This window comes from Sus scrofa, chromosome 13 (assembly GCF_000003025.6).
Source record: "Sus scrofa isolate TJ Tabasco breed Duroc chromosome 13, Sscrofa11.1, whole genome shotgun sequence".
Lineage (NCBI taxonomy): Eukaryota > Metazoa > Chordata > Mammalia > Artiodactyla > Suidae > Sus > Sus scrofa.
In genome coordinates this window covers 64907742-65040884 of record NC_010455.5, presented here as the reverse complement: position 1 = coordinate 65040884, position 133143 = coordinate 64907742, and the positions used below count along the sequence as shown (strand labels likewise).

At 45.1% G+C, this 133143-nt stretch overlaps 1 protein-coding gene across 2 annotated transcripts; it reads right to left on the bottom strand.

Moving 5' to 3' along the window:
* On the bottom strand, positions 46681 to 107193 carry LMCD1 (LIM and cysteine rich domains 1). Of its 2 annotated transcripts, NM_001008692.1 has the most exons (6): positions 107031 to 107119; positions 73772 to 73860; positions 66914 to 67169; positions 60794 to 61123; positions 48952 to 49167; positions 47089 to 47324 (listed from the first exon to the last, which is right to left on the bottom strand). In NM_001008692.1, the coding sequence occupies exons 1-6, from the start codon at positions 107070 to 107072 to the stop codon at positions 47166 to 47168; spliced, it is 1092 nt and encodes a 363-aa protein (NP_001008692.1). In that variant the 5' UTR covers positions 107073 to 107119; the 3' UTR covers positions 47089 to 47165. The 2 variants fall into 2 exon arrangements, with proteins under 2 accessions (XP_020924276.1, NP_001008692.1); XM_021068617.1 differs by lacking the exon at positions 73772 to 73860 and having other exon boundaries at positions 46681 to 47324; positions 107031 to 107193.

Sequence of the window (133143 nt, the reverse complement as noted above, 5' to 3'; positions counted from 1 at the left end):
TAAGGGCGGGGGGCCAACATTGTCCGAAGACTGGTTTGCACAGATATCTGGTGGTTGATGGCAGCTCTCAGGTGGAGCACTTATACATGGTCTCTCCTTGCAGTGTGGGCTTCCTTACAACATGGTGGCTCTCAGGGTAAGCACCCCTCATGCCCACCGTAATTGAAGAAATAGGTAGTCCCAGGCTAGAGAGAAAATCTGCTGTGTTGGATGAGCTGGGGATCTGTACACCAATCTCTTACCTGGTGCCTGTGGACAGGTAAATTTTAGAAACTATTTTGGATACATGTGCTGCCTTAGAACCTGCCCATTGAGTAGAACATGACCTGGATGTCCCGTGTACCCAAGCACACGCTGGAACTCCACCTGTTGCAGGGGGAGTGGGTGAGTGGAGGGGGCACACTGCACATTGAATGCCTGGTCGGCTTTGGAAGGGCAGTTCGGGGGCTGGGTGGATCATTGTGTACGAACTTGACTGAGGAGCAAAGGGATGGATCCCAGAGGCTCTGAGATGCCTGAGACCTGCAGACCTCCTGGTGTGGCTGCCTCCAGCCATGCCCTGGTCTCTGTGTGTGGGGAGGGCGAGGGCGGCACAAGTTGTGCCTTGGTTTGGGGTATATCTTGGTTGCTGGGGGCAGAGCCTGGTGGTGGCAGGGGTAACACAAAGGGTCTCCAGCTCATCTCCTTCCGTCTGAGGAGCCAAGGCCTCCAACCTCTGGTGTCAACGTGATGTCCCTGTGTGTGACTACCTCTGTGGTCCTCAAGGGGATGCTTCTTTTCTGCCTCTGGGCATTGGACAACTGGAGAGGAGGGGTTTGGGTTGTTAGAATAATTGGAAACAAGGCTATTGGCATTGGGTGGACAGAGTCCAGGAAAGCTGAGGTGTCCCCAGCACTCAGGGATATCCATACAGAGGAGCGTCATTCCACGTGCTGCCAACGGTCACGGAGAACTTAGTTCTACAAGGTCTGGTCAATTACAACTTAATGCAATGCTTATTGTTACTTGGTGTTCATCTCTGATGGTTGTTGTTCCCCTGTGTCTTGTTTGAAATGGCTTCTAATCCTCTCCCTTCTCTTAAGTCCAAACTTGTTACCCTCTGATGGCTTTATTGGGGTTCCTCAGGCCACTGTGCTCAAGCATCACAGATTGAAATACATGTATGAAAACACTGCTTTCTTCTCATTCCTCCTTTATGTTTCAGTTTGGGCATTCCATTTCTTTTTCAAAACTGGTATGTAAATGGGCTATGTATGAATGTCATTTTAGGCCAGAAAGGGAGTCTCGTGTGTGTTAAGGTCAAGGCCATGTGGCTCATACACGCTGCTGGCATGTGAACATGACCCAATGAGAAAAATCCAGCTGGAATAAACTGGATTACAGAAACACTGACCTAATCAAGCCCCAGTGAGCCCTCAGCCACAGTGTCCCTTTATTCTGATGGTTCTGACAAAATCCCAGATGGTCCCTGGGTCATCCAGCTGTTTGATAACTTTTGCCTGTTTCCCCTTGCTTTGTTATCTGTTTGTATGACCTTTGCTGCAGCCAGGATGTGACTTAATTTGCTATTTCTGCCTGAGTTGGCTGTTGCTGTGTAGCCCCAGACCAAGCTGAAGTCACTCGAGGGTAGAGAGCAGAAGGGCAGGGCAGCCCTAACCCCCAAACTGGCCACCAGACACTATGGCTCTGATCCTGGTTCAGTAGAAGAGCACCAGACTCAAGTGGCTGTCTCTTTCTTTATTGCCCTGCCAAAGGACAACCTCAGCCCTGTTTTCTACCAGGCACTGACAGACACTGGGCCTCTGCCAGGAGGCCAGGAGCATGCTGGGCTTAGTAAGGGTTTCCTAGAAACCTGGCATCTCTGCCCTGAGACTAGGGGATGGGAGGAGAGGGAGGCTGCCAGCAGAGGAAGGTGAGAGAATCCATGTGCAAATCAAGTAGTTTTGATTGATGAGGATGCCCAAGACCCAAGGCAATGGTGGTGGTTATAAGCACATGTGGGTGTGCTCGCACACAGATGTGTAAATAAGTGTGCATGGTGCGTGTGATGTGCATGCATGTATTTTTGTGTGTATGAGCATGTGCATATGTGTATTATGTGTGTATGCATATGTGTGTATGTGTGCGCATGGTGTGGATGTGTGCATGGTGTGTGTTTGCCAGGTGTAGAGGAGGATCCCTGCTTAGAAGGCAGGAGGGACTTCCTCCCCTACCTGGGTTTCCTCTCTCCAGGTCCCCGTCATTCTCTATAGCACCCAACAACCTGGCCTTCAACACCTGTCAGCTTATTGTATTGAGGCCAACTTCAATTTCTAGTTCATGTGCAGCCCTTGATTGGAAGAGTGATGAGAGAACTGTTTTTTCAGTCAGGACTGTGGAGTTACGTTTCTCAGCAGCAAAGACCCTTCTTCAGTCAGCCGCTGGGCCCCAGAGCTGGAATTCCAGTCTTCTTTTGCTTTTTTTTTTTTTTTTTTTTTCTTATGAGTCAGGGATTGTGGAAAGAGCATATACACTCTGGTTCAAATTCTACCCCTACCCTTCACCATCTGTGTGACACTGGGCGGTTCTTTTAACCTCGCTGAGCCTCAGTCTCCTCATCTCCGAGATGAGATACAGCTTGCTTGTCAGGGCGGGTTGAGGAGATATCAGGTGGGCAGAGCTCAGCGTTTGTAGTAGGTGCTTAGTACCTGGAAAGGCTGTCTCTTCCGTGAATGAAACTCCTTTAGGCGCTTATCACAGTGCCTCTCCAGGTGACGAGTGACCCAGGCCTCGTGCATCAAAATGTCCACGAGTGACCTCTATTTCACCATCTCCCCTTTTCCTCACCCTTCAGCTCATCTGGCACGTGCCCAGCTTCCCTGGGTCATTTTCCTGTCGCCCTCAGGTCCGGCTGGATCTCGCTGCCCAGTGGGGCGCATGCGTGTGTGCTGGTCCCTGATTGGACTTGTCTCCGCCTCAGCTGGACCGCCCACCCCAGGGCTGTTGGGTTTTGCTCATGACCGTGTTATATGCGTGTAGTGTATGTCAGTGCTGACCGCAAGGCTTGACCCAAGGGCTGGAGGAACTCACATGTTGATTTGACTCCGAGACTACCGGATTTTAATTCCAGTCTGGCCTCTACCAGCTCTGTGGTCCTGAGCAAGTCCATTCACCTCTGGGGCAGTTTCCTTTTTGTACCTGAGGGAGCTGCATTGGATCTCATTTTTCCTTTTAAGTTTTTACCTTTCTCCCTCAAATAAAATCTTCTGTGGGATCCAGATCCATAAACCTGGTTCACAGATCAAGTAGAGCTGCTGTGGTTGAGGTATGGATGGGGACCCTGAGGCGACCCCCAGCCCCATAATCTGCCCTTTCCTGACCTCCAACCTCCAGCTTTGGGAACCCAGGGAACAAGGCCAGGAAAGCCTTTCCCTAACGTTCTGGGAGTTGGGCTGCATCTCTTAACAGACCACAGGGGCCACTTCTGGGAATTCCTGTGTCTGCCTGCCTGCCTGCCTTTTCTTTTCTTTTCTTTTCTTTTCTTTTCTTTTCTTTTCTTTTCTTTTCTTTTCTTTTCTTTTCCTTTTCTTTTCTTTCTCTCTCTCTCTCTTTCTCTCTCTTTTTCCTTTTTCTTCTTAAGAATCAAACTTTTTGACCTGTGCTTATTTTCTAATTTTGTAATCCTTGGCATCAGACAGGCATAGAAAAAAGTACCATAGAATGTTCTATCTAGCAGTACTCTAAGCAGTTGATGGTTTTCCTATACTTGGGGACAGAAGAGCCCTGTGGCATCCAGATTTGGAGTTCCCTCCCTCTAGCCTCATCCCCACGCTGTAGGAGTGGTTGCTGCTTGTCTTTATGTGGTCAGGTCTGGGGGCATTTCTTTGCCACTTCCTCATCAGCTGATGGAATTGGGATTTCCAGCTAAAAGATAGATGTGACCTGGATGTGGGGAGCTAGTCTTTTAGGCCAAAATAAGCCCCTGTCATTTTAGTGACCATTTGTTTTTGTCCCATGATTGGAAAACCAGGCAGGACTTGAAGGGGGCTGGGACACAGTGTGGGATGCCCTGTAGGGCCCAGAGCCACATTGTGTGGCCTCGTGGTCATGGCCCAGAGTTTCCACCCTGGCTCACCTGCAGATCACCCATGCTTGCCCAGAGATCTCCCTCTATAAGCTGGTAGCGCCAACCAGTAAGGGTTGTGGGGGGAGACTAAATGAGTAGTGTGGGTGATGTGCCTGGCACATGAGTTCTTAGAAGATTTGAGCTGTTACTGGCGTGAAGGCATCCAGCGAAGAGCAAATGGAAGAGATTGGAAGCTTAGCATTGAGAGTGGAGCAGAAGGAGAGTGCTATAAATTGAATGTCTCACCCAAATTCACATGATGAAACTAACTCCGAATGTGATGGTATTGGGAGGTGGGGCCTTTGGGAGGTATGCATGTAGAGAGTAGAGGGTAGTGGGTTTGGTGCTTTTGTAAAAGAGACCCCAGGGAGTTCCCTTGTCACATGAAGTTATAGCCAGAAGATGCCTATCTGTGTATAAAGAAGTAGGCCTTCCCTACACACCCATCTGCTGGTGCCTTGATCTTGAACTTGGCGTCTTTAGAACTGTGAGATATTTCTTTTGTTTCTAAGCCCCCCAGTCCATGATTTCTTGTTCTAGCAGCTCAAACAGACTTAAGAGGTTGTCTAAGCACAGAGTCTGAGGCCATGTGATACCAGGAAGTTTCTTCCAAAAGCCAGTCCAAGTATCTGGACCTGATTACACCAACGTCACCTGGAACATTTGTCAAAAATGCAGATTCCCAGTCCCACGTCTAGATATTCGGGGTATTGGTGGCTGAGATTCTGTAGTTTAAGCCAATACCCTAGGGTGATCCTCATGCACAGTGACAAGAGGAAATTGACACTTTGAGTCGAAATACCTGGGCTTTGGAATCAGAACTTTTGAACCTGAAATTTTCTCACCTTACTGTGAGCTTACCATCTCTAACTTGTTTCTTTAACAGTGAAGTGGGGAGAGTCTCTGCCCAGCCCCTTGCAGGGCTGTTTTAAGGCTCATATAAGACACTGAATGGGAAAGTCCTTTGCAAACTAAAACACCACATACATATTTTTCTTAGGAGTTGGACAGTCAGCTTCTTACGTTTCCAAGGCTTCCTGCTGCCTTTGACTCTGTCCACCAGGGGGCAGCAGGTGCACACACATGAAACCTCAGGGCCATCTGCATAAGGGAGCGCCTTTTCTGGTAAAATAAAAACCCTGTGAGGGTCTATTGTTCTCATCAGTCTTTGGGCTTATTGGGCCACCTCAGGGAAATCAGGGTGGCTCCAGAAAGTTTCTTTAGAGATGCATTTAGTATGTTTTCTATTATTTGTTGGCTCCAGTTAAAGCTGCTTTATCCTTTTGAAAAGACACCAGAGACATCAACAGTGACATTTAGGAAGCCAGGCTTGAGATGGAAGGCTGGACGGTAGGACCCTAGGTCAGTGCATTAGCTCTTGAGTCCACTTCACTCACTGACTCACTCATTTACTCACTCACTCGTTCATTCATTCAGCAGGTAGGAACTGAGCCCCTTCTCTGTGCTGGCCGCCAGCTAGCCCATGCCTTGGGAAAGCAAAGGTGAATCCAGTCCTGATCTCGCCTTGAGGACCCCTGGACTTCAAAATGATGGCGAACATTCCTGGGGTACCACCTGTGTGTTAGGTGCTGTCTCGGCTCCTTATACACATCAGCTGATGTGAATCCTGCAAGGGAGTTATTAACAGAACCTCCACTTGGCTGAGGAGGGTCTGAGGCCCAGCGAATTTCAACCCACCTCGAGAAAGTCCACAGGCAGGGATTTGACATGGGCATTCTGGCTCCAGAGCCTATGCTCCCATCCGGTGTGGTGAGGGAGACGGGAGTGATAGTGACTTAGCAATAAGCATAAGGGGAGGCTCATGCCTTTGTCACCTGAGTTTCTGGGCCTGCTGGCTAGGTCCTGGGGCTCAGTCACTCCTGGCTCATCTTCCACTATCCTCCCACCCCCCACTGGGTGCCTGGCAATCCTTCAGTCTTTTTTTTTTTTTTAAGCTTTTTAGGGCCGCACCCAAGTATATGGAAGTGCCCAGGCTAGGAGTCAAATTGAACCTAGAGCTGCTCAATGTCAGATCTGAGCCACATCTGCAACCTACTCCACAGCTCACTGCAATGCCAAATCCTTATCCCACTGAGCAAGGCAGGGGATTAAACCCAAATCCTCATAGATACTAGTCAGATTTGTTTCCACTGTGCTACAACAGAAACTCCTCTCCAACACTTTATTGATTATTTAAGGTATTCCTAAATGGTACTCTGTTGGTTAGCAACTCCAGTCCCCCATTTATAGTCTTAAACTTTATTATTATTAATATTTTTATTGAAGTATAGTTGAGTAAAATGTGTTTTCTTCAGGTGTACTGCAAAGTGATTCAGTTATACACATATACATATCTCTATTCTATTTCATGTTCTTTTCCATTATAGAGTATTACAAGATAGAGAATTTAGTTCCCTGAGTTATATAGTAGGTCTCTGTTGTTTACCTATTTTATATATAGTGATATGTATCTGCTAATCCCAGACCCCCAATTTATCTGTCCCTCTCCTCTCCTTTTCTCCTTTGGTAACCGTAAGTTTGCTTTTGAAGTCTGTGAATCTACTCCTGTTTTATAAATATTCTCATTTTATAAATATGTTCATTTGTATTTTTTTTTTAGATTCCACATATAAGTGACATCATGGTATTTGTCTTTCTCTGTCTGACTTATTTCACTTAGTGTGATAATCTCTAGTTCCATCCATGTTGCTGAAAATGGCATTATTTTGTTCTTTTTCATGGCTGAGTAGTATTCCGTTGTGCATATGTACCACATCTTCTTTTTTTTTTTTTTTTTTTTTTTTTTTTTTTGTCTTTTGTTGTTGTTGTTGTTGTTGTTGCTATTTCTTGGGCCGCTCCCGCGGCATATGGAGGTTCCCAGGCTAGGGGTCGAATCGGAGCTGTAGCCACCAGCCTACGCCAGAGGCACAGCAACGCATGATCCGAGCCGCGTCTGCGACCTACACCACAGCTCACGGCAACGCCGGATCGTTAACCCACTGAGCAAGGGCAGGGACCGAACCCGCAACCTCATGGTTCCTAGTCGGATTCGTTAACCACTGCGCCACGACGGGAACTCCCCACATCTTCTTAATCCATTCATCTGTCAGTGGACATTTAGGTTGCTTCCATGTCTTGGCTATTGTGAATAGTGCTGCAGTGAACATTGGGGTGCATGTATCTTTTCAAATTAGAGTTTTCGTCTTTTCCTGATAGATGACCAGGAGTGGAACTGCTGGATCACATGGTAACTCTGCTTTTAGTTTTTTAGGGAACCTCCATGTTGTCCTCCTTAGTGACTGTACCAATTTACATTCCTATCAACAGTGTAGGGGGGTTCCCTTTTCTCCACAAGGAGGGACTTTTTAAATCCCCATTTTACAGATGAGCAGATTGAGGTGCAGGGTTTAATTTCTTGTTCAAATCTCAGAGCAGGAAAGTTAGAGCCAGGCTTTCAGTCCTGGGTACAAATGCAGTGTGCTGGCATAGACAGAGTGCCTCTGTGAGTGTGTAAGAAGGGAAGAGCCCCCCAGACTCCAGGGATGAGTGTGCAGACCAGCTGATGTAACAACAGGCTCCCATCCAGGGCCCACCCCAGGCTAGGTGGGCACCACAGCCTGATGGCAGCTGGGACAGCAACTGAGTAGAAGTGAGTGGTTCTTCTTGAGTAGAGGTTTGGGGCCCAGCTTTTTATGGGTGGGTTCATTCTAGGAAACCTCTTCAGCTACATAGAAATGTCTTTATTGTGGAATGGAAGTAGGGTCCTGGCCATGGCTTCCTGTTTGTATTATTGTCCTGGACAGGGTGACACAGATCCTTCTCTGTGACCCTTCTGCCCCTCATTCCCGGGACTAGAACTCTCTAGGTATTAGACAGTGTATGACAGCTGCAGCACACACGCTCCCCATGTGCATGTGATACCTTGTAGAAGCAGCCCTGCGTTTGAAACAAATCCCAGCTGAGCCCTTCGTGGCCCTGTGACCTTGGCTCATCAATCCCAGTCTGCCCACTTGCAGGATGGGGCGTTGTTGGTACCTCTTCTTCCTAGAACTGTTGGGACCAGAAGCAGGAACTGCCTGGAAAACCCTTAGGCCAGGGCCTAGCGTGGGGAAGGCCCTCAGTGATGAGTACTGCTGTCAATCCTGTGTCGGTGATGGTTATTATTACTGCTACGTCTGTCTTGGAGAATCATTGTGGATCTTAGATAAGATTATGCTTGGCACAGAGCAAGTGCTCATTAAAGGGTAGTTAATTTTTAATTTTTATTATTATTTTTCTGTTACTCTGTTTTACCAAGTTCTTTTGCCCTCATTTGGTCCCCTCTCTAGATCTGCAGGAAAGCTGGGATTCTTTTTCCCACTTGAAAAATGTTGAAACAGATGCACAGGAACCCAGAATGTCTTGTTGCAGTTTCCTAAAGAGTAAGGGTCAAAGTCGGGATTGAAATTCAAAATATTCAGGCTCAAAATCCTACTTCCTTCTTAACCACTGTGCACTCCTGCTTTGGGATAAAGCATTGAAGTCTCTTTTAAGCTACCCTCCTGTTAGCTAGGAAAGGGCCTTTTAAGCCATACCAGCTACTAACAGCCTATTTGCAAAACTTTTTCGCCACCATCTCAATCTGATGCATCTTTTGGTTTTTGAGGCCCATTTGTTTTAAGACCCATTTCATAGATGAGAAAACTGAGGTTTACAAGGTTGAGCCCTCTGCCTGAAGTCATGTGGCAGGTTGGACCGGAGCCAGGTCTTTTGGTTTCTAGTTATCCCGAGTGGAATTGAAGGGCACTCCTTGAAGACCAGAGGAGGCTCGGAGTATCCAAGAGGCTCCTGTCTCCATAGACGTTTCTTCCCTGCCTTTGCCTTCCTGGCAGCTCTGATTGTCTGTGAGATTCTGGTGTCTGATTCTGACTCTTGTAACTGATGACTCCCGGTGAGCTGATCATGACCTAGAGCCCAGTCCCTCCTCACTTCTCATAGCACAGACCCCTTTGGACATCCTCAGTCTCCTCTCCTGGTTTCTGATCCCGCCCATCTCTGGGTCCAGCTTCTATGCCTGAGACCCAGAGCACTAGCTCGCTACCATTTGCCCACTGTGTGGCTGAGCTGGGACTCATCCATCACATCCTGATGCCTCTAGACCAAGGCAGGACACACAGGTGAAAGAGGTGCAGAGGACAGATGTTGCTGATGTCACCAACAAATAGTGATGGTGATTTATCAGAAAGCAAATGTACAGGGACCTGTGGGCCCTGCCACTTGGTGGGAGAATGGGAAGCCCACCTCACCTGGCAAAGCAGTTCATTGGCAAGTGGAACTGGAAAGCTCGGGGTTGTCCTGGACGGAGGCCTGAGTGTAGCTGGAAGTTCAGACAATACCACTAGCACCTGTTTCTCTCCATTTTTGTCCTGTTAGTAGCAAGCTGAACACTTTAGTTTCAGGCTTATGCTGACTTTCTCAGTAACTCCTGCAGCTGAGAGCACATGGCTTTCCTAGTTGCTCCAGAAAAGTTTCTAGAACAAAGACTGATTGGGCCGAATGGCCCAGCCTAAAACCAATGCCTGTGTCTCGGCTGATGAAATGAGCTGAATGGTGGGTGGGATTCAGAGGATGGGACCAGCCCCACGAAAACCTGGATCCAGAAATGGGAAAGGCTGGTTCCTTTGGGAAAATCTGAGTGCTGTTTCCCAGAGGGGGGAAATCTACACAGCCAAACAACTGGCAACCAGGGTAGGATTTGTGCACACCCTGAATGCAAGGCATCCCCAGCCATGCTCTCTCATCCTGAGAGAGTAAGCTTGCGCCTGTTTAGTGTCATACATGAACTTGATAGAAACTGCGTGGGGCATGTCCTCTGAGGCTGAAGAGGCTGGTTTGGAGACTCTGTCTATACTGACCTGAGTTCGCTGAGTAACGAGGAGGAAAGCCAGGCTCTCAACTCGCCTGCCTTCCTGTGGCCAACTGTGTTCACTGATGATCACCTGCCTCCCAGGGCGGGGATTGCTTAGGAAGACAAAGGGCCAGTTGCTTCTAAGGGCATTTATCTTCAGATGGGGCAGAAAGCAGCCCTTTCACTTAGAGAGAATGAGGACAAGCTGGGCTGCAGGGCCAGTGTGGTGTGGTCCTGGGCAGCAAAGGGCAGGGTTGGGCAGGTGACTCTGGGATTTGACTATTGGTGGACGCCAGGCATTCTAGACTCTTGCAGGAGAACAGACCAAATCTCAACAGGCAGATGTAAAAATCATCCCCATTTGAAGCCTCTGCTTATTTTTCTCATTCCTCCAGCTTGGCTCAGAGAGGGTTTTCTTAAAGACAGATTGGCTCAGCAGCGGCCTTGTGTGGCTGCCTAAAAGCCTCCTTAGCATTGCCCTGAGGTGCCTTGCTGGAGATGCAGCAGATGATCCGTGAAGGGACAGGATTTGTATTGACAGACATATGTTTATTCAGATCAATTAGGGAAAATTATTTTTTCTGCAGCACTCCCGAAACAAGGCTTTGTAGCTAGAAATGAGTTTGAGCTGTGCAATGTGAGTGACAAAAATATGACTTGAGAAGAGAAGATGATGTGCTAGGTTGCCTCTGGGGGAGGGTGCAGTGTGGGCGGGAACACATACGTAATGACATCTCCGGCCCCAGGGCAGGATGCTTTCTAAATTGCTGTGCGGTTGTACCAATTAACATTTGCACCAATAGTGTAGGAGAGTTCCCTTTCCAACACACGCTCTCCAGCATTTGTTACTTGTTGACTTGTTAATGATGGCTGTTCTGACCACTGTGAGGTGGTACCTCATAGTAGTTTTGATTTGATGAACTGGGAGTTTGGAGTTAGTAGATGTAAACTTTTTGCTTTTGAAATGGATAAGCAATGAGATCCTGCTGTGTAGCTCAGGGAACTGTATCTAGTCACTTGTGATGGAACATGATGGAAGATAATGTGAAAAAAAGAATGTGTGTGTATATGTATATGACTGGGTCACTTGACTGTACAGCAGAAAATGACAGAACAATGTAAATCAACTATAATAAAAAAATAAAAACCTAAAAAAAATTGCAGTGTGGAACAAAGGAGAGAGATGTTTTCGCTGGGTGTTGAAGTGGGGAGGGAGTGCCTGGTTTTTAAAAGCTGACCACCAGGCAGAGGCAGAGGAGGAGGGAGGGAGAAGAATATAACTTTGTATTTCTACTGTTTTCTCATAGTGTTATGGGTAAACATTATGGATAAACATGGTTTTTTAATGTTGTATTTTTTTTTTTAAATTTTATGTCCGCACCCATGGCATATGGAAGTTCTCAGGCCAGGGTTGATTCCAAGCCACATCTGTGACCTACAACACAGCTGCAGCAATGTTGGATCCTTTAATCCACTGTGTTAGGCCAGGAATTGAACCTGCACCTTCACAGTGGCCTGAGCCACTGTAGTCAGATGCTGTGCCAAGCAGGAACTCCATAAACTCTCTCTCTCTCTTTTTTTCTTTTGGCCGTTAAGGGCTGCATCCACAGAACATGGAAATTCCCAGGGTAGGAGTTGCATTGGAGATGCAGCTGCCAACCTATACCACAGTCACAGCAATGCAGGATCCAAGCTGTGTCTGCAACCTACACCGCAAGCTCATGCCAATGCTGGATCCTTAACCCAATGATCAAGGCTAGGGATCAAAACCACATCCTTATGAATACTAGTCGGATTCATTACTACTGAGCCATGATGGGAAATCTATAAACTTTCTTAATATTATTAATTTCTTATGATAGGAGGCAATTAATTTTTTTCTTTTCCTTTTATAATTTTAATTTTTCTGTTAATATAAATAAATATACATATATAGTGATATCCACATATACACATAATACAGTTCAAAATATATTGAATGTATGACATATATTGAATATATTATATTGAATATATAATATTTAGTCCAATACACATTATATGTGTGTGTCCTTTGATGCCATAATTCCACTTTTAAATTCTGAATGAAGGAAAGAATCTGAGGTAAACATGAAAATGCAAGCACAAAGTTTGCATATAATATACAACATTATATGTAGTTGTTTAAGACTCTGTCGTATACTGATGCATTGCCTTGCAGAGAAGCTGTACCAGCCCCATTTCTTCTGCTGGTGACCCAGGAGAATACAAGTTTCAATGCAGCTTTGCCTGCTTGAAGTTTGGAAGGACCTCTCTTCAGGCCCTGGCCCCACCCCCAGGTCCTAGCCCTGCCCAGGTTCCACCTCCATGGGTCTGGAAGGTGAGCCCAGTGCCTGTTGTGAGCATGTGTGGTGGGAGAGAGCTGCTGCTACTTTGGTTCCAAGAGTAATGTGTATCCATTTTCTACTTTCCAGATGTTTCTCCTCTCTGGGGCCAATTCCATGGCTCCCTGGAAAGTGATATGATGACCTTGGGCTTGAGCCCAAAGAACACAGGAGATTTTTGGCAGGTTGAGTGTAGGCCGGTGCCAATCCACTTAGAGCAAAAAACACCGTATGTTGGGCCCACGTGGAGGAAGGTGTCTGCATCTGCCTCCCATGGACTCAGAGGGCCACCCAGACGTTCCCTGGGAGGAGCAGCAGCAGGATGTGCTGGAGAAAGGATTCATGGATGGGAGTTGAGGGAGAGTAGAGACTCTCTGTGTGTGGTGTCAGGACCCCTGGGCTGCATAGACCATTGGTGCAAATGTGAGAACCAGGTGTTTAGCCTTTCTGAGTCTCAGCTTCCCCATCTGTGTGGGTTAGGGCCGGACAGATTTCTAGGGCCTTTTCCATTGAGCGCACGTGCACTCATGCATGCCTATATGCACACACACACACACACATGCATGCACATGCATCCAAAATATATATTGTATAATCCACTTGCAAGATGGCAGCTAGCTCCCAGCTCATTCATTTTTAATTTTCAACTTCCTCCTGCTGCCGTGGTGCTGTAAATGCCTTAGCGCAGTGTTGGTTGCAGCTATGGAAACCCAAGGCCACCTTTCCATTAAAGCCTTTCTCCTGTGACTGCCACCATTGCCCCATCATTTTCTGTGGTTGGATAGAATTCATTTCAGTATTAACTCAAAAGATATGATTAAGAAAGTTGACTTACAGAGCTTGTGCTTGCACTTACCCAGTGTTGGTGCACATACACCCCCTCACTTTCCCCTCCAAGTGCAGGCAGCTAGGAGTTGCTGGATGTGACCATCTTACAGATGTGGAAACTGAGGCTGAGAGAGGGGACACATCTAGCCCAAGAAGCCCCACCCAGTGGGAGATGCAGCCAGGACTAAAGTATAAATCTCAAGGTTCCGGGCTGATGCTTTCCTTATTTTACCTGTGGTTTTATGAAGGTTCTATGGAATCCTTCCCACTCAGAACCAGATGGGAGTGGTAGGGAGGGGGTTGTGAGTGCCTAGGAAGCTAATCCACTAGGGACTTTTGAAGCAATTCTAGACTGGCTTAAAAACTGCAGATGTTCACCAAGCAGCGCTGCCTACTCTCCCCATTCATTCACTTATTCTCTCATTCATTTATCCATTCAAGAAACTTGTGATGGGTGCTTATTACATCAGGGCCCATGCTTAGCTTAAGTGAGCTACCTTGTGTTCTTCCAGTACTTTCCCTGCCCTTGCATTTTTCCTTTCTTAAATTACCCAGAATCCTTTGTATCCTCTCTATCAAGGAGCCCTGGTAAGTAAGATAAGCTCATTACCATCTACTGGTGAAGCCACTCAGGATTTCAGGCAGGGGAGTCTCTGGGGCAGATTTAAGTGTTATATAGGTCAAGCTGGTGGCCAAACAATGGATGGTTTGGTCCCCGTGGGGGATGCAGTGGGGGAGACAGGAGGCAGGAAATTTGGGTGGTATTGACCACTGGGAAAGAAATGCTAAAGACCTAACCTAAGGCAGGAAAGCATAGTGGTTAGAAGCTTGGTCTCTGACAACAGACCTGGGTTCAAATCCTGACTCCACCCTCAGTTGGTGTGTAAGTGTGGGCAAGTCACTTAGCCTTTCCGAGTCTGTTTCTTTATCTGTAAGGTAGGCTGGATATGATGTTCCCAGTTGTGGAGTGTCAGGAGGAGTCACTGAGATAAATGCCTGCTTCTTAGGAAGTGTTCAGTAGATGCTCTTATCCATTGATGACGGTGATGCAGATGATAGTGAAGATGATGATGGTGAAGATAATGATGGCGATAACAGGGATGGGGATGATAAGGGGGTTCTGAAGGAAAAGTCAGGAATGACTCCCGGTGTTCTAGACCGGGTGACTGAAGGAAAAAACAAAACAAAACAAAACAGAATATGTTGAGATGATTTTTTTTTGGCCACATTTGCGGCATGTGGAAGTTCCCAGGCCGGGGACTGAACCTGAGCCACAGCAGTGACAGCACTGAATCCTTAACCACTAGGCCACTAGGGAACTCCTGTTTAGGTGGTTTTATGCTTTTGTAGAATTTGAAAAGTTGGCTAGGGGACGTCTTAGCCTGAGTCAGCTGATGTCCGCACACTGTCCCTTGTGCTGGGTGGTGCTGCAGCAGCTGCTGAGTGGCCTGTGTAAACTTCTTTAGCTCCATGTGAAATCTGTTTCTTCACACTTCGCAGAACACCTGAATTATATTTACTTAACTTTTCTTTATGTTGTCTTAGGGTTGTACACAGGAAGCTAGCCTCATTTCCATACACAGAAAGTGGCTGCAGAATTAAACATGATGAAAATCAGTGTTCAGTCTTAGCTAGATTTTGTTGCCTGCAAGGACCTCAAAGCTGAGGTTTGTTCTCCGCTTGTTAAAACGGAGTATTAGCTATTGTTAGTAAGGTGTTAAAGACCTACTGGCAGAAAAGTGAGACTTTCTTCTTGCTGTAATCTCCAAATCTCCAGCTTGATTTGGAAAGGATTGATGACGTGACACTGTGTGAGCAGGTGTGGTTTCATGCTGGGTGTGTGAACCACCAGGAGCCAATCCTGAACTGCCAATGGAACTCACCCTACACCCAGGACAGTCCTGTCCCCAAGTCAGGCTGTCCTGGTGCTGCACCACGTGGCTGCATTATTCAAGACTCATGTAAATTGACATTGACAGGTGGCCACAGGTAAAAATTAGCTCAGGGTTAATCAACGTGGCTTGTCAGCCTGGCTTCCTCACACAGGCAGAAGGGAGGCATCATCATACAAGCCTTCTATTTAGAGAAGGCATCTGAGCAACTGGGTTTGGATTGGCCAGGCTCTCTGGAGTGGTTGCTGGCATCTGCAAAGCAGACTCACTGGTGACATCACTGGAACCAAAGCAAAATGGCCCAGCCCAGAGACCACCATGAAGCAATTAAAGGCACCAGAACCCCCTACATCTTGTGGGAGCTTCTTCAAAGATACTCCCTTCCCATGAAAGAGGCTGAAACCAGCTCAGTGGTCTCCAGTAAAAGGGAAGTGAGGATGAACAACTCTTTGGCCATGTCTTTAATGAGTGTACATTTCTTAATTCCTGCCCTGCTCAGTAGCAGTTTGCACACATGCCTTCCAGAAAGACTAATAAACACTAACATAATCATGGACACCAACATTGACCTTTGCAGAATATTTGCATCCTTGACAAATTCTCTTTCTGGGCTGTGACATTAGCAATGATGCTCAAAATATTGGCAACATCTCCTTTTTAAATCTTTAATAAGAGAGAATTTCAAACAACATATACAAGGGTACAGAGGATGGTAAGTATAATGAACCAGCCCCTGGTCTCAGCAGTTGCTAACTCAGAACCAGTCTCATTTCATTTCCCACCTCCTCCCCCACTTTTATTAATCCCACTAGGTTACTTGGAAAGAAATCCTAAAGTTGTGTTAACTTCAGCCACACATAATCTCTGAATGTTTTAGACAGAACCCTGTGCAGTTGCTGCTGGACAAACCTATTTCTGTAAAGTTGGTTTGCTTGAGTGAGGATGCGAACATGGTCCACCCATCTTCATGGTGCTGCTGCTTCCCCCCACCTTCACCTGTTTCCATCCTTCTTCTCATGTCCCCTATGTTGATCATCGTCCCATGACAGGAATTTGGGAAGGAGGTAAATTTGTCTTTGGAACCCCAGGCTCTTCTGGGGGTTGTTTGCTTTAAGGGGTTCAAACCCACCTCCTTCAGGCTCTCAGAGATTGTACCTTTTTACCTGTCTAGGAATTTTGATTTCCACCTAATTCTGATTGCCTGAAAAGAGAGGACCTGGAGATGAGAGAGCCAGTGGACTGGATGGTAGAAGGGCCTCCTTAATGCTTCTGGGCTAGTGGGGCTAACATTTCTGTGTAAGAGTTGACGGAGGATTCTCTACTGCTCTGTGACCCTGGCCCAATTCTGTAACCCCTCTGGGCTCTAGTTTCCTCAAATGCGGTAAGACAGAATATTTTTTCCCGTTAGTCTTTTCCTTTCCCCACTATTAGAATTGAGTCACTATTGTAGAACGCCTGGCACATACTGCATGCTCGCTCATTCGCTTGGGCAAGCAGATCAGAGGCCCAGGGCTCACCAGCTCTGCCCACCCCAGAATGTTTCTCTTTTCACTCCTAGTTGGGGGATATGTCTCACCCCTGACTTGGCTTGGCTGATGAAGGAGAAAGCAACTGCAGCCAATATTGGGGGCAGGGACATTGGAGGCCACTTCCCCAGTGTCCTTGACTGCACGTCCCCTTCCTGGGTGGCAGCCTGCATCCCAGGGCTCAGCTCTATTTTGGTCACTGTTTGGCATGTGTCACCTTATAGAGGCCTGGGCCCTCAGGGACAAAATGCCAAAATCTGCTGCAAGAATGGTAATTTGAGGAGCCATGGGCCCGGCCGCTGGGCTTCAGTGTTCTTGGGACAAGCTGAGTGATGACATCATGGACTCAATTACTTTCTGGACTGTGTAGGGCCCTTGTCTCTGTGCTCCAGCCGGTGAGAGGCCCCAGGGAGCCTAATTTAGGAAAAGGAATCAGTGGGATGGCAGCTGTTGAAAGTGCTTGGCTCCTGCCTTTAGCCAGAGAATTTAAGGAAAAGGTCCCTGGAGGCACCCAGCTCCAGAGATAGGTCTTCCCTCCTGAGGTCTCCCAGGAAACGCTCAACTTGGAGATGAAAAGACCCACAGAGGTCATCTTGGCTGGCCAGTACCCTTCCTGACACCCCTAAGAGATGGTCACTATGCCGGTACTTGATTACTTCCCATGATGGGCTCATTGCCTCTGGAGACAATGTTAACTGCTAGAAGGTACCAACCTGGCTTCTGTACCGTCCAGTCTTGATGCCACTTCTATTGCCCTCATTTCACCCTGTGAAGCCACACAGAACCCACTAAAATCTCTCTTCTTTGTGACAACCATTCAAATATTGGAAAGCTGCTCTCATGTCCTCCTAAGCAGCTTCTCCAAGCTAGACATAGTTCTTTCAGCTGTTGCTCATATGGCATGGCTTCTGTCCACCCCACTGTCCCCTCATTTTGCCCTGAGTGGATACCAGTTCTTCATTGTCCTTCTGAAGAGAAGGCAGGGGAAGCACTGATCTGAGCAGAGAGGGGCCTGCAGTCCCTTTATTCCGACCCTCACAACTACTGTCACAGCCCTGCTTGGCAGACACCCCTACTCTGGACACATAACACATCCCCTGTGTCTTTCTCACATGTGCTGCTGTCAAGCCATGCCACCCCATGGGGATTTGCGCAGCTGCATTCCGGGGGCCCAAGTACAGGGCTCCCAACCAACTGTCTCATTAAACTTGCGCCTTGTTGGGTTCATGCTATTGCTCCAGGCTGTCTGGATGCCTTGGATCCTAAATCTCTCATTTGACATTGGCAGCTCCCTATCAGTTCTGTGCTTGCCGCGTCACTGAGAAACCTGACTAGTGGGACTGGGCATGGGTGTCACTTTCTGTACCACTGAAGCCATCATTCATTGTTGTAGTGTTAAAGCAGTGAGAGGGGCAGTGGTATCCTGTGCATGGTTACCCAAGCTGCTCCTGCAGATCCATGGCACCTGTTTGGAGGACCAGGTCTCCAGGTGCCTTGAGGGAGGTGAGGCCCAGTCAGCATCTGTCTGCGTGGGGCCTGGGGGTTGATCAGCAGGAGCTGAAGGCTCTGGCTCCTGGCTGAGGTCACCAGGAAGGGCTGGGTCTGGGGTGACAGACACAGTGAGAGGGATGCTCCTACCTACCTTTTCCAGGGGTTGGACTCAGTGGTTTTATAACTAGAGATAATGTAGGTCTCAGTTTTTATGGTTTATTTTTCTTCTTCCTCCCCTCCTTTTCTACTTTCCCTGACTTCCTTTCCTTTTCCTCTTTTCCTTCATTCTCCACCATCCCCAGCTCCACTAGTACAGTCTGTGCCTGTACTCACCATGGCCCCCATGCCTCTGGCCTCTAGATTGCAGGCCATTGGGTGAGATGCATGTCAGTCACCAGCATCCACACATGGTGAGAGGCAGGCCCAAAGTGCACACAGGATGCTATGGGAACACGGGGTTTCTGGGTAATCCCAATGCTCAAGGTTCTGCCTCATGGTCTTTGTAAACTATTGAACTCTCCCTGGAATGATCACACTTTGGTGTCTAAATGACACCTTTCCAGATTAACTTCCACACCCAAAGAAGAGTAAAATTCATCTGTTAGACTCTGGGTTGGTTTTTTGCATTGGAAAATATGTCCCTGTAATAGGTGACCTTAAAGTCAACCCAGGTCATTTTGAGATTCATGATGCTGTCAGGGAACAGAGCCTGATAAGCCACACAGGTTAGTGTGAAAAAGTAGAAGCAGGACCCTCCGTGGGCTGGGAGCCTGGGAGAGCCAGGAGTTCTTAGAACCTTCTGGAAAGAGTATAGATTCTCACAACAGCCTTGGTTTTGTATGGTGGCTCTTCCTCTCACTGTCTGTGTGCCCTTGAGCCTCTTAACTTCTCTGAGACTCATTTTCCACATCTGTAAAGTGGGGGGAGTACTTTGCAGTGTTAATTGTGAGGATTGATTGAGTTAGCACAGTACCTGGTATATATCAAAAGCATTTATAACCTCATTGTTATGCCTATGATAGCACCATGAGCTCTTTTGAAAAATCTATGACTCTTTTAAAAAGGAAAAAAAAAATGTTGGAGAACGTGAATGATACAGATTCCATAGGGTGCTTGAATTACCATTTCAAAATGATTTCTGATTTGTGTTTCTCATGCAGGTAGCTCTCTTTAAACTGGCCTTTTGTTGCTGTTAGGTCTTGTTAGAAAGTCTTTACAAGGCTTCTTTGGGAAAGCTGGCCCCCACAAAGCAGGGGTTGATGATGATAATGGTGATGACAGGTGGGCTGGGGCCTGCCCTGACCTGTGCTGTGAACGTGGGGTGAAATCAGAGTGCCCTGGGGGTGCTTGGCTGGAAGGGCTTTTGCACGGCGGGGACAGGGGGACAGAGAGTGCCACATAGGTGAGACTCAAGGCTTTGCCACTGACTTGCCCTGGGCTCTAGGCTAGAGTTTGGGGTGAAAAGGATTGAAATGGGGAAGATTCCTCCTGTTCCTCTGACCTTCACCTCCCCTCCCCTATTTTAAAGGCCAATATCTAAGTTCCATGTTCTCTATCCTGGCCACTGTCCCCACTTGCCTCCTCCCAGAACTCAGGCTGGCCTGGCTGCCAGCTCACTGCAGGTCAAGCAGATCCTTATCTGAGGGTCATTTCTCTCCTAGATTCATCTCCCTCCTTCCCTTTCCCTGGGGTCCCTGCCTTGTGCCATTTCATTTGCCTTTCCCAACCCAAATTCCATGACTGGGTCAGCCATCCCATTCCACACCAGGTCAAGTCAGCAGATTTCTTCCTATTTATAGGATGAGAAGGCAGTTCAGACCTGGCGCCTGGGCCGCTGGCCTGGCAGCCACAATAAACTTTGTTTTCCTTTCTCTTGTTTCTCTAAATTTTTTTTTGTCTTTTTCTCTAAAGTTTTAAAGGTAATTTTTCTCATAAGTAATATGTAAATATATTCTCACCAGAAAATATTTTAAAAATAGGGAAATATATAGAGAAAACATAGAATGAAATATTTACCTTACACTTCATTCTGTTCTGACTATTGGCAGTTTGATTATAGTTCTTTCTTGTCTTTCCTGTATGCATTTATATCCATTTCTATATAAGAACAAGTGCAAATATATGTGTGTACATGTAGTGAAGAGTTTTAGTTTATCCCCAAAGGAGGTCTGGTCTTTGCCCTGGGCTCCTGGGAGTCATCTCTGTTTACCTGGAGGCCTGGGTCAGCCAGATAGATAGTCACTGTGTGATTTAGGGTGGGGATTGTCATGCCAGGAAGACCAACAAGGTGATTTAGGGTTAGGACTTTGTGTCACACAGTACCAGTTGATCTGAAGATTAGACCAGCCATGGGGCAATCAATCAATTGTGCCAGTGTAATGGCATCGCAATGAACATTCTGAACTCTGAGGCTTGGGTGCACTTTTGGGTGATGCTTTGTCATATATAAGTGTCAGGAGAATAATGTGTCCATGACCCCATGGGAAGAGGGCAGTGGAAGCTCCACGTTTGGCACTTCTGAACTATGCCCCGTGAGCTTCTTCTCTTGGCTCATTTTATTGTATATCTTTTCCCAGTAATAAACCGTAACTGTGAGTCTAAGAGCTTTCATGAGTTCTGTGGGTTCTTCTAGCAAAATTATTGAACATGGAGGGTTTCAGGAACCCCCCTGAATTTGCAGTTGGTGTCAGAAGTGAAGATGGTCTTGGAACAGTGCCCTCTAACTTTGTAGTTAGTTTCAAGTCATTATAGCCTGTAAAGTTACATGGATGTGTGCATATTTAAAATTACATAAATGGGGAGGTCCTGTTGTGCCTCAGCAGGTTAAGAACACGATGAGTATCCATGAGTATGCAGGTTCAATCCCTGGCCTTGCTCACTGGGTTAAAGGATCTGGCATTGCAAGCTGTGGCATAGGTCACAGATGTGGCTCAGATCTGGCATTGCTGTGGCTGTGGTGTAGGCCTGTGCCTACAGCTCCATTTCAACCCCTAGCCTGGGAACCTCCATATGCCTTGGGTGTGGCCCTAAAAAGACAGTAAATAAATAAATACATACATAAATAAAAATAAAATAAAATTATGTAATTGGGAATTTATTCATGGTTCTGGGGCTTGAATTATTTCATCTTTCATATGCTTGGAGACCTTCTTTAAGACTTCTGGGCCTTTCTTGCTTCACAGGTAAAATGGGGTTAATGGTGGCACCTGAAACCAGAGGGTTACCTTGAGGAGTAAATAAATGAGCATATGTGAAGCTCTTAGGAGGTGCCTACCACGGAGTTACAGCTCCATAAGTGATGGCGATGATTTCCATATCAGATCAGTGAAATATAGCCCACTGCTTTTAACAGGGTGAGGAAAGCATATCACTTCTGTTATTTACTTCTGGGCTTCCCACAAAGAGAGAGTAGGGTGAGGGCTGGGGTGCAATTTGGGTAAGGATTCTTGGTGCATGACAAGGTCAGGTGGATTAGCAAGCTGGTCTAGAACAAGTGTTGATTGAGCACTATTTATCTATTGAGCAAACTTTAATTTGCCCCACACTGAGTGCAGACAATCCTGATGACTATGAGGTTATATGAACAAGTGTATGGGGAAAAGAAAAAGAGGAGAATGAACATCCATGGGAATGTCTATTAAGTGTCGGACACTTAATCTGTGACTTCATTTTATCCTCCTATCACCCCAGGAGGAAAACATGATGACCCCCATATCCAGCAGAGAGTCTTAGATTAAGAAATATGCCCATGGTGACATGACTAGCATATGGCAGGGGTAGAAATAAAGCCCAGGTAGGTTTCATTTCAAAGCCTGTTCATTTTGAGCTGCATCTCACTGCTGGACAAGTCATGGACTTGGTCCAAAGAGCTCATCCTTTCTTTGGAGGAGGGGTGGGGAGACAGACAGTTAGAACTGTCAAAACTTGGAGAGGCATGTCTACATTTATAAAGTTGCTCTGTCACTCATCATGTCATTGGACTTTTTAGAACAACTCTGACATAGGCAAGCATTATTATTCCCATTTACAGATAAGGCTGAGGCCCCAAGGGCCACGCATCTTGTAGCTCAGACATATAATGTGGGTCTGAACTTGCAGTGGAGTCTGTGCATTGTGATGCATGGGTAGAATAATACTGTGAGTGATGGTCTCTGTGACTGGGGGAGTGATGCTTCTGTGGGCAGGGGCTCTCGTTGGGCCCCAGGACCTCTCTACCCATCCCTGGCAGGCAGTCTGCATCTTATTTGACTCCCAGCTCCTATCTCTTCCAGTCTAGCTACTCAAGTCCTCAGGACATCGAAAGCAGATTCCTTTGGGCTGTGGGTGATAGAGCATTTCAAATTGAACCTAAATTAAAAATAAAAGGTTTAATTACTTTTTTTTTTTTTTTGCAGCTTTATCTGCAAACAATATATGGCTGCCTCTGGAGGCTTTCTTTTGTTTCTCCATGCATGATTCATTGTCAGATATATGCATCTTCCAAGATGCAGTAGAAAGCTAGTGAGAATTTCTCTCTGTTGAGCAGAGTAGGAAAAAGCCAAGTTGAATGCATGGATGGCCACAGGGCAGCCCATGAGGGACTTTGAATGCTTTTTATATGACCTGATTGTGGGCTTCAAAAGGGTGGCTAAGCTCTAAATTGCAAAAAGAGGGTCATGAACAAAATTAGTATTTCTTTTTTTTTAATTCAAGTATAGTTGATTTACATTGTTGTGTCAATTTCTGCTGAACAGCATAGTGACCCAGTCATACATATAATATACATTCTTTTTCTCATATTATCTTTCATCATGTTATATCCCAAAGATTGATACAGTTTCCTGTGTAATATAGCAGGACCTCCTTGCTTATCCATTCTAAATGTAATACTTTGCATCTACCAACCCCAGACTCCTAATCCATCCCACTCCCTCCCCCTCCCGCTTGGCAACCACAAGTCTGTTCTCCATGTCTGTGAGTCTGTTTCTGTTTTGTAGATAGGATCATTTACGCCATATTTTAGATTCCACATATAAGTGATATTATATGGTATTTGTCTTTCTCTTTCTGACTTACTTCATTTAGTATGAGAATCTCTAGTTGCATCCATGCTGCTGCAAATGGCATTATTTCATTCTTTTTTTATGGCCGAGCAGTATTCCATTGTGTATATGTCACATATTCTTTGTAAACTTCAGTTTATGAGGCACCCCATGGGCTCCACCCTCCCCATGGAAAAGACCTTATGGGTAGGCGGGAGACAGGCACCATGGCTTTTGCAAAGATACCAACCTTCCCTCCACTGGCACAGCTGCTGTCGGCATATAGACGATAAATATGTCCCACTTACCCCCGATCTCAAGATCTGTTTTCCCTCTTTGGAATCACACATATACCTTGCTCATCCTTGCAAGCTCTTGTTTTGAGGCCCAAAGGATTGCTGAGATTTGGGGAATTATTCAGTAGACTTCCACTCTGAGCAAAATAAATAATTTGCCCATTCATCCATCATCTTTAAATTGGGTACCTACTGTGTAACATCCATAGGGTTAGGAACTAGGGGCACAACCAGGAGCAGAGCAGATGTGCCCTCCCTGCAGGATCCTTGAATGCTCTTTCCTGGTGATGAACTGTCTCATGGCCACCATCTCAGCTGGTATCCATGACGCATGTGTGGCGGGGCCAGGGATCTTCCAGATGAGGGAAACAGAGCCTGGGGAAGGCAGAGTGACAATCACAAACTTCTGTGGGAACCAGATCTTCAGAGTGTCAGCTTTTCCTTTTTTCTTTCCTTTTTTTTTTTTTTTTTTTTTGTCTTTTTAGGGCCACACCTGGGGCATATGGAAGTTCCCAGGCTAGTGGTCAAATATGAGCTGTAGCTGCCAGCCTGTGGCACAGCCACAGCCACAGCAACATGGGATCCGAGCCATGTCTGAGACCTTTACCACAGCTCATGGTAATGCTGGATCCCTAACCCACTGAGCAAGGCCATGGATCGAACCTGTGTCCTCATGGATACTAGTCAGGTCCATTACTGCTGAGCCACAATGGGAACTCCCCCAAGGGAGTTCTTTTCTTTTTCTAAACCCTGAACTTCTAAACCAATAAACTGTGCATTTGGGGGAAGTTAATGTTTCGTAACGTCAATTTCCCCTCCGATAAGGTAAGGATGAGAAAATATATTCTGCAGAGATGAGTGAGATAATGTAGATGAGTATTAATAGACATATGTCTATCTGTAGATATAAAATAGATAATAATATGCTTAAAGCCCCTGACATATGGATGAGAACACAAGAATAACCACCTTTACAATAATAATACTAGCTAATGTTTATTGAGTGTTTACTATGTTCCAGACAAGTTCCATTATTATCTCCATTTTATAGTTGAGAAAACTGAAGTGCAAGGAAGTGAGGTAACTTGCCTAGAGTTATGCAGTTTATAAGGTCATAAAGCAAGTATCTCAGATTTATAACACAAGCATATATATATGATGATATATATATATATATATATTATCTCCGTCCCCTCTTATTTTACCAGTGGAAAGAAAAGGCAGTTATTTTGGAACCACCAGATAAAAGGATAAACATTTTCCCCAGATAATTTACAATTTACAATATTCATAGGCTTTCCAGGGCTATGTGTAGATTCCTAAGGGAATTCCTATAGAGTTCCTAAAGGCCTCAGGTTCCTCATTTGTTCACTGGGGATTGTTAGTTATCTCAAGTTTGTTTTAAATATTAAGAGAAAAGAGTCTGAAATGCCTTGCGTCTACCACACAGATCATCTGTCTTCATACATTAAACTCAAAAGACCACGACATTTTGTGTTCTAAGTGGGTAACAATGCCATTTGACACACGGAGAAGTCATTCTTCTGAGTCTCCAGTCCCAAAGGTGGTATCTTACTGGGGCGAAAGGACACCCAGCTGACCCCCTGGGAAAGTTCAAGTAAACTATTTGAATTAAATGCCTTGGTTATTGATGACCCGCTGTTCAAACAGAAGACCTGACTTTTCATTTTTAGAGGACTTATTCAGAAACTATTTTCTCTTTCCCATTTTGCCTTTAATAACCTGTCTCCTGTCTTAAAATAATGGGTTTAGTTTTCTAAACTAGTTTTCTAAGGAACTTCCGTACAGTTTTCCATAGTGGTTGTACCAATTTACATTCCCACAGATACTGTGTGAGGGTTCCCTTTTCTCCACACCCTCTCCAGCATTTGTTATTTGCATACCTTTTTTTTTTTGCTTTATAGGGCCGTTCCCACAGCATATGGAGGTTACCAGGCTAGGGGTCAAATCAGAGCCATAGCTACCGGCCTATATCATAGCCACAGCAACATCAGATCCAAGCTGCATCTGTGACCTACACCACAGCTCACAGCAACACCAGATCCTAACCCACTGAGCAAGGCCAGGGATCGAACCTGCAACCTCATGGATGCTAGTCAGATTTGCTTCCGCTGACCCACAACAGGAACTCCATTATTTGCACACTTATTAATGATGGCCATTCCAACCGGTGTGAGATGGTACCTCATTGTATTTATAAGTTGCATTTCTCTAATAATCAGCAATGTGAGCATCTTTTCATGTGCCCATTGGCCATCTTCATGTCTCCTTTGGAAAAATGTCTATTTAGGTCTTCTGTGCATTTTTCAACTGGGTTGTTCTGTTACTGTTGTTGAGTTTTATGAGTTGTTTGTTTATTTTGGAGATTAAACCCTCGTTGGTTGCATCATTTTCAAATATCTTCTCCCATTCTATAGATTGTCTTTTCATTTTGTTTAAGGTTTCCTTTGCTGTGCAAAAGTTTGTAAGTTTTATTAGGTCCCATTTGTTTATTTTTATTTCTATCGCCTTTGTATTGACATGTATAATTTATGTCAGAGAATGTTTTGCCTATGTTCTCTTCTAGAGGTTTTATGATGTCACATCTTATGTTTAAGTCTTTAAGCCATTTTGAGTTCATTTTTATCTTCCCTTATGTCTTATGGTCAGTTCATAACGTAGGTAAATTTTCTTTCTTCCAGGCGACCATTTCTCCTTCTTCTAAAAGTTCATATGATTAGGTCAGGCCCATCCAGGGTAATCCCCTTTGATTAACTCAAAGTCAACTGATTAGTAACTTAATTAGTAAGTGAATATTCACCGGTCCTGTCTACACTGAGGGGAAAGCAATCACATAAAACATGTAAACCAGAGAGGGGCAATATTGGGACCCATTTTAAAATACTGCTACTGCACTATATGTCTGAATCCTTTTAATATTTTTTATTATTTTTAATAGTTATTTCCCCAATACAATTTTTTTTCTACTGTACAGCATGGTGACCCAGTTACACATACATGTACACATTCTATTTTCACACATTATCAGGCGCCATCATAAGTGACTGGACATAGTTCCCAGTTCTCTGACATCAACCTTATGAATATTTTCTCAGGTCATTCTCCCAAAGCAACAGAAATAAGAGCAAAAATAAACCAATGGGACCTAGTCAAACTGACAAGCTCTTGCACAGAAAAGGAAACCAAAAAGAAAACAAAAAGACAACTTACAGAATGGGAGAAAATAGTTTCAAATCATGCAACTTTTAATATTTTTTAAAAGTAATAATAAAGCATGGAAATCCTTATTTAAAAAAAATAATGGGTTTGTGTCACTGTATTGAGTTACATAATTCCAAGGGAAAAATAATAGAAAATTAAAATTTCTCCTCAGGAAACAAACAAAAATAGAAATACCCTCTACTACTACTACATCAATATTCAGATATGAAAGAGAAGGAACTTCAGGTGATAATTTCTTCTTATAGATTTTTTAAAAAATAGAAGTATTCTTTTTTATTGTGGTACAAAATATGTACAATAAAATTTACTATTTTAACAGTTTTTAAGTGTACAACTCACTGACATTAAGTACTTCCACAGTGTTGTACACATAACTATCCATTTCCAGAAATTTTTCATCATCCCAAACAAAACCATTCCATACTAATTCCCCATTGCACCTCTCCCCTGGCCCCTGTTAACCTCTGTTCTAATTTCTTTTTCTATGAAGTTGATGATTTGTGATACCTCATGTGAAGGACCCCACACAATATTTGTCCTTTTGTGTCTGGCTTGTTTACTTAAAAACGTTTTCAAGATTCATCCATGTTGTTGTATGCTAGGCTAGAGATGAATTTTATGTCCTTCCTCCAAACCCCCAAACTGCTAAAATTTCACATGTTGAAGTCTTAACCTTCAGTACCTCAGAACATAGCCATATTAGGAGAGTGGGTCTTTACAGGGGGTAATTCAGTTGAAATGAGGTCATATGGTTGGGCACTAATCCAGTATGACTGGTGTCCTTATCAGAAGAGGAAATTTGGTCCCAGATGTGTACAGAGAGAAGACCATGGAAAGACAGGGGAAGATGACCAGCCTCGCAGCCCTCAGAAAAAAACCAGCCCTACTGACACCTTAATCTTGGACTTTTGCCTCCAGAACTGAGGAAAATAAATTTCTGATGTTGAAGCCATCCAGTCTGTGGTACTCTTTTAGGACAGCTCAAGCAAACAGCATGTACCAGAAATTCCTTCCTTTTTATGGCTGAAAAAATATTCCATTGTGTATTGACCACATTTTGTTTAGCCTTCTCTCTCTTGATGGACACTGTTATTTCTGTCTATTGGCTGTTGTGAATAATGCTGCTTTGAATATTGGTGCACAAGTATTTCCTTGGGTTTCTGCTTTTGATTCTCTTGGGTATATGCCCAGAATTGCTGGATCCGTATGGTAATTTTATGCTTAACTTTTGGAGGAACTGCCAAACTTTTCTGTAGTGGCTGTACCATTTTACATTCCTACCAGCAAAGTGCAAGTGTTCCAATTTCTCTACATCCTTGCCAACACATGTTATTTTCATTCTGGTTTTTTTTTTTTTTTTTTTTTTTTAGGATGGTGCTTTAAAATTTTTTTTTTTAATCTCATCAGAGGTGTTAAATTAATGAGGATTTTGACTTCTGGGGTGACAGAGTAGGCTTTTAGTAGGCTGATTCCCCCTCAGAGAACAATTGTAAACCTTGGATAAAATACCAAACCAGAACCTGAAGGCTCTGGAAAGTACACAAGTGAGCAGATTTTGGAGAGGGTCAAAACTTGCAAAAAAGGACTCAACACTGAGTAATATGGCTTTAGCTTGAAGGCAATGTGCAGACATGGTGAAATGAGCAGTAGCTAAACTCCAATAGAAATCCTACCATATCTTTGGTGGGAACCAGAGTTTGGTTCTGTGAGGCTACTGTGGCCACTGGCGAGTGACAGGGGAGTCTTAGGCAGTAGAAAGCTGGAGGAGTGAAGTCCCAAATTCTCCATATTCTCCAAAATGTCTCTGGTTGAAGAGTGAAAATACACATGAGATGTAAGCAGCTAAGGCTAAACAAAATCAATTGTATTTTAATATATTGGCAGCAAACAATTAGAAAATAAAGTTTTTAGAAATTACAATGTAACCAACAATTCAGGAATAAATTTAACCAAACATATCCAAGACTTTTACACTGGAAGACATCTGCAATAACAGAATGAAAGAAGACCTCAATATGAGTGGTATACCATATTCATGGATTATGATACCCAATGTTGTTGAGATGACAATTTTTCCAAATTGATCAACTTGGTCCCAATCAAAATCCCATCAGGCATTTTTGTAGGAATTGATGAGCTGATGCTAAAGTTTATGTGGAAATGCAAATGAAAGGGAATCAAAACAATTTTGGAAAAGAACAAAGTTGAGAGACTTACTCTACCTGTTCTCAAGACTTATATGGGTAAACATATAGATCAGTGGAAGAGAGGAGAGCCCAAAATAGACACACACACAACTGATTTGCAACAAATGCGCCCAAGCATTTGGACCAAAAAAGAGTGTCCTTTGCATTCCGTTGGCCAAAGCAGAATGAAGTCTAGAGGCCCCGAGGCAGTCCAGACTCAGGGAATAGGGAAATGAGCTCTATCCCTTGGGGGGAGGGCAGCAAAGTTGCATTACAAGGAGCATGGAGACAGGGAGATGTGAAGGACTGGAATCCTTCATGATGAAGGATGGATGAAGATCTATATTTAAGATTCTTTGGGTTAAGGATTTGGCGTTGGTGTGGGCTGTGGTGTAGGTCGCAGACATGGCTCAGATCCTGAGTTGCTGTCACTCTGGTGTAGGCCGGCAGCTACAGCTCTGATTAGATCCCTAGCCTGGGAGCCTCCATATGCTGTGGGAAGCGGCCCTAGAAAAGGCAAAAAGACAAAAAAAAAAAAAAAAAAGATTCTTTGGGATAACTCATTAGATAACTCTGTCCAAGATTCAGCTCAAAGGCCACCTCCTCTGAGAAGCCTTCCCAGGTGGCTCCATGTCAAGGTACCCCACAGTCAGCATTTATCACACTGCCCCATTCAACTCTTTCATAGCTCATCTACAATCTTTTTCATTTGTTTCTCTTGTTCATTGTCTAGTCTTCCTCACTAGGATGTGATTATAGTTTAACCTGGCTTTGAAGAAAATAAAAAGAATTGAGGCTGGAAAGGTACCTAGAGTCTGGACCATGGAGGGTTGCAATGCCCCAGTAAGAAATTTAGACATGAATTTGTAGAGAAACAATTAGAAGTTTAGAGCAAGGGTATGACCTGATAAAGTTGATATTTTTGAGAAGATTCTTGTGACAAAGACACTGGCGTAAAATTTCTCGTGAGGTGTCTGAAGGGAGAGTTGGAGGGGGTGAAAACAAGGGCATCTGAGGCTGTGACAATGTGAGTGAGAGTGGACAGCCTGGACAAAGGGTCAGCAGGAAGGCAGATCTCTGAACTCTGATAAGGCCAGACCTTCTGATTGGTCAACAGAATGTGGGTGTTTAGGCTTCTCTGTGGAATCACAATTTTTCATTGTTGGCAACTAATAAAAATGCTTAAACTATGTTGGGAGGGTGGGGGTGGGCTGTGGCCTTAGTCCCACTGGACAGCCTCTCTGCCAAGCATAATATAGTCATGATTTCACAGGCATAATTGCAGCTTAACTTGAATGCCTGGAATCCAGGTTATTGCTCTGAGTGGCTTGTGTGTGCAGCCAGAGATACATCACCCAGGAGACAAGGTCAGGAGGTGGGAGGGCAAAGGAGGGAGAAGGCCTGTGGGTTTCAAGGGGGCTGGGGGGCCCAGCTCTTGGGACTGACTTACGGGAACCTTGGATTCTAACAGGCAATGAATGGTTGAGGTCCAGCTCTTACACTTCTTGTTTTAGTTTCTTCCTCTGCAAAATGGGGATAATAAGCCCTCTGTCTCAGAGCTGGTTGGTGGAGAAAACAAGGCCACGTGATTATGTATATGGTGATAACCTTGTGCCATGTCAGGGAATGTCTTGCCTATGTTCTCTTCTAGGAGTTTTACGATGTCTTATTTTATGTTTAAGTCTTTAAGCCATTTTGAGTTTATTTTTTGTGTGATGTAAGGGTGTGTTCTGGTTTCATCATGTTGCCTTTTTTTTTTTTTTTTTTTTTTGTCTTTGTGCCTTTTCTAGGGCCGCTCCTGCAGCATATGGAGGTTCCCAGGCTAGGGGTTTAATTGGAGCTGTAGCCACCGGCCTATGCCAGAGCCACAGCAAGGCAGGATCCGAGCCGCGTCTGCAATCTACACCACAGCTCATGGCAACACCGGATCTTTAACCCACTTAACAAGGCCAAGGACTGAACCTGCAACTTCATGGTTCCTAGTCGGATTCATTAATCACTGCGCTACGACGGGAACTCCCATGTTTGCTTTTAAACTGAGAGCAGAGGACCAAATTGCACTGCATGCAGAGTCTATGGGAAGAACTTCAACAAAATAAGAAAAATGAGTATTTGTTCAGGATCAGTCTCTCCTTTGCTTAAACCTCAATCAAATTCTCTGACCTTTAGGGAGTTCCAATTGTGGCCCAGTGGGTTACGAACCTGACTTGTATCCATGAGGATGCGGGTTTGACTCCTGACCTCACTTAGTGGGTTGAGGATCCAGCATTGGTGTGGCTGTGGTGTAGACCAGCAGCTGCAGCTCCTATTCAGCCACTAGCCCGGGAACTTTCATATGCAGCAGGTATAGCCCTAAAAAAAAATATATATTCTGAACTTTAGTCAAAAAATGAAAAGAAAAACAACAAAAATTGTGACCAAAACATCCTTAATAATCACTACTTGCCTTACAGGTTATTAGCACTGCTTTTACAGAGGAGTTAGACGACCTTAGGACCAGGAACCAGGAAAGGTGTCCAGTCCCATTTCTGCTACATCCTAGTTGTGTCGTCCTGAGTAATTCACAGTTCTCCTGGGGCCTCTGTTTCCTCTTGTATAAAATCCCTACCACACACGTGATCATCAGTCTTGGTTTGTTGATTTCTTGCCAAGTGGACCTTGGCTTGTCCATGTACTCTTTCTGAGCCAGAGTTTCATCATTTGCCAAAAAGGAGATGAGTAACACCTACTGCAGTGTAGACAGAACCCAAGTCCCCCCCCTTGTTAGGGTCCTGGACATGTTGTTTCTAGGCTGTATTATAACACAGCAATGCCTGCTTACCTAAACTGCCCTGACATTTCCCCCAGGATAATCTTCCCTGGCTCCATGCTGGAAAAGCTGGCAGTCGTCATTGACACAGTCAAGGAAATAAACACAGTTGTTTTGAGCTTATTTTTCCAAGAGCCACAGGGTTTGTCAGTTTGCCATGAGCTGGTCTTCACCAGTTAAATGAGGCCAGGATCTATGACCCTGTTTTTAATCTTTTTAAAATTTATTTTTATTTTTATTTTTTTTTAGGGCCACATGTATGGCATATGGAAGTTCCCAGGCTAGGGGTCGAATTGGGGCTGCAGCTACCAGCCTACGCCACAGCCACAACAACGCCAGATCCGAGTTGTGTGTCTAACTACACCGTAGCTCATGGCAACGCCAGATCTTTAGCCCACTGAGCAAAGCCAGGGATCATACTTGCATCCTCATGGATGCTATTTGGGTTTGTTACCACTGAGCCACAACAACTCCTATTGTCATATTTTTAGGATTTGTCTCCTGATTGAGGCCAAAGTCAGAGTAGCTCCAGGTCCTTTTCAAGGCTGACCTCCCTTCCTAATGTCAGCATCTTGGTTGGGAAGGTGCATCTTCTACCTCTGAGACCTTTAAACTGGCCTGGTGACCAGGGGCTCCAGGGCCAAAACTCTGCTCCATTGGCCCTGGTTAAGAAAAATGAATGTGTGGAAATTTCCCTTAGTTTCCCTCCCACCCATCACCACGTGGGTGGTTTGAGCAGAGTTTGGACGGTAATTTCTACTTGCAGGGTGTGATGAAAGGCTGTGCGTGATAGTACTCGAAGGGAAATCTTGAAATGGGAACTTTTACAACCTGGGCCCATACTTCCAGCCTCAACTCAGGCTCTTGTACTTTTTGGTGACCCCTCAGCTGATGACACACCTTACCTGTCCTCTGATTTGAAACACAAGGTCCAATAAATGGTCTGTTTAGCCTTTTCTTCCCTCCCGACATCCTTCCTTAAGAAACTTCCAGAAGGACAGGGGTCTGGCTTCTGCTCCTGCCTCTCAAGAACAAGCCTTGGGTACCATCTGGTCTAGAGCTTCTCCTCTGGTTCTGCGATCCCTGGGGTCTGTGCAGAGGCCTCAGCTGTTGCCGCCAGTCTGAGGCATAAGTGGATGGGATGGGTCACTAGCTGACTTCCTCCTGCTAATTCTTACAGCACTGCTTCCGTTTGTTTCATGAATGTGGAAGCTGTATAAGATTCCATTGACATGAACCATTTGAAAAATGCTTGCCTGTGCCCGAGTAGGCTCATAAGGTGCTGCTAAAAGAATGTTCATCTCAAACCGGATTAGGAGAAAGCCAGTATTTCTTCTGAGAATAACAGATAGGCAGACTGTGCATTAATAGGGCTCTTCATGGTTTACACAAATCTTTCCTTTCCACTCTGGGCTTTGGTCCTCAGCAGTGCTGAGAGCTGGGCAGGATGGATGCTCTCCAGGTGATACTGAGGTGGAGGGAATTCTCCTGACTTTCCCAGGAGCAGCAAAGTCCAGGTCTGGGCTCAGGCTTCCTGCTTTATGGGCCAGTGCCTCTGTTGTCCCCTCTCTAGAAACTCCAAGAAAAACTGAGGAGCCCTGGTGCCTGAAAGAGGACCCTGGCTATGGAAAATTCTAGATGAGTGGTACGAGTGGGAATACAACACTCCCAAATGAGTTGAAAGCCAGCAGATGTGGGAAAAGTGTATAAATGGGGCACAGAAGGAAATTCACAAAGGAAATTTCTCTTCATCGAGAGAGCTCCCTGTCTTATAATTGGAAGAAGAAGATTCACTAACTCTTATTACTGGAGAAATCTTGGATTTAAACCTGCCTCACAAACTCTCCTAAACCACCCTAGTTAAATGTCCTTTTCCCACTTACCTTCCTGTAACTTGCCTGCCCCTCTCAGGAGCTCAGCTGTCTTTTCCTTTGTTTAGCCTGAGATGGTCCATAAGCCTCATTTATCTGGCTGCCTCCTGGAGGCACAGTTTTCTTTTTGAACTCCTGTGCATAGGCGTGCAATTAGATTTCTTCCTCTTGCTAATCTTTCCCTCATCAGTTTGGTTGGTGGGCCCAGCCAGTGAACCTAAGATAGGTAGAGGGGGAAAGGATGCTTTCCTCCCCTGCACTGGTCTCCCAGCAGGGCCCAGGTTCCAGGGAAGCAGAGAGATAAGGGCTGTGAGCAGGGCCTGAGAGAGCTGTCCTAGTCATCAGGAACCTCAGAAATTTCCTCTCTCTAAGTAGCACCCAGGATTGACTCCTCCGATGGGTAGTTTGGTGCTGGGGTGTGCTGTGAGCTGTGCTTCCCCTGCCTAAACCTTTTCCCCACACTGCAGCTAGAGTGTTCGAGAAAGGGGAGAAAAACCAGGTGTCTGGCCTCAAGTTACCTGGTGGGGCCATGACAAGCCCTCTTTGTCCAGTAGGAAGCCTAGTGCTGAATGTGTGTCTAATGTAGTCGGTAGAATATCATTCAGCCACTGCCTGGGTGCCCTCAGGTGACTTAGCCTTTTGAAAAAAAACCATTTAATCCTAAAGAAATATAGCTCTCATTCTGCATTTTAAGTGGAATATAGAAGGTTCACATCAGCTCTGCTTCTTGGAAGGTTTCCTGGCTTGGGAATGCCATGTGGCGTCATACAACCTTTGTCTGGAACTGGGCCTGCCTTTGGGAGAGAGGAACTTTGTCTAGAATGAACAGTGCTCTGACCCCAGCGTGAAACTGGTCCCTGAGTTGCTCTCTGTGGGAAGCCGATGGCCAGTTTCTAGGGCCTGTGTGCATCCTCACCATGATTCTCTGGCCGGACCATAGCAGGCAGTCACTATGGGGGCAAAAGCTGAGAGATCTCAGCCTAACGGGCTCATGGACATCCTAACAACAGTGGAACCAAGACAGGTCCATGGACCCATCAGAGGGCACTTGGTCTGTGAACATGGAGAAGAAATAAGAGTCAGAAGAAAAGCCCATGCTTCCCCCTCCTAAACCTTTTCCTGACTTCACAAGAGTTCGGAGAACGAGTCTCTGGAGCAGCGAAAACTCTGGTCCTGTCCTTCCAAATGAGGTCTTTTCCTATGGGTCGTATATGGTGGGTGGTGCTGGGGAGATATGTAAGTTCTGAGAGGAAACGACAATTCTCATCCCTGAATCCAAATGAATTCCATCCGATTTCCAAAGCAAGCCATGCGATTTCTCCTGGATGGTAAGCACTGGTTGCCCTGAACTCCAGCTTCTCACAGCCCATTGCACCATCACAGGAGCCAGAGAACATCGTGTCTTAGACCAGCGCCCTTGGAGGGGGATTTCTTTTTCTTTTTCTTTTTTTCTCTCTCTTTTTGCTTTTTAGAGACTCACCCACGGCACCTGGAAGTTCCCAGGCTAGGGCTGGAATTGGAGCTGTAGCTGCTGGTTTGTACCATAGCTCACAGCAATGCCAGATCCTTAACCCGCTGAGTGAGACCAGGGATCGAACTTGCATCCTCATGGATACTAGTCAGGCTTGTTTTCGCTGAGCCAAAGTGGGAACTCCTAAAGGATTTCTTTACCAGAATTGTTTCCAGTTGATCTGAAGTCATCTCATGCATGGATTTTAGGTCACTGCTCATGCCACCTACTCAAGGGACAGCTTTGTAGGGGGCTGGAGGTCGAAACTTCTACCCCAGTAAACATGCCTTGTCATTCTGAGATGACTTTAGGAATGTAATGTTTTCATTCAATGTGTACTTTGGAACTGAGGAAACGAGAACATTAACTTCCATCCTCCATCTCCAGACTCACCAAGGACAGCACTTTGCAGACTAGGAAAGATGTGTGTTGCATTTTTAAAACCCTGCTTTAGAAGTGACAGTTGGTATAAATAGATCCTGTCCCCCTGTCTAAACAGCTAAGGCAGGGGTTATGAACCCTGGCTCACTGGCCACATTGGACCCACCTCCTGTCGTCTTATTGGCACCCGGTATGCTCATTTGTTCACGTGTCGTCTGTTGCTCACCCACCCTCCCTCCACAGCAGGGTTGAGAAGTTGCAACAGATGCCATTGCGGCCTGCAAAGCCTGAGACCTCTACTGTATGGCCCTTCATAGGAAAGTTCCCTGACTCCTGGTCTTAGGTTAAGGGGGATGCAAACTGACTGCTCACACAACCGTCATAGCTACAGGTAGATTTTATTTTATTTATTTTATTTTATTTTATTTTATTTTATTTTATTTTATTTTATTTTATTTATTTTTTGCTTTTTAGGGCCACAACCATGGCATATGGAGGTTCCCAGGCTAGGGGTTGAATTGGAGCTGTAGTTGCCAGCCTACACCACAGCCACAGCAATGCAGAATCTGAGCCAAGTCTGTGACCTACACTGCAGTTCACAGCAACATCACATCCTTAAACTTCTGAGTGAGGACAGGGATTGAACCCACAACCTCATGGTTCCTAGTCGGATTTGTTTCTGTTGCACCAAGATGGGAACTCCTACAGGTAGGTTTTAAAAGCAAAAAGGCAGTCATACAAGTAGCTTGGCCTCAGCTCTTGACTCCCGACTTCAGCGTGTACCTCATTGCCTGGTCCTTCTGGGCATTGGAATCCCATGCCTGGTAGCAGATCCAGGAATACTGTGGGCATGGAAGTTGGGATACCGGATCTTGACTCTACCTTGAGCTTGCTATGTGACCCTGGTAAAGCTCCTTTACTCTCTGGCCTCACTTTCCCCACTTCTCACGTCAGGGATTGGGTTACCTGGCCTCTGCTCAGCCTTTTCAATGCTAACATGCTCTAGCCTGGTGACCTCAAGGGTGGTCCTCAGCCTAGCAGCATTTCCCTCAGGACTTGTTAGAAATGCAGAGTCTCAGGGTGCAGCCCAGACCTACTGAACCAGAACCCCAGGTCCTTCTTAAACACTATGTTCGAGAAGCTCTTAGTGAGAAGCCCTTATTTAGAAAGGCATCTTCCTGGTGTGATGACAGCTGTGAATGCTGGGCTCCACTTTCTAAATTTGAGGCCATTGGAGATTTTTTGTTTGTTTGTTTATTTACGTATAGTTGATTTATAATGTGTTAATTTCTGCTGTACTGCATAGATATTCAGTTATATGTATATATAAACTTTTAAAAATATTCTTTTCCATTTTGGTTTATCTTAGGACATTGAATATAGTTCTCTGTGCTGTACAGTAAGACCTTGTTGATCCCCTCTGTGTGTAATAGCTTACCTGTGTTAACCCCAACCTCCCACCACATTCCTTCCCCAACCCCCTCCCACTTGGCAACCCATGAGTCTGTTCTCTGTCTGTTTCTCTTTTGTAGATAGGTTCATTTGTGTCAGATTTTAGATTCCACATATAACTGATAACATGTAGTTTTTGTCTTGCCCTTTCTGAGTTACTTCACTTAGTATGATAATCTCTAGGTCCATTCATGTTGCTGAAATGGCATTACTTTGTTCTTTTTTATGGCTGATTAGTATTTCATTGTGTATATGTACCACATCTTTTATCCATTCATCTGTCAATGAGCATTTAAGTTGTTTCCATGCCTTGGCTACTAGGAATTGTGCTGAGATGAATGTAGGCATGCGTGTATCTTTTTGAATTATAGTTTTACCTGGATGTATGCCCAGGAGTGTGGTTGCTACATTATATGGTAACACTATTCTTAATTTTCTGAGGAACCTCCTTTTTCTTTTTTTTTTTTTTTTTTTTTTTTTTTTTTTTGCTGTACCTGTGGCTTTTGGAAGTTTCTGAGCCAGGGATCAAACCCATGCCATAGCAGTGACCCAAGATGCTGCAGTGACAAGGCCAGATCCTTAAGCTACTGTGCCACAAGGGAACTCCCATGCTGTTTTCCATTGTGGTCATACCAACTTACATTCCCACCAATGGCGTATGAGGGTTTGTTTCCTTTTCTCCACACTCTCTCCAGCATTTATTATTTGTAGACTTATTAGTGATGGTCATTCTGATAAAAGTGCAGTGATATGGTACCTCATTGTAGTTTTGATTTGCATTTCTCTAATAATTAGTGATGTTGAGCATTTTTTCATGTGCCTGTTAGCCATCCATATGTCTTCTTTGGCAAGATGTCTTTAGGTCTTCAGCCCATTTTTTGATTAGATTGGTTTTTGTTGTTGTTGAGTTGTATGAGCTGTTTGTATATTTTGGAAATGAAGGCATTATTGGTTCATCATTGGCAAATATTTTCTCCCATTCTGTTCAATTTCTGAGTTTTTTCACTGCTAGGTGGAGTTAAGTGAGACATAAAGTGGCCGTATCAGAAAAATGTTTTCCCTGTCTTCCCCAGGTATTGTCTTAAGACTTTAGGGGACCCATCATGAGGCTGAGGGTCAACAGAGCCACTTGCCATTCATGTACGACACAAATACAGGATAGGCAACACCTGGCTTTGGGATGGCAGGTACACTTTACCAGCAAAGAAAGAGTACCTACATTCACAACTCGTGTGTGTGTTTGTGTGTGAGTGTGTGTGTAGCATGGTGCTGGAATGTCTCTCTCATTGGGGAGGTTGATCACATTTGGGTATTTTCCAGAAAGTCACACAGATTAGAAAGAAGAAAAGAACATTTACTTATGGACTTAAAAAACCCCACAAAATTAAACAAACTAAAAAAGAAAAACCACTGACTCTTTCCACAGTAGAACAGATTGCACTTAAGCCATCTTCTTCCAGGGTCCATTGTTGGGTAATTCAAGCAACAATGATGATGAAAACTGTTACTTATTGAGCACTTACTATGTGCCAGAGCTATTCTAGATCTTTAAAAACACACATACACTCATTTAATCCTTAGAACAACCCTCTTAGGGAAATGATTTACCATCCCTATTTTATAATAGATAAACTTGGGAGCAAAGTGAAATGACATCTATATGACACAATGGAGCTGGGTTTAGAACTGGGGCATCTAGCCCCAAAGCCCATGCTGTTGATGGCTGTATGTAATGCTGCCAGACTTGTTGATCTATTTGGTGAGTGAGTGAGAAAGACCAGGCCTCCTAGTGGCCTATTTGTGAGGAGGCTGGGAATGTCTTGGGAAGGAACTCAAGCTTGGATTCTGCTGGGATGCAGGCATGTCTGAGTAGATAGTTGTCTGTTCTTTGTTGCTCTCCTCTGATAGACCCTGACTCCATTAGTGCAGGAATCACATCTCTTTTGTCCACTGTTGTATTTCTAAGGCCTAGCACAGTGCTTGGGTCATGGTAGGTTCCAGCTGAATGCTTGGTAAATGAATGAATCAGAGAGCAAACTAAGGGGTGAGGGAGTTGCCTATTGTCCAGAAGATCATCCTCAGTGTCTGACATAAGTATGCTCTGGTCAAGGGTCATATAAGTCACACAGCTGGTTGAGACTCTGAACATCTGGAGAAATCAGCAAGGGCTTCCTGGAGGAGGGAACATTCCTGCTGAGCCTTGAAGCAGAGATGGCAGAAGAGTGGCTTTTGGGGTGGGAACAAGTGCTGAAAGCTCAGTGTCTGCAAACTCTGGCCCAAGATGTCAGAGACACCTCCCTTGCAGAGGGGACCACACAGGCTATCTACTGAACAGACACCTTTCTCCTTGGCCTTGGGCTTTGTCTGGAGCACGTTCTTCTGTCCATCTTTGGCACCAGACCATCCCCTTGCGTTGGCCAAGATGCCCGTCTGGCTCCTGCTCACTCTCCCCTTATCAGCTGAAGATGAACCCCACAGAGTGCTCCTGTCAACTGAAGCACAAACCATTCCCTTGTAGGGCAAAGGCTTGCAATGCTTTGCAATAATATTTCATAATTTATATATTTGATTAAAAACTGGAACCAGTGCCAACAGCCTGCATAATCTAGCATATTGGGATCATTAGCTGCTTGTGTCACTCTTCTATTTTAAAATCTTCCATATTTGAACTCATGGAAGTACATCCTTCACATTTATTAAACTTTTCCCATAAAAACAGCTTAGTAAGTCTCCATCATCTTTCATAGCCTCAAAAAAAAGAAAAAAAATAAAAAGGCCCCAATAAAACCCCTCAGACATTTCCTTTGGGGAATACCATTTTATTTAGACCTTTAAAAACATTGGTCTTTTCTTGCCAGTCATTAAAAAATATCAAGACAAATGAGAGTTTTAGTAGCATGGTAATTACTTCAAGATGAGCTTTGTGACTTGGCTTCTAGCCTTGCTCTTTGCTTCCCCACCCCACCACCCCGGACCTGGAGCCTGCATTCTCCAGTCCTGGAATGGTCTTGTCCTTAGATTCCTTGGTTTGGTCCTCCTCCAGCTTCTCAGTTTACTCCTTCCTCTGTGCTTTGCTCTGTCATTTTATCCACTTTCCCCTTCTTTGCCCAGGAGGCTTTCCTTTGCCACCTCCATTTCTAACATGACCTCTTTTTTTTTTTTTTTATATAGGGGCTTATTTCAAGTGATTTGGTTGTGGCTGTCTTTTCAAATCCCCTCCCTTCCCCTCACCAGTTGGCTGGTTGTTACATCAAGGTACCCTGGCTGTCTGGGAAGAGTCACTGGTAGAGGTATAGGCATATGACCCATGCTGGGCCAATTGAAGTCATTGCCAGAAAGAGACACTCCCTTTTCCTTTGGTTCACTGGCTCCATGGGGGAAAATGACCACAGGTGCTTCTGGAGACCACTTTCTGCTACCATCTGGGTGAGCCAGCCTGAGGATGAGGCCAACATGGAGGTAAACAGAGGTGAGAGATGGAGAAAGAAAATAGGTTCTCAGTGGCATACTTTGAACTGCTGGATCCAGTTGTTCCTAAAGCTGGCCCTTCTCCTGAACTTTCTGACTAGAAAGTAGACGGTTGAATGTAGAACCCCTTCCATTTTGTTTGTTTAAACTGGATAATATTTCTTTTGCCCATAAGTCTAAAACCTTTCTGTTGTTTAAGAACCAGCACTGGGAGTTCCCATTGTGGCTCAGCAGTAATGAACCTGACAAGCATTCATGAGGATGCGGTTTCAATCCCTGGCCTCTCTCAGTGGTTTAAGGATCCAGCATTGCCGTGAGCTGTGGTGTATGTCACAGATGTGGCTCAGATCCCGTGTTGATGTGGCTGTGGTGTAGGCTGGCAGCTGCAGCTCCCATTTGACCCCTATCTTAGGAACTTCCTTATGCCGTGGGTGTGGCCCTAAAGAGACAAAAACAAAAACAAACAATAAAACCCCAAAACCAATACTGTCACAAGGTCAGACCAAAGAAGCACTATATGCTGATGCCCGCAGATTCTACTGAAGAACCAGGGGAAACAGATCATTTTGCTTCAAACTAATAGAATCTGACTGCACACAAATAGTGGTTGAGAAAAGGGAGCAAACACACTACTTCCTTCAATAGCATCATCTCTAGCCTCAGCTTGTCAAAGGCAGGGTTGTGGGAATGGTTGACTCAGCTTCCAAGGAACTTTCTCACATTTGAAGCCAAACCTTTGGAGCCAAATTCTGATAAGCCAGTGGGTCAAGCACACACATCACTATCGCTTCTGTCCCCTTGGACAGACTTGATTAAATACCCAAATGAACCAGGGAGTGTAACGGCTTCAGAAATGTATGATCTACCCAAGCTAAAATGTGGAACATCTTGAGTATTAGTCACATTGTTACTGGCTGCAGTTAACAAGCCCTCTCTAATGAGAGACTGTATGGTGAGAAAATGTATGGCACAACCAGGAAATACACAAAGAAGAAGGAAATTGTCTTATATAACAAGCCCAGAGTTAAGTTCACTGGCTTGATGATGTAACCAAGGACTTAGGCTCTGTTTAGGTCTCAGCTCTATGATGCTCAGGCTATTGGCTTGGTTCACTTGTTTCCTCATTGTTCTAAGATGGCGCCAGGAGTTCCAACCTGACAGCACCAGCCCTTAAGAGGGCAGGACTCCTTGAGAAATGGCTGAATCCAAAACTAGGGCAGGAAAAGTGTAAGATGAGCTGAGAGCTCTGTATGTTATCAGAATATAAAATTATATTCAAAGAATGATGGGGACCTGTCCAAGGGCAGCTTGAAAAAGCTTTCACTGGCCCACTTTGGGACAGTTTGTGCATCAAATAAATAATGGCAATAATAGATTATCAACAATTTAATAAAATAGAAATCTAAATCCAAGACTCCAAACTGATATAAAAAATGACCAAGGTGTTCCTGCTGTGCTCAGCAGGTTAAGAACCCTGCTAGTATACATGAAAATGCAAATTTGATCCCTGACCTCACTCTGGGTTAAGGATCTCATGTTGCTGGGAGCTGTGGTGTAAGCTGGCAGCTGTAGCTCCCCCTAGCCTGGGAACTTCCATATGCCACAGGTATGGCCCTAAAAAGAAAAAAAATAGAGTAAATACCTAAATAGGGAGGAAATAGAATTTCTCCTTATAGTAGAATGCTAACTAATAAACATTGAAGGAATGATTAAATTAGAAAAATCAACATTTGTCAACTATCACAGTAATGATTTCATTCGAGGGACCTCAATGGATAATGACAACCAGTGGGTGGAATTTTGCTGAAAAACAGGATATTAACATAGTCTTAAGGCACCTTCCCACAATATACTCATGAAATACAAAGGCACAGGAGTAGCTTTATAATGGAAAAAAGTCTAGCATAATCAAGTGTTTAAAATTAATATCAACACTAATGGGACAAATAAAAAAATTTTGTATTATCTGACACGATGCAATGAAAACAGCATCACTTCCTTCGCCTTCCTACCCAAAAAACATAACCTGAATCTGAATGTGAGAGGATTTCAAACCCTGACTGATAGACATTCTACTCAAAAGTGGCCTTTAGGAGTTGCTATTGTGGCTCAGCAGGTTAAGAACCCGACTAGTATCCATGAGGATGCAGGTTTGATCCTTGACCTCACTCAGTGGGTTAAGGATCCAGCACTGCTGTGGCTGAATTCGACCCCTAGCCTGGGAACTTCCATGTGCTGCAGGTGCGGCCCTCAAAAGAGAAAAATGGCTTTTAATCTTTTTTTAAAAATGAGTAGCCTTTAATCTTTTAAAATATTTTTTAATGTTCTAACTATGATAACTTATTATTTTTATTTTTTAAGTGCTGTGTAAATATTTTTTTATTACTCAAATGAATTTATCACATCTGTAGTTGTATAACGATCATAACAATCCAATTTCACAGGATTTCCATCCCATAACCCAAGCGCATCCCCCACCCCCAAACTGTCTCCTCCAGAGACCATTAAGTTTTTCAACGTCTGTGAGTCAGCATCTGTTCTGCAAAGAAGTTCAGTCTGTCCATTTTTCAAATTCCACATGTCAGTGAAAGCATTTGATGTTGGTGTCTCATTGTATGGCTGACTTCACTTAGTATGATAATTTCTATGTCCATCTGTGTTGCTAAAAATGCTGTATTTCGTTTCTTTTAATGGCTGAGTAATATTCCATTGTGTATATGTACTACATCTTCTTTATCTACTCCTCTGTCAATGGACATTTAGGTTGTTTCCATGTCTTGGCTATTGCAAAGTGTGCTGCAGTGAACATCGGAGTACATGTGTCTTTACGAGTCGTGGTTTCTCTGGATAGATGCTCAGGAGTGGGATTTCTGGATCAAATGGTAGTTCTCTGTTTAGTTTTCTGAGGAATCTCCATACTGTTTTCAGATTCCTCAGAAAACTAATCTTTTAAAATATCGACATCATAAATATCAAGGAAAGAACTAGGAATGCTTCCAAATTGAAGGAAACTAGAGGCAAGTATAAATCCTAATCCCACACTGGATCTTTTTGTCATAAAAGACAGTATTGGGATGATTGCTGAGAAGTGGGTGGATCTGAGCATGAGATGGTAGGATGTTCAGCCCTAATTTTGATGGTTGTTTCACAGGTAGGAGAATGTGCTTGTTTGTAGGAATTACACACTAAAATGTTCAGGAATGATGGTGCTCTGTGTCAGCAACATCCTCAAATGGTTCAAGGAAACATGCTTTTTGTTCTTTTCTTGTAACTTTTCCCCCAGGTTTGAAATGATAGCAAAAGAGAAAGAAGGTAGGGCTATTTCCTGCAGAGCAGCTCTTTTCATGGAGGAAGAAAACATTTCTAAGGCACTCCCCAGTGGTGAAGCCCTGTTGGCCAAGCTTGAGTCACATGCCCTTCCTCTAGCTGCAGAAGTGAGTTCGTGTTATGGCAGGTGGGTTCTCCCCATGAAGAAGGGGGTGGAACGGAGAACAGTGACAAAGTCTGCCTCAGTCTGAAGTTTTCCTATTTGTCAGGCCCTTTTAGAACCTAGTGCCATAAGCCACAGTGAATCATCCAAGGGCCCTGGGCTGTTTGTTCTTTGATTTAGTTGCTAGGTGGTGTTCTGAGGATAATGAGACTGTTCTCTCAAGAAGTGCTGAAGGGAGGCTTCCTTGAGCTGCTATTTATAGCACAATAGAATGAGTGCAATGGTCACTATAAGCCTGGGGTATTTTGAGAACACAGATGAAGGGCAAGGGCACCTATGACACCATCTTAGGGAGGGTGAGGCTGGAGGAATCTTCCAGAAAATGGGAGTGATGAGGATGCAGCTGTGCTTCCTGCTGACATGGGGGATAAAGCATACACCATTAACGCTGTGACATTTTAGAGCATCTGTCCTTCCAATTCTGGTACAGAATTCTGGTCAGCTATGGAAGCCAATGGAAGAGGCACTAATAGAGAACAATGTGGGGAACTCTAGGCAAAGGGATGGCCAGAGCAGTGGGAAGAGGTGAGGGAAGACTGGGCTGCTTCCCAGAGGGACTTACATGGTGTGCACTGGCTTCTGGAAGGGGAGCAGTAAGCAAGGTGGGTTGGGGCTAGGGGAATAGAGAAACTTGCTTGCAAAGTTAAAAAGCTTCAACTTCCTCCTGGGTATGAACAGGGATCCCCTTGAGTGTTTGGAAGAGGAAAGTTCATGGTGAGGCTGTGTTTCTGAGGGTCCATCTGAGCAGTGTGTGGGGAGGGTGAATTTATGGCAGGGAGGCTTACTAGGAGACCCTTGTTGGTCTGGGCAGAAGATGGTCAAGTGAAATAGAATCTTAGGAATGGATGGAAGACTTTATGGGAGAGAAGGGACTGCAATGAGTGACCATCAGATGGGAAGGGGGGTGTCACAGAGGATTCGAGTGTCCAAGTACAAAGTAGACACCGGGAAGGCAGGAAAACACTCTAGGTGGCATCTAGTTGCGTCCTTTGTGGTACGTTACTCCTGTCCACAATGATGTACACAAAGACACTAGGACAAAATCAGTCAGGCATCATGCTTGGATTTCAAGAGAAGGAGAATCATGCATCCAATAATCTCTCTGACTTGCCACCACCAACCCCTGCTTTAAAGCCTCTGAAGGCTCCCCATTGCTCTTTGGAGAGAAACTGGTCTTTTCTGTTGCCTACAAAGCTAGCGATCCTCTGTGCCTCAGCATCCATCTTCCCTCTCTGGCCCTGCCATACTTGTCTTCTTTCATTCCCACTCATGGGCCATGGTCCTCACTGTATCTCCAATAGCAATAAGTAGGTATTGAATAAACTGATGTTGGTTCAGCCACTAGGCCTTTGCACATGCCATCCATGCACCCATCTTTAACCATCTTCCTTTCCCTCATTATCTACCACCCTTAAGATCTCAATTCAAGTGTCTCTTTCCCAGGAACACCTTTCCTGATATCCTTGGCAAAGTCCACACTCTTCCATTTGCTTTATGGAGACACGTTTCCCCCCCACTTTTTCAGAATCAACAATACATTAATTTTACATCCACTTGTGGGAATATTTGCCTGAGGCCCATCTCCTGTGCAGAGAAGTCTGGAGGTGTTCTTTCTGTGAGCACTGTAGCCCCTGTACTCAGGGACTGGAATTCTAGTGGTCAGCAAATATTTGTGGAATGAATGAATGAAGAGGAGGGAATGAATGAGTGAATATTCCATTGCTGCTTCCAGCAGGGACTGAGAATAAGGTTATGTTTGAGAAGCACCTTCTAGGATAGATCGGATTTCAGTAGAAGGAGTTGGTCTTCAGGTAACCAGCCCAGAACAGAGGAGGAAGGGGAGTGGTCTTGATCAAAAGGAGATTCTGAATGTTTAAGAGAAAAAGGGAAATAGAAATCTAGAGAAATATAGGGTTTTAAGACCAGAAAGACAGTTAAGCCAAGTGTTGGGAGGATTCACATTTCAGGGTGAGGACTTGGTGTGGAACTTGAGAGGCAGCAGGGAGCCAGGAATTATAGGTCCTAAAGCCTCTCTTTGAGAAGGAGGACATGGCAGAGAAAGGGGGTGGCTGGAGAGAGGAGCTGGAAGCAGAAAACTAACTGGGAAGGACATCGCAATTGCTTTCATCAAGTGTGCAAAGTACCTGAATGGATGTGTCATAGATGAGAGGATGCGACTGAAATTTGGATGGTGGAATGAAAGAAACTGGTCAGTGGATGGGAAGCTTAAGAGAGAGGGGCCATGGGCCACTGGATTGGGATGCACTTATATCCTAAGTAGAAAAAAAGAATGTATTTTCTCAGAAATTGTGGGGAGGAAACAAATTTGGGGGCTGGACCATGCTCAAAGATGCCATGAAAAGGGAGACATTTTCCCCCAAAGAGCTAATCTTTTCAACTTGTTCAGTGTTCACCTGGCAACATTTCAAAAATAGAGAGCTTTCTCATGAAGTCCTTTGGGTCGGCCTGCACTCGTCACCATGTCCATGTGGCACCTGTTGGCTGAGGTAGGTGGCCCTGCTTGGCGGCTCTGAACACGCTATCTGGTCTTACGCCCACAGGGGCTCACTTACCACCTGCCTGGGCTCTGAGAGCAGCTGTGTTCAGGTGTCCTGTGGACCATGACATTCATGTTTCCATTGGTGTTTTGGGGGGACCCAGAACTGGGGGCTGGGGGGTTCTTCCCCAAGGCCCTACATTCCCAAAAGGGGTCTGATATATATATTCCCGGAATTTCCAGTGCCTTCTGCAGCATTCCTATGAGCAGTCAGCATCTTGGGGCAGAATAGATGCTGTGAAATCACCACCAGGTATAAATAAGGAGATTAGGGCCTATTGGAACTTTATAAAACTTTTATTGATATGTTTATCATGCCAAGTTTTTTAAATTTCAAATTCAAACTCCATTTGAAAAAGAGGCAACAAAGGACTCTTGGGATCCCAGGCTGCTCCTGGAGGAGCCCTGGTGATCTCGAGAAAGCATGCCCATTCTACAGCTACATGGTTGGATCACTCAGAGTTGCATTCTGGGAGACTCCTCCAAAAAACCCTGGGCAAGATATCAGCTGTGTCTTTCGTTGGCCACTGGAAAACAACAACAACAACAACAAAAACAAAAGAACTTCATCCTAAGACTTCTCAGAACATTTCTGTCTTTGAAACTATTGGCGCTCAGGTTCCGCCACCACCCAACCTACAATATATGAGTATATATATTCCCTCGGAAAAAAGATGACTCTTTTTGTTGCTTGCTGGCTGTCTCGCCAAACCCTCAGGATGGCCTTAGCACACTTGGCTCTCCTTCTTGGTGGGATCCTGTGGATGCTGGCTGTGGGCAGATGGCCCTTCAGGTGCGTTTGGACTTGCTGCACGTCGGGCACAGAAGCTGACCCTTGGTGATGATGTATGCCCGGCCGCCCAGCTGCTGCTCGCAGCCCTCGCAGACAAAGTGCTTTCGGTGCCAGGCCAGGTCCTCCACTCGCTGGTAGTCCTCTGAGAATATTATCTGGAGAGGGGAAGTGGAAGAAACATACAATCAGGTTCCGTTCATGGTAGACGGTGCAATGGTGGACAAACTCTCAGTGGTGCCCCCCCACCCCCATTCTTGCTTCAACCTTTAAATGCCTCAGTGGAGAAATCTGACATAAATCTCAGGCAGTCAGTGCAATAATTGGAAAAGGTCATGTTTGCTTCTTGGGTGGAAAACAACCCCTCTGCTATTGGCAGGTTTTATGTATCTAGCATCTGTGATAATCTTTGGGCCAAACCCAAAGCCCCATTGAGCTCTGAGGTGGGATTCCATACTCCAGTGAAGACAGCCTAATCACAGCTAAGTGGCCAGTGGTCAGTCTTCAAGACCAAGAACACCCAGAGCCACTTGGGCTTGGAATAAAGTATTGCTTTGGAATATCTCTCGCATCCGGGAGGAACCAAAGGGGTGAACAGCACACTGGTTAAATGTGCCTTCTGATTCTGGAACTAGATATGAGTCTTCACTTAAAGACTTAGCACATATTTGGCAAGTTACTTAGTTGCCTTCTGCCTCAGTTTCCATATCTGCAGAATGGGGATATAATGCCACCCGTCCCATAGGGGTTTATGAGAGCTACAAGTGGGGCTACAGATGGCATCCTCAAAGCCGATCCTGTGTGACCATCACCGACCTCTCTGAGCTGCACTTTTCTCAAACATAAAATGGGGGATAATGCTTCTAATGTCCCTAAAGGGCTGTTGTGGGATGGAGATGGCACTTCACGTACAAAGTCTATAGCATGTTAGCATGAGGTGTTGCTACTGAGAGCGTACAGTTGTCTTCACGAAAATGAGGTGGTGGTTCAGGCCTGCTGGCAGCCCTTTGCCTTCTTAATGTTCTTGAGGTAGGAGAATTACAGGCCGTAACCGCACTCAGAGACAATGTGGGGGAGGTGGAGGGGCAGACATTGGCTCCAAGTGGCTAAAGATGAAGGTAGTGAGCTTCCTGTCACCAAAGGCATGCAGACCATAGTTGTTATTATCATAACTATTATGGTCACTGTTAATACACCTTAGTGTTCCTTTAGTTCAAGCCCATATTGGAGAGCTGAGCCCCTTTCATAGCTTCTCTGACTATTAGATTGTGTTACATGAATGCTGGATTATCATGTCATCTTGTATTACATCATCCTAAAACTCACAGCAGCACCCATTTCTTAGTTACTTGGTCAGGCCCTGGGCCAAGCATTTTCTTGCATGATCTTGCTTGTCCTCACAGCAACTCCACAGGGTGGGCACTGTTACTCTCCCATTTTATAAGTCATAAGACTGAGACACAGGAATTAGGGACCCACACAACTCACAGAGGCAGAGCCAGGTTTGAGCATGGGCCATCTGCCTCCTGTTGCATACCCCAAATATTCTTCTGAGCACTTTGTACCAAGGATGAGACCCGACAGGCACTCTGTGTCTGGCCCATCCCAACAGGCCCCAGGGTGGGAGTTAACTTCTGCCCCATTTTGCAGATGGGAAAACAGAGGCTAAGAGCACGAAGGGAGATCTGAGCCTCAGCTTTCCTATCCAGATGCCATCATCGGTGAAGCCGCACTTCCCCAGGCCCTCTGGGTCCTGCCCATCCACCCCACCCAACTGGCCCTCACCTCGTCACAGCCGGAGCACCGGGGCCGCAGACTCTCGCAGTAGTGACGGCCACACCAGGGTGCCCCATCCTTCCAGAAGTAGATGAGGTCCACCAGCGGCTCGGAGCACTTGGCGCACACGAAGCATGCAGGATGCCACTGCTTGCTGTAACCTGCTCTGTCCGAGTAGACCACGGGGCTGTCGGCAGGGGCCACCCCCTTGCAGAGCTCACAGACCTGGAAGGGTCAGGAAGGACCCCAAGACACAGGGTAGTCAGGAGAGCGTCGTGACACAGGTTTGAGTTTTGGCTCCAGTCTCTTTACTTTCTGGGTGACTTTGAGCAAGTGACTATACCTCTCTCTTCCTCAGTTTTCTCATCTGCAAAGTGGAATAAGAATCCTGCCTACCTAGCAGGGGTTCATGAGGACTGAATAAAGGACTTCTTTAGCACAGTGATTCCCAACCTCTTTGTTCTCAGGCCCCTTTAGACTCTCAAAAATTACTGAGAACCCCAAAGAGATTTTGTTCATATGGGTAATAGCTATTGATATTTACCATAAGAGAAATTAAAACAGAAAAAATTACAAAAGTATTAACTCATTAAAATAATAAGTCAACAACATATGATCATAAGTATTTCTAATTAAAAATCACTATATTTTCCAAAATAGAAAAATTTAACAGAGAGTGGCATGTTTACATTTTTGCAAATCTCTAATGACTGGCTCGATGGAGAATTTCTGGATTCTTAGAACTGCTTAGAACCTTTTCACCTTTTGCATTATGTTGTTTTCTTTGAATCTCATGAGGAAAATCTGACCTTGCACTGACATGACGTTAGAAAAGGAAGGGGGGGATTTTTAAATAGCCTTCTCAGGTAACTGTGGAATAGCCTTCTTTGCTAGTACATCAAAATTCAATGAGATCCTGCTGTGTAGCACTGGGAACTATGTCTAGTCACTTATGATGGAGCATGATAAGGTGAAAAAAAGAATGTATACATGTATGTGTAACTGGGTCACCATGCTGTACAGTAGGAAAAAAAATATGTATTGGGGAAATAAAAAATAAAAAAGAAGAGGATGAAGGGCAAAAATATAAAATAAAATTCAACAAGTGGTAGTGTCTCAAAAGTTAGTTTATGTGGAATCTGAAACCATATTGACCAACATTTTGTCCTTACATGAAAACCCACTGGTCCACCTGGCACTTTGAATGGTACTTTTACCTATGTAGGATTAATTTTTAATAAACTTAAAAATTTAGAACAGTTTTAGATTTACCAAACATGTATGCAGATAGTACAGAGAATTCTCATATCCTCACACCCACTTTGCTTTGTTCTTAGCATCTTACATTAATATGGTGTGTTTGTCATGATCCATTAACCAATATTGATAGTTATTACTAATTGAAGTCCAAACTCTACCCAGATGTTCTGAGACTTCACCTATTGTCCTTCTTCTGGTCCAGGATCCCATCCAGGATCCCACATTACCTTTAGCATTAGCTGACTAATACAACTTGTATTATAAAAACCTGTCTTAAGTACACTGTTCTATTTTGACTTTCACAAAAATTGTGGACATTTATTTTTTTCTCTTGTTACATAAAGTACCCATGTGATATCACTGATTTTGGCTCTTGGCCCATAGTACCTGAGATATGGATAACCTGGTCCTCTACAGAAAATGTTTGCTAACTTCTGGTTTGAGATGAATACTCTGTCTTACTAAGGACCAATTATATGTCAGCCCCAATAGAGATATTTGTTTGGCTATTTAAAGATGGGTGGGCATCTATCCAGAGCTGCTTAGACACTTAGAATTCTATATATACTTTAATTGCATACTTACTATGCTCTTATATATGAAGAGGAAATAAAAATTAAAGTGGCAAAATTGGGGAAAGAAAATCAAATGGTCAAAAATGTCCATATTCTGACAGTGGTCCCTCAGCATATTGGGGGTTGAGCACCATGTCCAGATGAGGGATGTGTTTATGATTAATTGCTCCTGGCTGCCTGTCCATGTTCCTTAGATCTGCTGGATGTGCTGATCTGTGCTGGATGTGTGGCTTCAGTGCTGCTCACAAGAGTGAAGGGCATAAGTCTGTCCCCAAAGTGAAACCCTGTCCCTCTGCATGTGAGTGAATGAGCCCCAGCTCACCTGGAACACATAGGGTGGGAGGGTCTGAACAGAAAATAGGGATCAGTCTGCATTCACTGATTGTCGCAGATTTTCCTTCCTTTTCTTTCTTTCTCTTTCTTTTGTTCTTTCTTTCTTTCCCTCTTTCCTTCTCTCTCCTTCCTTCCTTCCTTCCTTCTCTCTCTTTCTCCTTTCTCCTCCCTCCCTCTTTCTTTCCCTCCCTCCCTTCCTTTCTCTCCACACCTGTGGCCTATGGAAGTTCCCAGGCTAGGGGTTGAATCAGAGCTGTAGCCACTGGCCTATTCCACATCAACACTGGATTTGACCCCTGTCTGCAACCACAGCTGTGACCCACAGCTCACAGCAACGCCGGATCCTTAACGCACCGAGCAAGGATGGTTGCTCATGGATACTGGTCAGTTTTGTTACAGCTAAGCCACAATGGGAACTTAACTCTTAAGAGTAGCTGGGAAGTGTTAATAGTCTGGCTAGAGCTGTTTGAAGAGTGAGCATTGTCTTTCCACAATTTGCAGAATGAAATTTCCAGCGCCCTTCCTCCCACACAGAAGGGGCTTCCTGTTCATCCATCATACCTGGTTGGGTATCACCAGGATATGTCAGTGTGGCCAAATTTCCAGATGTTGCTTAACAGAGTAGTGGGGGATGGGAGAGGTGTAAATGCAGTTCGGTGTGCCTGTGGGGGCACCTGCAGGTGCCCCCAATCCACAGAAGGAAATGGAAGGAAGTGAGTCAGAGAGGCAGTCTGGGGATGATCACGGTTGGTTCTGAACTGTGGGTTGGACTTGACTCTGGAGGTAATGGGGAGCCTGACTGGCTCTGGTCTGTATGTGAGGAGATCATTTTGGAAGCGCTGTCTGGAAGGGCTTTGGCAGGAGCCTTGCTATAGAGTCTCTTCTGTCACTGTCCCCAGCTCTGTGCCCCATTTCTACCAGCAGTCAGCCCTTTTTCAAGCAAACATTGTCACTGCCATTTTATGAAAACATAATGTCTGGGTAATGAGCCCTGTCAACATGTGTCAGGAACCAACTTCTCCTCCTTGCTGCTGAACTGTTTCCCATGCCCCCTCCCTGTGGGCTCAAAGGATGAGACATCTGACAGTGTCTTGGCTCTCTCAGCCTGGTGGCCCCTTGGCCACCAAGGGCAGCCTGGCAACCAAGACTCAAAACACCCAGCCTGCTTGCATCCTGTGATCCTGCACAAACTTATTCTTCTACAATCCTTGGAACTCAGGTTTAAGTTTCTAAATTGCAGGGGATAGTTGAGGGGAGGTTAGCTGTGTGACATTAGGCAAGTTGCCCAATCTCTCTATACTTTAGCTTTTTCACTCTTCAAATGGGAAAACTACTGCTAATACTCATAACTTCACAGGTCTGTTGCAATGGATTAAATGAGATAATAGAATTAATGAAGTTTATAAGGGTTCAATAATGATTAAGTAAAATGTTCTATTACTCAACTCAGCCCTCCTTCCAGAAAGTTGAGGCTCAGGGGAGCTAAATAAGTTTCCTAAGATGACAAAGATAGGTTGAAGGCAGGATCTGTTTCTGGTTTGGAGCCCCGTGTTCCTTCCTACAAGCATGTAGACCAGCAGGTCGTTCCTTCTACCACGAGCTTTCTGTTTTTCTGTCTCTGTTCTTTCCATCTGTACAAGCCCAGCAAATCAGGTTGTATGAATTTCAGCCTCTGTCACTACCCCAGACTTGGCTGCAATGCATGTTCTTAGCCTCGAGTTTGCCTAGCATCCCTAGTGGGTTGTTCAAACAGATTGCTGTACCTACCCCACCCGGAGTGTATCATTCGTAGGTCTGGGAGGGGCCAGAGGAATTTGCAGACTCCTTTGGGATGCTGGTGAAGTCAGGGGACACTTGGAGAACCATGATCACACGGTGTTTAGAAATGGCCTTATATATAAACTCAGCAAAAATGACATTACCAATTAGGTTCGGTTTACAGCAAAAGCCAATTTTAATTCCTGGGATGCTTAAACTTTAGACTGTTTTGAAGAAAGCCCAATGTGGTCATTTGCAGGTGACTTCCAGTGTGGAGGAGGTCATGCGATGGAGTAGAAGTCCTCTGAGACTTGGTTAAAAGACACAGAGAGGAACACTGATCATTAGCACCACAGCGGGTTCTCATTCATGCTTCGCACTATCTGAAATCAGAGGCCCCTCATGGGAAGCTCCCCAGCCTTCACCACATAGCCTACTTTTCAGATTGTTATCCTCTGGTGGAGGGAAACCACAACACACACCTTTCACAGGTAGAACACATGTGACATTTTCCCCAGGGCCACTGACATTTTGTCCTGACCTGTTTAAGTGGTAAGAGATTCTTAATCACAAGGGTTTAAATGAAAGACTTTGTATATTTTGTGCTTTGGGTCTGTGCTTTGAGAAAGCCAGGGAGCATTCAAGCTTTGGCTACCTCAAGAGCTCAGAGCTTGCAGGGCTGGAGTTCTCCTCATAGTGGTGTGAAAAAGTGATGCTGGAACTTCTTGGACTTGTCTCCAACCAATGGGGTGTCTCTTCCCTTCCTTTCATTACAGTCCTGCCTTAGTGATTCACTTCTGTAGGATAGAATGTGATAGAAAGGATGCTATAGGTTCCTGAGGTAAGTCATAAAAGTCAACACAACTTCAGTTGGCTCTTTCTTGGGAGTTCTGGGGGAGGGGCAGAAAAAAGCCCAGAGGCCTCCTTCTTAGGGTACCACTTGGAGAAAACACACAGAGGTAGAGGGTGAAGCCAGAGCCCCTGCTGGTCCAGACCCAGCCCTTTCTGTCATCCCAGCATCGGGGCCAGACTTGCCAGTGAATGAGCCTCAGAAGATCAGTTTCAGATCAACTTAAACAGACGCAGCTTCAATTTCTGCAGACTCAAAGAACTCAATAACTACCACCTTGAAAACTACAGCAAAACTGTCAACGACTCCTGTTTCCTCAGTCTCAAAGAATGCAGCAGCTGCCACCTTGAAACCTAGAGCAGCATCTAAAATGACACCAGAGGTCTCAACAAACATGACTTTCACAACCTTGAGGTCTACACCCAAATAACAAGTATTTCACAGAACACATCCCAGATGTCAACATCCATAATGACCAAAACTTACAATAGTTTGGTGAATATCTGTTTCTTCATCAGTAACAATCACAGCAACTATTAAGTCTAAGGAAAATAAAGGATCACAATTTGATAGTGGCAGCTTTGTTTGGTGGTATTGTCTTAACACGGGAGCTGCTCCAAGTGATGCTGCTTGGATAGAGAACCCCCCACTGAGCCCTGCCCAGTCCTCTGATTGGTGAGCAAAGTTGATGCCTCATTTTAGGTCACTGCATCTCAGGTGTGTAGCCCTCAGTAACAGGAGTGACACATGTAGAGTTGATGAGCTGTTAGGGCTTCTGCAATGGAAGTAACCAGTACACAAAGTGTTGTGGGTGCCAGCAGTTGAGGGACAGCGGCCCAGGCTCACACAGCTGAAGACTGTCTCTGAGGATGAGCTGTGCTGGCCTTGGAGGCGGAGCCACAGATACTGAGTACCCTCTAAACCAGCCATAATCTCTCTGTTGGGGCTGCCAGCAGTTCTGTCCCAATCACGCTGTTCGCTTCTGGAAGGCTCTTATCCATAGGCCTCCCCAGTATAAACCCCAGATTGCCTTGTGAAAATCTCACCATTGCAATGTAGTAAATATTAACACAAGGGCCTTGAATTCAGGCGCTGGTTTCTTTCCAACACAAATACTCAACAATTTATTTATAAACAGCATCTCCCCATCTCCTCTTATGGTGATTATTTACCATCTGAGCTCTGCAGCTTCATGTATCTCAAGTGTAGTGGTGGCTTTTTTTTTTTTTTTTTCCTTTTTTTTTCTTTTCTAGCCCAGTATCACTGCTGGCATTTTCAGACTTTTGTGTTCTGTTACCCCACACGGTCATCCTCCCGATGTTCCTTATGATCCAGATTGGGGGGGGGTTGTGTGCAGGTGCTTGGGATCTGGGGCTGTGACATGAGGCTCCACTGTGGCTTCATTTTGGGGGGCTCTTGGGGCAGTCAGCCACCTCTCTGGGCCTAACTTCCCTTGTCTGTGACACCAGGCAGGGCCTGGCTTGTGGGAAATGCTATGCATATGTGGTCACTGTTGGTGGAGAACCCAGGCTTTGCTTCCTGCTTCTTCTGGGGGCGGGTCCTTGAGGAGGGTGTGCTCCTCCCAGTGACATAGAATATCAGGCATTTTGAACCAAACCTTCCTCACTGGTTGTTCAATGAAGGGGGAAGATGCGGCCTGGGAGGCTTCCTAAATGCCACACTTGGGAGACGATGTCAGCCTGGGGTGTTTTTGAGTCCAGCTTTGACAAGCACAGGGACACTGCAGAATAGGGACAAGCCTTACTTATGGTCATCTCTGCTGCAATGGCCTCACACGGTGCCTGGGCCGCATGGGGGCTCTGGGACTGTCTGTTACTCAGTGGTGTCTGTGAAGGGTCTGGGGTGAGAAGGCAGGCCTGAGTTCCAATTCTGGCTCCCCACTCACCAGCTATATGACAAGTGAGGGGGTAATTCTTGGGGTGCAATAAAACAACCATGTGAAGCCTCTAGCCACGTGCCTGGCACAACCAGTCAGTGGATGGCAGGTGACACCACTACCACCATCATCATCATCACCTATTAGCCTCCAAAAGCCAAATAAAACTGGATAAAGCCCAAGTAACTCATAAAAAGCCAAAACCATTTTTCATAGTTCTTCTAGTTTTGGGGTCAGTGAGTGACATCTGTGAGGCCAAATCCAGCTCATGGCCTGTTTCATAAAGTTTTATTGGGACACCACTCTGGTCATCTCTTTAGATATTGTTTGTCTTTGACTGTGGCAGTGCAAAAGGCTAAAATATTGATGCTCTAACTTCTGCAGAAAAAATTTGCCAATCCCTGTTTTAGTCAGTGGAATATTACACAGCCCACTTCAGGGAAAAAAAAGAAAAGGTAAATTGTGAAAACTTATGTGGCAACATGGAAAAGTATTTATAGTATTAAAAAATGGGATTAAGAGAATTTTCTGTGGAAAAGAAAATCTCCTTTAATATCATTCCAATATCTTTACTGGCCTATGTTGAGAAGCCTGGTAACCATGGCAATTTGGGGGGCTGCTTCATGGGCCTTTGACCCTCTGTCCTCTAGCCAAGATGGGGCTCTCAGGCATGGGGGCAGGTCAGTGGTTTCAAATTCCCAGAGAGACGCTGGCAGGGAAGCCAGCCTACCAGCCCACAAGCCAAACATCTGCTCAGATGAAGCTTTGGAAGTCCCTCGCCCACAAATATGTCCCTTGTTGGGGCTCAAGTAGGGCTGAGCCGCCAGCTGCTGTAAGTTTCCATCTGAGAGGGAGGAGACCCAGAACTCTGGTCCTTGCTCTGTGCATTCTTCTGGGGAAAGGGGCCGGTGGGGAGGGCATGCTATAATTTGGGACCAAATCAACATATCTTTATATGACTTCAAGGAATATCTTCAGTTTTCAATCTGTGCTGCTTTTAGTCACTTTCTTTGGTGTCGTGGCTTGGCCTGTAGGCAGGAGCTGGGGGGCTCCCAGCAGGAATGAAAAATACCCAAGGGTGGAGTTTACATTAAAGGCTAGGTTCTGGCTTTCTTTCCCCTTTCTTCAGTTACAAGTTTGGGGTGTAGGGAAAGGCGGAAATTCCTGGGCAAGATGACCATGCCCAAGAAATCTGTATATTTAATTTCAGAGAAGATATCCTGTCAGTTCTGTAAACGCAGGAAAACAGTCTGGTGGAGCGGTTCAGAGTCAGAGCATTGAGGTCAGGAGTCTGTAGGAGTCTGTAGGATATATCCTGGTCAGAAGTGGGGCCTGGGAGGTGGATGCAAGGCTTTGCCATGCTGCTGTGGAATGGTCCAGGTTGCTGGGGTGGGTAGCACCCTGGCCATGGAACACTTCAAAGCTCCCAAGACCCCACACTGGGTGGGATTGCGGTGGGGTAGGCAAGTCCTTCCCTTGTTCCTGGCTTACAAACAAGAGGCCCCCAAATTCTTCATGGGGCCGGACTGTGAATGACTCAAAACACTGCCTCTCACCCCAGCCAACATAAATGCATGTGCACTTGCTTTGTTGCCACCCTGTCTGGACCCCATGCCTGTACAGGCTTAGAACCCCCAGAGCTGATGATGCAGAAGGACCTGGAATAGAATCTCACTAGCAAATCAGTTAACCTTCCTGTGCCTCAGGCTCCACATCTGTGAAATGGGTATGCCAACCTGTTACTGTCTGGGGTTTTCTGCTATGGCCTTTCCTCATGAAGAGGGCTGACTCTCCTGGCATTTCCCGTGGTGTTTCCACCTCTCCTAACCTCAGTGTAAGGATGGCATGTTCAGGGACCGGCCCTGAGGTGGGCATGGGCAGCTGCAGCTCTTGAGTTCATTGCCCAGATGCGCCCTGGCTGATTTTAGGTCACCCATCCTGTCACGGCACCTGTGTGAAGGCCCAGGGTCTGGGGGCTGGCCAAGGGGTGCAGATATGACAGCTGGGCTCAGGTCTGAGGAACTGAATAGCCCCGGCACTGAGCCACCACATCAGTCTAGACAATGCCCGTGTTCAAAGCTCTCAGACCCTCACCGTTTGTTGGATCGGTGATATCATTTTGGCTGAGCTTAAATGTAAGGTGATTTTTAAGCCTCATTAGCAGTGGTTCTCAAAGTGTGGACGCCTGACCATCACTGGCATCAACCTGGAGACTCATTAGAAATGCAGATTCTCAGGCCCTACCTGCACCAACTAGTCTATTGTGGGACGCAGGCTTCCAGGCGATTTTAGTTTGAGAACCACTTCCATAGCCTCTGCAAGGCTTTGAGAAATCCAGCCATAAGGAAACACATTTAGTTTTGTTTTTACTCTGATGTTCCCCTTACATGGTGCCATGGCCCTTTCATAGCCTCATATCCATGACCTTTCCAAGGAATAAGCTTTGGGAAATATGAAAGATGGGCTTGGCAGCTAACAGAGGTTGGTTCAAATCCCATAGCCTCACTTCTCATCCTTGGGTGGTTTGGAGCTTTAAATCAGATGCTCTCCTGCCTGCTGCTGTCCTTGGTCCAGAGCAAGCCTGCTGAATGGTAGCCCCACTAACAATAATGACGCTTATCATTAGGATGCTAAACTGCCATGTGTTAGCAACACAGTTCCAGTAGAATACCTTTCACATGTCCTTCCTTTTGCCTACTTTCCTCCCATAAATTGCTAATTTGATTGTCAGTCTGAGGTCTATGCTTCCTCCTTGAAGCTGGGCTCTCAAGTTAAAGGCCCTGACTGCTTCTAGCAAAGTTCACTGCCCTCCTCAGAGGAATAAAAGTCAGGCCTGCCGCTTGACTCAGGTACCTGTCCTACCTGCCCTTTGATGAGAACAAGAGGAGCCCAGCACACAGGACGGCCAGCACCGGCGTCCACATAACAGGCTGAGCACTGCCCACAGCCTAATGGCGGGGTTGCTGGGAACACACAGTCCATGGCCTGGCAGGCTACTTGGCTACCTTTATAGGATTTGCTCTGGCTTCAAGGAGATAAACAGGGAGTTAATTGCAGATAACAGTGAGGGTTTTAGAACTCAGCCTCTTGTAGAAAGAGTATCAGGTCCAACTTCTGTCCCTTAGAGACAATAAGGCCTCCCTGTCTTCACTGAATCTCTGACTCCTCACATGTAAAATGGGCTTGGTGAAATCCACCCATCAAGTAACTGTGCGAATTGAACCAAGACCTGGAAGTAGGGAGTGTGGCATTTGGCACAGAGCAGGTGCTTCCTGCCTGCGAATTTGATGTCTCACTGTTCTCCCCAGTAAGATGGCCATTTAAGTGGTCCTCATCTTTTGAGAAGCAATTAAATTTGAATATTTATTCATTCACTCATTTGTTTCATCATTTATGGATGACATATTTATGAAGCAGCTGCTCTCAATATTATATTGAGGGCACCTGCTGCAGGTACAGAGATGGACAAGGCAGGGCCTCAAGGGAGTGATGGATGTGAATCTACTAAAGACAGTAATTAATAATCTAATTAAGACTGGGGTTAGTGTGAGGAAGGAAAAGTCTGTTTTCCCTGGCCAGCTCAGCCCACCAATCTTGGCTTCCTCCAGATTCCCTATTACCGCTTGATCTCAGTGTTTCAGTGCTTCTGAAGTGTCAGAGCTGTTTCCTACAGTTACTGTTGGCAAGGACCTGGGGTCTCAGGCCACCTCTGCCCCACTTCCAAGCTGTCCAAATATGTGGGCTGAATCCAGGGTAAAATACGTTCTCAGATCAGCATTTCTCTCTTGGGAATGGCAACTGGGAAAGGTCACAGATTTCAAGAAGTCGCTTTCCAACTTGGAATTCGTATTTATGTGTTAAAGACAGATGGCTACTAGAGCTGGGATGGAGGGTAGGGCTGGGGAGAGGACTATTTATGAGACATGGAAACTGGATCTAATTTTTTTTAAAGTCCCTGGGATGTGAATTCTTCCTAAGAAATGGGTCTTTTCAGCACTGTTACCAAATCTGTGGTAGGGAAGATATGTTTCATTTTCTCTTAGAGTTCATCGGTTGGCAATCCCAAATGCACGTGCCCATGGGGCAGGGGCTGGAGATGCGGGATACAGATTTTGTTTTTTCTTTCTTTTTAGGGCTGTACCTGCAGCATATGGGATTTTGTGGGCTAGGGGTGGAATCAGAGCTGCAGCTGCTGGCCTTAGCAATGCTGGATCTCAGTGGCATCTGCGACCTACTCTGCAGCCTGTGCCAATGCTGGATCCTTAACCCACTGAGTGAGGTGGGGATCAAACCCACATCTTTGCAGAGAGTACATTGAGTCCTTAACCTGCTGAGCTACAACAGGAACTCCTGGGATATAGATTTTGGATGACAAGTGTGAGTCACTATAGAGAAGGAAGGTCCAGCTCTTCTGGATGTGGTGACAGCAGTGTTTGGGCTGGCATTTCACAGGGGGAGCTGCTAGCCTATTCCCAGCAAGGCAGGTGATTTGCTTGAGGACCTTTTGTATTGGGACTTTTAGCTCCAAATGTCACACAGAGGCCTGAGACCCACTTGGCTGATGGGGGCTGGTGCTGGGGGCTATAAAATGGCCCAGGTCTCAAGCCTGCCACCACTCCCATCAGAGTCCAGTCCTCAGTCCATGGAGTCCCAATACAGGGATAGTGTCTTGGGCTTGTTTGATTTCCTGGGACTTGGCAGACAGTCCAGACTAATCAATGCTTGAGTGATGAATGGATAGAGGGCATGGATGTTCAGGAAATGTGGCCTCTGCTGATCTCACCAGCCTTGGGTCCTGCCCCTGACACTCCATGACTTCAGTCACACGGTGATGTGCTCACTGGAATGTCCCTCCCCCCCACTTTTTTTACATGCATGCTTATCTCTTTAAGACCACACAGGTCTTCCTGGCAGAGCCTAAAGGCCTGGGTGATTCCTCGTTATTCTTCCAAGGCCAGCTTGGGCCTCAGCTCCTCCTCCAAGCCTACCCTTACCCCGAAGCATGGTTAGATGCCCTTTTTCTGAGCTGCCACAGTTTGGTTGTGGCACTGGACCATGACCATGAACCAATACATGGATGAGGGAACAAAGCCTGCAGCTGGGGCCCTGACCCTGCAGTCCAGCCCAGGCAGCTTCAGCCAGACCTGAGGCACTGGCAGATGGCTGGGGGAGACTTACGTATTCCTTCGACGGGTCCCCAAGGCTGCCGTTGGCGGTTGGGGCAGCGGTCTCGGCGCCCTCGGGCTTCTCCTGCTGCTTCCCCTCCTCCTTGGGCAAGCCGCCCTGCCCGGGGAGGGCCACTTCGCCCACGCCCAGGGCCTCGCTCTTATACTGCTTCACGAACTCTTCCATCACCTTCAGCTCACTCTCCAAAAGTCCGCGGCAGCGAGAGGGGTCCTGGTCATAGATGGGGAGCTGGTGCATGAGCTGGCGCCGGCGATAGTAGGCGCCCTCGGTGCCTGTCACGGGCTGCTTCTCCTTGGGAATGAGCTCCATGTACTGCAGGCCCTGGGGAGGAGGAGACACAGCACTGTGATACCCAGGCTGCGTTTGGTGAACAGCCTGCAGCTGCTTTAGATTTTTGCAGAACTCAAGGGATTCTTAAGGAAGAAATGGGTGAATTTGGGCCACACCCAAGAGAAGCCTAAGGCAGCTTCCATGCTCTCCTATGGGCTTAGTTACATATGCAGATTTCTGATAAGAATGGGGAAATTTTAGTCAATGTTCATTTTAGATTGGCTGGCTTTGCAGCATGGATTTTGTTTCCTTCAAAACTGAACATTTTTACTTCATTTACCTCATGGCAATCCTTCTGATTAAAAAAAAAATTGTCCATCTAATTTAAAATTGCTTTTCTTAGCCAAGTATAATTAAATCATTATAGGCAGAAGGTTTTTCATGGTTTATTAATTTAAAAATATTCAAAGGCATCTTCAAATAGTTGAAGGTCTTAGGTCAATCCCATTTCTATACCGACAGGGTTGGAATAGCCCATCAGAATATTAATATGCCCATGGATAAATGTCCAATTGGCCTTTTGTTGGTTTGCTTGCTTGCTTTTTTAAAAGTGTAAAAGCAGAAATCTTACACTTGGATCCCACGCACGGGGAGCTTAGTGGGAGATAAAGGTCAAAGCCATATAGCACGAGAAACTGTGAAAGGCAAATTTATCCTTGACTACATCTGTGATGACCTCTGCATTCAAGCCTACTCAGCCCAGGTCCACAGCCCAGGGGAGGGGCCAAAGAAGCCAAAGCCCTTCACCCACCACCATCCTCCAGGCAGTCCCCTGGCTGATGACACATCTGGCAGAGGCTGATTCCTGACTCTGTCTTGGGAAGACCAGGGTGACTATGGTTTTTCTCTTGACCAGTAGGAATGTGCAGGTGGCTTCCTGTGTGAACAGGCTGGGTGGGTAGATTTGAAGAAACTTGTTTCAGGCTTTGGGTGCATGGGAATCGCGTGGTGACCTTGTGCTTCCTGGGCCTGCTTTGATTTAGGGGACTGGAAGCGAGTGCTTGTACAGGTCCTCCCAGGAGAGTCTGAAGCAGGACATCCCAGGCTATGAGGTGGGGGAAGGGATGGGACGACACAGGACTAGAATGCAGCAGCCCAACAGCCATCAGTCTGGGGCAGGCACAGGGCCTAGGAGTTTGGGGAGTGGAAGAGGGGCAGCAGGGGCAGGGCAAGGGATGTCCTCCCACCAGCCCTCCCTGTTTCTTGCCTGGGGGCCTGCCTGCTCCTAGGATATCTGGAAGAAACTTGGAGAAGTAGAAATAAGGGCCTTGGTCCCACTGCCAGAATGGGCATCCAGACCTGGCCAAAGTTTAACTCGCTCCAAGTGCTGAAGCAGCCCCAGCTGCACAGCCGATCAGCTCTGGGGAGAGCACCCTTATCTCCAAGGGTGGCCTTCTCCCCACTTCTCCCTGGGTGGAGTAGTTTGATGAAAGGCAGGAACAGCCAACACCTGTGTGCTGCTTCTGTGTGTGTTCCGAGCCCTCTTTTAAGTGCCTGACCTGTGTTAACCCAGTTAATCCTCACAACACCCCTAGGAGGAAGGTACTAATATTATCCCTTGGGAAACAGGCACAGAAAAGTCACCTCTGGAAGGTCACACAGCTGGTCTGTGGCAGACACAGCTTTGAACCCAGCAGTTTGCGTTTCTGCCCCTTCTCTACTGCCTCTCTATAAGTTGGATGGTTTGCAAAGAGGAAAAAAAAAAGTCCCTCAATCTCTGGGCAAGTTTCCCTTTGTCCTCATTTCTGTGGAAGTGTTGCCTGGTGCCAGCATGTCCCAGTCCTGGGATCTGTGTGTGGCTCTGGCCTCCTCAGCTCCACACCCCTTCCTGTTCAGCTTTACAAAGCAGCCCTGTGGTAGAGCTCCTGCACGGTGGCCTGGCCAGCAGCCTCTTGCTGAGCCTACAAGCATGGTGTCCTTTCATGGCTCTGTCCTGGCTCTAGGTGTCTGTGGCCTGCAGAGCTAGTGGGTTCCTGAGTGGGACCCTGGAGACAGGGACTTCACTGTTCCTGTCACAGCTCAGAGCCCCAGGTAGGTACCAGGCTCTCTGCCTTGACATTGGCAAGGTCCTAGCAGCCAGCTACCAAGGGCAGGTGTTTTGTGATGGCTGGCCAGAGACTCCTGCTACCACTCCCTAGTCACTCACCGGTGGCAGACATTACTAATCAACCCTGATGAGGGCCTCAGAACCCTCATCATAGCCCTCAGACAATCACTATCCACTGGCATGGACCTGGGAAGGGGAGGGTGGGGAGAAAGGGTGTCACAATCAGCTGCCTGTGCTGCTCAGAACCCTGGGTGTCTCTCCAGAGCTGACCTAGGTCATGTTCCCAAACCTTTAGCAAGAGGCCTTTTCTCGGGTCAGTTGGAAAAATTGGTTTAGGTGTTAAGTTTTTTGGCGAGGACTTCTGAACCATTTGGTGCTTTGCTGTGTGGCAGAGATCTTGGGTGAAGAGGTTTCTGGAACCAGGCTTTTGTAGCAGAGAAATCAAAAGAGTAGGAAGAGGAGGAGAAAGGTGTCCTTTTCCCAGGGTTGGGTGGTAGGACACACACAGACTCTGCCATCAGAAGACCCGATCCTGGAGTTCCCTTTGTGGCTAGTGGTTAATGAACCCGACTAGGAACCATGAGGATGAAGGTTCGATCCCTGGCCTCGTTCAGTGGGTTAAGGATCAGGCATTGCTGTGGCTGTGGTGTAGGCTGGCAGCTGTAGCTCTGATTCGGCCCCTAGCCTGGGAACTTCCACATGCTGCGAGTGCGGCCCTTAAAAAAAAAACAAAAAAACCCCACCCAATCCTGGTTCTGCTCTGATTCTTCTCCAGCTGTCAGGCAAGAGCAGTAAATGGGCTTCATGTTACATGCTGATCCTGGTCAATAACAGCAACCTGGAGTGCTGTGTCAAGAAGGATTCTGAGGCCCAGTGAGGGTTCAGTGGAAGACAGTGCTCTGACTAATCAGCAATATCTGCCATGGGGGTGGAAGAGAGGGTGAGTGAGTGCCACCCCCTGCCATGGGCTCCTCACAAGCCTCTGTCTGCTCCCCTGTAAAGTAATGGGGGTGGTCGTGCACGGCACAGAGGAAGTGGTGGGGTGTTGATAAGACACGGGATACAAAGGCTCCGTGGATGCTGGTTCCCTCCTCTCCTCCATCTTGACTCCCCCACAAATCCTGCCTAGCTTTCAAACACCCATTTACCCCTCTGAGCCTCCGTTTCTCCTTCTGTAGATGAGGGCCATACCGGTCCAGTCCTAAAGGTGTTGGGAAATCATGTGAGCGTGTGCATGTATAGCTCCCAGCATGGAGCCTGGCTCAGAATAAGTCCTTGATAAGTACTAGGCAACTAGGTTTATTGTAGGCAGTCTTTAAAGGCTCCAGCATTCCTCTGGTTTTCATTCTGATGGGGAAGGATGACAGGGAGCAAGATTCAGTCCTATTTCTAAAGGATAATCAGTCCCAATCACTGGGTAATGACAAAAAACAGCCAGAAGGGTGAGTGGGAGGGAATCATCCACTCTCAGAAAGGCGACTTGCTCCGGCAGGCAGGACATGCAGCAGACAGAGGCGCCTTTATCCTGTGTGGCTTTACGAGCCGGCATTAATCATGCCTGACGATGCTTTTCTCTGATTAGTCTGGGGCCAAAGCGGTTGGGGTTTTCACCGGCCAATTCCTGACGCCCACAGCCGGCTCTTTTATGAGCTGCTTGCTTTAGTTTCCACTGACATCTTGGAGACATTGATGGCTTACCCAGGCCTGGGTACAGGAGGCAGACCTGCATCCAGAACTACCCAGCACTGCTTCTGTTCAACGTCACCCTCAGTGGCCCCAGACCAGCCCCTGCCTACCCCCTGGAGCTGATGAAGGCTAGTTGCATGTAAAATAACCCCTACCTCAAAGGGTGGCTGAGCTCAGGAATTGCCAAAAGGTTCTTTTAAAACATGAGTCTCAAAAAGCAAAGCTTTAAAGAAGAGAATTTTGCCTCTCTTCACTTTATCTAATAGGGATCTCTACCCTCTCTTAAGCTCCAGCTTACCACTACATTGCTTCAGCCTTCTATGGTGAAGAAGGAAGGTTTGTATGGTGCTTTTTCCATCAGTTGCAGGATGATTTGTGGGCTCGCTGCATGTGACAAGAATGTAGCCCAGGCCACACGAGCTTACCACGTGAGGCTGACCACATAGGAATGCTATTCAGTGATCCCCCACTTGGATGTCAACTGCCACAAAAGTTCCCCAATATTTATTCTCAATTCCTATGCATCTGGTTGTGGACCAGTCACCCAGTCAAGGATTTTATGGAGCAGTGCCAGTCCGCAGACCACACGTGGTGTGTCACTGGCCAGGAGGTGGCCTGGCATAAATACCCATCAAGCTTACTGCACTCCCTGCAGGGCCTCAGGGGCTGGATGAGCCCGTGCCCAGGACAGGCATGCTGTGTGCTTTTGTGGGCCTCGCTCTACTCCCATGTAGAAGAGAGAGGGCGGTGAAGCAGAGACACGCATGAGGCCATGACAGCTTGAAATCCAAGCTTCTAAAGAAACCATGGAGAAGTGGAAGAGATAAAAACTGTTGTACGGAGCTGAGTGACATCTACCACAGACTGGGTAGTTAGGGAAGGCCTGTCAGAGACCTGACTGACAGAAGGACCCAACCATGCAAAGAACTGGGAAAGGATAGTTCAAAGAGAGGGAACAGCATATGCGAGAGCCTAGAGTGGTCCAGGCAGGAATGAGGAAGGGCAATGTGCTGCAGGGTACTGAGTGAGGGGGCATGGCAGGAGCTGTGGGAGAAGCCTGCAGGGATGGGGCCCACATAGGACTCAAAAGCTCTCCTTTTCTCCCAGGTGAGATTGACATCATTGCCAGGCCGGTGTCTCTGACACTGTAGGACCTTTTTCTCTCACTGACCAGTAGACATCATCGAGGCCCTCGCTGCTCCAGGTGTGGTCTGGGAGTGGCAGCATTTGTATCACCTGGGAGTTTGGCAGGTGTGCAGAATTGCAGGACAGCCCTAAGCCTATGGGAAGTGTACATCTGCCAGCTCTTCAGATTGTTTTTTATGCTTGTGGAAATTGGAGGGGCACCGGTCTTGAACGCTAGGTCTTGAGGTGGATGCGGGTGGTATTTACTGGGGCTGCATTTAAATACTCCTGTCTGATCATTCAGATCCTGCCATCTGGAACTTCTGATTTAATGATCTGGTGTGATGCCTGTACCTGTGGGGCTTTTCATGTGTCCTTTTAGTGGGCAGCCAGAGGGTGACTTTGTGGAAGCCACTTGCTCTCTGTGGGCCTTGTCCTTCTCTTGGTGCCTCTTCCCCAGAGTTGCATAAAGCCAGTTTGCTTCCTCCTTCTAAGCCCAAGTGTTAGGGTGAAGAGAGGACTATGCATAGCCCCCAGGCTTGCCCAGAGCACACCCCAGTCTACTTTTAGGGGAAATGATGGATGAAAATGAGGACTCCAGGAGCTTTGAAGGGTAAATCATTCTCTGTTTGGAAGCGAGGACCCCAAAAGGAATCACGAACAGCCCTGTCCTAGAGCTGGCAGGGCCATTAGAATTCACAGGAACACCTCTACCCATTTCAGGGATGAGGAAAACTGAGGCCCAGGCAGTTTTCACTTCGAGATCACAGAGTGAGGCAGAAGAAGGTGGGAAATCATACCCATTCCTACCATTTCTGCACCCTTGTCCTCTACTTACCTTGTCTTTGACATTCAGAAACCCATGGCATAGCTGCTATTTACAAGGGTAGGAAAACAAGCACTTGGTTGGAGAAAGCTCTTACCAATTTCTGGGTGACTCCAGGGGGAGCCCACTCATAGGTGATGGTGTCAAAGGTGGGATCTTTGCCGGTGGCAATGGGGTTGGTCATGATCATCCGGTTTCTCTTGTAAATCCGGATGCCATCCCCGCCTTTCACCCGGGCTGTGAGGGTGGAATACTTGGAGTCCATCAGCAAGCGGCCAATTTTCCGATCATCTTCCAGGTCAGAGCTCAGGAAGTGGTCCTCTTGGCTGCATTTGCAGGACTTGCATATTTTCCTAGGGTGGGGGATGGGGACAAGTGAGATCACCCTCCAGGAAAGAGAGGAAGAATCTCCCACTGGCAGCATCTACACTTTGGAAAGCAAGCTCAAAGTTTAATGTCAGTGATTCTAAAAGGTTAGCAGCAGACAAATGGTAACATGAGACCAAAGGGCATTTGGGATCAGAAACCCAGGTTTTCTTATTGGTCTGTCTATCTGTGGGGAATGTGGGTATGACTTTTGTTGATAAAAAGAGCAGCACATTTTTGCATTTTCCTCTTGGCAGTTGTGCTGACACAGGCTGGCTCATCATCAGAGAGGTTCTCCAGAAGGGGTCTTCACAGCCTGTGGGCTCCACCCGGCCCATGACTTGTTTCTGTAAGTAAAGTTTTATTGGAACACAGCCATGCCCATTCACTTAAATACTGTGTGTGGCTGGGCAGCAATGGCAGATGAGCAATGGCAACAGAGACCATGCGCCCCACAGAACCTAAAATACCTACTATCTGGCCCTTTACAAAAACCCCCAAAAACAAACAAAAAAAGAAACCAAAAGAGGTCTGCTAATCCCTGCTCTAAAGAGAGTTATTGAAATTGTCTCTCAAGATTTCATGAACCTCAGAACTTTACCAACTTGTAAACTCTTTAGCACTCATACTGACACTAAAATACAGCTGGAAATTTTCTTTGAAAAACTGGTGGACAGGACCTGGGGGGAAGGGAATGAGCTTAGAAGACCCCAGGGGCTGGAGAGATTGATGTCCACTGGCAAGGCTTTGTTGTAAGGCTGGGAGAAGAAAAATCATCCCGGGGCTTCTCTCTGACAATTAAGAACAAAAGCATTTGGCTGCTTTGTGTCTGGTTGTTAAGGTTTAGGGATCCAGAGAGTTCTCTGTGTGAGATGAAACCTTCTCCCCTCCCTTCCCGGCCCTGTCCCCTTGGGTATGCTCCTTCTCAGATGCTCCAACACAGATGATTTAAAGCTTGTTAGGTCAAATATCAATGTCAAGATCCACCGCGGGAATGGGACAGCCCTCAGCGGGATGGATGTCAATTGCATGAGCACTTCACAGCCAGGCCTGCCGGGAGGAACCCTCCTTTTCTAAACCCAGGAAAATGATGCATTTTATCATTTAGCACAAATATTGATTGTGGGGCTACCGGAGGCATGCCTTGCCGGTCTATGTCAGTGGTTCCCATCCAAGGTCAGGACTGTCCCCCAGGGGGCATCTGGTAACATCTGGAGATACTTTTGATCGCCTCCGTCGGGTGCTACTGGATTCCTCATGATCGATGCCAGGGATGCTGCTAAACATCCTATAATACCTGGGGCAGCTCTCTCTGCCAAAAAGAGTCATCTGGCCTGAAATGTCAATAGATAGTGCTGAGGTTGAGAAACCCTCACCTAGTATGAAGAGAAGGAGGCCCTATTTCAGCCTTCAAGAAAACTGTGGTTGAGCTGGCAGAGGGAGAGAAAATCAGGTGACACTTATGGCATATGGTAACATCAGGTTGGGCCACGGAGACTTGTGCATGCTCTGGGGTAGTTCCACAGCCTGGACCGGTTCCCCCAGGAGGTCAGTATGTGGTATGTGGAGAAGGGCTCAGTGGTGACGAGTTTGGAAATAGTGGGTTACAGAAAGTTAAACACATTTTTTCAGTGCAAGGCTGCTTCTTGTTTTTAACACACTGATGTGCAGTGTGACCTTACAGGGTAGAGAAGGCAGCATTTCCAGTGTTATTTGAGGAGAAGCTTATGGTCCAAGTTCATATTCAATGGGCTACCATTTGAAACGTTAAAATCAATGATCTCAATGATAATTCCAGAAAAGTTATCTCTAAAGATGATTATGACCCTAAAGATGGTGCAGGGCAAATGTAGGAAGGCTTTTCTTTTGGTTTTCATGAGAAGAAGGTAGCTTGCTTTATGGAATTGGGGCCTTTTATTCATAACCAATAATAATTCTCTTGCTGCTCTCTGGTATGAGCCAGGCACAAGGAGACTGCTTCTTTAAGGGCACCACTGGTTTACAGGTGGGGTGGGGCAGCAGCAGAGCAGGAAGTGGAAGGGGGAAGGAAGAGGAAGTGAAGGAAAGCCCAGGGTCCTATCTGATGTCCCCATACCTTCCATACACAGAAATAGGGAAGGAAGCTGCCCTTTGCTTTTTTGGTTCCTGTAAATGCTCAGACGCTATTAGAGACGTTGGGGATGCAGAACACTTTGAATGGAAGATGCTGACAGATATGAGATGTTCTCTGAGATTGTGTCAATATTATTTCTCTGTTATTCATGCTCTTCCTGTTGCCATACATGTTTCTGGGACTTTAGAGACTTCCTTGGTCTCACCCCACTCTTTCCAGGCACCCAGACTGCAGAGGACACAGACACATCTAATGACATCCTTAAGGGTGTCACAATGGCCATTTCTGCAATCTATCATAGGCAACCTGGAAGGGTGGAAAAGACACAGCCTTGAAATCTAATCCCAGCCCAAATACTAGCCTACCATTGGCTCCCATAAATCTTCTTTTCTGTGAAATGAGAAGGTTGGTCTATATCAGGGTTTGACAAGCTACAGCTCAGTGGCTGAATCCAGCTCTTTTTGTATGGTCTGTGAATTAAATAGCTTTTACATTTTTATTTTTATTTATTATTATTTTTTCTTTTTATGGATGCACCTGTGGCATTTGGAAGTTCTGGGCTAGGGGTGGAATCAGAGCTACAGCTGCCAGCCTACACCACAGCCACAGCAACACTGGATCCCAGCAACATCTGCGACCTACACCACAGCTTGTGGCAATGCTGGATCACTAACCCACTGAGAGAGGCCAGAGATCAAACCTGCATCCTCACAGAAGCAATGTCAGGTTCTTAACCTACTGAGCCACAATGGGAACTCTGAATTTTTACATTTTCAGATGGTTGAAAAGAATTCAAAAGATGGTTACTATTTTTGGACATGTGAAAATCATGAGAAATCTGAGTCCCTAAATACAGAGTCACTGGCACACAATCACATTCTTTCATTTACATATTGTCTCTGGATGCCTTCATGTTACAAGAGCCAAGTTGAATAGTTGTGACAGAGGCCATATGGCTTGTGAAGCTGACAACAATGACTAGCTGGCCCTTCACAGAAAATTTATCGACCCAGTGGAGTTGGTAAGTTTTTAAGCTTTGCTGCACAGCCATGTCACCCGGAGGCTGTGTTAGCTTGGTGATGCCCCACCCAGCTGGATTCAGGGGACTTGAGGGGGATCCGGGCATGGGCACTAGTGGTCCTGTTCCAGGGGTGAGTCTTCTGCAGCCCAAAATGCGAGAGGTCTTTTCAGGAACTTCAGCAGCTCAGGTTGACTTTCTATAGCTTGTCCCCTAAAAAGCACAGGAACCCCAGCTACTCATGTTTAATAAATACCAGGAGGAATCTGTGAGATCCCTGGCCCCAGCAGAGGAGGCAGAGTGAACATCACAGATCCCAGAGCAGCTGCCGAGGCTGGCATGGAGACAGGACCTCATCAAAGGGGTGCTGCGCTGAGGAGATTGGGAAAATCTATCCAAAGTGACCCCTGAAGGATGTAAGCTTTGGAATTTGCCATGCCAGTGGTATCTCTTATACTTTTTAAAATATGTCTCCTGCCTTCCTCAGATCAGGTTCTTCCCTCCACTCACTGAAGGTGGTGTACACTTAAAACATCCATCTATTAGGAATTCCCTGGGGGTCTGGAGGGTTAAGGATCTGACATTATCCCTGCTGTGGCTTGGGTTTGATCCCTGGCCTAGGAACTTCTGCATGCTGTGGACAAAGCCATAAAGGAAAAAAAAAAAAAATCTCTGCATGCAAGAGAGAGGCCTTGCTTTGTGCTCTCCTGGAAGAGCTTGGTGTTCTGGAGGCCTATTTCCCTCTGCTCTAAATGGAAGTTCAGAGTCCTATGAGGCTGGCCCAGGAGGACAGGGAGTTCTGTATGGCCAAATGGATGCTGGAGGCTGCTGGGAGAGCCTCCCCTTACGTTTTCATGACATATTTGTTTTGAAATCCTGCCCTTGTGTTCACTCTGTCTCCTCCTCTCTAGGTAATCCTACTATTCCGTGCTAATAGGAAGACCATACTAATTCTACTAACCACAAGAATCATTAATTCAATTACAGAAAATTTGCCTGGAACTATGGAACTGTAAAGCCAAAAGCCACTGGTTCCAAGGTTTCTTTTTTTTCTTTTTTTTTTTTTTTCCAGCTGCACCTGTGGCATATGGAAGTTCCCGGGCTAGGGGACAAATTGGAGCTATAGCTGCCAACCTACCCTACAGCCATGGCAGTCCCAGATCTGAGCCAAGTCTGTGATCTATGCTGCAGCTTGTGGCAGTGCCAGCAAGACCCTTAACCCACTGAGCAAGGCCAGGGATTGAACCCTCATCCTCATGGATACTAGTAGGGATAGTAACCCGCTGAGCCACAATCTGAACTCCTAAGGTTGCCATTTTTCAGATGGGAAATCTGAGGCTTAGAGAAGGGAAGTGTCTTATTCAAGCAGCATCAGCATGAATTCTGTCCTGTGATGATTAGTTAGGAAGCTGTTCCATGAAACCAGACTGGCTGCCATTTTGGTCCTTTAAAATATCCTTCAAACTATTGAGAGTGTGAGTGTTGGAGCAGAAAAAAATGGTTGGACATGGTTTCCACGCTAAGGGTCTGGGACCTCACTGTTCCATTATGCCTCAAATTTAGGTCCTGATGACTGTTCTCAGGGGACACTGGATAGGCAAGATCTACTAGCTGCAGTCTGTGTTTCTCCAGGACAAGTTCAGTTGAGGTTCAAAGAGTTTGTAGGATGATGGGGAAAGGTTGGGATGAAAACAATGCTGAGAGGCTTCCACTCCCATCCAGGAGGAACAGTGTCTAGAAATTCCCTCCTGCTGTAAACAACTAGGAAACCAGACAAAATAGATCAAACACCCATTTTCAGAGGCCAGACACAGGCAACACGAGATTGTGGTCCTTGAGAGAAGGGGAACATGACTGAATGGACTCAGGGTGTGCATTTAGGGACCCCCTGCCTCTGCTGCGCCCTGGCCACAGGGATTCTGGACAGAGGCATCCTCTCTTGTCCTTAGAGAGCTGACGAGGCACTAGCATTGTTCTATGACACCTAGGTGGCAGATGTAGGACCAGCAGTGTGAAATGATAGGGGGCTGCCTCTTTTCAAGGCCAGAAAGAACTTAAGTGGCAAAATTAGATGTGTGGGATGCTCTTTGTCCTGGGAGTGTTTTAGCTGCAGGAGGATTGGGCAGCGGACGGGAGTCAGGATTGGATGACCTTGATGGTCCCTTACATTCTGAAGATGATATGGGCTCCTTGGAGGGGGCCTTTCAGGGAAGAGGGTCAAGGAACAACAGCCTTGCGCTTGGACCCTGTACTCTGACGAATGGTTGAGAGCACGGGGAGGGCTTCACGCAGACCTGAGTTCCAATTCTGACATCTGGCAGCTGTCCCCCCATTACCCATCCTCAGTGTCCTGATCTATAAAATGGAGAAGCTAATATCTCTTGCTAGGGTTATTTCAACCTTAAAATAGAAAAGATTAAGAGTTACTGCCTGCTCAGTGGGTTAAGAATCTGACTGTAGCAGCTCAGGTCACTGCAGAGGTATGGGTTTGATACCCAGCGAGGTGAGTTTAAGGATCTGGCATTGCCACAGCTGCAACTAGGTCAAGCTGTGGCTCGGGTTCAGTCCTTGGGCCGGGAACTTCCATATACCATGAGTACGGCCATTCAAAAAAAAAAAAAAAAAGAAAGAAAGAAAGAAAGAAAAAAATTAGCTTAGCTCAATAGTTTTGCCATCTCACAGTGGAAGTCAATTTCTTAAGACAAATACCTCCCCAATTTTGTTCTCCCACCAAGTGCCTAAGGCCGCCCTCTGGCAGTGGAGACAGAAGTTCCTTTTTAGCTCTTGTGCCCTACAGAGCTTAGGTTCTCTCTCCAGGGCTATAGGGATGGTCACACAGGCTGTGCCCTGCACACTTCCAGGGGGTGCCAGCTGCACAGATGCTGATGTGAATAGTGCCTAGGGGTAGTGCAGTGATGCAGCCCTAACTCTTGTTTCCAGAGTCCTCAAAGAAGCAAAGAAAGAAAAGCTCTGTGAATCCAAGCCCAGCTGGATGTTACAACCCTCCCACCTGAATGTGAAAACCAGGTCCTGTTTTTTAAGTACTGTGGATGCAGTGACTTTTATTTCTGCCCCAGAGGCACTTTTAGATCAGAACCCCAGTGGGACAGTGGGGCAGCATGAGGAAATCAAACCCTAGGACAGACAGGACTACCCAGCATGGATCAGACCCCAGCTAACAGCTGTCCACCACTTCCCAGAGCCTCCTCGCCAGGCTGAGCTTGGCTGCCTCCACCTGGAAATGGTTTATGAAGCCCTGAACTCCCTCTCCATCTTGGCTCCCCCAAGGGCTTTTCTGTCATTTCTACATCAAGCCAAGCAAGAGTACATGCACTCTGGAGCCAGTCCGCCAACAATGCATGCATCCTAAGCAGTCCCTGCAGAGAATGATCAGAGTTCCCAGAAAGGACAGCCAAGAAGTGAAGGCAGGCAGAGCGTCTCCTGACAAACTCCGTTACCTCCACGAATGTGGCTCGAAGCCCGAACACGTCCCCTTGCATCTCAGACAAGGCACACCTCTTGCTGACTGCTGCTGGCCCAGGGACATCTGGAAAAGGAGACAGAAAAGAGGGTGTTTTCCTCCTGAATGTCTTGGGCTGGGGATGCTTGACCTCTGAAGGCTTGGCCTGCCAGCAAAGAAATTGTGCCGGGTTCAAAGGGCCCGAGATGAATAAGCCATCGCTTTACTGTTTACCAGGAAGAGAGGAAACCAGCTGGGAAAGTGGCCATGGGTAGGCAAGTGTGGAAGGGTGGGGCCCTTCCCAATAAAAATGCACTGGGGGCTCATCCGCTCCTGAATCCACCCCCATACCCCCGTTCTCACCCACTCCCTTGGTCCACTTGTCACTGGAATGGAATCTTCCAGCAAGCGCCTCCTCTCCCTCATTTATTTGTGATTTATTGATAGGGTGTGATTAAACCAAAGCTACAGCTACAAGCAAATGTCCATGCTGCCAAATGTTTATAGCTCAAAGCATAACTTAAATATTTTGCTAAATCATGGAAAATCAGGGGCAGTTGAAGTCTGGTCATCCTTTGGAAAGAGAACAACACACAGGAGAGGTTTTATGGCTCATAACCAGCCAAGGCAACCCAAGTGCAATGGCTGCTGCTGGCTGATGTGTTAGGACCCAACTGGCTCTCAAATGGGGTCTTCAAACCAGCAGCATCCCCAGAAGCTTGAAGGAAAAGCAGACCCTCAGGTCCTACCTGTGAGGGTCTCAGCCCTTTAGAACGGTATCTGTACTTTAACAAAATTCCCAGGAGGTTCATATGCTATGACACTTGGAGAAGCAGTGGGTTCATTTAGGCATCTGTCAGATGAGAAATTTACCTGACTCTCCACTAGGGGTGGGGGTGGGGTGACTTGGGATGGCTACCACATGTACTCTGACTTTATCAGAAGCCCAGCTCCATCAGCTAGTAAGATAAAAGGATAAGCTTCTCGATTAACCAACTATTGCTTAATTTAACCCTTTATTTAGCATCTGCTATGTACCAAGCACTGGGATACATCATAAAACTCATGGTATGCTAGAGGAATTGAGTCTAGGGGAAAATGGAGAAATACATCCTTGTCCCTTCTCCTGGAAGGGGCGAATATGAGGGAAGGACAGCTGCCCATGGTGTGGTAGAAAGACACAGACCCTGGAGACTGAGTGAGCTGGATTCCAAATCCAGCTTCAGGACTTAACAGTTGTGTGGCCTGGGACAAACTGAGCCTCAGTTTCCTTGCCTATCACATGGGTGCAGAGATAATGCATGTAAAGTGCCCAGCCACAGAAGGAACTGCAAACAGTAGCTGCTGTTATTCTGCACACAGATCTTAGGAGCAGAGAGGAAGATGTTAGCTCAAAGGGGAAGTCCAGGGTGGCTTCTCAGAGGAGGTGACTTGGGATTGGGGCTGTGCAAGGTGAGCAGGCAGAGAAGGAGGAGGAGGTGATTTCCAGCAGAAGGGGGAGGTATGCAAGGGCAGAGAGGCACAGAGAGGGATGGGGAGGGTGTGACCATCTGAACATGCTCTCTGGGGCATTCCACCTCTACTCTCTCTGCTTATGGTAGTGATGGTGGTGGTAGTGGTGGGAAGCCAAGGCATGAGGCCATCATCAGCGCTAGTGTCAGAAATCAAAGGAGAACATGGAAAGAAGCAGTTATCCTTCATTACATTTCTCTTCTCCCTGCCAAGTCTTCCCGCAATAATACCCAGCTCCACATCTCCTGTTTTGTGACATGTTTGCACCGCATCCTCATACACTATGCTTTTCCACCTAAGACCCCTTTCCAGCTTTTGTAGTAAGACGCAGGTGGCACAGGCTTGGTGAGAAGCATGTTCATGTTTGTGCCTATTCCGTGCTAGACTCACCGTAAAGTTGAAAACCAAGGCAACGCTCACCCCCATCTCATCTATCATCTGAGCTGGGGACCTTTCACTCGTGGGCAGAACTTTGCCCCCTAAAGCTGTGGGCATAGAAAACCTGGCCTCTTGTTCCTGACACTTTGGACACTACTAGTCAAACTGCAGTGATCTTTTCCCACTTAGTATTTAAATGCTTGAAAGTTTTGCTGGGAGGTATACGGTGTGTGAGTCAGACTTCATTGCTGGATGGTTTTATATACAGAGGCAGCAAAGCCTGAGACAGGAGGGCTACGTGTGACCATTTCCCAAGTGGCAAAGCACTCTGCCCACTTAAGTATGGTGGTTCTTCTAAGGACTGGCTGATTTAACAGCCCCCTGTGGGGGATTAGCCCCGAGGCTTGGCTGGGAGAGCTGGACTGCTGGCTCAGGATTGGGTTTAGAAACTGTGATGTCAGGCAGCCCAGTGCAGCCCAGCTCAGGCTCCAGGGGTGGAGGCCTGGCCCTGTGGTGCCAGATCTGATATTTCTTAGTTGTGCAGCCAGAAGCCACTCATTTGCTTGCCCAGACTAAGTTAGTTCCCTGGTAAGTGAGAAAAGTGACCTGGATGGGGGGCGGGGTAGGGGTGGGGTTGGGGGGAGCTCAACTCCTGGACCACAGAATCCTCATTCTGTGGGATGTTACAAAGTGGTGTAGGAAGGATTACATGGTCAAATCAAAATGGTGGGTGCTGGATGGGCAGAGGCTTCCAGAGCCTTAGAAGAGCTTGCCTATGACGGAGGCAGGAAGAGAAATGGGGAGAAGGCAGCTGTTTCGAGTCAGCAAGTCCAGGCTTTGGGGTCACAGGGTCTGGGTGTTTGTCCCCATTTGGTCCCTCTCTGCTGTTGGACTTGGGAAAGTGACTGTACTGTGGAGGGTCAGCTTCTGCCTCTGTGTCGTGGGGATGGTAAGAACCACCCTGTCTCGTGGAGTCACCATGAGGGTTAAATGGGCTACCTCATGGAAAGGGTTTAGCCTGCATTTATTATGCACTGAGTGTTGGCTATTGTCAGTACACTTTGTGTAAAACACACTCCAAATCAGATCTTCTCAAAATCTTTTTTTTTCCCCCAGTTTCAGAATTTTAAGGAAGTTCAGGGGAATGATTTTTCTAACTTCACACCCCATTTACTTTCTTACTGCCAACTTTTGTTTTCATGATTCTAAGTGTTGCCTCTGTGACTGGGTGTAGGAAACAGGTTGGTTAGTCTCCAGCCTGCTAGTGGGACTGTATCCATGGAAACAGAAATCTGTGGGTGAGAAAAATAAATGGCCTTGGAAGGAAGAAACAGATTCGGACCATTGGACCACACTGGCCGCCAGTTTCCCGGCTGACTGTTTAACAGCATAAATAACCATGTGTCCACTGCACGTCATCCAGCCAGGAGCCAGAGAGACCCAGTGGTCCCTATCCCCAATACAGAAAATGGTGCCCCTGTTTACCGATGAGGGTAAAACATCAACCAGAATGGGTGTTTCAGATGACATATTCTGGTTCATGAGCAGTAGGCTTCTCTGATGTGGGCTCCATCTCAGAGGAAAGATGATGCTGTGGCTCACAGTAGCTGAAAAGAGAAGAGCTTACAAGGAGCCACCACTTAAAAAAAAAATGCATTCTTGGAATGCATCATCACTTCCGTCCTTTATTCCTTAGGGGAGGACAGAGTGTTTGGGCAATTTTCTCTGGCTCAAGATAACAGGGTGTGGTTCAGCTGATGCTGTGGAACTGAACTGTGTCGGGATGTGAAAGGCATCAGATGAGACTGGGAGCTCCTGGCAGCTAAGGGACAGGGGCAACAGGGTCTTCTCCATCCTTAAGCCTTCACCATCAGGTGAAATCCACTGGAAGTCTTAGAGGGGAAAATGCTGCCCAGAGGAGTGTGGGGCTGAGAGGAAGAGGATAGAGGACAAGTGTGAGATGGAGGTTGGGGAAGAGCATGAGGCTCAGAATTAGAACACTGGCGTTTTCTCCCAGCCTAGCCTCTCTCCTTGGTAACTCAGATTTCCTCCTCTGAAAATGGGTTTTCCCTGTCCTTTTTGCCCCAGCAGAGCTGTTGTAAGCATCATGTAAGATGAAAAGGTTATTTTTTTTTTGTAAAGTGGAATAAGTATTTAGTGTCATTTACAAAGATCCAAGACTTGGATAGAAGGCCAGAAGGCAGGTGGAACGTCCTTTAATGTCATGTGGTGGCGACATGACAGTGCCCCACCCCGCACCCCATCCTTGCAAGGATTAGCTACAGAGATTTACTTTTGCTATTCTTAGCCTCGGTGAAGTTACATGTTAACTTGCAGATTTTCGTCCAGTAGAGATACAAATACAAGTAATTTCTGACATTTTGAAAAAGCCAACCCCAAGGTTATGGTTTATTGTCCTGTAAAGCATTAACTAGTTATATAACGATCTACTGTCTCCTAACATTACATTACCTATAAACACTTAGCTCCCATATGCTTTTTGAACTGATCTAAATAGGTTACTGGTTCCTTTATTACATAATGAGTTGAACATCTTTTCCAATTTCATTTTTTAGTTGCACATGATCTTGCCTTTCTGCAAAGTGTATCTTAAAATTGTCACATATCATCCTGACTACCTAGGGGTTTGCTCTCTGGGCTGGGGTGTGCCGAAGTGACATGAAATTCTATTCCAAGCCAACTCTTCTGACTTGTCTTTTGCAGGTAAGCTCTATAAGCAGACGTGTGTTACATTCTAAAAGACGACTAGTTAACATGCTTTGTTTACTTAAAAACAAACCCCTCCCCCAGGGATTCTAGGAGAGAAGGTGGAATGGGATGAAGTTATGAGAAGATTCAGAAGGGACCTGAAGTCACATACAGAAAAATTATCTGGAAATGACCCTCATACCCTCAACAACCCCAAGGTCAAAACAGCTTGACAGTCCACAAAGTGATTTTACTTACAAAAGCATTCTCTTCCTTAACGATTCTCACAAGCCTGTAAGGTGTAATCATTATTCCCAGCTAACAGGTGACATATGACCATGAGTCTGAGAGAGGAAAAGCAGCTTGCTCTTTCAGAGTGGTCTGGATTGGAGCCTCTCTGGGGAAATGAGGTCACCTTTGTGTGCCCTTCGCTGTGCCATAAATTTAAGCAAAAATGTTTTATCTTTCCTCATGATTATTAGTGTAGCTGATATTTATGGAGTACACCTTTTGTGCCAGGCATATGCCAAGTATTTGCCTAGTATTTAATTTAAGCTTCTTGGCGGACCCGAGTGAGAAGCACTTTTAGTAACCTCATTTTCAGGCTCTCACCAATAAGTGGTGGAGCCAGGAAGTGAAACCAAGCTGATCTTAACTTCTTTGCTATACTCTCATCTAATTTATGATGGCACTTTCTACCATAGGCATGGCACTTTACAGTTTGCAAAGTGTATTCACAGCCCTTGTCTCACTGGGTTTTCACAACAACCCAAGGGTGTCAATATTTTTCATTTGGCTCATGAGAAAAACAAGCTCATAGAACTGATAGAATCATATGCCTCTCAGGACACAACTCACGCTCATATCTTAGGAATCCAGATCTTGCGACTTCCTACCATACTGGGTGTCTCTAGACCCCAGTCAGCCTTGATCCAGCTGGGTCCAAAGGGGTGGGCAGCATTTCCATAGGGGTAAGGAGGTCTTGGAAGGGTTAGAGATGGGGTCAGTAGGACATGATCATGATCACCTTGGTCCCAGGATACCAGCTAACCCTGTTCTGCTAAATAAAGTGTAGCTATCGAAGGCAATGGGCAGGCTTAAGCTGGGTAGGTGGTGGCCAGAGGACAGAGTGAATTCGAACAACAGGCAGTGCCTGAGGGAGAATAGCACCAGGTGCTGGATTCACCAAGTTTATCTGTCCTGCCCTGGAAGCCTGAAATGACTACAGGTCACGAATGCTTATCCCAGGCCAGGGAGCTGGCACTCAGCTCCGACTCAAGTTGTGGAGATTGGATGGGGACAATGTGTTGAAGAAACCCATCACTTAACAAAGATAAGAGCAAAAACCATCATAACCAAGAAGCAAGTCATTTCTGGTTTATTCCCAATTCTTAATAGTCTGTTTAGCTTATGGATGCCAGCATCCATCTCATCCTGAAGCTATCCTGGACCCCTCTTACAGGGATGAATGTTGTTGGGTGTTAGATGTCTCGGGGCTCCCATGACATGGCCCACTTCACCTGCTCTAATTCATCAATTTATCTTTCCATGTCATCTACTATCTCTACCCAGACTCTCTTTCCAATTGTCTGGACCTCTTGCAAATCTTCTCAACATATACTCAGGGTTTCTGCTTATGTTCATCTAAACCTCAGAGAACTTCAAACCTACCTGCCTCTTGGAGACTAGCTTCAGGCCATCTTTTCCCCATTAAAAGGATGAATAGCAGCTGTAACACATATCAGGCTTTGTGGTTTTCCAGTCACTGTGCTAAGTCTGGGCTCTACAAATCTTAACAGCATCTCTAGGAGGTATGAATCTTGAGATGGTCCTCAAGTTGTGGTCCCCAAGCAGCACCTGGGGACTTGTTAGCGTTGCACATCCTTCCTACTCACTTGGACCTAGTAAACCTGCATAGGGTTCACCCATCCCTGTTTAAGACATCCATGTAACGTCTGAGAACCACTGATCTTTGCTGGTACCCCTGGGCTGGGCTGCATATGAATCAACTGAAGGGTAACTGGTTGTCTTGGTTTGCCTTGGGACTGAGTCAGGGCCTGGATGTGACACCCTCAGTGCCAAAACCAGGAAAGCCCTGGACAAACCAGGATGAGTTGATTTTCCTGGGGAGTCAGTGCTTGAGCTTAGATTTGAATCCAGGTCTTTCTGTAGCCCAAATTTACATTTTAACTTAACCGATGCACTCTAGGCAATGCAAAGAAGTCTTTTCCAGATATTTGGGGGCCCTTCCACTTATTTCTGTTGTAACTCACACAAATCTAGAGTTACAAATGCAGTCAGTGCCAGGAAGGAGAAAAGGCATGTGCTTGAGATTATACTTGGGTAGGAGGATTTGGCCTTGTCTGTGTATAGCAGCTCTTCTCAAATTAACCACTCTGATGATTAGCATAAAGATCACTGGAATGGGGCTACCATGCAAATTCTAGTTTAGCAAGTCTGGGGTGAGCCTGATAGTCCATACCTCCACCCATCTCTGGGGGAAGCCCATGCTGCTGGTTCAGGGACCCTACTTTGAGTAGCTAGGGGCTGCATGTCTGCACATCAGAATCAGCTGGGGAAATTTTCCCCATTTCCAAAGCCTAGGCTGAAGCCCAGAACAATCTAGCTGCAAAGTCTGCGGATGGGTCCCAGGCTGCAGGCATTGTGGAAGTTCCCCCAGCAGATTCTGATGTGCAGACAAGTTTGGGAAGGACTGGGCCTCACTACTGGGCCCTGGGCTGTTCCAACTTGGACTTTAAGGCTCCCAGCTCCTCAGCTTAACCTCTCTTCCTCCCGTGTTCCCCTCGAAGACCACTGTCCCCTACAAGGTGAGTTTTTACAGCCTGTCTGACTCTTGTTATTGACATTGCATTTTGGTCCCATCTGTCCTGGCACAAGCCTACCCCACAGGCTTCTGGGCCAAATGCAGTAACTTTCTTAACAGCCACACAGGAGGGAAACCACACCCTTCCTCTTCCTTTAAATTTCACTGGCTGGCTGACGCCCCTGGGAGATCTCCCACAGATCTTGAGACCCTCTGCCAGGCCTGAGGGTCAGGGGTGGTCCTCCCCTGGCCCAGCCCAGGGCCAAAGCGGGGGACTGAGGGATCATGCCAGACGGAGGAGGAGCCCAGCCCAGCTATGGCTTCAGGTCTTGGCCAAGAGAACCCTGTTTCCCCAAATAGGAGATGCAAGAGACGGGCAGTGCAGACCCTGGAGGGTTCTTTTATTCCATCTGCTTAACAACTGGTTTAGAACAAGGTAGCGACAGACAGAGTGTTCAGAACTGAATGTTGGCAGTTTCTTCTCTGAATTTCCATTCTGCATGGTCTGACCTATGCTCTCTCTGCTGATGTGTAAGTCAGCCACGGAGACAACTTTGGATAAAGTGACTCCTGAACCCACAGTGAGGCCCACAGGCGGGAACAAAGTCCATGTGTACATTAGAGGTCATATCTGGGGGTGGAAAAGCCCTTCAGGGTCTGTATGTGCTTGTGTGTGTGTGTGTGTGTGTGTGTGTGTGTGTGCGTTTTGCCCTCACGTCTGGTGCTTGGGAATTTCTATTCTGTCTGGACAAGCACAGATGTGAAGAAATCTTTTCAGTTTAGATTCTCTTTTCCTCAATTGTGTAATGAGGATAAAAATGCACAGACTAAACAAATTCAGATTAGTCCTACTGATTGAGTGCTTAGAATTCTATGCATGGAAAACTTTTTCTTTTTTCTTTCTGTTTTTAAAGCCCAGTCCTATTTAAAGCAACAGAACAGGAAAAGGGTGGGTGATGAGTTGATTGCAGAAGTGTCCGAGTCGCTAGGATTTTAGGGTAAAGAGTCAGTTATTTTTCCTATTACATGGTTTGTGTGTGCTTACATTTATCCTGTGGATTGGCTATGGTTGGGAGAGTTAGTCTGATGCATTTAGCTCAGGATGTTAGCAGTGTCTAGTGTCCCAAATAAAGTTTTTAACAAATGCCCAACAAGAGTACTTTCATTTCCTATAGGAAATGGTGTCCTACCGTCCTCTTTTTTTTTAAATTGACTATATTTCCCTGTGCTATACAGTAGGTCTTTGTTGGTCATCTATTTTATATATAGTAGTGTGTTCTGTTAATTCCAAACTCTTAATAAATCTCTCTCTCCTCCTTTCCCCTTTGGTAAACATTAGTTTCTTTTCTATGGGAATCTATTTCTGCTTTGTAGATAAGTTCATTTGCATCTTCTTTTTAGATTCCACATATAAGTGATATCATATGATATTTGTCTTTGACTTACTTCACTTAGTATGATAATCTCTAGGTTCGTTTGTGTTGCTGCAAGTGGCATTATTATGTTCTTTTTTATGGCTGAGTAGTATGCCATCATGTATATGTACCACATCTTTATTTATTTATCTGTCAGTGGACATTGGTTGCTTCCATGTCTCAGCTGTTGTGATCAGTGCTACAGTGAACATAGGGGTGCATGTATCTTTTCAAACTAGACTTATCTCTGGCTACATGACCAAGAACTGTCCTCTTTTTGTCAATGCATTGTGTTTAACAGGTAAAATTAGGTTAAAATCAGGGTGGCCAGGAAGGAGCATTGGATTCTCAGATATACTAGAATGTGTGAAAGGTGAGTAGGACATGTGACGGGTCCAGACCCTTTGGGGGGAGGGTGACAGGGCCCATTGCCCCTGTGTGGCCATTCCAACTGTTCCTGAAATGGTTCCTAACCATCTGTTCAGGCTACTTGATAAACATATTCCCAGGAAAGTTCTGGAAACCACCATCCAGTTCCTCCTAACACTTCCTCAGGGAGGTCCTTGATTTTCCTAGACTAGGTCCTCCCTCCCTTCCCTCCTTAATTTCCTAACCACCATGTATGACCCTTTATGGAAAGTTTTTAATATTGTTACCACCTTTTTGGTTCTGTTCCCCTCTAGGGAAGGACATGATTGCAGATTGCCAAGGTTCACATCATGTATGAACAAAAAGGGTTAATCTGGCAGGGAAAACTAAGTAGAAAAGCAAATCCATATGTGGACGGGAAATTATAGAATGAAAGCCTTTTCTGTTTAAGACCCAGCTTTTTCCTCCCTCTCCCCGACCCCTCCATCCTTGTCAGACAAGCCTCACTGATTTGAGGCGGGTTCCCAAAAAGCAGGAATGCCCAGACTGCCTGCCTTTGGGTTGGCTGGTTCTAAAGTAACAGCCCACCCCCACAGCTGACCCCATCCTCAACCGACTGCATCCTGGAAACTTCCCCCTGACTGAAAATGAATGATTGCTGTCAGAGGTGCCTCTGTTATCTGGTCTGGTTGGTTGTCTATTAGTAATGTCTGTCTCACACCACACCATCAGGTGGCAAAACGGGGCAGACACAGAGTGTTCAGGCAGCCGTGATAGGGCATTATCTATCTTTTTTTCTTTTCCTTCTTTCTGTCTGCCTTTGTGATAAGTTGACTCTTGTAATTTTAGCACTTTCATAAAAAAAAAAAATAAGCCAGGAGGCAACAGAACACAAATCAGTACATTTTTCAAGAGTTTACAGTTCCCTTCATGGCTTAGTGGTTAACGAACCCGACTAGCATCCATGAGGACACGGCTTTGATCCCTGACCTTGCTCAGTGGGTTAAGGATCTGGCATTGCTGTGAGCTGTGGTGTAGGTTGCAGATGTGGCTCAGATCCTGCATTGTTGTGGCTCTGGCAAAGGTTGGCATTTACAGCTCCGATTAGACCCCTAGCCTGGGAACCTCCATGTGCCCATGTGGGTGCAGCCCTAAAAGACAAAAAGACAAAAAATAAATAAATAAATAAATAAAAGAGTTTGCAGCCCATGGAATGGCCCGATGTGGTCACTGGGATGGAAGAGCTGTAGCAATTCTATGAACCAATTCCTGGGTCCTGGAACCTTGCCAAGCTGGCGCTGCAAGAGCCCCTGCAAAGGCCTCAAAATATTCACAAAATATCTTTTACCTTTCAATGGTGATGGGGCTGGGGTCAGTTTGAACGAGTGGAGTGCTGGCATTCCTGTTGTGGTTCAGCAGGTTATGAACCCAATTAGTATCTATGAGGACGTGGGTTCAATCCCTGGTCCCGCACAGTGGGTTAAGGATCTGGCATTGCTATGAACTATGTTGTAGGTGCAGACATGGGGCTTGGATCCTGTGTTGCTGTGGCTGTGACTGTGGCATAGACTAGTGGCTGCAGTTCCAATTCGACCCCTAGCTTTGGAACTTCCATATGCCAGGGTGTGCCCCCCACCTCCCACGGAAAAAAAGAAAGGCATGCTAAGCAAGGCAAAAAGTTCCCAATCCCAAATTGGGTGACTGGGGGCTGGGTATTTGGATCCTTGTGACCCCCATGGATAAATTGAAGTAATCAGCCCCCTCCAAGGACTCTGAATCCTGTGTTTTACAGTCTGGTTGGCAGGGTGAAAATGACCATGACCCAGGCAGAAAGCAAACCAGCCTCTTGGGCTGCAAGCCTCTAGGTGATGGCTGACATTTCCGTGTGGCTGTATCCAGAACAGGTCCAGCAATCTTTACACAAGAGACCCTGCTGGGCCGAAGTGACAGAGTTTTAGGACTGAACTCTTACTTCCCTTTGACACGAGAGCCCTCTTTGAACTAGCAGCCGACACTGCCCACCCCATCACAAATAGTGCTCTGCACAAACACAGCAGGATCCAATCAGCCAAGTGGGGAAAACCATCCTCTCCCATTTTTTGAAAACTGCCCATTTCTAGAAAAGCCTGCCCATTATCTGTGAGGCTCCTTGGCTGCTTCATTAGTCAGCATGAGGAGGGGGGTCCTTTTGGCTCCCCTCCCCACACCTCCAGACTTTTTATGGACCTTTTGAGACAAAGCGGTTCCCAGAGTGGGAACTATTTTCATTGACTGTGAAAGGGATTCCCCCAGGGCAGGAGCTGACCTGACATTTCTTTCCAAACTAAGTGTTTCCAGAGACTCCAACACAATTCTTTCTTTTTTTCCTTTTTTTTTTTTTTTTTTTTTTTGCCATAGAGTTCTCTCTTTTCTTTCCTAGACAGGTCCTGCCACAGATTTTAGGTAAAGCCACCAGCCTCACTAGGAGCCCACATGGGAATCTTATCCAGAGGTTTACCAAGTGGCTTGGGGGAGTGGAGATCAAAGAAAATATAGTCCTGGCAGGGAGTTCTTACCCTTCTCTGCCCCACCCCCATTTCCTAAGTGAGAACAAGCCTGGTGTCCCCAGGTTACACTTGGAAATGAAAATCTCATTGGCTGCATGGCTCTGAGGTTTTGGCCCTTAATAGACTTCTCAAGTATAAAACTGTAAGCTTGAGCAGTATTTACATATTATACTATTGCAATTTGATTAAGGCTTTCCTGATTTTAGCGTCCTGATGTCTTAAGAAAACAGCTTCCTGTAAGGATGTAATTTGGGGTGCATGAGTGTGCACGCATGTGTGCATCTGAATTCTGAACCTGCAGCAAGCATTACTGAGCTTCGAAAGGATAACACACTTTTATTAATTTTGGAAACGGGAGTGGGACTTAACCAAACTGGAGAATTTTTACTCTTGCCTATCTGAATCTTAATATCTTAAAAGGAAATGTGCAGTAGAAACATACCATACAATACAGCTGTTCAGAATCTGAAGGTTTTGCTTATGCAAATGATTCCTGCTGGGAATCTCAGGGTTAACAAGTAGGACAATGGAAGCCTTGACACACTAGTTGCCTTCAGCCTACACTTGTGCCTTGATGGTAAAAAGCACTTGTGTTTTAAGGGGGGTGTCTTTCACAAGACATTTTTCTTGGTTCGAAACAAGTTTCCTTCTTATAAATGACTTCCCTCTTCTCTTTACGGCTATCTTATGTTTTTAAAACCAACATTAAATACACTCTCACATATTTCATCCTCTCTTTGATTTTCCCCCTATATAATGCATGACTTGTACATACTCTTTAGAGTTGAATTCAGCTTTTAAGAAGACCTAACACAAGAAAATCACAGATTGCTAGAGAGGGAAACACCTCAAAGAGCAGTCAGGCCAAGTTTTTCATTTTTATGAAACAGAAATGAGCAGATGATCATTCACTTTGCAAGTTATTCACTTTCAAGGTCTCACCTTTAAAGCTCATGAAACACAATTAAAATGTAAAATCAGAGATACAGCAGCCAAGTTCTGTTTCAGAAAATAGAGTAAATTTAGAATGACTCATTTAACCATACATCCTAGAAAAGATGCCAAATTTTTGTATATGTCTAAGCTGGCCCATGGGCCGTTTCCTCAGGTTGGACCATCTGTCTTATCATTCTCTCCCTTCACCTAACAAATTCCTACTCATCTTTCCGGGGGCCCAATCATAGGGTCTTAGAAAAGCCTGTATCTTATACTTCTTTGTGGTACCCATCATGGTTGTAATTATTTAATCATGGATGCAACTCTTTAATGTCATTCTTTCTCACTAGACTGTAAGTTTTAAGGGAGCAGGGTCTCTGTGTGTCTAGTTCATTGTTCTATTACCAGTGCCTAAGGTAGTGCCTTGCACATAGTAGCTCCTCCATAAACATGGGTTTCAATAGCTTCCTTATATAGCACTTTCAGTTTTGCCTTTGAGCAATGTGTCTTGGTGTATTAAAAGCTACCACATAATAGATATTTTACATTTGAGGCTGATGTCTGCAGGATGAGTTGGAAGAAGAAAGAGCCAACCTAGTTTCCTATAGTTTACAAAATTCTAGCCGCCCCTGGTCACTCTACCTGCCTAGGTAGCACTTCTCTGTTCCCCTCATGTGCTCCCCTCCCACTCCAAGTTTCCAACCCTGGCTGTAGTCTCCTCTTGGTTCCCAGCACAATTCTTTTTCATGCATCAATCTGCTTAAATGGCTTCAACTCTTCCCTCCAGCTCTCAGTATCATCTCCAGGACTGTGTTCAGCTCCTGGAAGCTCTTCACAGACAGACTGATGGAGTTGCCAGTTCACCACCTTTGCCACCCAAACCCACCATCTATCCCACATTTATGGACTCCCCACCCATCCAGTCACCCTGGCCTATGGTCTAAATTCACATCAACTGCTGGAAGAAATCCTCTTCTTATTGGAAAGAAGCTGACTTTTCCTCTTGAAGGGGCCTATTTCTAGTTTGTGCCACCCTTTCTTTGTGTAACCCAAAAGATAAGAGATGGTCTCTTGATGGGATAACAAGTATCTGAACCTTCTGGAAGTGACTCACTAGAGAGAAAAAGACTTCTCAAGAGAAAATTAGAATTGAGCAACTGCAGGCTTGTCCATGAAATAGAATATATACAAACACCTGGGAAACTTTGGAAACAGGCCAGTAGTGAGAGTCATCAAGTTCTGTAGACTTTGTGTGGTATTTCTGGCCTTGGCTTGTGGCTTCAAAATATCCCTGTGTCTGCTCCTGCCCTTGAGAGGATGTGCTGGTGGGGCCCTGTGCTGGTGCTTCAGCTGAACCTGAGCCTTGGCTGCTTTTGCCACTACTTGTGTGAGTGGGTGAGCACTTTCTACCCCCTGACTCTATTTTTTCATCTTTAAAATGGATCATGGAGATCATGAAGATGGCATTTCTATACTAACAACGAAATAGCAGAAAGAGAAATTAGGGAAACCATCCCATTTACCATCACATCAAAAAGAATAAAATACCTAGGAATAAACCTACTTAAAGAGACAAAAGAACTGTACTCTGAAAACTTTAAGACACTGATAAAAGAAATCAAAGATGACACAGATGGAAAGATATAACATGCTTTGGATTGGACAATCAATATTGTCAAAATGACTATACTACACAAGGCAATCTACAGATTCAATGCAACCCTATCAAATTGCCAGTGACATTCTTCACAGAACTAGAACTAAATATTTTAAAATTTGTATGGAAATCCAAAAGACCACAAATAGCCAAAGCATATTGAAAAAGAAAAAAGGAACTGGAGGAATCAGGCTCCCTGATCTAAGACTATACTACAAAGCTACAGTCATCAAACCAGTATGGCACTGGCACAAAAACATAAATACAGATCAATGGAACAGGATAGAAAGCCCAAAAATAAACCCAGGCACCTATGGTCAACTAATATATGACAAAGGAGGCAAGAACATACAGTGGTGGAAAAATGGTTTCTTCAACAAGTGGTGCTGGGAAAACTGGGCAGCTATGTGGAAAAGAATGAAATTGGGATACTCTCTAATACTGTACACAAAAATGAACTCAAAATGGATTAAAGACCTAAAATGTAAGGCCAGATACTAGAAGAAACTCCTAGAGGAAAATAAAGGTAGAATGCTCTTTGACATAAATCACAACACATCTTGTTTGATCCACCTCCTAGGGTAATGACAATAAAAACAAAAATAAATCAATGGGAGCTAAGTAAACTCAAAGACTTTTGCATAGCAAAAGAAACCATTAAAAAACTGAAAAGATAACCAGTAGAATGGGAGAAAATCTTTGTGAATGATGCAACTGACAAGAGCTTCATTTCCAAAATATACAAACAACTCATACAACTCAACAGCAAAAAAAAAAAAAACAAAAACAAAAAAATTAAACAACTCAATTGAAAAATGGGCAGGAGAATGAAATAGACATTTCTCCAAAGGAGACATATGGATGGCCGTAGGCACATGAAAAAATGCTCAACATCCCTATTATTAGAGAAATGAAAATCAAAACTACAGTGAGGTACCACCTTACATGGGTCAGCATGGCCATCATTAACAAGTCTACAAATAACAAATGCTGGAGAGGATGTGGAGGAAAGGAACCCTCCTTTGTCTTGGTAGGAATGCAAACTGATACAATCACTATGGAAAACAGTATGGAGGTTCCTCAGCAAACTAAATATAGAACTATGTATGATACAGCAATCCCACTCCTGGGCATATATACAGACAAAACTTACGTTCAAAGAGATACATGCACCCATATGTTCATAGCAGCACTATTCACAATAGCCAAGACATGGAAACAACCTAAATTTCCATTGACAGATGAATGGATTAAGAAGATGTGGTACATATATACAATGGAATACTACTAAGCCATAAAAAGAACAAATTCGAGTTCCCCTAATGGCGGTGGTTAACGAATCTGACTAGGAACCATGAGGTTTTGGGTTCAATCCTGGCCTTGCTCAGTGGGTTAAGGATCTGGTGTTGCCGTGAGCTGTGGTATAGGTCACAGATGTGGCTTACATCTGGCATTGCTGTGGCCCTGGTGTAGGCCCGTGCTACAGCTCTGATTAGACTCCTGGCCTGGAAATCTTCATATGCCATAGTGTGGCCCTAGAAAAGACAAAAGACAAAAAAAAAAAAAAAAAAAAAGAAAAAGAAAAAATTAATGCTATTTGCAGCAACATGGATGTAACTAGAGATTCTCATACTAAATGAAGTAAGTCAGAAAGAGAAAGACAAATACCACATGATAGCACTTATATCTGGAATCTAAAAATATGGCACAAATGATCCTGTCCACAAAACAGAAACAGACTTACAGACACGGGGAGCAGACTTGTTGTTGCCAAGGGGGAGGGGGAAAGAAATGGGATGAATGGGGAGTTTGGGGTTGGTAGATGCAGCTATTACATTAGAATGATAAGCAATGAGGTCTTGCTGTACAGAATAGGAAACTATATCAAGTCTCTTGGGATAGACCATAATGGAATACAATATTAGAAAAAGAATATGTATATGTGTGTGTATATATATATGTATACGTATATATATGCATTGACTGGGTCACTATGTTTTACTGTAGAAATTGACTCAACCTTGTAAATCAACTTCACCATAATAAAAATAAATTTAATTAATAAAAAGGAAAAAAAAATGGATCATAGTCCCTACCAGCTTCATGGGGTTGTTGTGAAAATCAAATATGATACTTTATATAAGATGTGTTAAAAATGATTAAATGCTGCAGAGATCAGGGATTATCAAATATTAGATATTTATGAAGCCTGTTGTTCCTCCTTTGTGAATCATATCCTCTATATACCATCCGTGTGGTTATTTACTTAAAAATTTTTAAAACAAATCACTTAAAAAAAGTATTTCTTTCTTTATTGTTATTATTATTATTTTGCTTCACCCACGACATGTGGAAGTTCCTGGGCCAGGAACTGAACCCAAGCCACAGCAGTGACAACACTGGATCCTTAACCTGCTAGGACACTAGGGAACTTCAAAAATTATTTCTTAACAAAAAACCTTTATACCTAAAATGTTTAAAAAGAGAAGTAACCCACAGACATAGAAAACAAATTTACAGTTACCAAAGGGGAAATGTGGGAAGGAGGGATAAGATAGGAGTTTGGGATTAACAGATACACATTGTTACACATAAAGCAAATAAACTGCAAGGACCTACTCTACAGCAGAGGGAACTATATTCAATACTTGTAATAGGCTTCAATGGAAAAGATTCTGAAAAAATATATATGTATATTCCATATTCTCTCTCTACATATCTCAGATTCTATATATATAATAACTGAATCACTGTGCTGTACACTTGAAACTAACACATTATAAATCAATTGTACCTGAATAACAAATTGTTTTGAAAAAACAGGAAATAACCATAAAACACAATAAACTTGAAACAACATTAAATTTTAGGTAATTCTCTTGCTTTCTAAAGCTCTGAACCTGAGGACCACTCTCCATCTGTTCAAAGTGACATTGGGTAAGTATTTGAGGTGTTGTAGTCTTTTTAGCACCAAGTGGAGACTTTCTCCTGGACACAATCCAAAGGATGAAAAAACTAATTAGGGAGACACATTCTGACTAATGTGGTTCAACATTGTTAATGCATGTCTAGGTACCAACTCAGTTCATCCTGTGACCAACAAGTTCATGGCCCATCCTTCTGGCATCCTGTAAACATGTTTATTATCAATGGGAAATGGTTTGGAGGAAAGAGGGGAAGCTGGGGACTGAATTGCCTGTATTTAATTCATGCTCATCACATTAACTATGTCACCATGGCAATGTACTTAATTCCTCTAAACCTTACTTACCTGTAAAATGGGATTTGTGTAAAGATTAGCAAAAACTATGTCACGCAATGCCTGGCATGTGGCCCCTGCTTGATAAAGGCATTTAATGTGCCAAATACAAGAGCAAGTACTCTATTTTAACTCCTCATAATAAGAGCAGAACCGGTTGAAGTTTCTGGTGTTTTGATTTTGGGGAGTATGGCATGACTAATAAAACTGAGGAGAAAATTTGGGGTCATTTCTCTACTAACAAAGTAAGGAGGAGAATTAAAGTGATTAACTGGACCACTCAGATTTTTAAAAGATGGGGAAAATGTCAACAACTAAAGAACTTTTATCCAGAAAGCTTTGGATAGGCTTATCCACGCTCCCAAAAAGTGGTAATGGTCAGCACAGAGTCAAAGTCTGGATAAAATTTTAACGTACTGAGAGGTGTTGATATTAAGCATTTTTTAAGAAGGGAGTGCCAACTCTGAGCCTTCAGGATAAGAAGAAGTATGATGGGTCCAGGGCCTTCTTAGAATTTCTTGTACTTCAAAGAACATGAACTTGGCAATGTTTCCACCACTTTCCTGAGTTTGGTCAACGTGGCTGAGGAAAGGCAAAACTCTTAAAATCCACACAGATGGAACTTTTCCACTGGCCCTATTTTGGTATAAATATTCATCAAGGACTAGAAACTTAAAGTAGATACTGGTCTGAGCGATGAGTGGTTTGAACTAAATTTCAGCCAGTTTTCAGTCTTGTCTCTCAGGAGGGCCAACCTCCTGAGATGGGGCGGCTGTTGTTTAGAAATCCCAGCCAACTTCCTCCCCAGACCATGGAAATCACTGGAGGTTGTTCTCAAGAGACAAGGCTCAGATAAAGGTTTGAGTTAATTGTCTGAAGGAAGGAAACCAATCAAGTCCCAGCTCATCCAGCATCTTAAAGTCAAGCTCAAGCCTTTGTTGTTGTTGTTCACAATTTATTTTAATCAAATTGTGGTGGTTAGAAAAATTCTCAGATATAATTGCTTTACAGACAGGAACTAAATTGAGCTTTGACATGGCTAACTTAATAAATAATCCAGCCTTCATTAGTATGGTGAGTATATTTCCTTTTCTGCTTTGTTGGCTTTTGTTGAGCTATATATTTTCAAACTTTTTAGAAAGAAGAGAGGGCTTTTTTTTTTTTTTGATATTAAGCTCTCCTTCCTGGTTATTTATTTATTTATTTAGGTTTTTATTTTTTTATATTATAGTTGAAAAGTCAAGCCTTTTATAGGAGAATGGAGGAGGATAATTAAACTCGGGCCAGACATCAAAAATTCAGCGTCCACTTTGGAATCGGCTTTCCCCATCCTCCTCACTTTCATTTCCTCTTCATCTTATGATCCTTCTTAAATACTCCCAAGGAGTCTTCCTCCCACTCTCCTGGCCCTGTTCCCATCTCACCACTTCTGGTCGTGGTCTGGTTTAGTTCAAGTGATGTGCATGGTTAATGGTCTCATTTACTCTTTTCCATGTCCGTCCTTGTCCTCCACCCTCATCCTCTCTCCTTCTCTCTCTCTGTTTCTATCCCTTCAGGATTCCTAGTCTTTATCAGGTAGGAGCACCAACTTGCACTTACTTCTTTTGATCTCTCTCCTTTTCTCTCCTGCATCCTGACTCCATCCCATTTCCTCTTCTATCCATTTATATTATGGTGGCGTTACTCTATGCAGGCTTTCCAGGAGGACACAAAAGACAGTTAAGGCATGGTCCTTCCCCCCATGGAACTTACAAATGGAGAATGTAGCACACACAGGACCTTATGGGGCAGGAGTTAAGTGGGCAGGAAAGCAACTGTACATATTCAAGGTCCATCTAAGAAACTAAAGGTCCATTCAGTAAGAGAACAAATCCATGCCAGGAGTTCAGAGAAGAGAGAGCTTTGCATGGAAGGCTTCACGTAGGAGGGCACTAAGGAATGGATGGGATTCTGGCCCATGGAGAAGAAGGCCTTTTAGCATGCAAGTGAGGAAGAATAAGCATTTCTGGGGAAAAAATGATAGAGAAGTTTAGGGGAAGCAGAATGTTGTAGTGATAGAAGAGGCTTAACAGGACTCCAGCACATAGAAACTTTAATGCCAGACTAAATTCAATGGAAGGATTCTAATGTGTCCTAGGGACAGCTCCCTGGGACAAAGCTGTCCCTCAAAGTGACATCTCCATGGAGCTGCAGCAGGAACTCAGTGCTCAACCTCTTGGTCCTCACATCCTTATGCTTGACTGTGGAACATTTTCCAATTATTTATCAAATGTAGTCTTATTTTCTAACAACACTTCAGGATAACATTTACATGCAGTAAAAATCCACAAATCTCAAGTATTCACTTGATCACTTTATATGTATCCCCTGTGAGTACCATCCAGATAAAGATATAGAATACTTCCTGTTCTCCAGAAAGTTCCCTCATGCCCTTTCTAGCCAATAAATTCTTTTTATGAAGGTAGCTGTTATTCTGACTTCCATCACTACAGATGGATTTTGCCTATTTTTGAAAATCACGTAAATGGCATTATATAGTCTGTCATCTTTTCTGTGTGACTTCTGTCCAACATATTTAAGATTACCCATGTTGTTGCATGTATTAGTAGATGTTTCTAAAAATATGAAGTAGGAGCTCCCATCATGGTGCAGCAGAAATGAATTGAACTAGGAACCATGAGGCTATGGGTTCCATCCCTGGCCTTGCTCAGTGGGTTAAGGATCCAGCATTGCTGTGAGCTGTGGTGTAGGTCGCAGACACGGCTTGCATCTGACATTGCTCTGGCTCTGGTGTAGGCCAGCAGCAATAGCTCCGATTAGACCCCTAGCCTGGGAACCTCCATATGCCATGGGTGAGGCCCTAAAAAGACAGAAAAGATAAAAATAAAAAAATGAAGTAATTTTCTATTGTATAAATATAAAAAATAATTTGTTTATTCTCTCATTGATGAAGATTTGAATTATTTCCAGTATTTGAGCGTTTAGATTAAAACTTCTCCAGCTATTCTTGTCCAGGTTTTTGGGGTAGACCTCATGGATATGGACCTAGAAGTGAACCTGATGGATCCCAGGGTAAGTATACATTCAACTTAATTGGAAGCTACTAAGGAGTTTTCCAGTGTGGTTTATCATTTTATATCCTCCCTGGCAATGCATGTGAGTTCCAGTTGCTCCACATCCTTGTCAGTATTTTCTATTGTCAGTATTTAATTTTTATCATTCTGCAGAGTCTACAATACTGTCTCATGCTTTAAATTTGTATGTCTCTGATGAGTAATGAGGTTTAGCACCTTTTCCTTTACTTATCAGCCTTTTAAACATCTTTTGCAAAATGACTACTCAAGACTTCACTTATTTAGAAGAACTGGACTGCTTTTTAAAGTTTATTGATTTATAGAGGTTATTTATATATTTTGGATTACAACCCTTTGTCAGATATATGTACCATCATATTTTCTCCCTGTGGGTTGTCTTTCGCTTTTCTAGTGGTAACTTTTAATGAAATGTGTTAATTTGGATGACCAGATTTCATATATATTTATTGAGCATTCTCTCCAGATGAAAGTCATAAGGATTTAAAACTTAGATAATTTTCTTATGGTTTTAACATTCCATATAATAAATAATAAGCTATGACAACTTCACAAATTATTTTTAAAAGCATTTCAAAAAGATAGTATCCTATTTACCAAGGTTTTCTTGTTTTCCTCCATAGCTACCTTTGGTTTCCTTTTACCTCTCACCAGTCCTTTTTATTAATCAGGTACTTTGCATGTGGAATATTGGTAATTTTCTTTCTTTCTTTCTTTCTTTCTTTCTTTCTTTCTTTCTTTCTTTCTTTCTTTCTTTCTTTCTTTTTTTAATCTTTTAAGGTCTGCACCCACAGCATATGGAAGTTTCCAGGCTAGGGGTCGAATCAGAGCTGTAGCTCCTGACCTATGCCACAGCCACAGCAACACCAGATCCATGCCATGTCTGTGGCCTAAACCACTGCTGATGGCAACACTGGATCCTTAGCCCACTGAGTGATGCCAGGGATTGAACCTGCATCCTCATGGATCCTAGTTGGGTTCGTTACCACTGAGCCACGATGGGAACTCCCCATTCCACCTCTTAAAAATCAATTCTAATTGCTGCAGTCTACAGTATAGTCATTATTCAAATAAGTCTATGATGACTTCCCTTGGGATGGTCTCAGCTCTCGGCTGGCTCCAAGGTCAGGTACAGTGCAGGTGGCAAGAGCTGTTCTCATTAGTGTGAATCTACATATTGGGTGAGCTCTCTGCACAGCCGTTTGGGCCTGTTGGCTTTTTAGAAGGACAAACTTGAGGAAACACAGCTTTTACATCAAAGCTCACCTCTTTGTCAGATCCTTGCAAACACAGGGCTGATCCCCAGAGTTTCATTTTCCAGATAACTGGGAGGGAATCATCTTGGAATTCCACCCATCTCTGTTTTAAAGTATCATATGCAAATCACCTGACCACAGACATCCCAGAGGTATTTCCATATCCAAACATGTGTTTTTCATTGTGATGCATCACCTGCTCTAAAACATGGTAAGAAGGATCTCACAGTTTCAGACCAAGTCAGAAATCTGAAGGAAGAACTGCGCCAAAGGAATGGTTTAGATGCAAGATTCTGAATCTTGTTACTCCAGTTTCCGTTTGCAGAAGGCTGATTACCCTCTTCCCAGTTCATCAAGGAATCCTCTGTGGGATTTCTTTCCCTCTAATTACCATGGAAAGGACTTCAGAATTTGAAGATGAATAAAACTTAGGATGCACACACCATCCTATGTTCCTCATAATTGCATTTTCACATTCCTTTCATAGGCACCCCATACAGAATTTCACAGAGGCTGTGTATGTGCATGTGTGTGTCTTTTCATATATGTTGCGTATCCTCAGTTAATTTTTTCCCCTTCTGTCACAACACAAATCTACATCTTCCTGCAAAAATTCAAACTCAGTGGAGGTGAGCTTGCTGGAACTCCAGTGCTAAGCTTGGGAATCTCAGATCTGCCAGCTTGGCAAGCCCTGATTTCCTATCACCCCAAAGGGTTTGGGTTGAGAGAGGCCAGAGGAACAAGTTCTCAGAAGAGAAACTACAAGATGTGACTGATGGACAGATGGATACATAAGAATGTATTTCTCTGGAGTTCAAAGACTGATGATATCCCCTGAGTGAGAAGCCAAATCAGAGGGAGGATATGTGTGTCAGACTTGGAACACACAAAACTGGCCTGTGACCCAATCCTAAAAGCTCATTCATCCTTTTCTTTCAACACTCAGCCCAGAGTGGCCTCCCAGGTAAGCTTTCTTGACCTCCCCAGTGAGGGTAAGTGTTTCCCCCTCTGCTCTCCCTCATTTCCATGTTCGTACCTCTGATAGAGGCCTTTGGCTCTGCTGTGATCCAGTGATGGCCAGATCGGCCATTCCATCCCTCAAACTCGGCCTCTGGGATTCTTTTCCTCGCACTTCTCCGCTTCCCACCTCAGTCCCTGGCTTATCATAATTACATGTGATATGTGTTTTCACAGAATCAATTCTTAAAGTTGACCACATCAGAGGTGGGTAATTAGTTTCATCAAAGTTATGTTTTCAGGAGTTCCTACTGTGGCACAGTGGGTTAAGAACCTGGATACAGTGGCTCAAGTTGCTGCAGAGGCACAGGTTCAATCCCTGGTCCTGAGCAGTAAGTTAAAGGATCCAGCATTGCTGCAGTAGTGGCTGCACCTCCAATTCAATCCTGGTCTGGGAACTTTTATATACCATGCGTGTGGCCATAAAAAAACTATATATATATATTTATTTATTCATTCTCTTTACCATTTTTATTCTCTTTATCAGTTTTTAATTCTCTTTACCATTTTACTTTCATTAGCTCTTTTGATAGTGATGATAACTCATGTTTAACACACATTCATTAGGTGTTAAATACTGTGTTAAGAACTTAATAGACTGTTGTGGTAGGGACAACTTTTAGGCCCATTTTATTGATGAATAAACTAAAGCTCAGAAGTAATGCCATATGTCCAGGGTAGTAGGAAACATGTGGCAAAGCTGGGATATGAACTCAGTTTGTCTACTCCAAGAACCTCAGACCTCAATTCACTACAGTTGTGCATGTGTATTTATATATATGTACCATGTGTATATTTGTGTGTGTGTGTGCATGTGTGTGTGTCAAATACTATTCGAGCTTTATTTTGACAGAGGTCTTAATATATTTGAGCCCTTTTGGATGTCTGACTTGAAAAGTGCCCCTTCTCAGAACCATGCTTTAAATGCACATATTAAAATACATAGGGCAGTTCCCATTATGGCTCAGTGGCTAACGAACCTGACTTGCATACGTGAGGAGCAGGTTCAATCCCTTGACTCGCTCAGTGGGTTAAGGAACCGATGTTGCCATGAGTTGTGGTATAGGTCGCAGATGCAGTTCAGATCCCTCCCGCATTGCTGTGGCTGTGGCATAGGCCGGTGGCTACAGCTCCAATTGGACCCCTAGCCTGGGAACCTCCATACGCCGCAAGTTCGGCCCTAAAAAGACAAAAAAATAAATAAAAAATAAAAAATAAATAAAAATACATAGGATTACAAAGGAAATGAATATTACTGAAATGGTATCAATATATATACAACAAATCTGTAATTTAGTAACTACATGCCTGTGTTAAATAAATTAACAAGATCCAGCCATGGGTTTAATCACTTATTTCAGAATAGAAATGAATATGAGTGGTATGCCTGGCATCTTATGACTATAACAGGGAATGAAAATATCAGATTTCCATTAGTATGAAGGGTGTGGGGCCTATATAGAGTTATTTATTTCTAACTTAAATGTCATGAAAAACAGTTTTATTTGATTTAAAAAAAAAAGGCACAAGGACTGCTAACTTGTCAGTGCTTTTGCCTTCATTTATAATGTAAGGAAATGTTAGAGGTTAGAGTTTTGGTATGTAAGGATGCAATAGTTTTCCTCACTTATGTTCCTTGATACCCTCAATTCTATCTGCAGGTCCCTGGTTAAAAACATCTCCTCTAGCTATGGACAATATAAAAAAAAAAAATTCCCTCCAGACTTCCTCTAAAATAAGAATCCCTGAATACTCACCCCCCATTAGAGTCAGAGTCCTTCATAAGGACACTGGTGGTCACAGGACTAAAGCTGAGGTGGGGGAGCACAGGTGCACCTCAGCAGGTGGGTGGCTCTTCTCCAGGATGAGGGCTGGGCTAGGCTTCACTTTCCCTCTACCTCTTCCAGCCAGAGGATTAGCTGGGTCAGTCACCTTGGTGGCCAGCCTTGTAAATCAGTATGTGGAAATGACTCTTAGTCATACGGCCCAAATAGAGAGTATCTTCTTATGGCAGGTTCCTTATGGGGGCATTAGTCATCCAACAGGTCTTATCCCCTTCTTCTGCCCTTTGATGCCCCTGACACCAACACCACAAAGAACAGGGCCTGGGTGTTGAGATGACTCTGAGGACATGGACTGAGCTCAGACAACTGGTCTACCACCACTTGTCTGTGATGGAGCTGAAGGGTCCACTGCTTACTGGTGGTACCTGAGAGCTGCCAGTGGCCCCCTTACCTTAGATTTTTCTTCACTCTATGCCCTGTTTAAAATGCAATAGCTGGGAGCAGAATTGCCATACTCATTCCAATACTACACTGTGGAGATGAGTGGGATTGGGAGTGGGCCAGATGGGTGCAGTGCTGAGAAATCTGAGGGCAGAGAGCAAAAGAGGAGGAAGTGTGTGTGTTGGGGGGGAATGGGGAAGGTCAAGAACACACAGAATGATGGAACATTGACATTATTTGGTTCTCCTACATTTGTTTACAAAACACTCTGCTGGACTCAAGTTTATGTGGCAAGGCCCCAAACTTTCTTATTCATTGTCTTGTACTGAGCACTCAGCACAGTGCCTGGCACATACTAGATGCTAAATAAATATTTGCTAAATGAAGAAGTGCGTGACAATTACCCTGTCTTAAAAGCAAGATATCCGAGGCTTGGCGAGAGTTAAGTTCCTGGGTAAGATCACACGGCTAGGGCCAATGAATGGTCTCAACAAAGGGGAGGGCTGCTTTTTTAGATGTGTGGCAATCAGACACCCAAGGCAGACTGTTGCCATTGTCATGATTTGCAGATGATGTGACCTGAGTCTGCTTATGGCCCAGATCTAAGTTTAGCTACAAAGAGAAGGTCCTTCAATCTGATATCTTAGAAGCCTCATGTGACGTCAGTAAGCTGAATTTTGGTCTTCCACGTTCTAGCACTTAACTACTTGTGGAATTTCTGTGCTATGTTGATGAGAGGGGATACCAAGAACAGCAGGAGGAAGTATTATTTTGAGCACTACTATGCATCCAGGCACTTAACTAGTTTTCTTTCTCTCATTAAACTATTGGTTAAATATAGAACTGTTATTAACTACCTTTCTCAAATGAGGAACTAGAGGTCCAGAGAGGGTAAGCATTTGGCAAAGGTTAAAGACCAAGAAAATGGGAGAATTACAACTCACATCTAGATCTCCATGCTTGCCAAGGCTGTGTGCTTAACTGCTTCTCAAAATGACCTCTAGACCATGTGCCCAAAGCTGAGTTCATAGTCAAAATGTTCACCTGACCTTTGGAACCTTGAAGGTATGGGGGGGGGTGACGTGACATCAGGGTACCCTGGGCATGTAAGTGACAGAATAGAAAAGATAACACTTTCCCCTTCATTCTTTTTCTGTTTTCTATTTGTCTTTTTACAGTCATACCTGTGGCATATGGAGGTTCCTAGGCTAGGAGTCGAATCAGAGCTGGAGCTGCTGGCCTATGCCATAGCCACAGCAATGCCTGATCCAAGCTGCATCTGTGACCTATGCCACAGCTCTCAGCAACACTGGATCTTTAACCCACTGAGTGAGGCCAAGGATCGAACGCACATCCTCATGGACCCTATGTTGGGTTCTTAACCTGCTGAGCCACTATGGGAACTCCTCTCCTTTCTTAAATGATGCTGTGAGTCAGTGCATCTCTGTTATGTCACATGTAAATTTTGGATGTGACATGTTCCCCCCATGTCCCATCTGTAATATTCTGAAGGGACTGACCGAGCAGATCATGAGATTCTTCTCAGCTCTTTTATATAATGATTCCTTTACATTTTTCTCCAAAGATTAATTTTACAAAGGACCCAATGTTTTAAAACAGAAGGAGGGAAAATAAATCAATCTATAGACATATCATGTTGGATTTAAAACCACTGCCACGGGCTGGATCATGGTGCTGACTTTGTCCTTTAAAAGAGTGACTTGCCAAACAGAGCCTTTGGTTTCTTCTCCCTTAGCAATCTTATTTCCTTTTAAAGCATGTCTTGGTGGGGGCTCAGGCTGTGTTTTGCTTGGTCCTGATTCATGTGTTATTGGGTAGACTATGAGTCAGGCTAATCAGGCATGTAGAGATACACATTCCAGAGGCCACACTTATCCCCAGGCTAGAATTTCCTGGAAGCTCTGGAACCTGGATCTCTAGGATTTTTGGGGGGGGGTTGTCAAGTGTCATTGCTTCTTCAGTAATTTCTGGATAATACTGTATGATTTCTTAGATTCTATTTCTACTAGCCTCCTCTCTGGATAGTTCTACCAGTGTTCTAGAAAACCATGAAGGGAGAAATCTAGAATGTCCTTTTTTATACCTGCGAAATGACTTCCACTTAGTGTGCGTGACAGTATACACCTGGTAGTGGCCAAGAAATATTTAAGAAGTACAGATGCCTGGTAACATTTGGCAAATGCTGGGCTGTTCCTGATTCATACTATCAAAGTGGAGGAACACCTTGATCTCTGGGTGAAATTTACAGTAATAATCCTGGTCTCTCTCTGTATCCTAATAATCCTAGTCCTTCTCCATCAAAAGACCTCTGCTTTTGATGAAAGCCTTCTGGTTTCTTCCTAAAAGGGAAAGAGCTTTCGAATCAGAGAGCTTTAAGATGAGCTTTAGCTTTTTGGAATCAAAGACTGGATTTGAGTTCTTAATCTTTCATCATGGGATCTAAGGCAAGTCATTTCAACTCTTAGTCTTAATGTATTCATATGTGAAAAGGACATTCATATTTTTTCACAGTCATCCTAAAGTCTAAATGAGATAAGATGTGAGAAAACATCATGCACACCTCTGTGTGTACCCCAGATAGGTCTTTCCTTCCTTTCTTTTGCCTTTCCCCAAAGTTGTCTGTCCTAACAGTGAAGAAATGAATCTTCCTGCAGAGTCCTTAGGGGAAAAGAGTCCAAGAAAAGTAAGGCCAACACAGCCTTTCTGAGAAAACATGTAAAAATGTTTGCGTCTCATATAAATAACAAACAGTGAGCTAAGGGTTGATTTGGGAGTTTTCTCAAGCTTTGTAGTTGTACTATTGTTTCTGTCTTTGTAAAAACACAACTGAATTTCCTCATCAAACATTTAGGCTTAGATACCAAGTAAAAGTTGCAGCCACTAAAAGAGTCTTGGTCCACATAGGAGACCCAACTTCATCTCTTCTTTCACTCTTTCTAGAAAAGCTTTACAGAAAGCATTTCTGGAGCTTCTGCAGACCCATGCCATTGATACATGCTAAGCTTGGAGAATGGGGTTCAGGACACCCTGAATGTGCCATGTGAAATTAAGGAAATTGTACAGTCTTGAGGGACTCCTGTAGAAGTGCTGGTGTTCCTGCACCTGGTGAGGTCCTGGCAGCTGCCAGTTAAATCCCCTTCCTGTTAGCAAATGAAAGGGAAGAGGGGGAGATTTCTAAACAAAGGCATTTAAAGAGCAGCAGCTGTCTCTTCCTTCTGGAGGTCCTGAAAAGCTGTTCCCCAATTCTCCTCTCAGTGGAACAGAGTTTAGGCCTGTTTTCAATAATCCTTGGTCATTTGGGAGACAGCATAGTGCCCAGGAAAAGTCAGTGGACTGCAGGAAGCCCAGTTTTCATTCAAGGTTGGCAACTTCCTAGGAACAGTGACCTATCCAAGTTACCTATAAGTGTTTGTGGTTACTTTAATGACTCAACTACCACCTCACCCCACTCCTACACACTGCCAGAAACCTTTTCTTATGGTTTGTATTTCAATGGCATTGGATGAACACTGGGGAGATAAGAACTCCCAAGGCCTGAGCTTATCGTGACAGATTTTCACTTTATTATACACTCACACTGTTTTGAATGTGCAAGTTGGAAAGAAAGATTCTCCTGCCCAAAGTCAAGTCTAATACCTCTTGGGGAGCCCAGTGGGCCCTGGTGGGTGGGTTACAGGAGGAACTGTTCCCTGACTTCTCTGCTCCTTATCTTATCCTCACTGGAAGTGGCTGAAGTGGGGGTGAGAAAGGAAGAGGAAGATGCATGAGTGAGCCTGGGCATCCAGCCCTCCCTCCTGGTCTCGAGCCTTCACTGAATTCAGCCCATTCTTTTTCTCCCTTGTCACCTTTGGTCAGTGACCATGGAGAGAATGTCAAACTAGAGGATCTTCAGAGAGGAATACCAAAGTCATTTCTGAACTGTCCTGTTTCTTGAACTTTTGGTGAGCCCTGGGCCAGGAGAAGGTCTTGGGGCTTTGATGGCTTAGAATAAAGCCTAGAGCTGATCTGTGAGGTGGCCCTTCCCTGCCTCCCACCACTGCAGAGGAGGATGCCCTGGTGAAAGCTGATCATCAACCCCAATCCCACACATTCAGATGCCTCTGCACAAGAGGACAAGCATATGCAATTTACAAGTCATGACTGCAGCATCTGTTTTTAGAGCTCTTTAAGAAGGACTTGGATAATTTCTTTCTTTCTTTTTAAAAAATATGGCTCTCCTGTGGCCCAAGTTGCTTATACACCTATGGGCATGCTGCCAATGGCTTGGCTATTAAGGTCTTTAAGTGACAGCTTAATATATTTCTAAGATGGAGGGAGCCAAGGACAATTCTCGAAGAGCCGTGTTGATGTTGGACTGGCTCGCCCAGGCAGCATGCCAGCAGTTTTGGACACGGCAGGAACTGGAGGTGAAAGAAGGAAGGGCTGAGTACAGGGAGGGGTCAGGGGGCGGGGGCGCAAAGCTGGAGGACAGGAAAGCCAAGAAGGATGTGAAGTGGAGAAGGACTGGAGGGAGCTGCCTGGTGGAACCTGCAATGCACTTGGAGAAAGCATCATTTCATGCTCTTCCAACATTATGCAGAGGGGTGAGAAATAGAACCCCCTGGAGTGGGTCCATTGGCAGACGCACAGTCAACAGTGAACATGCTCTCAGATCTCTTTGTTTTCATCCTTTCTAAATTCCTTCAAATGGCTCTTTGACAGCCAAGGGGCCTGTATCATTGCAGAGCCTGGTGGCGTCTGGCTCACACCTTCTCCGCAGTCTCAGAGAAGGACCCTGACTCCTCTGGGTCTCATTTGCCTTATTGATAAAGTTAAAAGAGCTCCATGTCCCTTTCTAGGGCTACCATTCCAGGAGTCCAGAGTGAAATGCTCAGTGAGTGTTGATCATTGTTGTGTGAGCAGATTTTGTATCTGTTGGGCTAGAATGAAGACAGGGCCATTGGTCATTGTTCTTGGTTATCATGGTCGAGCAACTGGCATTCATTCAGCTGAATGAACATTAGTTGCTCTTCAGATGGGACAGTCATCAGAAGAAAAAGACTTCTTTTGGCATTCACCAAAAGACTATTTTCGGCATTCATACACCCATTGAAATAGACAACCGCCACTGACAATAACAGTGGCTAAGTCTGTCTGAGCTCACATGCTGGGCCCTTTGCAAGCATCATTCCAAGTACTGATCACATATCCCTTGGGAGGGAGATGGAGATGCTTTCACTGTCACTCTAATTTTCAGACGAGCACACAGACTCAGAAGTTAATCAGCTTGCCCCAGAGCACAAGGCTAGTAATGGGTGGAGCTGGGCTGTGAACCCAGATCTGGTAACAGCAATACTAGTAGCTTAATAAACAGGAGAAGAAGACATCACAGCAGTGGTTGATCACACCAAGAGAAGTGGCCATCGGCCTTCCAGGCTTTTTGTTACCAAGGGATGTTGGCTAGTTTGTGATTCTCGGAGAACTCTCCATGCTAAGAAACCTTCTCTTTCCTGGACAAAAAGCAAATGATGGCTCCAGAGGAGCCAGTGGGGGCATTCGACTTAACCCAGATGAGAGGAGGAAGGGAACTGTTGCTAGGCTCTGCCACTAACTATTGGATGTGACCCATGGCCAGTTCCCTTGTCTGCCGGGAGTTGGATAGATGAGCTCAATGGCTACTCCAGCTTGGGGATTTTGTGTTCTCTCTCTCTCTCCCTCCCTCTCTAAGACCTTTTTTTGACTTTCCAGCTGCTAGGGATTCCCCGCAGCCCCCCTCCCCTTGAGGGCAGGGCATCGGAGACAGCTTGGAGGCCATTTAAAACCATTTCTCATTTTGCAAATAGGTCCCTTTGCAGCTCTAAGAGTCTATGAAATTGTTTCAAAATGCCTAAGTGTGATTACACATCCTGAAGCCAAATGTTCAAAAACCCCCCACTGTGGCAGATTTCAAAAGTAAATGTGCAATAAAAGCTTTTCAGCATGCTGTTGATATGACACAGTGCTTAATCACAGCTGGACCGCTCAGCGTTTCCCCCCACTCCTTCCCCTCCTTCAGCTTCCTGAGTTAAAGACATTGTTGAATGGACAAAGTGGGGATCTTCCTTCTGATTGTCACCATCCCCAAAGGGTGAAAAATCTCCACCCTTTCATCTCTACCCACCACATTCTTTTGCTAAGCCTGAAATTGGATCTAAATGGAAAATAAACACTTTGCAGGCCAAGGAAGTTGGCATGAGAGGGTAACAAGAAGGAGACCATGTTCCACCTCTAATCCAGATAATCACTCTCCCCCATGCAAAGGAAAATAAAAATAAGGTCTCTCCAAGTGGTGGCCTAGGCTTGTGTTGATGGGGGGTGTGAAGTTTTCTGTGAGTGCTGACTCCCCTCATACATGAACTGTCAGCCAGCTTCTAGTAAAACCACCCTGAGTCATCCGACTTTCCAGTGGTCACTGAAACTCTGCCCCTTTCGCTCTGAATTCTTCTGCCTCTGCTGAATTTGGGGAGGCAGTTCAGACACACAAATAATCCTGGTGCTACCGCAAGTTAGAAAACAGAAATGCACAAATTGTACTGTCTGTGAACACTGCGATCTTAGCTGGCTTCCTTGTGGTTGATTGAGTCCTGCTGTGTTCGCATGCTGTGCAGGAACAGAGATGAGCAAGAAAGGTTTGTTCTCAAAGAGTTTAGAAAGATGAGGAGACAAGTAAGAGCAGTGCATGCCTGACTCACTACTGGGTAGAATTAACAGGTATTGTATCAAGGTCGAACGTGTTCAGAATTCCAAAGAAGGAGAGATGACCTGACTCCGCAAATAGTCTGGCAAATGCAAGGGGGCAGGTACATTCCAGAGAGATGCTCTGATGAAATCTGCCCTAGTTTTCTCATTCAGAAGGGTCTGATGGACTTTGTGCGGGAGCCTGGGGCAGGTCAGCTGTGCAGTAGTGCAGCTGTACATCAATAGTGTGTTGTGAATATTGCACCTCAAAGTGGTTCTTTTCATTTTGATTCTGACATAGTTTTTTGGTTTTTTTCTGCCTCTCAGTCTACCCCTGGTAATGTCTGAGCAGGACTTTGCCCAGCATGATCAAGTTCCCTGAAATCAGAGAAATCAGAGTTTAAAAATGACTGCTTTGGGAGCTGACCCCAAAGGGTACCATTGCTCTTACTGCTGCTGTGAGGGAGGTGACACCTACCATCCCTTCATGGGAGACAAGGAAAGAGAGACTCAGAAAAGTGACTTGGTCATTGTGGTGCAGCTAAAAAGGGGCAGGGTTGGGATTTCACTGCCTAAGGCTTTGCTAGGCACTGTTGCCTGCTGCAACCAGCTCTCTGTTGACCTTGGGCCTCGGTGGTTTCTCCACTGGTCTAGGCTGTCTCTTGGCTTCATTCCAGCTCACAGGTCCTCTGAGCCTCTGGCCTGTGCCCTCTCCCAACTGCATGCAGGTAAGTAACCAGTGGGTGTTGGAGCTCAGGGCACAGCTGCTCACCCCTCCTGCAGCAATTCACCCATGACCTTCTGGGCTCCTGGCCAGCCCTTCTTGAAAGGGAAACGGGCAGACCCTGGGGACAGAAATTAGTTCCCCTGTGCCAACATCACTAACTAAAGAAACAGGTTACTGTGTGTGTGTGTGTGTGTGTGTGTGTGTGTGTGTATGTGTGTGAAAACCGCAAAATACTAGCATGGTAACAAAAGGGGAGATTCCTTGTGAGTCAATGTTACTCCCTTCCCACCTTCAATCAATCAAAGGAGGGGGGTGGTAGCTTCCCCCCCTATAGATCAGAGAGTTACCATTTAAGAAAAAATTTTTTACCTTAAATTTTAATTAGCATTACCAAAGAACTAAGATTTGTTGCAAATACTTTACATGAAGGCTTTTAAGAGTAAAATTTGCAGTGTTGGCCTGTTAACTCAAAAATGTATTGCCAGCGATTCTACTTTCTGTAGTCTTGGAATTTCATGAATTTCCGTCTCCTTAATTCTAGGTAAGTCTCAAACACATGGGAGAGGGGAGCAAGGGAAAAGAAAGAATCTGGGTAAATGCAGACAGGTCTCCGCTCACCTTCTGAACTCCTGGGTTGAGGTCCTTGGCCACCTTTGCCATCTTGTTCTGGGCTGGAGAAACAGAGCTTTGCTTCTTAGACAGAGGCTCGAGGGCGCGCAGCGGGGGCAGCTGTGGCTGAATGGCCAGGATCGCGGGCCCAGCGGGAGCTCTGCGAGCAGTCTGGCGTGGCGGGGCCCTTTAATTGGAGAGCGGGACTCCCTCTAAAACTTCGCCAGCCAATCCGTGCGGGCGCTCGCTCTTGGTCAGCCAATCCCAGCGCGCGGTTCCCCCTCCCTTCGGGTGGCCTGGACCCAGCCGGGAGACTACTGCCGAGTGTGCGCTTCCCTGACGTCAGTGCGGCCGCGGCCCCAGCCTGCCCGGGCGGCGCACATCTGTCCCAGAGCGGCAGGAATCCGTCCCCACGCCCTTCTCCTTTAAAGGACAACGGGCAGAGGGTGGGGCGGGCCTCGGGGCCGCGATCCATGCAGGTCAAAAGGGAGAGTGATCAAACAGGGAGTCTAGGGTATTTTTAGTGAGCTGGGTCCAAAAATAAATGCTGAGCTGTGTTCCCCTGCCCATCTTTTCTTCTGCCTTGTCGTAGGCGGGGCGCGAGGGGAGTGGGGCAGGTGTTGCTCCACAACGCGAGCGGCTTTGCTCAATCCGGCTGGCTTTTCCCAAACTGGGGCAAGTTTTCCAGTCACCAGAGAGGAGGTGAGGTTCTGGTGGGTTATGATTTTTTTTCAGACTTCGTCTGTAAAGTATGAATCTGCCTTTCACAACTTTCTATCCTGTAAATCCTCGCCCATCAGTGAGGATGAGAATCCGAATTTTATAAATTTATCCTGATTTTATAAACACCATCATGTACGTCCTTACTCCTGTAGTCTTATTTTCTCATTGTATTCCCACAGCTATCTCAGGTATTGTTGTTATTACCATGATAATGATGGTGATTATCACTCCCATTTAATAGGAAATCGGATCAAGAGGGTACTGGTCCAAAGCTGAACTCTTCTGAAACGCGTTGACCTGAGAGACTGAGCGTCAGAACCCACCTGGGGCAAAGGGACACGGGGATGACAAGCCATAAATGGGGAAATTCATAGTTTTTAGATAAGTTGGGTCATGTGGGGCTAGACAAGCAAGATTCCATCTGTGGATTTCCCACATCCTTAGGATGAAGCCTTATGCTACATCTAACACTACAAGTCCTACAAGGCAAAATCAGCTGGATCTTCCCTCACTGTGCCATGCTGTATGCCATAAACCTATACTTCTCTATTAGGCCACATTTGCAGACCTGGCCTCCAGAGTCATTTCCCCAGTCTGGACAGAGGAATAAGCACAGCCTTTTTCACAGACAAGGGGCTCTTCTGTCTTCTCATGAGGCTCTCATCCTGTAACCCACATTGGCAGTGCCCTCTGCCAGAGATCAGGGCTCAAGTTGGCTGAAATTGGTTTTCAGGGAGACGGAAGGGTGGTCTCAAAGTACATCACATGAATGGATTTGGGTGGGGGAAGCTACAGGTCACACTCAAGGATTTTTTTTGTCTTATTGGTGATGCTTTCCTTCTCAAGGCCTTCTCCAATTTGGTTCTTTTTAAAATTTATTAAAAAAATTTTTTTTACACTTGTAGCATATGGGAGTTCCTGGGCTAGGGGGTCAATTTTTTTTTTTCTTTTCTTTCTTTCTTTTTTTTTTTTTTTGTCTTTTTGCCTTTTCTTGAGCCGCTCCTGTGGCATATGGAGGTTCCTAGGCTAGGGGTTGAATCTGAGCTGTAGCCACCGGCCTATGCCAGAGCCACAGCAATGCAGGATCTGAGCCAAGTCTGCGACCTACACCACAGCTCATGGCAACGCTGGATCCTTAACCCACTGAGCAAGGCCAGGGACCGAACCCGCAACCTCTTGGTTCCTAGTTGGATTCGTTAACGACTGCACCACGACGGGAATTCCAATTTTTTTTTTCTTTATAGGGCCGCACCTGTAGCATATTGGAGTTCCTGGGCTGGGGGTCAAATGGGAGCTGCAGCGCGGGACAGCTCACAGCAACACAGAATCCTTAACCCACTAAGCGAGACCAGGGATCAAACCCACATCCTCATGGATACTAGTCTGGTTCTTAACCTACTGAACCACAATGGAAACTCCTCCAATTTGGCTCTTAACACATTGTTTCTAGTGATCCTGAATCTTGACCAAAGAACCCAAATCTTGATTCCTTTTTCACTTTCCTGGAAAGGGCTTTCTGTTTGTGACTCCCCTCTTCCGAGATGAGGGATGGTCTTCTTCTTTCATGGATTTCTGCTATAATGGATGTTTGTCTTACTTGCCCCCGGCTATGGCCCCAACACCTAGCCTGGGATAGATGCTCAAAACACATTTGAGGCATGAATGGAGATGGAGCTCTGGCTTTATTTTTATTTATTTATTTATTTTTTGGCTTTTTAGGGTCACACCTGCGGCATATGGAAATTCCTAGGCTAGGAGTTGAATCTGGGCTGCAGCTGCCAGTCTACACCACAGCCACAGCAGCCCTGGATCTGAGTCATTTCTGCAACCTACACCACAGCTCATGGCAACGCTGGACCCTTAACCCACAGAGCGAGGCCAGGGGTCCAGCCCACTCCTGATGGATACTAGTTGGATTTGTTTCTGCTGCACCACAGCAGGAACTCCTGGGGGTTCTGGCTCTTAATCAGCAGTGAGCAACTCACTAGTTGGACAAGGAGAGATGGCTGAGTGCCGCACCTGGTCTGGTTTGTCCAAACTTCCTAGGTAGGCTGCATGTTACACTCCTGGGTAAATAAATTGTGGCCAAAGGAAGCCTGGCTTGGGAGAGATTTCCACGTGAATAGCCCTTTCAGTAGCAAATCCTGGGAACAATAGCACTGTACTAGGATGGCCTGCCAAAAGTCTTAATACTTCAGAGCTATGGGAACTGAATCCAGGAGAGAATAACAAAGGCAAGCTTTATCCCTTGCACACTAGGGCCTTTCCAGTGAAGTCATTTCTCTATCTCTTCCCAGCCACCCTCCTTGCCCCACCTTGAGAGTTCATTGTTCCATGGAATAATTCTAATTTCACCAACTTTAATGTTGTCGAATTCCAAACAGACCCTCTTCCCCTCTATTTCTTTTTACCCCTGGCAGCAGATATTGTGGCCATTGCTCAGACTGTGAGAATCAGGAGCTACTGTTTGGATGGCCTCATCTCTCCTCAGCTCTCATTTCTGGAACAGAACCTGTCATGGACAGAAAGCTGCTCCCTGCTCCAAGGACAGCTTGCTCTTTGCTCGGCTCAGGATGCTGAGTCTGACTCTCTAAACCCTCCTCTCAAGCCAGATGTTCAAGGGGGCCTGTACTCAGAGCTTTGTTTGGATACCTGGACGGACTCATAATTGTGACTGTTCTGGAAAATGGAGGCAATAGGATCCATCACACCTCAGTCTCACTCCACCTCTGGGGTCTTTTTGCTTTTCTTTGGAAGAAATGGGGTATGTGTTGCAGCTTGGAACATTAGAGAGAAGAGTTTTAAGGTACTTAGTTAGGCTGAGCCCTCTGCTAGGTGCTGGAGACACCTGGGTAAATGAAAAATTCCCCTTCAAGGATGTCTTGGTCTTATAAGTATCACGGGTGCTTTTTGATGGACAAAGCTCTTATCTTACTTCAACTTCAAGAGATTTCTTTTTTTCTTTTTTTTTTTTTTTTTTTGTCTTTTTGCCTTTTCTAGGGCTGCTCCCGCGGCATATGGAGGTTCTCAGGCTAGAGGTCTAATTGGAGCTGTAGCCACCAGCCTACGCCACAGCCACAGCAATGTGGGATCCGAGTGTCCGTGACCTACACCACAGTTCATGGCAATGCCAGATCCTTAACCCACTGAGCAAGGCCAGGGATTGAACCTGCAACCTCATGGTTCCTAGTTGGATTCATTAGCCACTGAACCACAACGGGAACTCCAAAAATTCTAATTCTAAATATTCCATAATAATTCTAGTTATTTCTCTGGGAGAAAATGGAGATTTGGGACAGTCAACAGCTCCATCTGAGGTCACACTCTGGCAAGTGATAGAGCTGAAATTCAAACTGAGGACTTCTAACCATAGACCGTGTCCTTTCAGTTATTGCACAGTCTCCCATCGTGACCATGGTGGATTGACTCCAGGACAAGAGTAAGCAGTCAGAGAAGATGGCAATGTTGTCATGATGTCACTGAGTTTGACCCAAATGGGACTTCCGAATCTGAGTTTCGTGCTCTTTTCACTGCTCATTCATGCTGTCAACAAATCCTGAGCTGAGAACTCTAATGCATGAGGCCCTGAGCTGAAGATAGGACAAAGCCTAAAACCAGAGAGGCTCCTGTCCTCACACAGCTTCTATTCCAGTGGGGGGGACAGCATTGAACAGGGGACAGATCACTAGATGAAGTAACTGGGGGTGGCAGTGAGTGCCTCGGAGGAAATAAATGGAGGAGAGTGTCACTGCACGTGTGGTCTCTTGAGATCGGGTGGTCCAGGAAGGCCTGACCGATGTATGAACTGAAACCTTTAAAGGGGAATGAGTCAGCCAAGAGTATGAGTAGAGTTTCCATGGAAAGCGCATCCCAGAATGATGGAGTCATGTGTGCAATGACCTTAAGGTGGACATGGGCTTGCTGCATCTCAGGGATCATAGGGTTATTGCAGGTGGAGGGTAATGAGGAATGGGGAGAATTTATGAGGAGACCTGACCAGGACTGGATCACCTTTGATGCTGACAAGGAGTTTAAATTTGTTTTCTGAGGACAATGGGAAGCTTTCCCACTGAGATATAATGTGAGCCAAATGTATTATTAACAAATTTCTAATAGCCATATTAAAAAAAGTAAAAAAAAACAAAACAAACCAAAAAAACAGGTAAACTGTATTTTATTTAACCCCATATATCTGGGGAGTTCCCTGGTGGTTAAGGATCAGGTGTGATCACTGCTGTGGCACAGGTTCAATCCCTGCCCAGGGAATATCTGCATGCCATGGGTATGGGTGAAAAATAAATAAATAACCCAGTATATCCAATATGGTGTCATATCCACCTGTTATTAGATATAAAACATTATTGAGGAGTTTCCATTGTGGCTCAGTGTGTTAAGAAGCTGACATAATTTCCGTGAGGAAGTGAATTCGATCTCTGGCCTAACTCAGTGGGTCAAGGATCTGGCATTGCCACAAGCTGTGGTGTAGTTCACAGAAGTGGCTTGGATCCAGCATTGCCATGGCTGTGGTGTAGGCTGGCACCTGCAGCTCTGATTCAATCCCTAGCCTGGGAACTTCCAAATGCTGCAGGTGGGGGTGTAAAAAGAAAAGAAGAATATTATTTAGGGATTTTACAGTCTTGCTTTCATGTTCCATCTTTGAAAGCTGGTGTGTGTTTTATACTTAAAGGACAGTTCCAGTGAGGTCAGTCATGTTGCAAATACTCAAAAGCCAAGTGTGACCAGTGGCTACCATACCGGACAGGGCGTTACAGAGAGCTTTAAGCAGGGGGGTGACAATATTTGATTTATTACTTAATTCACAGCAAGGATACCCAAGAGGTTTTAACAGAAACCCAGTTGGTAACTAATAAAGCTTCATTATCAGAGGGTGAGCCCAGGGAACTGGGAACCCATAACTGTCTTGTCTAATACGAGTTTTAAACACCATGCTGGGAAGGAAAAGTGATTGGCTCAAACTCACGGAGCTAGAAAGAGGCCAAGCAAAACTGGAACCCAGATCTTTTAGCTTCATGCCAGACGCTTTAGAAAATCCCCAATAATCATGGTTTACAAAGGTGATGTTTTTACTGTTACCATGTAGCAGGCCTGGCTTGCTTGTTTTAATATGCAGACAGGAGTGATGCCTTCTATTTGGTTATGGTTTTTCTTAACATACTGAGTTCATTAAAAACACCCAACCGTTAAAAGTAGGTAGCTATAAATAATCCCTAAAACACATAGTATATTTTAATGTGTATTAATTGATAAAAATACACTGTGAACCACATAATATATTTTAATTTCTGTCAGCTTGGACCATCATTTGTACCACATATATAGGAATTGTCCACAACTTGAATTTTGGGGTTTCTTTCTTGCCATTCTTACAGTAACTTTAATTTTAGAATAACTATCTAATTTTCTCCAGATTTTTGGATGGCCTCCTAGATCAAAAAATGCTTTTCTGGTAAGGCCAAAGCATCTGAATGAAAGCAAACCATGATTCTTGGACCCAACACTTCTCCTGCCTTATAGCCTTTGACAGGGACAGCGAAAGACTCAAGACGATTTGCCCACTGTGAAGGAGCACTGCATCAGGGGTCAAGATCCCGGTATTTAAGTCGAGCTCTGCAGAAAATGGTGTGACTGACCATCATCCCCAAGGCCACTTGCAGCTCAAAGTTATCAGTACTTACTGGGAGCAAGTGATCTGCTTGCTCTGCATCAGCATCAGCTCCATGTCTCACCTGATGGCATAAGGGAGCCATTCCCTTCTTTGCCAGGGTGACAAGGGAGGGGAAAGAGCACAAGATTTAGACCCAGAAAATCTTGGTGTTTCTGCTTCATCATGGTGGGGGAGAGGGCAAGCTCAGTGGTTTGGGCAATGTATTTCAGAGTCTCTGAGTTCCTGAAAAATGAGGATAACCATCTTTATCCCTCTCATCTTCCAAGGCATATCCATGTGCTCATCCATATTTGTAGTGGGCACAATTCTAAGATGCCACCCCATGACCCAGACCATTGTATAATCTCCTCCCCATGAGTGTGGGTGGTACTTGTAACTTGCTTCCGACCAACAGAATGTGGCAGAGGTGGTAGGGTTCCACTCCCATGATTATGTTGAGTCTTAAGACCAAAGAGCCGGGGTTGTGCAGGGGTAATTAAAGTCCCTAATAGGGAGAGTATCCTGAGTGGGCCTGCCCCGTTCAGGTGAGGCCTTCACAGCAGGAGCCAGAGGAAATCTCTTCTTCTGTCCCACTGGTCTTAAAGAAGGGGGTTCCACATCTGTAAGGAAGTGAGTTCTGCCAACAACCAGGCAGCAGAATGATAAATGAATCTTAGTTGCTAAGTTTGTGGTGATCTATCACACAGTGCATTGAAAACCAGTGTACCATTCTCAGCATTCTTGGATCTATTTAATATCTTTTCTGGGGGGGGGGTTATGGCCTTGTTTCAGCATATGGGAACTCCTGGACCAGGAACTGAATCTGAGCTACAGCTGTGATCTTCGCCTCAGCTGTAACAATGTCGGATCATAACCCACTGTGCAGGGTTGGCATCAAACCTGCTGCAGAGACAATGCAGATCCTCAACCTGCTGTGCCACAGCAGGAACTGCTCTGCTACTTCTTGGTGCAAAGATGTTTGGTGCCTCTTTTTAAAAAAATCTATCTGCTCCCCTCATTTCCTAAAGCTTCCTGGGACAACAAGTTATTTGAGTTGAGTGTGTCCTTTTTAAAGCAGCATTTCTCTGATCAAGGAGAATATTCTAGTTATGGTCCCAGAGAATGGAACCATCTCCACATTTAATTTCCATAGATGTACTAGTGACTGCTACCTTCAGCCTATTCACCGTGTGTGTTTGTGGGTGTGTGTTATGTGCATGCCTGTGCACATTCATGCACGTGTCTTGGTAGCAGGAAGGGAGTGAACATATTCCCCGGTATTTTCTCTGTTCTCATCAGTATTTTATGTTGTTAAGTCTTGAAACCACCCCAGGTGGCAGGTGGTGTTAATCCTCGTTACAGCTGAGAAAATGAAGCTCTGCTGTGTCATGTGAGCTGCTCAAGCCTCATAGCTAGATGGTGTCCAAACCCACCTGAGATCACTCAGGAGCTGTCTGGCTTCAGAACGAAGGCAGTGTGGACCGAAGCAGCCAGACAGGAGTCTCAGGCATCGGGGACGGTTTGGGATGTTCCTTGCGTCCTCTCTTCCGGCCACCTCCTGCTCTGCCTGAGAGGCTGACCTACGTTCTCCACACGTGGGCTCCTTTGCTGTCTTCCCACGAAGTTCTGCCAGTGGGAAGCTCCCGTGGGATATCAGAGGTGGGTGTCTTTAATCTCCCTACTTCCTGTTGGCTGGGTTTTGGAGGTGGTTATGTTCCTCCAACTGTGGCCACTGCTCTCTCCCTTGGTCCCTTGGGATGCGCGGTAGTCCCTGCTTTCTGCAGTCCCTGGCCTGGGGTGCTGCCTCCCAAGTGGTTTCCTGGAACCCTGTTTTCTCTTTCGTTGGCAGCCCCTTCATTGGTAACTCCATTCAGTGACCCCTTCGAGTGTTTCCAGCCAGGACCTTGACCCATCTAGGGGCAAAAGTGGGCTTCCCTGGTTGTTGAGATATGGACTGCCCTGTGGTTTCTCACAGTCTTTTTGGCTTTTGTTGTGTGAGTTCCTTAAAAAAGATGTGGGACTTCACAATTAATTAAAATAGGGAAACCAGAGAGAGAGGTGCTGGGCAAAGCAAGATGGGAGCTTGAGGGCTCCACCTGGGCAGGTCTGCCACTTGCCCTTGGGTCTTAAGGAGACTGACCACGGTCCTCTTTGGCCAGTGATAGTGACTTGGGCTGTCTCCCTCCCTAGTGCCTTGGTCCCCTCACCTGTGAGGAGAGAAAGTGGGACTGTGTGTGGCAGTGGGTCTGGGCCCTGGTGGACCTTCCAGACACGAAGTGTTCCCACGCCAGGCCCCAGCTAACATGACTCTAGTCTTGGATCTCTGGGGATGAGGCTTGTGTGTGAGGCACTGGGGAACCTGGAGCAATTGGCTGAGCTGGGCCTCTTTCTAAGCTGGAATTTCTCTAATTTGCTGACCTGCGTGGAGTTTGCAACCCAGAGATAGCAATGTACTTGCTGTGTGCCGGGAGGCCTGTTGGATGTGAGGTGTTGCTATGACTGGCCAAGGAGAAAGGCTATTGAATGGACTTAAAGGGCAAACCTGAAGCTCTGAGTTTCTAGCCTAAGAATGATTTTGACCTTTGGGGGAGGGGACTGTGGGGGGGTGGGGTAGCTTGGAGGAGACTGGGTGGAGGATTTACAGTGCCTCTCCAGCAGGGAATTGCCCAGCTTCAAGGGACATGCTCTGGATAATTGGGCCCAAGTGCCCTTTATGAGCTCCCACCAACAAGACTCTGTCAGACTCTATCCCCAAGCAATTTCACTGCACACTTTCTAGTGGTTATAGTTTTAGTGCCATTTCACAGAAAAGCAAGCTGAGCCCTGGGAAGCTTATGTAATTTCGCCATGATACACACCTGGTTGCAGAGCCTGAATTTGGACCCATATGTCCAACTCCAAAGGCAGTACTAAGAAAAACTACAAAACACACCTAAAAGCACCAGCAACCATTTTTGTTGTTGTTGTTTTGCTATATGTCAAACTAAGTCCATCACATTTAATTCCTACAGCATAGGGTCTGGATCCCTAGCATAGACATAAAAATCATTTCAGTCACCTCCCTCCCTCAATACACACTTAACACCTGTGGTCTAGTTGTAGGTAACCCTCAAACCCTCAACAGCCCAATTATAGCAAATATTTAGATAAAGTATATTTTAGAATAAGCAAATAATGGAGAAAATCAGATGTTTCAACCCATCAGGAAATCTCTAATTAGTGAGAGGTTGGGGAGAAGCCTTATAGCACCCTTTAGTGCCAGGAGAACTTAAGGAACAGAGAAGACATAAAAATCAGTATAGTTAAAGCTGTCATTAACATCCCTTCTCATTACCATGTTTTTCATTCTCTTTGCCATGTTGGCATTTTAATTTTCCAAAGCCTCATGAACCTGTGTTACCTGGTAACATCTCCACATGGAATACTGAAATCATTCTGTACTCTGGAAAAAATTGGTAACAGTGCTTCTGAAATTTACTCTTGGGGAAAAGTTGACATATGTATGTTTTGTTCAAATTGAAATGTCTTAAGTCCCATCTGTGAACCTACATTATTTGCAGTCAATTTGGAACCTGTTCTGTAGCTTGGGTTCAAGGCTAAAATTAGAGTGAATTGTGAAGGAGGTGATGTCCAGTTTGATCCATTTCCTGTTTCTTACCTTTCCTTAGTGATTAAATTGACCTGTTTGAGCTGCTCATTTGGATGTATTTCCTATGTCTTACTCCATGCTGTGGCCTTATTATTGTTTTCTGCCCATTTATACCTACCTGTCTTAAGTTCCATCTCTCAGGGCCCTGCCCAGTCTCCTTCTCACTGGATTTGGCAAATCTGAATTTGAATCCTGGTTCTACCCATTATTAGCTATGTGATTCTGAGCAAATTAACTCTCTTTTAGATTGTTCTACCTGTAAGATGAAAATGATGAGCAGTACTTCAAGAACATGGTGCCCAGCTTGAGTCAAGAAAGTGCCCAAGGCATTTCCTGGCACACAGTAACACCCATAGTTTCCTTCCTTTCCCAAGATGGCCTCTCTTCCAATATCCACCCAGTTCTTCCTTGTTTATTACAGATAGTTTCAGAATAACATGATTGTTTTCTCTATCCTGAGGGAGATGAAACTGTCTCCATGGACCACTTCCACAAAGTTTCTTTTACTCGCATGCCTGTGGGAGGTGGGGGTTGGGTGCAGGCAAGGCTGACTTTGTCAGATGGTTGGTGAATGTGTCCCCAAAGCCAACAGAGGGACTGGGAGTTGTAAAGGACTTCTGAGCCATCCCATTCCACACTCTGGTGCCCAGTAAGATGTTTCCTACCATCTGCTTGGATGGTCTTCATGTCCAAGAGCTCATTCCCTGACCAGTGAGTTGCAGCGATTTGGTGCAGCACTCACTGATAACAAGGCGTCTCGTTTTCTTGGGCTGAAATCTGCCTTTGGGTCTGTCATGGATCTATTTTTTCTAGCCTTTGGGATCTATTTCGAGGGCTCTCCCTTTCTCACACAATGACAGTTGATCTATTAGAAAACTATGTTCATGTGTCCATGAGGTCTTTTCCCCTTTTCCTGTCCAGATTTTTGGGACCCCTTTATGCCACTTAAGTTAACATTCCGCCCTTGTGTTCCACTTTGTTGGCCCTCACCCTTCCCTCCTATCTTGGTGGGCCATGGTGCAGCCTGTAGAGGAGTATGAGCATTGGCTTTGAGAATAGGCAAATTTGGTTCACATCCCATCTTAAGAACTTGCCGGAAGCCTCAGTTTACCTATCTGTAAAATGGAGGCAGTGATACCAATCTCATAGTGTTGCCATACAGAGTATATGGACTGATGTACAGAAAGCATGCAGTCTAATGCCTCACATGGAGAAGGTGTTTAATACCTCATGGCTGTGTAATTATGATTTAATTATGCAGTTATTTATTGTTTGCTCCTTCATTTTCAGGTAGGCAGTCATCATGCTTGGATTTCTTAGAAAATCTTCCCAGGGACCCTGAAGGTTTTGCTCAGTTTGGATTTGGGAGACTTTTCCTCCCTCACAATGGGAAATTGCATTAATTGACTCAGTTATTTCATTAAAATCACAGAGATGAGCATAGTCAAAATATCATCTAATGGTCATTTCAAGTACATTAGTTTGAGGCAGGTTATAATTTAAAAACAATTTGCTTCTTCTCTGGCTAAGTGTGCACATCCTAAGAGGTCCTCTGAGAATGCAACGCCATGTCCAGACATCTGTGGGCAGAAATCCAGAGCTTCTGAAAGATGAGTGTGTCCTATGGCTGATGAACAAAGTATGAAGACACCAAATCCCCCTGATGGAGTCCAGCAATACTTTGCCACTGACTGGCCTTTCTGGAAAGACTGGATGAGCTCACTCAGAAGAGAGGGGTGGGCGATTTTAGGGAAGATTCTTCTTTTTCAGAAATTAGGCAGAGAAGGATATGGGGCTTCCTGTTGATATTCCCATTTGTTCTCACAGCCCAAGACACATGGTTTGGCCATGATGTCATCTGACATTCTGAGGCCAGAAGCTGTCAAGCAGATCTTGGGTTATGATGGAGGATGGGAGGGATGTACCATTCAAGGGCTATGTGAGTGTGAAGTGAGTAATGCTTTCCAGTAGGGTATAATCACCATCCCATCACTGATGTAAGGGAAATGGGAAGAATTGAACTCTTTAAAATACTCAAAACCAGTTCTTCCGTATTCCCCCAAAGACCCTACATTTCCTGCACTTAGTAGTCTCATCTTTTGTCATATAGGAAGTATTTTCATACCTTCCAGTAGAATGTAGATGACCAGTCTCTGTCATTCATCTATTAGTTCATTCATTCATTCAGTCACTCAATGGATCATTCAGTCATTTGGCCTGTGGTTCACTTGGTCATTCAGTCTGTCTCTCATTCCACTGTTCTCTTGGTTGTTCCATCTTTCAGTCATTTAACAAACAACAATTGCACAGCTCTTTCTACACCAAAAGCTCTGTTGGGTGTGGGGCATGCAGCAGTAATGAAAGATTCACAAGATCTACTCTTCCCAGGAAAGACAGATGTTAAACAAGCAGTTACAGCAAAAGATGATGAATGGGGAGTGTTATGATAGGAAAAATATGGGCCCTGAGGTGAAAGAAGATCAGTTTGGCTGGATATTACTGTTCTCTGTTATTTAAAACCTCAGACTCCAGTGGCTTAACTTCCAAAGTGTCTAGATAAATAACTCCAGACAGCCCTCCAATAGAAAGAATAGAGGAAACATTTGTGAAGTTCTTGGCTGTGTGGCCAGGCATTGAGCCAAGTACTTGACCAAGATGGTCACACTTAATCCTCTCAGTAATCCTGAACTAGGGACTCAAAGTCTACCCACTTCACAGATAAGAACGCTGAGGCTCTAAGAGGATAAGCAACTTGGCTGTATTTGCAGAGTGAAGTGACAGAGCCAGGAGTGAAACCCTGGTCTGTTTACTTCTAGAGATCAAAGCGATAACCATGAATGCTTATTCCTCCTTGTGGCAAGGTATTGGAAAACCTGTAACAAATGCACTGAGAAAAATGAGGCAAAGAGAGCCTCTGGATCTTCCTAGCTTACTCCCAAAAAGCCAAGGGCTCTGCAGTGCAGCTTGCAGCACTTGGGAACAAGAGCAGGAACTTGGAGTGACCCAGTCAGAGAGCATCTTTGGGTGAGCTATTTCCTGCATCCCAGAAAGCATGAGAAGGATTTGTGGAAAGTTTATTTGTGATGGTAGGAAGACCTTAGGCAATCCAGCCCAAAAATAAACCAATCTTGCACTTGTATGTGTGTTTTAAACATAGCTAGAGTAATGCAAACTGAATTAAAAGGCTACTGCCTGCACAACATCTTTATTTGGTTGTAAAGCACTCCATTACACACACATGCTTTCCTTTTAGATGATCAGAAAAATAAAGTGAGTCAGTCATTTTTGTAAAAATAGTTCCTATATTTCAAAAGAAAAATAGTTTTCTTAGAGAACATAGTCTTCTTTCTATTTTTTCTCTCTCCTTATGTCCCCTCCTCCAATTCAGTAATATATATTTCCTGTCCAGATATTAGATCACTTGGAGCTAATTTGGAAAACTTCATGCCTAATTTAGAAATGATTCATCTACAAATTGAGTAGTACCTAAGTTTGGCCAAGGATGGGGATACTTGCTAGTGATGTGGTGATTCAGGCTTGCCAGTGAGCGGTCAGCCTTCCATCACTTGAGATGTGACTGAATTGTTACGATGACTCAGCTTGGGTCTGTAAAACTATGAGTGCAGCGGTGAGTGTGCTCAGCACTTTGTCTTGGTGTCCCCCACGTGGTTTGAGATGATTCTGTGCTCATGGGCACATATTCTCAATGGAAGAGAGAGTGAGTCATGTTTCCTTGTGTCTTCCTATCCATTTGGTTTGGTATCTGCAGTTACTACAGGCTTAGTTCATACATCGTCTCCTTCCCCAAAGAGATTCTTTTACCTGATGTCTTATTACAATTAAAGTCAGCTCCATAATTAAGGAAGGATAAATTAGAAGTTTACGATGAGCAGATACATACTACTATATATAAAAGAGATAAACAACAAGGACCTACTGTGTAACATAGGGAACAAAAGTCAATGTCTTGTAATAACATATAATGGAAAAGAATCTGGAAAAGAATTTATGTATATTAACTGAATCACTGTGCTGTATACCTGAAACTAATACAACACTGTTAATCAAGTGTTCTTCAATTTAAAAAAAAGGCAGTTTCTTCCTTTTCAGACTCCCAAACAGTGAGCCTCAGAATATAAGAAGTCTACCTAAACCTCTCATAACTTCTTTTTCCCCCCTTTTTCTATGGCCACATCCATGGCATATAGAAGTTCCTGGGCCAGGGAATGAATCTGAGCTGCAACCTACACTGCAGCTATGGCAACACCAGATCCTTTATCCCCCATGCCAGGCTGGGGATTGAACCCACACCTCCGCAACTACCTGAGTTGCTGTAGTTGGATTCTTAACTCCCTGTGCCACGGCTGCCCGGAATTCCAGTACTGATTTTTCTTGACAACTAGTACTTTTCTGCTAGTGCAATATTATCACCACCAGCACTTCACTTAGAACTAGTAGGTGGTATTTTTTATCACTTGCCTTGTTTCAAATGCTGTTTGAGTTCTTTATAAATCATGTCTCAATTCATCCTTGTACCAATCATATATGATAGGTGCTATTTGGATCACTGTTTTGCTGAGTTAGCAAAACCAAGGCTCAAATAACCAAACTAATTCACCTAAGGTCTCTCTCTCACATAGTGAACAACAGAGGCACTATTTACACCCCACTTACTTGACACTGTGCTTTAACCACCACATCAATTACCTTCACAATTGTTTTCACCACTTCATATCAAATCACCTCTCTGCTGTTGTTTATGTCATAACTGGCAGCCTGGCTCTTACTGTACTCATGGCAACAAGTCATTTCCAGAGTGTAAGGCTTTTAATCTCCTGATACTTCGATTACAATCTGTATCATCCATCAAAGTAGATCCCATGAAGGAAAACAGAAACCTGGATTAGCATTGACTGGGGGAGGATGAGCTTATTAAATTCCTGGTCTCCTCTCTGTGACTTATTCTTCATATCAATCTCCAGGCATAGAGCCATTCTCTAAGTACTTCTTTTTTGCATCATGACTTTTTTCCCCCTTTCACACTATAATTTTATTTCCTCTAGCGAGGACCTTAGTTTGTTTCTTTCTAGGAATAGTCTGAGGGCATCTGAAAGGTTTTGTACAACTGCTATTTGTCTGGGTTGGTCAGCTCTGACCTTTTTCCAGGAGGACCTGATGGTGTGTTAGGACCTTGGTAACTATCCCATGGTTTCTAATTTCAAGGAGCCTTCAGGAAGAGGTGATTCCCACAGGCAAGATTGGCTTCTGTCCCGAGGGCCTCGCTCTGGCCCACTGGTCATCTACCCCTTCCAGGCCAGGCATAGGTTCCGCAAACCCTTCCCTGCTTAAAGGGCCCTAATACCACTTCCAGAGCAGAGTGGCCTCTTGTCTGGGGCCATCCTCCTCTAAGAATGGACCTTGGTACAGTTTACCTACCCATAAGCCTGAGGGGGAACCAAGAGGTTGCAGTTTATTGGATGTGGACAGAGTTTGAGGAAACGCATATGTGTGAGCAAGACCCCTTGAAGTGTGGGACGGAGCTCGGAGTGGGAAAAGAAGGTGGAAACAGACCAGAAGCCAGAGTGGAATCCAATAACTTGGAATTAAAACCTGGCTTTCCAGGTAGCTTTGAAGATCTTCATGATAGTAGGAAGATGGACCACATCATTTTTATTGAGCAGTGTGTTAGCATGATTTATAACTTTATATTTAGACACATGCCTGTGCTTGTACCCTTTCTCCTTGGGGTCCTTCAGGTATTAGGGATAGGCCTTGAACTACCACTAGGATGACACACTGTCCTGGTTTATCTGGGACTCAGGGGTTTCCCAGGATGCAAGATTGAAACTGCTAATGCGAAAGACCCAGGCAAATTAAAACAAGGTGGGTTGATTTCTTGAGCCCACCCACCAGTCATAATGTACTGATCGCTATGGATGTGTCTAATGATATGAAATTCAGGCTCCTTCTTTCTGGAGCAAGAAAGAACTTCTATTTACATTTTCATCATAACAGCACACTAGAAATTCCATTTAATGATAGACTTGTTTCCAGAGTCAGGAGAAAATTAGAGGTCATTTAACCACAGGCAGGCCTCCTGTCTCTGGGGCAGGATGCTGCCATCAGCAGTGGCCTTTGTACAATTGCCACCAAAATCAGCAGTGAGTATTCAATGACTACTAAAAGAATAAACATCATTAAAAGGAAGTCAAAATAGATTTCTATCTCTTGGACTGTCCTGTTTTGTCTAAGAACAAAGAGACTGGAGCTAGTTCCATTGGCATTTTCCCTACTGCAGTTCTGACTTTGCTGGCTAAAGTGACTCCATTTCAGAGAGAACTTACAGGTAACTAAGTGCTGTGGATAGTTTTGGATATCTATCACCTTAAGGAAGAGTAGTTGGGGGCATCATTAACCAGACAACTCTCTAGGCAATATTCAGATGTAGGCAAAGTTAATGTCTACTCATGTTGCTGCTTCTGTTTTCCTGAATTATTGGGAATAAGACATTCATTCATTCATTTGTTCATCAAATGAGGCCAAGAGAAATAGCTTTCTAAGCAAAAGAAACTCTAAGAGCCAAGGCCTTTTGGTGAGAACATACTTGAAAATTGAAAAGCAGATGCAAGGGGTCGACTGAAAGAAGGGGAATGTGGATCAAGATGGGGCCTGAGAAGTGAGAAGGGGCCAGATCACATGGGGCCTCAGAGCCACAGTAAAGATTTTTAATTTTAAGAAGGCAGTGGAATGATAGTGTGGGAAACTGAATAATGATTCCTAAAGATATCCACATCTTAGTCCCTAGAGTCTATGAGTATCATCCAATGGGACAAAAACAGACTTTGCAGATGTGATGAAGTTAAGAACCTTTAGATGGGGAGTTTACCTTGGATTATCCGGTTGGGCCCTAAGTGCCATCACATGTATCCCTATGAAGGCAGCAGAGGGAGAGTTGACTCAGATGGAGGAGGAGGAGGCAGCGGTGTGAGCAGGGAGGGAGAGATGTGGCCACAAGGTAAGGAATGCCACCAGCTTCCAGAAGCTGCAAGAGGCAAGGCAAAGATTCTCCTCTGGAGCCTCTAGAGGGAACCTGGCCCTGTCAACATGCTGGTTTCAATCCAGTGATACTGATGTGCACTTCTGGCCTCCAGAATTGTGGGACAATTCATTTTTGTTGTCTTAAGCCACCGTGCTCATGGCAATTTGTTATAGCAGCCAAAACAAATGGATATAGGCAGTTCTTAAGTTTAGGCTGGGATATGACCCGATGGGATTTGCATCCTTCAGGGACCACTCTGGGTGCTTTGTGGAGCAGAGACCAGAAGCGGGCAGATGTAGAAGCAGTGAGACCAGCTAAAAAGCTCCTGGCAGGCACACATGGGCTGTGATGCAGCAGTGGAGGTGGAGAGAAATGACACTTTGAAGATTTTCCCTGGGGGTCACATGACAAGGCTTGCTTACAGTTTGCCATTGAGAAAAGCAGGCTCTGAAAACAGTCTGAATGTAGATATGCTTTTTCTCCTGAGGAAATCTTATAATTTCAAAAAGAAATAAAGCTAGCCCAGCAGTGGGATTTTAGCCTCTAATATTACAAATGTAGAGAAAGGAGCTTAGTGGGTTGTCATGCTTGTTCTCAGACCTGCTCTGTTAATAAACTCTCACCGATCTTTTTTAGAAGTAGATTGTCAACACATCAAGGATGATACCTTCCATGCCACCTCCAAAGGAATTTTTGTGATGCTCCTGTGTAGGAGAGGCATCTGAAAGGTGTGGTTCGAATGCCACAGTAATGACGTCCTCATGACATTTCAAAGGTCTCCTGTCCTGGCTCTCAAACTTCAGCCCATGTCCAATTCCCTTGGGAAATTTTATGTTAAGCAAATGTGGGGGATATAGCTGCAGGGGTTCTGATTCTAGGCTGGGGCAGCATCTAGGACAGTGCTTCCCAGACTTTAAAGATTCTGATTCAGCAGGTCTGGGTGCAGCCTGGGACTCTGCGTTTCTCATGTGCTCCCAGGCAATGACATTCATGCTCCCGGGGGTCTGGACCACACTTGGCGTAGCACAATGTAGGGATCATTTTCGGAGCTTGAAGCCCTGTGGGCCAAGGATGAGCCTGGCTCCAATTTGAATGGGATGCTACACATGTCAGAAACAAACGGAGCTGGGCACTCTGGCAATCTCTCTTGTGCGAGGGCCCACCTGCAATGGGGATAGCAGAGCCTTTCTTCTCTAAACCAGGGACAATTGGCATCTTCTCCTGCTGAGCTCACAGATGCCTGCTTGCCAAACCCTACAAGGGCCAGCTTCCCAGACTGGGTTACAAGGCTGAGGTTTGCCAGGCTTACCCCTTCTGGGAAGGCCGTGGGCCAGACTTCCTCACCCTGGACAGCCAGAGGTGTCTGTATTGCTTGGGGCTCCATGAGGGCTGGTAGGCAACTGTCAGCATGCTCTTTCTAGCACATAGTCCTGGCTATGTTCCTTACTCACCTCAAATCCTACCCTGGGTCAAGCTCATGGACCTCCCCACCAAGCTCCCCTCCCATCTCCAGCCTTTACAACCTACAACAACCCATATCTGAGTTCCTTATTTCACATGTTCAAGTTCTCTTCTCTCCAGGCCTGAGGAGTCACAGTTGAACTCAGAAACCATCCTCCAATGATGGGCAAGGATACTTATGGTGATGAGAGGGAGGAGCAGGATTTGAGCATAAAGAGAGGCTATGCAAGCTGGTGGCTAAGAATGCAGACTTTAGTATAAGTCCAAGCTTGGTCCCCTCTGTTGTGTGACCTTTAGAAAGTGTTGAGGCCTCAGTTTTCCCATCAATAAAATGGGGGAAAATAAAACTTTTCTCTTGGGGCTGTTGAAAAGGGTCAATGTACTTTCACAATTAAAAGGCTTTCATTTGCAATGGGTATGTTGTAAGGGTGGAGATCAGCAGGTCAGATTGAAGCAGGAGATAGATGGGTCCCAGGCTGAGCAACTGTATGTAACTTGTTCCCTGTGGACAGATGGCTTCAGGGTGAAGATGATGGCAGGAGCAAGGAGGAGCTGCATCCTGCTGCTTGGATAAAAGATAGAGACCATGTCACATTTCTCATTCTTCTTCTTCTTTTTTTTTTTTTTTTTTTTTGCTTTTTTAGGGCTGCACTCAAGGCAAATGGAATTTCCCAGGCTAGGGGTTGAATTGGAGCCACAGCAACACCAGATCTGTGCTGCGACTGCAAGCTGCACCATAGCTCATGGCAACACCAGATCCTTAACCCACTGAGCGAGGTCAGGGATTGAACCCAAATCCTCATGGATACTAGTCATGTTGTTACCACTGAGCCACAACAGGAACTCCCTATTCCTTGTTCTTGAGGTCAAGGAGACCTCCAGAACTACACACTCACAGAAAGGTTCCTCAGGGGTCAGAGAAGGGAGGGCAGCAGACCATAGTACATCTTGTCAACTTCCCAGAAATCCTGGCAATAGAATCCATCCTGGCTAAAAGATACACACACACACCGGAGAGGGCCCTGAATCAGGCCTGATGTGGGCTCAAGGCCAGACAAAGCAAGATGATTGGCTGGAGGAAGCCGGGAAGGACTGTCCCCACACAATTGATTTAAATGACCTCCAAAGCACCTGCCACCCTCTTCCTCTTTCTATCTCTCTCTCCTTTTCATCCACCCCCCGCCCCATCTGTGGAGCCTATGTGTGCTTTCTCCACACCTATCTTTTCTGTCTTCTCTCTTAATAAATACTTACTGGCCTCACTACCCTCAGTCTCTTTGCCAAATTCTTTCTCCAAAGGGACAAGTTCTGGGGACTTGCATCAAGTGGTCAGGGCTCAGCGTTCTCACCCTACAGCCACCTGAGAACAAGAGATGAACTCCTGCTGTGTACTCCTTTTTTCTCTCCTAACATTGCCCTCCTCTCCCCTCTCTCCTTGCTCTTAGGATCTTGGGGTCTACCCTGGGGTACCATTCTTGGCATTTCCTCCAGGTGAAATTCTGCAAGTATCCATTGTATTCTAGAGGCTGTTTGTGATCATGGCTGCCCTATGCATGGTTTGGGGCTGTCTCCTGGGCTGCATTATCAATAGCACTTTCAAAGGAAATGAAGGGAAATGCTCACAATTCCGGCCATTAGTTCAATCTTGGAACAAACCGGAATCCTGAGGTCCAAACATTTCCCCTGTAAACTCTGTTTACCTTGGAGACCAACATCAACACAATTAGGTTTCAATATCAACAGCAGGGAAAGGTTTGAGGTCAAGGGCAGCAGGCGGAAACCTTTTGTAAATCTGGTATCTGGGGCCACAGTTAACACCTTCCTTTCTAGACAGGCAGGGAGAGCCATTTCAGGGTAGTCCCATCAGATTAAATAATTGGGAGCTGGGACATTAGGTTCCAGATGTGTGTGTCTGGAAGTCTGGGGAAGACATTTGAATCTGTGCAGATAAGATCCAAAGTGAACACTTGCTGAGACCTAACTCCTCCATGGCCAGTCAAAAGAGACATTTTTATTCATGGGTAACCTCAGGAGAAGAAATAGAGGCTTTGGTTGGGGTCCGTCCATCTAGATTCACCAAGAGATGTTTGCCAAAGACATAACATGTGTCAGCTACTGTTGGGGATGCTGGTGGGGCAGCAGGGAAGGAAAGACAGAAATCCTTGCCTTTGGAGTTCCAGCCCAATGGAGTTGGTTGTGTTTCTACAGTGCCAGGACACAGGTTCAATCCCTAGCTCAGGGCAGTGATTTAAAGGATCTGGCATTGCCACAGCTGTGGTGTAAGTCACAACCATGGCTCAGATCTGATCCCTGGCCTGGAAACTCCATGTGCCGTGAAGTGGCCAAGAAAGAAAAGAAAGAAAAGACATCCTTGCCTTTATGGAGCCACTTTCTAGTTAGGGTATGTGTTTAAGTCTTTAAAGGTATCTACTTCAGCTTGAATTCAGAGGCATAAGGACCTGGTGTTTTGTTGAGGGAGGAACCTCAAAGATTATCTAGTTTCTTGGTTCCTGATCTTTCTTAGGGTCACGTGCTTCTTTGAGAATATTATAAAAGCTGCGCTTCGGCTTTCCAGTCCTCTAAACTCCTGCCTTCAGTTTCAGAAAATTTGTTTCATTCCCTCTGCCTCCCCATTTTCCAGGTTCTGAGCTGGTTCTACCTTTTTTTTTTTTTTTTTTTTTTTTTGCTTTTTAGGACCACACCCATGGCATATGGAATGCCATGCTAGGGGTCAAATCAGCTACAGCTACCAGCCTATGCCACAGCCACAGCAATGTGGGACCCAAGCCATGTCTGCAAACTACACTACAGCCCATGGCAATGCTGGGTCCTTAACCCACTGAGCAAGGCCAGGGATTGAATCCATGTCCTCATGAATACTAATCAGATTTGTTTCTGCTGCACCACAATGGGGAACTCCCTGCTTCTACCATCTTGAGAATATTCTTCAGCATCCTTGCTAAGAGTGACTTAGCACAAGGTATTTTATTTTTTTTAAGAAATAGGATGTTGATCCATCTCCAGCCTCCCATTTCCATTCTAGAATTCTGTAGACTGCAGACTTGGCCAACTTCTTCTTCAACCCCATTCCCTGACTATAAGCCTCAAGACTGGGATGCAGTACACATGAGTTTGGCACCTTATTCATTGGTGCCCTGATTTTTCTCTTGAAGGGGCAGAGAACAGGGCTCACCTCTATCACCTCCTGGGTTTGGGAGCTATTATGGGCTTGGCTACCAACATTTTCCCTGAAAGGGAAAGACTCCAGTAACATTTCTTCTCCCAGTCTCTCTCTCTCCAGATACTGGCCTAGGATAGGCCTCCTTAATCTCCTCCACCCTCTGTTTACCTTCTTATCTGAAAATATGACTGGATTTGCAAATTAGCCAAAGGAAACAGAGACATGTTTTTAAGGCTGGTGACTTGCTCTTTGAGCCTTGCCAGTATTTATAAAGCTTAAAGGACTTCTCTGTTCCTTGTGTTGTGTGGGAGGAAAAACTCTTACCTACAGCGGGCTGGGAGAGCAGTGTCAACAACCCCCCCCTCCACCTCCCTTTCTGCTGAAAGCCAGTTTTCTTTTAACCCAAAGCCCAGGCCAGGTGAAATCCTTCAGAAGACAGAGACTCAATTATGAGGGTTCTTTCTGAAAGGAAAATTGAGCAGGCGCATCACGGTGCTTGAAAGAGGTTCTGATCTCCCAAAACATCGCCTGGAGATCATGGGTCTTGTCATCTACCAGGTTAAGAGCTGGGTAAGTTTTAAAAACGTCAGGCCCAGGAGAGCAGAAAGGTTGTATTGGTTCACAGAATGGGTGGAAGTGAGGCTAAAGGAGTCAGAGTGAAAGGGATTTTATTTTCTTTAGCTTGCTTCAGGAGATTTTCCAGCCATACCGGACGTCGTGGGCATGTGCCAGCCACCACCCCAGAGCCAGTCTTGGCGACAGTGCAAGTGCCTGGGAGCTGGGCCGTTATGCTGGATCCTCTTGGCATCCTTGCCAAGAGGAATTGTTGTTGTTGTTGTCACTGGGCCTCATCGTCACTGGATTAAATTAATAATGACTGATTCTATGACACGTGCTAAAAATACATATTTTAATCATGCAGGGACCACTAATGGCCTGGAATTAATACAGAAGTGGAGTTACTACTTAGGTCTCAGTGTGGGGCTCCTACTGCCATCTCCTCATCACCCCCTCCCAGGTGCCCATTGTCCTGACCCACCACCCTCCACCTGACCTCTTTGTATGGTTGGATCCAATCTGTGTCCATTCATAACTGCATGTGTGCAGCTTTCATTTTGGTAGTTTTAACCTTCTACCCAAGACTCTTACCCACTCCCTAATTTGAGGGCCCGGGTGTTTCCTCATGACATCTGGCTGAGATCTATCCATATTGTGTACCTCGAATGGTGTATCCATAGGGGCAGCCATAGATGATTCCACTAGGATGATAAACCACAGTTTATTCATCACTCTTATCCCCATGGGATTTGGGTGGTCACCAGACCTCTGCTCTTGTTAACTGTGGCCTTTGAACATTCTTGTCTCAGTTTTCCAAAGTGATTGCACTAATTTACATGATTGCCAGTCACATTTAAGAGAGTCTTTAGATTATATCCAATCCGCTGTTAGGAAATGTCAGATTTCAATTTATTTTCCCATTGTGGTACTGCTTAAAATTTTTAATTTTTTTTTAAGCCGTGATCATGGCATGCAGAAGTTCCTGGGCCAGGGATCGAACCCATGTCACAGCAGTAACCAAAGCCACTGTGGTGACAATGCTGGCTCCTTAACCCATGCAGCCACCAGGGAACTCCCTGATTTACATTTCTTGATGGCTAATGATCTTAAATATCTCTATCTATCTATCTCTTTGGCCTATGTTTCCTTTTCTGTGGACTATCCATTGCTTTTGCCTGCTTGTCCTACTTCATTGGTTGTATTTGATTTTTTTTTCAGGGGTTTCGTTAGTAATCTAAGTGGAAGAATTAATATCTTCATTCTATCAGTGGAGAAAACTGAGAAACCTGCAGGCTGGAGAGCATTGGATTGGTCCCTCTTTGGGCTAAAGTTTCTTATCTGAACCATGATAGCTTGGCTTCCAGCAAAGCTCTGGGACCTACTTACAATTTCTCTGATTCTTCTGCTTTTGAGTCCCAGTGTGGCTGATGTGTGGGAGAGGGACTGTCCCCTGCTAGCCCACACTAGATTTTGTCCAGTCCACAGTGTGCCTTGTGTGGTCTTGAAAGGGTGTTTCTAGACTGGCAGAACCAAGGGTTTTCCTTGCTCTGGGGTTTGGGGAGCCCTGAGATGAACAAGGATAGGTCTAATGTCTTACTCTTCCTCGATTTCGTTTGCCATCTTCCTGTTTTCAGGAAGCCATTGATTAGAGATAGCAGAAGGGAAAATTAAGGATAACCATCATGAGATCTTTTGTGTTTCTTGTCCATCCAACACATACATAATTAGTGCCTACAATGGATGAAGCACACTGGGCAGGTAGTGTACGTAGGGTGTGACAGACTGGAGTTGAATCCCTTTTACCAGATGACCTTGACCAAGTTCTCCTGCGTTTTGGATGTCTTCCCAAATATTGGCTATTGTGAATAATATTGCTATGAACAATGGTGAGTACTTTTTAAAAAATTGAAGTATACTGGATTTACAGTGCTGTGTTAATTTCTGCTGTATAGAAAAGCGATTCAGTTATACTTATATATGTATACATATATATGTTTTAATATTCTTTTCCATAATAGTTTATCATAGGATACTGAATATGGTTCTCTTTGCTACACAGTGGGACCTTGTTATTTATCCATTCTATATATAATAGCTTACATCTGCTGACCCCAATCTCCCATTTCAGCCCTGCTCCAACATCCTTACCCTTGGCAACCACAAGTCTGTTCTCTATGTCTGTGAGTCTGTTTCTGTTAAGTAGATAGGTTCATTTGTGCCATATTTTAGATTCCACACGTAAGTGACATCATATGGTATTTGCCTTTCTCTGTCTGATTTACTTCACTTACCATGATGATCTCTAGTTCCATCCATGTTGCTGCAAGTGGCATTGTTTTGTTCTTTACTTTTATAGCTGAGTAATATTCATATATACATATGTGCGTGTATATATATATATATATATATATATATATATGTATATATATATATAAACACCACTTCTTTATCCATTCCTCTGTCGATGAACATTCAGGTTGTTGCCATGTCTTGGATATTATGAATAGTGCTGTAATAAACATAGGGGTGCATGTATCTTTTTGAATTATATTCCATAAGGATATATGCCCAGGAGTGGGATTGAAGGATAATATGTTAGATCTAGTTTTGAGTTTTCTGAGGAACTTCCATACTGTTTTCCATAGTGGCTGTACCTACTTTTTAAAAAATAGAAATATTAAAAGGGTAAAATGAGATAAGATATGCCCCAGCACATAATAAGAACTCAATAAATCATGGTGATGAAGGTTAATCTTACCAAGGGGAATAAATGTCAATGGGAAAGTTCCAGAAGTGTATGTGAGGGGTGGAGTGAACTCCTGCAAGTCAACCAGCTACATGCATGCTTGAAATCACACAGAACGTTTTGTTTAGGGCTGGACACTGGAGAGAGAGACGTAGTAGCAGTAATAAACAATTATTCAGCATTTAACATGTGCCTTGTTTTTTTTTTTTTGTTGTTGTTGTTGTTTGTTTGTTTTTCTTTCAGGGCTGCACCTGCAGCATATGGAAGTTCCCGGGCTAGGGGTAGAATTAGAGCTGTAGCTGCCAGCCTACACCACAGCAAAAACAACAACAAATCCAAGACGTGTCTGCAACCTACACCACAGCTCATGGCAACACCGGATCCTTAACCCACTGAGTGAGGCCAGGGATTGAACCCGCATCCTCATGGATACTAGTTGGGTTCATTACCACTGAGCCACAACAGGAATCCCAGGCCTTGTTCTAAGTGCTTGAATATATTAACATGTCTAATACTCATAAGAACCTGATGAGACACACGGCCACTCCTATTTTACAGATAAGGAAACTGAGGTACAGAGAGTTTCATCAATTTGTCCCAGGTCACAAAAGTAAATATTTGTGCCAGGGTGGGAATCTGGGCTGAATGGCCCCATGATACCATTGCCAAGTGTATGAGGCCAAATTCCTGTCCTTGATGTATTACATGCTCTGGGACAGACAGACATTTCAGTGTAGTGCAGTCGGAAACATCTGGAGGGCTTCACACTGAGTGCTGATGATGTTTACCTCCAGGAAGAGACACTGGGTCAAAAGGGAAAATTTATCTTACTTTTTATCTCATTCTCTTTTGTATTTTTAGGATTTTTATTTATTTTTACATTGAAAATAAATAAAATCACCATATGAACAGAAACAAAACAAGGAAGTGTGATTGAGATGACAGCAGAGATGTGGGCCAGTGCTGTGGGAGCCAGAGGATGGGAGGGGAAGTGACACCTTACTCTAGGGGAGGAGATGATGGAGGGTTTTGTAGGATGGGTAGGAGTGCACTGGATGGAAGTGAGCAGAGATTAGGACCACTTGGGTAGAAAGGAGTAT

Excerpts from the sequence above, each read along its gene's own strand:
- LMCD1 (NM_001008692.1), bottom strand. The coding sequence starts at position 107,072 with ATGGCAAAGGTGGCCAAGGACCTCAACCCAGGAGTTCAGAAG. Across the intron at positions 73,861-107,030 it reads TCAACCCAGGAGTTCAGAAG|ATGTCCCTGGGCCAGCAGCA; the intron begins GTGAGCGGAGAC and ends CTCCTTTTCCAG. Across the intron at positions 67,170-73,771 it reads TTCGAGCCACATTCGTGGAG|GAAAATATGCAAGTCCTGCA; the intron begins GTAACGGAGTTT and ends CCCCCACCCTAG.